Source organism: Lutra lutra, chromosome 5, assembly GCF_902655055.1.
Source record: "Lutra lutra chromosome 5, mLutLut1.2, whole genome shotgun sequence".
Lineage (NCBI taxonomy): Eukaryota > Metazoa > Chordata > Mammalia > Carnivora > Mustelidae > Lutra > Lutra lutra.
Genome location: NC_062282.1, coordinates 123,400,239 through 123,544,417, shown reverse-complemented (window position 1 = coordinate 123,544,417; position 144,179 = coordinate 123,400,239). Strand labels below are relative to the sequence as shown.

Genomic DNA, 144,179 nt, shown 5'->3' with positions numbered 1-144,179 from the left:
ATGCGGAGAAAGAGGAACCCTCCTATACCGTTCATGGGAATGTGAGGTGGTGAAGCCACTCTGGAAAACAGTACAGAGGTTCCTCAAAAAGTTGAAAATAGAGCTACCCTATGACATCAATTGCACTACTGGGTATGTACCCTAAAGATACGAATAGTAGTGATCCTAAGGGGCACATGCACCCGAATGTTTATAGCAGCAATGTCCACAAGAGCCAAACTATGGAAAGAACCTAGATGTCCATTAACAGATGAATGGGTAAAGAAGATGTGGTATGTACGTATGTATGTGTGTGTGTGTATATATGTATATATACATTGCAAAGGCCAAGATTTCATTTTTGACGGCTGCATAGTATTCCACTGCATATATGCAGTATGCAGTGGAATATATGCAATATATATATATATTGATATATATATAGAATATATATGTTGAATATGTATATTGAATATATGCAATATATATGCCTATATGCAGTGGAATACTATGCAGCCATCAAAAATGAAATCTTGGCCTTTGTAATGACATGGATGGAACTAGAGAGTATTATGCTAAGCAATATTGGTCAATCAGAGAAAGATAACCATCATATGATCTCTCTAATATTAGGAATTTGAGAAGCAGGGCAGGAGGCTCGTGGGAGGTAGGGAGGGCAAAAATGAAACAAGATGGGAATGGGAGGGAGAGAAACCATGAGAGAGTCTTAATCCCAGGAAACAAACTAAGGGTTGCTGGGGGATGGGAGGGAGGGATAGGGTGGCTGGGTTATGGACACTGGGGAGGATATATACTATGGTGAGTGCTGTGACTTGTGTAAGACTGATGATTCATAGACCTGTACTCCTGAAGCAAATAGTGCATTATATATTAATAAAAAAGAAAGAAAGAAAAAAGACTGAGTTCTAGCCAGTGAAATATGTGCACAAATGACATAAGCCACAATAAGCCTGACACACACACAAAAAACTTCTCATGTAAAGTCTTTTATCTGCTACCTGACTGAAGAGGTCCTGGAGGACCCAGAAATAGGGCAGATTCTGGACTCCCCCCAAAATATTCGGAAGACCTCCAAACCAGAGTTACAAAACAGGACTATTGAAAGAATGAGAAATAAACATACTATGTTAGGCCACTGAAATTTGGTGTTTAACTATTAGAGCAGCTAACATTACAACTTAATTAATACAAAGAATCAGTATCAATTAATTAATTAATTTTCACTACAAGAAAAGACTCCTATCTTCTGATGCTTAAAATTACAGAACTCTGGGGGCGCCTGGGTGGCTCAGTGGGTTAAAGCCTCTGCCTTCAGCTCAGGTCATGATCCCAGGGTCCTGGGATCGAGCCCCGCATCGGGATCTCTGCTCAGTGGGGAGCCTGCTTCCTCCTCTCTCTCTGCCTGCCTCTCTGCCTACTTGTGATCTCTGTCTGTCAAATAAATAAATAAAATATTTTAGAAAAAAAAATTACAGAACTCTGGAGTAAGAGTGAAATAAGAAATCATTTAGTCCAATATGTTCTGCATTTACCAAACCCCACGTTTGTCAACAATTCTTCAACTCTCGGGGCACCTGGGTGTCTCAGTGGGTTAAAGCCTCTGCCTTCGGCTCAGGTCATGATCCCAGAGTCCTGGGATCGAGCCCTGCATCGGGCTCTCTGCTCGGCGGGGAGCCTGCTTCCCCCCCTCTCTCTGTCTGCCTCTCTGCCTACTTGTGATCTCTGTCAAATAAATAAAAAAAATAAAAAAATAATAATAATAATTCTTCAATTCTCTTCCAAGTGGAATTGTTCACCTCTGGCTTCATTTCCCACACTCTTCCACTGTTTCTAGACTGGGTTTCCTTATACCTTCCCTAAGTCTGATATATGATATCTTAACTATTCAGGAACGGTGCTTGGTTTTAGGTTACTCCCAATGGGCAATGTAAATTCATAACCAAATTACACAAGATTACAAATAACAAATGTTCAAGGTGCTAATATTGTCTGGGATGAAGTTATACTCCAAATATTTGTGTAAGCATAAGAATAATGTCCTATATTCTCCTTCCAGATGAGCAATATCCCAGAATTTAATACTTAGAATATTGGTTCCTATTAAAAAATTATTGTGATTTAACACGATTTTACTTAAGGAATTTTTTTTTATTTCTCCTGAATCTATCTTCTCTATTATGATTGCTCTCTCACTTTAAAACAAACTCCCACGTATATGTCACCGATGAAAACTCTAGAATTAGTTTTGGTTTTTAGCAAGCCCTGATTCTTCTAGAAGCATTTTTTCAAAACTGGTTTTTGATATATCCACAATTGTAAATATGTAACCTAATCTTTATATCACAAACTTTTAGTCTCTCTTTAGGAATCTTAGTTCAGTGCTTAATAACAGCAGCATCACTATACGATCTGCTCTATGAAACACTTTTGTGATAAATCTTCCCAGACCACCTTAGGGCTTTTTGTTAATATGTCCTTTTCCTTTTTTTTTTTTCTCCAAGCAGTTCACATTTAACCTTAAAGGAATCAATTTAGTTCTGCTGTGCAGAAATGTCTTTATAACTTACATTCCATTGCTATAGTAGAAGTTTATTTTATAGTCGTTAATGTGCAACAAAGTATATCTTAAGCAAATCGCATATTAGAGATTTTATTTAAATGTCAAAGTAAAACTTTGTCATTTAAACAAGCTCATAATAATAGCAACAAATTTCAAGTTCTGTGTATTTTCAGGATTTATGTCCCTTTACAGAGTCAGTACTCACTTGAAGCCATGGAACATCAAAATGGTTCTCTAATAGTTGCAACATGGGCAGTCTTCCTGCTTTGTAGTAACAATTTCCATTCCATGTTTTCTAGCATCTTATTTTCTTCCTTTCAAGAGAGATATCCTTTTTCTGACAAAACAATAACAGAATTCTCATCATCTCTTAATAATTACAATCAGGATGTTTCATAAAATTGATGTTTAATGTGACTAGAAATCCATTTGATGAATTTTAGTATTATTATAGTGTGGGGGTTGGTTTGTTTTTGAATATTTGTGATTCATCCAATCCAATGGAAGCATATACAGTTATATTGATAAAATATTGATGGGTTTTGTTTTCAGAATCAACAAATACTATTCCTAACCATGAAGCTTCAGAATAGTTTCCCATTGTATTATTTTTATGAATAATATGTATTAGAAAAAATGTTTCTAAATGGTTCCTTGTTTTTTTTTATACTTTTTTTTTTTTTTTTTTAAGATTTTATCCATCCATTTGACAGAGAGAGAGAGAGAGAACACAAGCAGGGGGAGTAGGAGAGGGAGAAGCAGGCCTTCTGCCAAGCAGGAGCCTGATGTGGGGCTCAATCCCAGGACCCTGGAATCATGACCTGAACCAAAGGCAGGCACTTAATGACTGAGCCACCCAGGCACCCCCACTTCTTTTATCTTAATGTCTCATGTATTATTTCTCTATTCTGATTTCCTTTCACACATCCTAGTGGGCTAGTTATTGATAACTTTGGATCAGCATTTGACTACTATAGATTCCTAATTACTCTCTTTCTCTCTCTAAAACTTCAGTTTTCTGTACATAATGGCCTTCTTACTTTTTCTAAAATAATTGCATTAGATCATTTTTTTCAATCAATAACCTTCTATTGCTAACCAAAGTAGTAATTTCTTGGTGAATTACATCTTACTCACTTTTGTAACTCTCACTCCTAGTACCAAGTTCAGCTATATTAAATACATTTTTTTTAGCTAATGGCTTCAAAATTATTCCAAGCAGGTCCTAGAGGAGTAGATAGCAAAAGGCAAGTAATACTTCAAGGAAAGGGAAAGTAAAGAAAAATTATATATAATGAGCTCCTACTGTATCATCTTATATATTCCCCCAAACAGCCTGTGAGCTAAGTATCATTACTCTCATTTCATAGATGTGAAACTAAAGCCAAAAAGTTACATGATAGCCAAGTGCATACAACTTGAAAGCGGCAAGCCAAAAGTCAAAGGTAGGTTTGACTTTAATACATTTTTGCCTCTTTCTCTGGTCTCAGGTAGTACCATCTTTGTTTTGAATCACAAGTATTGGTTTCTTAGCTGGGAGAGAAGGGGGAATTTTATGATAGGCAGAGGAAACAGTACGAACAAATAAGTAGTTATATACATGAGACATTTGGGAAAATTTGAGTTGCCAGCTATTATTGGAGCATAGTTTTACCACCACTTCCACTGGTGAATCAGGTGGACAGATTGGGGAACCTGTCAGTGTTCTAGAGCAGCACTTGGGATAGTGGGTAGAATTACCCACTAAGCAGTTAGCCATGTTAATATATATATTACGAGAGGTGTTCTGGAGCAAGATGGAGCTATCAGCTCTCTGATATTCAAAGGTAACCACTATTTTAATTTCTGAAATTTAGTTTCTGAACTTTATATTAATGGAACCATACAATTATATTATTTAATGTCTAGTTTCTTTCAGACAACATTATATCTTTGAGATCCCTCCATATTGTGTAAATGGAAATAAAGTATGTCACTTTCCCTTCCATCTTATGAATGTACCACCATTATTTATCCATTGGTTATTATTACTTTATTGTGGTAAGAATGCTTAACATAAGATCTATCTTTTTAACAAACTTTAAGTGTATATTATTTCTGACTATAAGTACAATGGTGTGGAGCAGATCTCTAGAGTTTATCCCTGTTGATTAATAACTCACTGTTTCTTTTTCCACCCAGCCTCTGGTAAACACCATTCCAATCTTTATGAATTTGATGATTTTAGATACTTCATATAAGTGTAATCACAAAGTACTTGTTTTTCTGTATCTAGTTTACTTCACATAGCATAATGTTCTCAAGGTCCATTCATGTTGTCATAAAATGCAGAATTTTCTTTTTTTAAGGTTGAATAGTATTCCACTATACACACACACACATACACACACACACACACACACACCACACACCATGTTTTCTTTTTATTTATCCATTCTAATTCCATCTGGATTGCTTCCTGTTTGTAGTCATAGGAAGTAGTATTGTTACAAATTTCCAGTGTACTTTTGATGTTTATGTGTGTTTATTTCTGTTGAGTATATGTCTAAGACTGAAATTGCTGTTCACTGAGGGTACATATGTTTAATTTTAGTAGGTAATATCATTTTTCCAAAGTTATACCAATTATACTTCTATTAAAGGGCATGAGAGTTCTAGAACAATACCAACACATGGTATCCAAATCCTCATCAACTTTTAGTACTGATATTCTTAATTTAACCATTCTGGGCACTGGCTAATGTTAACTCATTAGAGTTTTAATTTTCATTTCCCTATTAACTAATGATGTTGAGTGTCTTTTCATATATTTATTGAAAATTTGGATATTATATCTTATGACATGTCTATCCAAGTTTCTTGTTCTTTTTACTATCGTTACCTAACTTTCTTATTAATTTGTAGGGTTACTTTGTTACAAGCATTGCAAATTTTTTTCCTCTTTATACCTTGCCTTTTCACTCTTCTATGGTAGCTTTTGATGAATAAAAGTTCCTAATTTTAATATCATCTACTTTGTCAATATTTGCCAATCTTTTCTTTATAGTTAATACACTTTGTAATACTGATTAAAAATCATTGGATTTCTTTGGGAGGATAAATAAGAGGTGTTTTGAAGAATCAGGGGTCAGTTAAGGACAGGATCAAAGCGACACAGAAAAAGAACAAGTGAGCAAGGGCAAGTCAGGCATCTTTAGGTTCATGGTATGTGGATGTATTGGGATTATTTAAGTCTACAGAGTTGAAATGGATACTACATATGACTACAGGGCTCAGTCTAAGTTTCTTTGGAATGACCTAAGGAAAACAGGCATACATATTCAGAGGCAATCTCCATATGAGGACAATTGTAGCATACCAGCTCAGCAGAGCACTACTTTCACTATATACTAGGATTCCCCAGCTGAAGCTATAGGTCCTAGATGTAGAGCAGTGTGTATGTTAGCCAGGTTTGGCATGAAATAAAAGGTAACATGAAGAAGCAGGTGTCCACATTGGGAGGGGTGGATACTAAAGGGTTGGTTCCCTCGGTGAATTATCTTAAAGAACCTTACGACTTATCCTCAAACAAGTACAAATGTAAATGCCTATATGTTAGGGAAAGCCATCTAATGTTTCCCACGTGGTCTGTCTGCTTGGATGTGTGATACAGGTTTGCATAAACTTTATATTGCTCCTTCCCCACTGGAGAGTAGATTACTCAGGTTTTCCAGTTTTAAGATTTAAACCAGCTTCTGAAGAAGGGATAGGAAGGGGGAGAGAAATCTCTTTGCTTGTTTAATTGCAAAAAAAAAAAAAAAATCAAGAAGTTTATGATTTCAGGCATGACCAGATTTGGGAACTTAAAGACAAATGACTGGGTCTCTCTCTCTCTTTGTTTCTGAAGTCTATGTATTTATTAGTGACAGCTAATTACCACTGTAACATACTGGTAATGAACACAAGTTCTAGACCCAGATTGTTGAGGTTCAAGTCTCGGCTTTACCACTAGCTGTAAAACTTTGGGGAAAACATTTAGCTTCCTTTACTTCATTTCTGGATTGGGGATAATAAATATTTACCTTGCTTCTAAGGGCTATTGTAGACTAAACAATTAGTTGTATAGTTAATTAATACAAAATAATTGTTCAATTAATATCATCTAGCCATATATTGATTCTACTTTATTCTGCATTAATTTCAATCTTAGATAGGCTCTCCTTAGGCAGGCTCTCCACACACAGTAGCAAAATTGTCAACAACAGCTCAAGATTTTTAATACTGGTTTAAATCTGTTGTAAAGGGAGCTTTTCTGCTCCCCAACAATTTCAAATATAGCTCAGAAATTATCCTCTTGTCTTCTATTGTGTAGTTATCCATGGCCCAAGCACAATGGCTAGACTAATGTGATTCTCCAACCGGATCACATAATAACTCCTGGAGCAAAGCTGGGGGAGGATCAGTCCCAACGTAATAAAGTGAATTGACAATGGAAGAGAAGCAATGCCTTAAAAAAAAAAAAAAAAATCTCATGTCTTTACCATGAGAAAGGAGAACATCCTGGCCAAGCTAAAACATTAAATGTCCAACAGAAGCAGGGATCCTGTAGGTTTCCTTGAGCAGCTCATCCAGCTAAACATCAGGGCTTGTTCTTGGGAAGGCAGGATATGGGGGAAAATTGATGGGAGCTTTGATGGCATGAATGTGGTGATTAGCTGAATGGGTAGAACAATACACTTTTTGAAAATTACACTGTAGCAGATTATGCCTTGGGTCTGCATAGTATATGCATTGGAAATAATCTAAAACATAGCTGGAGCAGTAATTGGTCCAAGATGGTAGATGACAGACAAATGGATACAGAGATATAGAACTTTGAGCAGTGACTGCTGGAAGCATGAGGATAAATGGGCTCAATGACAGGATATCAGTGTTTGGTACTTTTTCTTAATAAATCCTATGACAATGACTAGGGGAACTGGAGGTTCAGTACAGAGAAAATGCTCTTGCTGGTCTGCCATTTTGGCGAATGCATCTACCAAGATTGTGATGTGTTCTCCGAAAAGATTCAAGCATTTCACCAATCTAGGGTGATGATTTTGCAGATGGCCTAAGGGGTTGGAGTGAATAAAGAAAGTCTTCCAGAATTTCCTAATCCCAAAGAAAGAGATAACTGAGTAGTGCCATAGTATAGGGCATTGTATTTTTCTTCTTTTTTTTAAATTCAAAATTCAATTAGCCAATATATATTACATCATTAGTTTCAGATGTAGAGTTCAATAATTCATCAGTTGCATACAACACCCAGTGCTCATCACATCAGGTGATCTCTTTAAAGCCCCTCCCTCAATTACCCCATCCCCCACCCAGCTAGGGCATTGTATTTAGAGAAAGCACTTTTTTTTTTAAGATTTTATTTATTTATTTGAGAGAGAGGGAGGGTCAGAGGGAAAAGCAGACTCTCTGCTGAGCAGGGAGCCTAATGCCAGACAATCCTGGGACTCCAGAATCGTGACCTGAGCCATAGGCACTTGCTTAACCAACTGAGGCACCCAGGTGCGCCTGAAAGAGCACTGAAATTTCTAAAAGCAGCACCAGCATGAGAGTACAATTAAGACTTGTGTTTGTACTTTCTCATTTGAATGATGGAGCATGGTGTTTTTGTCTAGTTTAGGACCTGATTGGGGTTATGTCTGGCTCATTACCAGACACTAAAAGGCATAATCTCCACTTGTTTCTGCCTAATTGTTTCAGTAATTGTCAGTTGTGGCCAACTAGTGGACTCACAGTCTGGGCCAGCTTCCCAGTCAGCTCTCTCTTGAGGTCCTGCTGATCTAAGCCATAAGTGTGGGCCAGTTGCTCTTAGAAGAACCTAAATTCTACATTTACACTTTCCAAAACAGATGTGCTAAATGTTCTGTTAAGGTAAGCTGGACATTTCAAACACCGTCTAGAAGATGGCCAGAAACCCCCACACAACTCACCAATAGGAAATTGCCAGGTTACCTAAATAAAAATGTGCTTTTATCTATGCCTAATTAGCAAAAGACTAAAACTACTCTTTTGAAGTTCCATATTCATTCATTAGAAAAATATTTATTTATTTTTAAATTTTATTTATTTGAAAGAGAAAGAGCACCACTGTGGGGAGAAGCAGAGGGAGAGGCAGAAGTAGACTCCCTACTGAGCAGGGAGCAGAAAAATATTTATTGAGCACTTATAATATGCCAGAAAACTTTTCTTAGGTGCTGGGAATGTTTCTGTGATTACAGCAGATAAAAATTACTGCCCTTATCTAGCTCACATTCTAGTAAGGTAGGACAGACATTAAACATAGTAAGTAAAGTGTACATTATGAAAGGAAATGCTATAATGTCTGAGATTTGCTTTAACATACACCAGAAATAAAAGTAGTGGGGGTATAAGTTAAATAATACTGGTAAAATATGGATAATTATTGAAGCTTGGTGATGGAAACATGGCAATTCATTATACTATTCATATACACCCACAGCACAACACACAATTGTGACAAACACTACATAGAAAAGTAAAGCAGAATAGGAGAATAAGAAGTAGTTGGGGTACAATTATAAGCAGACCATGGAAAGGTGACATCTGAGCACAGATCAAAGGGATAGGGTCACACAGTTATTCACTCTACTCAGATATACAATAACGATGAGGTCTTTTCATTTTCTATAACCCATCTGATCTTTCTTGGGAGTCCCCATTTGCTTTTGGGAAGCAGGAAAGAAAAAAAAAATCTAAATTTAATCCAGTCCAAGAAAACCTCAGCCTCATCTACTTGTTGTCTGAAAGGTGAAAGAGGATGAGACAATATGAGGCAATCTGGAGACACAAACTTCTATTATCCATAGTGAACACAACCTTCTAAGTTAAATATAACAGGTCTAAAGCATCTAACTGTTTTCTGTGCATATAAGTCTATACATTTTTTTGCCTAACCCAAGTTTATCATTTCTATGTTCTCATCTTTCTTCCACAATTTCTCTCCGCCTTACCTTCCAGTTGCTCCCTCCTTTTCCCCCAAGGTGACAATAACTAGACTACAGATTGTTCTACCATTGTTTAACAATTACTTCATTTTCTTATTGTATTTTCCTATTTAAATATCGTGATCATGAAGAGGGACTCCATTATTCAGGACACCAGGAGTGGGGCCTTATACAGCATCAGTCAGTTAGAGCCCGTTCTTTGATCAGACTCCAGTTGTGGTTTTTAGCTCATCCTCTGCTTATCATCATAATAATGAAAACATTCTGTACTTGCCTCATCCTTATCTATTTTTCAGAATGTCTTGGTGACCTTATACTTTCCCCTGAATTCAGTAATGAACTCAGTGACTTTATACATTTTGTTTTTTATAACCTACATTAATGTAATTCCATTACAGATTTTTTTCTTCTGATCAATTCTACTCAACACCAAGAATTTGAATACTCTGATTCTTCTGATTCTCTCCCTCAAGCATTGTCGGACCCCTGTCATCCCCTCCAGAAGCTGACTTAACTTCTCTTTTTCCCAATTGAATCCTCCCGTTTTGAAAAAACCACTAGGCTAGTTTTTTGTTTGTTTTTAACTCTGATCCCAGTTCAGTGTGTTGTGAATAGTGTATTAAAAAGAAATGAAATTGGGGCGCCTGGGTGACTCAGTGGGTTAAGCCTCTGCCTCCAGCTCAGGTCATGATCTCAGGGTCCTGGGATCGAGTCCCGCATCGGGCTCTCTGCTTGGCAGGGAGCCTGCTTCCTCCTCTCTCTCTCTGCCTGCCTCTCTGCCTACTTGTGATCTCGCTCTGTCAAATAAATAAATAAAATCTTTTAAAAAAAAAGAGAGAAATGAAATTGTAGTGGATAAAGTATATCAAAATACATCGCAAACAATAAGTTTTTTATGTAACAGTTTTGTTTCAGCTATCATATTTATACTATATTTATAATGAATGTAAGTCCATTTTAACTGGGTTATAACACAATGTTTCCTATTGTGATTAGGGGTGCCCTGAAAGCCCAGTAGCTATCAGGCCTAGCTTTTGATATGTAAAATGCAAGTAAAAGGAGTTTAGGAAAACCTTTTTACTCTCCAGGTTTGCAAGACAATTATCTTCCTAGAGAGGGGTCAAGAAAGTCAGCTTTTGAATGTAAAGCTCATCAATGTCCTTTTTGGGGTAGCTTCTTCGGGTATAATAGCCTCTAGCTCCTTCTGTATAACAAGCCTCAAAGTCAGGGGGAGAAAGGCTGCAAAAAACACTAAGTTGTATCATATTATATTATAAACTATCATCCTATTAAATGTGCCAATTATGAGTCTTAGGCTTCCATGTGGACTTGCAGTTGCTTAAGCAAGAACAGCATTTTTTTTTTCCTCACTGACCCCAAGACATGTCTGAGGAATGAAGCAATGTTGGCTTGCAGATCCCTAGAACAGCTGTGGGAGAAACTGCTGTTACCTGCAGGACAAGCAGTTTCTCTTTTTAACAAACTAATTCAGCCAGGTGGATAGGTGTAAATATTATGGTCAGCATTCCCCTCCCTCACCCTGCCTTATCTTTGGGCTTCAACAGATGCATTTATCCCACTAGACCACTAGAATATAAGGGGTTTTGTTGACTGCTATATCATTAGTAGCCAGAACAGAATCTAGCATCATAGCATGTGCTTAAAAAAAAAAAAAAAAAAAAAAAAAAAAAAAAAAAAAAGTTGTTGTTGGAAAAAAACACAAAAAACTGCTGACTTAAAGAGTATTTTTACACATATCTTCAGGAAAAGTATACTCCTAGAATGAACGGTTAGCAGCAGAATGTCCATTGTCCTCACGCAGGGATTAAGCGTTAAATTACCCTGGGCAGCAGACCTTAGAGCATGAGAATGACTATGGTAACTCCATTACCCGCAAAGGTGCAAAATAAACAAAGGCAAATCAGAATTCCGAGATTCAAGAATTGAGAGCCGGAATTTACACACAAATGCCAGGTTCAGGAAGTGGAAATGATGGAATGAAGAATCAGGGAATGTATAAGAAATGGACCACAAACAGGGAAGTGAGTCCAGAATGATTTTTATAAACACTGGGTAGTCTCTTATACAGGCCTATAGCTAAGTGACATGTGGTAAATTAGATGGATTAAGAGGTAAAGGGTTGAACGAGAAAATGGGCAGATGGCTAAAGAAGTAAAATTGGATATATAGATGGGTTTTGGGGCAAAAAAAAAAAAAAGAAGAAGAAGAAGAAGAAGAAAAGCAAAGGCCTGAATAAAGCAGAGGGAAAACTAGATTTTTAGACAAATTTTTTATTAGAATTTTTAAGACTTAGTGATGAATTGTTAGTAACCTCTTAAGGAAGCATAACAATGATTAAGGTAATCTACTTTGAGGAACTGGGAAGACAGTGATTGTATTAAAAAGGAATGAAGACGAGGGGGGAGCAGTTTTGTTCGCTTTATGAGTTGAGTTTTAAACATAATGAATTTGAATTATCTGTAGAAAACTCAAGTTGAGGGGCACCTGGGTGGCTCATTGGGTTAAAGCCTCTGCCTTCGGCTCAGGGCATGATCCCAGGGTCCTGGGATGGAGCCCCGCATCGCATCGGGCTCTCTGCTCAGTGGGGAGCCTGCTTCCTCCTCTCTCTCTCTGCCTGCCTCTCTGCCTACTTGTGATCTGTCAAATAAATAAATAAAATCTTAAAAAAAAAAAAAGGAAAATTCAAGTTGAGAGGTCAAAAAGGCCTTTGGAAATTCTCCTGTGGATCTCAGAAAAGATTAGATTTGGAACTAAAGATTTAGGGAACCATTTGTAAGTACTAATGAATTTCACAGGAACAAGTTGAATGTAAAGATTGCTCATAAATCATAGAAAAGAGAGTGAAGCACATAAGGATGAGGTAGTTTAACATGTAGGGATAAATGGAAGATCATCCAGTAAAAGGAATGTAGATAAAATAGGAGCAGTGGTACTTAAGAAAATGAATTTGATATCCAAGTCTTGTGTTCGTCCTTCCCCCATGATTATGCCACATGTGATAGCTAAAATTAATCACCTCATTCAAATTTCTCTCTTCCTTTCTCTCCTCTATTACCATATATCCATATATATATACTATTGCAGGGCCGGATCCTAGGAAACACACCCTGAGATTCTGAGATCTGCATGTAGGAGGCCTGTTGGGGGGGGTGGTTTCTCTCAGAAACAAGATCTGTGAGCCGTAAGAGAAATAGTATTGGGTAGAGGGAGAATTTGAACTGTGATGCCATAGTAACACAGGCCTCAGTTGACCCGTGTGAGTTCTGAAGCCTCCTCAGAGAAGTTCCCCACATCGACAGAGGGAGTGTAAATGTGATGCAGGGTCTTCTTCAGATCAAGAGGAATTTCAAGATAAAAAGGTAGCTATGAGAGGTCCCCAGCCAACACTCCAGGTGGATGTAGGCATGGGTGTCTCAGTCCTAAAGGGGCTGAAATCTGGGTGTCACAGCACAGCACAGCATCCAAGAGTCTCATTTATATTTCTACAGGTACGTGCACATGTGTATTTACTGATTTTCTGGTTCATCAGTGAGTATATAATAAAAAATGATTACTCAGGACAGAAGCATTTTGTTTGATATAGCATAAATACTCTGGTAAGCTGACTGACTGCACCTGCTGTTGTTGAGAATCTACTAGTAAGAACAATTTTCCAACTCATATCCCAGAAGCAGAAAGAGCATAAACTCGGGTGGGAAAACCAAGGTTGGGGGAGCTTATCTCTTCTCTAAGAGAAACAGTCAATAAAAATGTCTATTTTATGCCCTGATCTTTACAGTTTGCTCATATTGTAGCATCAAAACGGGAACTGTGTTGTATTACTTAGAGCCACCAATATGATAAGAAATACAATTTTGCCAGAAATTTTCAAAGCCTATCAAAGTTCTTACTAAGAATAATTTTTAACCAACATACAGATATAATAGCTGTGATGATGATGTTGTTGTTGTTGTTGTTGTTGTTTTGGAGGGGGCTTATACTGTTTCTGCTTTGGCTCACTTGGAACTCTCAGTAGCACTCCAAAACAGTGAGGGCCAGACTCTGGCCAGCACTCTGGTGTCTGGAGATGATGTGCAAACAACCTATCTAGCGCTTTACCTTTTTGAAGGGAAGGAGGCCAGAATGATAGTTCAGAGGAGGGAAGGCTCCAAATGTACCATGAGCAGGGCAATGCAGAGTTCTCATGGGCTGAATTTAAAAAAAAAAAAAAAAAAAAATCTAGTCAAGCAAAGTAATACAGACCTGAGATTTAATATATAATGATTTTTATATATCATCCAAACTTAATACTAATAGTGCAAAGCAAGCCCAAGACTTTTATGCTTTGTAAAAATATGTTTCAGGGTTGTCTCAAATCCTCTTTGTAAAGAATTCAGATGTATACAAATATTAACATACTAATAGAAATATAGTCAATGAAAATGAGGAATAGGATCAGGAAGAGGAAGAGGCATCAGATTTATTTGTGAATTCAGATAATGTAAATTAATAATTTTTGACACATTTTTTTTTTAACTATTAAGTAATTCTGAGGGGGTAAACCTGATCTTAGTCAAGCCTGAAGTTCTTCAGATCTCTTCTGAATCCATTGCAAAGTTCATAACTAGTTTCCATTTCATGGATGCAAACTAAACGGATGGTTTGTTGTGGTAATAAGGACAAAATTAAATAAATTCTGCCATCAAGTGGTTAGGCAGTCTTAGAGGTATCACACACGATCTTTAGGCTTTCATCTTCTTACCTATAAAGTGAGGGGTCAGACAATTACTAAGGATACTTTATGCTGTAAGGGATACATGAGAGGTTTAAGCGATTCATTAGTAATGAATATAAAGAGCATGTAGCACATTACTGAAGGAGCATTTTAAAAGCAGAATTATAGGATTTGGGCTCTGAAATATATGTTAAGCTATAGAATTCTTGAAAGCAGTCTATTACTGCCCTCTCCTGTTAATTATATGGTGAAAATAAGAAATAAACCAGAAGACATGTGAAGGTACTAAGAGGTACATAACAACACACGCAATGTCACTAGTCATTTGGGAAATGGAAATTATGATCACCATGAGATATCACTTGATGCCTGTTAGAATGGCTGTCATCGAAAAGCAAGAGACAAGAAATGCTGGCATGGATGCCGAGAAAAGGGAGCACTTGTGCACTGCTGGTGGGATTGTAAATTGGTACAGTCATTATGGAAAAGAATATGAAGGATCCTCAACACATTGAAAATAGAACTACTTCATGATGCAGCAATTCCACTTTTGGGTCTATATCCAAAGGTAAAGAAAACAAACTAGAGAAGATATGTATACCTCCATGTTCACCTCATTATTTACAGTAATATTATTTACAATAGCCAAGATATGGAACCAATCTAAGTGTCCATCAACAGATGAGTGCATAAAGTAGTTACCCCCAACCTAAACACATTCAGCTGAATATTACTCATCCATAAAAAACAAAACAAAATAAAAAACAAGGAAATCTTACCATTTGTTTTGTGACAACACAGATGAACTTTGAAGGCATTATGCTAAGTAAAATAAGTCAAATACAGAAAAACAAATGCTGTACAATCTCACTGTACAAAACCAAAAACCAAAAACCAAAAACCAAAAACCCAAACTCATAGAAAAAGAGATCAGACTTGTGGTTAACAGAGGCAGAGAGATTGGGGGAAGGGAAATTGGAGGAAGGTGTTCAAAAGATACAAACTTCTGGTTATAAGATAAATACATATTAGGGATGTAATCTACATGATGACTATAGCTAATACTGCTGTATGATATATAGAAAAATTGTTATAGTAAATCCTAAGAATTCATCACTAGGAGAAATTTTTTCCTTTTTTTCTTTTTATTGTATCTATATAGAGAAATTGATGTTAGCTAACTTATGATTGTAATCATTTCATAATATATGTAAATCATTCACTATGTCTTAAACTTATACAGTAATGTATATCAATTATTTTTCAATATAACTGGAAAAAAAGAAGTAAAACAAATATGAAGCATTTTTATTTTAAACTAACTTAAAAGATTCCTAACACCCCTCTCAGCAAATATTCATTTACTCGCAAAAAGGAGGAAATATATTAAAATACTGCATTCATGTTGAGTTTGATCAAGCATTGTAAATTTTTATAGTTAATAAAAAAGCCCATGACTATCATTGTATTAAGAAATTGATCCAAGGAAATAATATGCAACATGTGAGGCATCATGAATTCATGTCATTAAATGTCACTGTAGTACTAATAAAGCATAAGAGCATTTTTAAATGTCATAAAGGAACACAGCTGATCTGGTCATTATTTTGCCTCTGAAAAAGCAGCAAGGAAATTTCTATTTTATACATGCTTGCCAAAATCTCAAAGTTCAAGTGTGTATCCCAAATATCTTTAATGTCTCCTGACAACTAATGTTCCTATTAGGTATTTGATTTAAATTTCCTGTTTTTATTTTGGGGTTTTTTTGGTTGGTATTTTTTTTTTTTTTGGTTCTTGTTGTTGTTTTATTCTGAACATCAGAAATCAACATTTTAAAATCGCAACATGAATACCCTTTCTTCTACATTCAAAATGCAACATTGACACGTAACTCACATTCCATAAAATTCACTACTTTAAAGTATGTAATTCAGTGTTTTTTAGCTAAGTCACAAGGGACAACAACTATTTATTGAGTGCCTACTATGTGCCAGGTTTCTGGTTAATTTGATATTCATGAACTAACAGAGTTTTCAAATTACAATATGAATACTCCTTATCTATGCCAGATAAATCAGGCAAGTTTGGAATAATTCTTAGTTCCTGACCAGAGATGAATTTAGCCAATGTGAAAAATGAAATATGCTTCCAGAGTTAAAGAGAATGCAGAGTGCAGTTAAGAATTGTTTCCCCTTTGGCATAGTCTGGCTTGCTCATGACCTTAGATTAAATCCCTGGTATCACCTGGATAGATGTGAAATGGTTTATAACCAGGTAGAACTGGAGATCATAGAATTTTAGAGCTGAAAGGTGCCTTAGAGATCATCTATATCTTTTATCTCCACTATGCAAACCAGAGAATCAAAGACCAGAGAAGGTTAACAACCAGCTCAAAGTCACAAATTCAGAGCAAAACTTTCAAATCCTTACATAATGCTTATTTCTCTATAACACATTCCACACTGTAATTCTCAGGTGCCCAGGATTCTTGGGAGGAAACAATGGGACTTCTGGGATGACAGAGAAGTGACTGAGTCTAAGAGACTCTACAGACCTCCCTAACTTCAATTCTAGCATCTCTACTTTTACTATTTTTCCATACAATTCTAAGCAAGCTTTTGATATTTTAATGTTGTGCATATTTGAAAGTCAAAAAAGGAACGCAATTTTCATTTAGTGACCTCTTATTTAGATATTGAAATCACAGAAAAGAAATATACATGGGTAAGTGATTGTATTTATTAACCGAATGCAAATTTACATCAAGAAACAGATTTCTAACTATTGCTTCTATAATATTAATCTGAACTGAAAATAGATTAGCATCTTCCCAAGAACACTTGATTTTTAAAAGTACTTATAACGATTTAAAGTCTACTTATGCCCAAAGGAGTCATAAAGATGCCTTGCCTAATAGTCTATTCAAATACATAGTCTAATATTAGTATAGTACTATGAGTAATATAGTATTTATTTCCTAATGGAACTGATCTTCCAGGGGTACAAAAGGCTGATCTGGCAACTGAATTTGGGGGTGAAAAGAGTGGGGTGCAGCCACTCAAGAGACAAATGTTATTTGAAAATCATTTTAGTAAATGTTTCTCTGTAAACTCTGACACTTTCTTGAGTCACTTATTATATTAGTTTTCCCAAATGAAGCACCACAGATTGGGTGGCTTAGAAAATAGCCCAAGATCAAGGTGTCAGCAGGGTTGATTTCTTCTGGAGCTTCCTCCTTGGCTTGTTCATAGCCATTTTTTCCCCCTGAGTCCTCCCATGGTCTTCCCTTTTGTATCTGATCCCAAATTACCATTTTATGAAGACACCAGTCACACTGGATTAGCTTCATTACCTTTTTCAAAACCTTATCTACAAATGCAGTCACATTCTGAGGGATGGGGAGTTAGGACTTCAATACATCTATTTTGGGAAGACACAATTCAGTCCACAGCACTTACCATGAAGCAATAAATGCTGCCAGTCAGTGTTTAGCAACCAGCTCTCCAAAAAGGAAAAGACTTGAATTGCAGCATTTGCTTATTTCTATGGCGAAAATTCTCCCACCACAGCCAATTGCAAGCTACCAGTGTGATTTCTCTGACTGCAGATTTTGGAAGAGATGCACCATGGCACACCATTTTTTATTATTTCTACCACAGAAATATATAGATGTAAATAAACTTAAGAGATCAGAAGTCAGCTAACTTTTCCCTAGAGTGCCAGGTAGTAAATATTTTCGATTCGTTCAACTCTTGAATTGTAGCAAGAAAGCAGCCATGGGCAGCATGTAAACAGATGGGCATAACTGTGTTCCCGTAAAACTCCACTTTGCAGTTGGCCTTTGCCTAATGATACAGACTTGGGGAGATGGAGTGTTCAAAATTCTTCTTCAGCAACTTTCAATCAGCACTCCATGTTTCGGCCTCCCTTCCCAACCCCCTGATCAAGTTCTTCAGCTACTAGTTGCTGGCACCCCTAAGCCTTTCCAGGCTAGATCAGGATAGCCATGGAAGTGTACTGCTTCTACCTCCCTTCAAGACAGAACTTGCAATTCAGCTGCAATTAATGCCATTAAGGTAACTGCCTCTACCTGCAGCATTTTCAGGTTTTGATCCAGCATTCCAACTGAGGCAAACTCTCCTGCTCAGCCAATGACTGAGGATGGCGGTAGTACTAGGGCCCAGCCATCTTTGCCCAATATAGGATTTCCCCAACAGGAATATTTGCTCCAGAGCTCTGCATTGTGCTGGCTGAGCTTTTGTCATATTTGTACCATCATCTGAAACCTTTCTTTCCCAATCCTGCTTTCTCTCCCTTCATCTTTTTTCCAATAGGCTTCCTGTACAAGTAACTTCGTGCCATCTTCTGTTTCTTGGAATACCCTGAGTGAGACACTTGATAAAAGGAGTAGTCTGAGAAATCAGTAAGAGGGGGTTTGGGAAACGGGATCTGAACTGTCCCACTGTCCGTGAACCTCACCACATGTGGTATCTGGGGCATGGATAGTCTCTGGTACAATGTGGTGGCCCAGTTAAGAAAACATTCACCGGTTGTCACTAGGGAGATTCTCCTGAAGCAGAGGAATGCCATGACAGGGGCAAAAATGCAGGCAATTCAAAAGTGTGTGTAGGTGTATGAACAATAGATACAAGCTATTATTAGCTGGCTATTATTAAGTTGCACTGAGGCCTACAGAAGGATAATGAAAACCAGAGAGCAGTTAACCAAGTGAAAACTACTTCCCTAATGGCTTCCACCTTTGCCTCCTGGCCTGAGAAAAACAGCAAAAGCTTTAACACCAAACTCAAAACTTAATCAATCAAGAAGCTTTAAAAACAACTGAAGCCAAGGGTAGGTAACTTGTTGGAAAAATCAGGACCCTCACACACGGGGCATATGGAGAGCTGTGTGGATGCCCCCAAAGATTCTGGTTCCTGAGAGACTCCCATGAACACTCAGAACCTACAGAAGTTACCCTCCTTTCTGGTTAAAAGCTAGCACTCCTGGGGTGCCTGGGTGGCTCAGCGGGTTAAGCCGCTGCCTTCGGCTCGGGTCATGATCTCAGGGTCCTGGGATCGAGCCCCGCATCAGGCTCTCTGCTCAGCGGGGAGCCTGCTTTCTCCTCTCTCTCTCTCTGCCTGCCTCTCTGCCTGCTTGTGATCTCTCTCTCTCTGTCAAATAAATAAATAAAATCTTAAAAAAAAAAAAAAGCTAGCACTCCTGGACTCCTCCAACGGCTCAGTTGGTTAAGCAGTTAAGCTGTTAAGTGTCTGCTTTCGCTCAAGTCATGATCTCAGGTCCTGGGATCAAATCCCTCATAGGACTCATTGCTCAGGGGGAGCCTGCTGCTCCCCCCTGCTTGTGCTCCCTCCTTTCTCTGTCAAATAAATAAATAAAATCTTTTTTAAAAGTGGGAAAAGAAAAAAAAGCTAGCACTCCCCCAGGCAGAAAGTCACTACAGTAAGGGCTTCTGAACAAAAGAGGGCTCTCTAAGAAACTTAGCCCACCTTCTTTCATGGCTGCTACACCACATGGGAATATGCTAGGCAGCAAGAACTTGTCAGCATATACTAACCAGAAACAGAGGAATATTTGGGCAGGTTTTCAGAGCACTTGATCAAAAGAGCTAGAACATAAGAGTAGATAAGGGTAAGCTATTGACTTGTTGGCATTCTTGGGTTATGGGAATTCACAACCTGACAAGGTCCCAGGGGATGGTGAAAATCTCCTGTTAGGATGGTTCCTAAAAGTCTAGAGAAAGTAATGGCCTATGCTGAGAGATGCTGAAATGCCTAAATTTTCACGCCCGACAGTGGAGGGTAAGATTTAAAAGATCAGAGAAGTAGATATATTATGTGAGGCCAGAAGCCCAGAATGGAAGATTATGTTCCATGAGAGGGGCCAGAGGGTACACCATTCTCCAAAACCAATGGGCATGCCCTGGTAAGAGAGGTATCACCCTCATGAAGAAGTTCAGTGACAGCTTACCTCTAAAGACCAGGGCTTATTGTAGGTGATACTATCATAAAACTTGGCTTATTATTAGCAACGGGAATGATGGGGCCCAGGTGCATAGTAGATCCAGAAGACAGATCTTAATACCAGAAGTCAGCATGTCACAATTATCCTAATGACTGAGGAAATCAGCATGATAGCCAAGGGAGTTCAACCTGGAAGGAGTTGTGGAGATGTCTTCTAGAAGTGCCCCTAAGAGAAAAAAAAAAAAAAAAGGGCCGGCAACAAGAATACTGCCTAATGTATATAATCAAAGAAAGGAAGAATGAATGAGGAGACTGAGCATGGTCACTATAGTAAAAAGTGTCATGACCCCTTGCCCAGTTCCCAGACTGGAGCTAATTTTTTTTAGACCCAGAAGCTATTGACTCTAGAGGTAGTCAGGTTCTAGTAGAAAGGACTCCACAACACTATGGCAAATATATATTGTAATGATTCTTCTAGTCCCTCCCACAAAAGGACCTAGGCCATTTTCTCAGGTGACTGAACACTGAGGAAAAGGAAGTGTCCAGACATTTCAAGGAAAATTAGACACGGGACGTGTGTTGACATCGATACCAGAGACTGAGAATATTATCTTGAGCTCCCTATTAAGAGTAGGAATATATAAGAGCCAAGTAATAAATGTAGTCCTGGACAAATTTGGACCCAGTACACTGGGTCTATGGAAACAACTAGTGCTCATTTCTTCAATCCCTAAAGGTAATAATTGTGATTGACACAGTAGGCGTTGGAGTAATCCCCATACTGGGTTTTAGCTTTTAAGTAAAAGCTGTTACATTGGGGAAGACTTAGAAGTCTTGGAAACTAATACCCAGTCTACTTCTGACCCAACAACAAAAAAACAATGTATCATATTTTGGGTATGCATGGTGGAGATGGGTGCTAGTTTTAAAGGTCACAAGGATGCCTGGGTGGTGCTCCGTGAGAGTTAATTTTATGTGTCAACTTCACTGGGCAACAAGGTGCCCAGATAGTTGGTTAAACATTCTGGGTGTGTCCATAAGAGTGTTTCTAGATTCAAATTTACATTTGAATAGGTGGACTGAACAGATTGCCCTCCCCACTGAGGGTGGGACTCATACAATCTACTGAAGGCCTGAATAGAACAAATAAGGCTAAGTAACGGGAGAATTTTCTCTCCCTGCCTGATTTCTTAGTCTTCTCCTGCCTTTGGATTCAGACTCAGACTGGAACTTATACCATCATGTCTCCTAGTTCTCAGGGCTTTGGACTAGGACTAGAACTGTATCATTAGCTCTCCTGGGTCTCCAGCTTATTTGTACAGCTCTTGGGACTTCTTAGCCTCTAAAGCATGAACCAATTCCTTACAATAAATCTCTTTTTATATATATCCTATTAGTCTGTTTCTCTGGAGAACCCTAACACATGGTCCCCATCATAGGTCCCTATCATTTGTCTGCCCCCTGCAAAAACTGCATGAATCCTGGAGAATGACCATATGCCACTATAAGCCCAACCAAGTAGTAGCTTTGACTGCAGGCCAGACTTGGCCTGTCCCTTTACTAGAGCATATTAATATGGCTTCAGTTATACAGTATATGATAATACTGTAATGCAAACTGTTTGCTGAACAATACTGTTAAGCAAACTGAATGCAGAATCTTCTGGATGTTTATGCTATTTCACTTTTTTTTAACAGCTGTTTCATATATACCTCATTTATCTGAATATTCTTAGCCAGTTGACTTTCAGTTTTTCAAAATCATTCCACAAAAGTTTCAAAGAATCTAGATTACCTTCTTAGTTCATCAGTTTATGTATTTTTTTTTCAATTATATAACTGCAACAATGAGTACAACTAGCATTAACAGGCTTAAAAGAACAAATACATAATTTAAAATATGCAATTCAACTTACAGAAGCAGAAATGTATGTTGCACTAGAGTAGCTTACCACATATAAGCGCTTAAAAGTTCAGCATGCCGATGACAGCAATGTGTTTTACAGAGGGAATGGAGAGGGTGGGTTATTCCAAGGAGTTATAGTGGATTGAAGATTAAGTGGAGCTCAGTTATGAGTGTGTTTATATTCAGAAAGGACATGACTTTCCTTTCCTTCTTCCTAGTCCCATGTATGTGTATATGGTGGGAGGTGATGGGGAGGAAAGGCAGTGATAGGGGAAATGTACTTTAGATCTTACCAATACTAAACAGATCTGATCTTACCATCTCCCTGCTCCCAAAACATCATTAGTTCTCACTGCTCTGAAGACAAATGAAAACTCCTTAAGGGCGCCTGGGTGGCTCAGTTGGTTAAATGGCTGCCTTTGGCTCAGGTCATGAGTCCCGCATTGGACTCCTTGCTCAGCGGGGAACCTGCGTCTCCCTCTCCTCCTACCAGCTGCTTTCCCTGTGGGTGCTTGCTCTCTTGCTCTCTTTTCCTCTCATAAATACATACATACATACATACATAAAATCTTTAACAAAAGTAAAAAAAAAACAAAAAACAAAAAAAAACCTCCTTAAAAGTGGTGTGTCCCTTCACCAGCTCAGAGTCACTATGTTTTCTGTCATATTTCTACCTTGTGTCCCTTCCCCCACCAATCCTCCTGTCATGCCACTCAGTCTAGAATTAATTTTCCCTTCTTTTTTTAGGGTGACTACATAATTTACTATCCATAGTGGTACACATTTAAGAACAAAAGGAGACACTAACCAAATGAGAAAACGGGAAAAATTAAACAAACTGGGGTACTCAACAGACCTGTAATCCCCCTATTCATCACAGGCCCAATGATTTCCTCTTTTCTCTGACTCAGGGCTTAACACTCAGAGAATAATCCAAAAACCTTGGTTGAAATTTATTATATATTCAATAACCCTCTCCTGTTGCTGTTTTTTTTTTTTTTTTTTCCTGTTGCTGTTTTTATTTCCCTTTCCAACCTTGGTCACCAATAACATGTATAGTAACTTTGTGTGAATTATAAAATGTGCCCTTTCTTGCTGGCAGCAAATTCCAGAGTACATAGCAAGTAGATACAGGCTGGATTTTAGCCACTACTTTCCCTGCACGTGGGCATTTTTCTGTAGTGAAAAAATTACTTGATGTGTCTCCAACTATTTACCCTGCATAAAAATTAACTGGTTGTGGAAGATACTGAAACACTCCACTGAAATATGTCAGATGATATTTGAAATCTGGATGAGAAAAGATGCAAAGTGAATTTGTAGTAAGGGGAGGAAAGTATCAAAGATTTATCCAGAATTTTATGTGGAGTGACTATGAGAATACTATGAAAATCTATTGGGGAGCAATAAATTTGCTTCATGTTGAAACAGGAAAAGATTTGATAAGTGGAACATGGGGCCATAATATTATTTAGAGAAAGCATACTATCAATATCAATCTAAGAAAAAGAAAAGCCGATATTCTTATTGCTCAGAAACGGGCTATGACAACCATATGTATAAAATGTCCATTTTGTTTTAAGAAATCTATCTTAACAAACAAGCACTCAGTTTTTTGTTTTGTTTTGTTTTGTTTGGTTGCTCAATACCTCTGTAGCATAGTACATACATTTTAGATATTACCCCCTGGGAACTTAAAAAAAAAAAAAAGATGAGGGGCGCTTGGGTTGTTCAGTTGGTTAAGTGTCTGCTCATGTTGTGATCTTGGGGGTCCTGAGACCAAGCCTTGAGTTCTGCTCCCTGCTCAGCAGGGAGTCTGCTTCTCCCTCTCCCTTTTGCTCCTCCCCCTCCCTTTTGCTCCTCCCCCTATTCATGCCAACAAATTAAAAAAAAAAAAGATGAAACTTCAAATTTCTTATCCTTTAAGACTCTGACTTCCTATGTTCACTCTATGTACCCCACTTCCCGATTACTATTCTCTACATTCAGAACAACAAATACTTTGATTTTTAAATTGCCCATATTAAATAGTAATTAAAGAAATCATTTTTTAAAATGGACTCAATTTAAAATTCTAACTTGGGGGCTCCTGGGTGACTCAGTCAGTTAAGCGTCTGCCTTAGGCTCAGGTCATGATCCCAGGTGCCAGGATAGAGCCCCACATCAGGATCCCTGCTCCACGGAGAGCCTACTTCTCCTTTTCCCTCTGCCAACTGCTCCCGCTGCTTGTGTCCTCTCTCTCCTTGTCAAATAAATAAATAAAATCTTTTAAAAAAACAATATTTATTGAAAGCTATTTCTTCATTTACATATTTTAGATAATGTCTCTTTACTTGTTAAGAGAAAGTAGGGATTTTTTCAGGTAAGATGCCTCAACTTCTAGTAATACCAATCCCACCTCATTTAAGAAGTAAGAATTGTGCTGATTTCCACAATTCAAATTCCGGAGTTTATTGTGAACCTGAGTCAGCTTCATTCAGTGACACTAGCTCCATTTCTCTGTGGTTCCCTCAGTTCTATTATCCTTGGAATGATGTCCCATCCATAGACTGCCTCTCCCGTGGGGCAAATGAACTGTAGTACTTCCTGGTCTCATGCTAACACAGCTGATATCCAAAGGAAGAGAGAGATCCATTCTCTGATTTTTCAGATCAGAATAAAGAAGATTTCTTTTTCTGAATATCTAGACGAATTCCTCATAGATCTTTACTATGAATTGGGCCATATGTTCGTTCCTGAGCCATTCCCTATAACCTAGGGAATGCCATGGATTTACTGGCTCAGAACCGCCCATCCTCAGATTATTAGATTGGCAAGGGCAATTGGATTACACTAATCAATTTAATCAGACTGACCCCTAAAGTGATCTTCATGGCCACTATGCAATAGGCAAGAGGATGGACAAACAATGTCAACTTCCACTATAAGCATTCAGCACTCACATACTACGTCCACCCCTACCACTCCAAGGGTATTACATCACCATATTTAGTTAAATCATATTTAACTTTATGATAACCATGAAAAAGATGACAATAGGGTACTATAATTTTATTATCTTTCTGTAGAATGTTTATACTTTACCTGTAATTTTTAAAAGATTTTATTTATTTATTTGACAGAGATCACAAGTAGGCAGAGAGGCAGGCGGGGGGTGAGGTGGGGTGGGGGGGGAAGCAGGCTCCCTGCTGAGCAGAGAAAGCAATGCAGGGCTTGTTCCCAGGACCCTGAGATCATGACCTGAGCCGAAGGCAGAGGCTTAACCCACTGAACCACCCAGGTGCCCCTTACCTGTAACTTTTAATTGCTCTTAAAAATCCTACAAAATTTACTTTTAACATATTCCTAAACTTTTTCAAATGTTTCACCCTATCAATTGACCAAGGTGCTTACCTTCTAATAGGGAAAAACAATAGGCTGGTGAGACAAGGAAAATGAGGTAAATGTAAATCCTAATTGCTATTTTTATGAGGAAAATAAACAAGGGAACTAGAAAAAGTAACTGAAGAAAGCCTCGTTAGAGAATGCTGTTCAGAGGCCTCTCTGAGGAAGTGACATCTGACCTGAGACTTAAGGGATGACGAATAGCCTGCATGAGAAGAGCTGAGAGCAGCATTCCAGGCCCAGAAACAACCAGAGCAAAAGCCTGTGAGGGGAAAAGCATTTGGCAGGCTTGTGGACAGAAAGGAGGCCAAGTGACCGGGACAGAATGAGTAAGGGGGAGACTGATGGGGTAAGACTGCAGAGCAAGACTGAAGTCAGGTCATCCAGGCTCTTGGAAGACCATGGAAAGAAGGCTGGATTTCTCTGAAAGGGTGTGAAACAGTGGAGCAATAGGATTTGCTTTATGTTTGTAAAGACACCCCCTGGATTCTTTGTTAAGAGTGGATTTAGGAGGAGGGTGGGGGATGGAGCCAAAATGGAAGTTACTGAAATCAGCAGGCTACTGGCTGCCACACTCTTCCTCATAGCAGTTCCGCTAGACTGCATTCTTCATCTTATGTTTTTTTTAAAGAAGCTTGAATTGTTTTGAAAATGTGCAATCAGCTTTATTTATTAATGACTAGATGTTCATTTAACCACTAAGACCAACAGAACATCAATCTTAGACAAAGTACTTGTACTTATTTCTCTTAGTTATTTCAGAGGAATCATGTAGGCTCACCTACTATCTCCTCTGGAAGTTTTGTTGGTGACATATATAAAATGATCATTCCATGTAACTTTTGCTTACATTCCTCTAATTAAAGTGATCTTCATTCATCACAGGATAAAAAATAGGTGAACCACAATAATAACTAATATTAAGAAACCATAAAATCAAATGAATTTTTAATTTTTTTAAAAAATAAAGCATTTATGCCTTATTACGTGATGCCAAATGTCTAAGTACTTCACATTTCCAGGTTGAAAAATTAAGATCTATGGAGAATTTAAAATATGAATAGAGATAGAGAAGCTTCTAGCTAAATGAGCACTTTTACTTCCTCAGTGTTAATACAAAAATTAGTATAAACAAACAATTACTATGTGAGTGCTCCCCGCACTGAACTCAAATCAGATTCCTTGCTGTGTCATAAACATAATAACTACCCTCTGGCCTTAGGGCTTTTGTCCTGCTCTTCCTTCTACACAGAATGCCCCTGTCCCAGCCAAATATCTCCAAGTGTCTCACTTTATTCAGTTTTTGGCTCACATGTCTATGACCTTATCAGAAAAGCTCTCTGTAACCCTGTTTAAAACACCATCCCCATCACCCTCTAGCCCTCTCAAAATATGTATTTTTTCTTCATAGCGCTTAACACTACCAGATAGAACATATGTTTACTTTCTGGCTCCCCACACAGGACATAAATTCCCAAAAAAAAAAAAAAAAAAAAAAAAAAGCACAGACTTGGCTTTCTTATTGATTGTTGTATCTCAAACATCTAAAACAAATAGCACAACACCTAGATGTTTCACATATGCTTGTTGAATAGGATGTGTCCTTATCAAATTAGGACCTACGTTCTTAGCATTAAATGAGTGTAGGCTGTCTTAAATTAATAATGACTCAACTATATTCTTTTCAACTGTAGACTTTCTTTGCCCCTAAATAGTGGATCTCTGGGTCAGGATCTGGGGCATGTCCTTCTTGTCTCCGAGAATATAAGCTCCTTTGAAGCTGATGTGATGACCTTGATCACTGGTCAAGTCCTGTACAGCTGTCCACTTCTAGTCATTCTTCTATTTATTGACAACTTTTTTTTCTGGTTTACGCTCATATTTCCCCTTTCCAACACTATATATGATCATTCTCAGTGACTTTCAAAGTATATGTAGCTGACCCACCCAATAGCAGTGTTTTTGTTTTTGTTTTTAAATCTGTAGCATTTCTGTTTCTTTCTTAGGATTTCCATCTCTCAGCTTACATTGCCTACCTATTCTTGCATGATGCCTACTTTATCTATTGTTTGGAATATATCAATCATTGTTGTTTTAAACTCTTTGATTAATAATTCCCAACAACTCTGCCATGTCCGGTCTGATGCTTACTTTGTCCTCTCTCTTCAAATTATGGTGGTTTTTGTTTTGGTTTGGTTTTGTTTTTTGTTGTTGTTGTTTGTTTTTGGTTTTTTGTTTTGTTTTGTTTTGTTTGTTTTTTGCTTCTTGATATACCTGGAATTTTTTTTCTTGATAGTTGGACATAATGTACTGGATAAAAGGAATTGCTGTAAATAGGCCTTTAGTGATGTGGTGTTGAGGTGTTGGTGGAGGACAAGCATTCCAAGATTTCAGTCATTTAGTGTGCCTATGTCTCTAAACTGTGAACCTTATAAGTGTTTCTGTTTTTTCTATTACCTTGCAGTGGGGCAGGATAACTAGAGTGGATAGGAGTTGGGTATTTCCCTTCCCTTAGCTCAGTTAGGCTTTGAAAATAGCCCAACAGGTTAGGCACTGGCTAACTAGTTTCTCCTGAGGGCAGGCTTTGTATAGAAGAACAGAATGGTCTGGAATATTTCTGAATGGCTCTTTTCCTCTCTCCCTGCAGAAAGCATATGGGAATTCATGTTAGATATTTATTGTGGGAACCTAGTCAATCTCTTGGAGGTAAATCTCATAATATTTGGGGGGCCCCTCTATGACTGGGTCCCCCAAAGTTTTTAATTCAGAGTTCTTTACACAAAGCCTCTAGATATTCATCAATTATGGTTCAGATTTTCCTAGTCTGGTCTTGTTCCCAGTGTTTTCTGCTTGGCTCTGCTCAGGTAAACCTTGACTCTGTGTATTTGCTTGTCTCACAATCTTGGGGGCAGAGGTCTGTCCTGTGTTGTCCCTTCTCTTACTGATCCAAGAAGAGTTTCTGATTTTATAGTCTGCTAGCATAGAGTAGACACTTCTAAGATCTTTACTGGGAACTGGAAAAGGTTCTTTAGCCTTCATCATCTCCAAAGACCATCACCAACCTCAATTCATATCTTAGACCAACCCTGGACCACGTAAGCACTGATGACTTTACTACCTGTGAAATATCAATTTTGAACATCTTCTTTGGTCCACCCACCACCTCCTAATCCAGCTCACTTTAGCTTGGCAGTAAATCTTTAGCTTCTTACAGACCTCTAGTTCATTGATACCCTCCTCCACTCCCACTACTTTTTAATTACCTGTATTCACTCCCACATTTACCCAGCATGGAATTCATGTTTCATCATATAATCATTCCTTCTGAAGCACAATCAAGGGCCTTTGGCTCCCATCTCTCTCTGTTGAACTCATTTCACAAAATCTCCAACCTGCTTGAATTAAATCTGGTTCTTTGTGCAGAGACCCAAGCTACATAATAAAGAAATAATACAATTAGCGGACTCATTTCTCTCTAAATTCATGACCACAGACCACAAATGAACACCCAAGCCAAACTGGCAGTCTTACTATGCTTCCCTAGGAAGTTCATCTTCACATTTTCTATGGTAGAAATGTCATATATTTTTCCTGTTACCTCAGACTCCTTCACTCTCCTCATTTTCAGCTGATGATCCTACTCCATACATAATTGATTGTGAATACAGAAACCATCAGAGAGGATTTACTTCATTTTCATTCCAACAGATATCCAAACTTCTCTGCATCTGTACTCACCTTCTCAGCCTTCTTTTCTGTTCAAATTGAAACAGTATCATTTTCCCTATCATGAGCAATTGTAAATCTTGACACCTATGTTTTCTCTTCTCGGTTTAGCTCCTTCAGTTATTCCATTTGTCTACTACACATCACCAAATTTTCATTCTCTGCTTATTATTCATGCCAGTCTACCAACATACATCAGTATTTTCAACTAAAAAGAAACACTTTGTTGACGTACTTCATCTATTACCACAGTGTTCTCTAACCTTTTCACAGCTAAGATTTTGTGTACACACACACACACAAACACACACACACACACAAATTTTTATTTAAAAATTATATTGAAGTTTATGAAAAAATAAAAAAACCCCAGCATTTCCCTCTCAGCTCTCTCTACTCTCAAATACCTTCAACATGCCTAGCTCTTTGATATTTATCTCCACATTCCCAAACAATATTCTTGTTAGCTATTTATCGATATATTTAGATACTAATGTATCATAAATGAGGACCTCAACTCAAATGTTGTCATTCTTAAAACCCAAATTAATCTTAATTCCGTCTTCTCTACATTTCAAAGCTACTCCTCTAAACCTAACAGCTATTATACATTAGACTAGCTTTTTAAGTGGAGAGTTAGAGCCGCTTTCACTTTTGCTACTATTATCTATTTTCTACATAGAAGCTACAACAGTCTTTTAGAAAGTAAATCAGATTATGCTATTCTTTAGTGTAAAACCTTTCAATAGTATCTGCTTGTGTTTGGAATTAAACTGCAATGCTTTCCATAGGCCACAAAGCCCTGGATAAAAGGAGGTTCCTTGAATGTGTTTTTGAGTCCAATATCAACTTCTCATACACTATGCTTCAGCTATACTTGCCTCCTTTGGTGCTTCACATGTAACAAACCCCTTCTTACTCTAGGGTCTTTGCATTTGTTCTTCTTCTTGCTCTTCTCATGGTTCTTCCTACAATAAGTGCAACCTCATTCTACCACCTACGGCTTGAAGAAGACTTTTCTGACCACCCCTCTGCTCTTTCCATTTGCTTCCTTTTTAAATTTCTCTGACATTACCTCACCTTTCCCCTGCAGAACCCATCCCAATTTGTAACTTTATTTCCTTAATGATATTTATTTCCCTCCCCCCAAGTAGAATGGTAACTCCAAGTGCAAAAACCCATTGTCCATTTTAGCACGTATTTCCATGCCCCTACCCCAAGGGTAGGTATATAAAAAGCACCCAAGAAATACTTGGATTAATGCTCTATTTTGTGGATTAAATATAAATTCAACAAGTTCAACTAAATTATATATTATATTCAGCAGGAGTGGGATGGTAAATAATAGGCCTTGAGATCTTATAAGGCATGAGCTAATGGACCCACTTCCTAGTCAATTAGGATATCTGGCTGTACCTAATTTGGATTCTCTTTTACAATCTTCCAGAGCCACTCCTGACAAAGGACACTAAGGTTCTTCACTTGGGGCAAGGGTACCTACTTCTGGCTGGTGCAGATTGTTTTGTACTGGAGAATGAGAGGTGCTTGGCAGTTTGAGATAGTCTGTGGTCTGAGTCCACTTTGGGGTTTATGACATGCAACTGCTTTACTGTGGAGAACTGCCTGCCAATTTTCTTTTAGGGAGATTTGTTTTGTATTTAGCTAAAGCTGAAGAACTTAGTGGGTCAGGTTTCACCGTAAGTTGTCAGTTCTTCTGGATTTCTGTTTCTTAGCAACAGCTGGGACTCTGTCCATCTTCATTGTTGGCTGCTTTAGCCTCAAAGCAAACAAGAGAAAAAGTGCATACAGCAGCTTGCAGTTTGCCATTTAGTAATATTCCCAGACATACAGTGTATTCTGATCTTAGTAGCTATTGATAGACCTTGTAAAGGATCATCACACTTTTGTGAAGGGGATGGCAGTGAAAAATGCTTTGGTGGGAACTGAGAAATTGGAATACCTTAATATCATTTGCTCCTTCTTGAGAGTCTTATTGCTATTACCAAAGTTTCGCTTCCTGGAAATGTAAAACTTCATGTAAATGTAAATGTAAACTTCAGTGTTAGAAATCAGGTGGCAAAAAAAAAAATGTTGCAATTCAATAAACCACCTAATTAATTTCTTTTTTGTGGGGGGAGGGTGGGAGAGTGGGGCCGAGGGAGAGAGAGAATCTTAAGCAGATTCCATGCCCAGCAGGGCTTGATCTTACAACCCTGAGATCATGACTTGTGCCGAAATCAAGACTGGGATGCTGAGACGCCTGGGTGGCTCAATTGTTAAGCACCTGGCTGCTTAGGTCATGATCTCAGGGTTCTGGGATCGAGCCCCATATCGGGCTCCATGCTCAGCGGAAAGCCTGCTTGTCCCTCTCCCACTCCCCCTGCTCGTGTTTCCTCTTTCCCTGTGTCTCTGTCAAATAAATAAATAAAATCTTTTAAAAAAAGGAAAAAGAAAAAAGAGAATGGGAGGTTTAACTGAGTCACCCAGATGCCCCTCCATTGACTAATTTCTTGGTCTGTTTCTATATTCTCAGACCAAAGGCAAATTGGCTTCCAGTAATTGTCAAATCTGCTAAATTTGGCTATAAATGGCCAAATTTGGTACAATTAACTTTCATCTAGGAACTTTGTTTAGAATGTCTTTTTTCTTTTTCTTTTTTAAAAGATTTTATTTATTTATTTTTAAATTTTTTTATTTTTTATGTTTTTATTAAGAGATTTTATTTATTCATGAGAGGGAGATGTGGAACTTGATCCCAGAACTCTGGGATAATGACCTGAGCTGAAGGCAGGTGCTTAACCTACTGAGCCACCCAGGCGCCCCTAGAACACCTCTCTTTTCTAATATAGTTTTTAAAAAACTCTACATATAGTAACCAAGGCATGTGACTTTTTTTTTTTTTTAATGTAGCTAGAAAATTCTCTAATGCCTTATCTCAGTGTATACATACTCTGAGTTCTAAGATACTACTGGAGAAAGCCTGGGTAAAGGATTCACAATTGTATTAACACAAGCTAACAAGTTCCCATTTCAGGGCAAGAAAGTCTTCATTGCCTTCTATTCCACCTTGACTCAGCCAGCTTCCGTTTATCTGAGGTTTATTTTCTGTTCCATTCACAGTCGAACTGGAGAAATATTTTTCCAGTTGCAACTGGCAGAAACCCACTTAAGCTAGCTTAAGCAAAGACATGACATTTTATTATAAGGATAAATTACGATAAATAATTCAAAGATAGGAAGCAAACCCAACCCTTTCAAGAGACTGAGATCAAGAAATGGAAACCTGTCAGGAACCAAGGCAGCTCTTATAGCTGTGTCTAACAGGTCAGCACTACTTCATGAAAGCACAGACTCGAGTCAGACAGCCCGAGTTTTATTTTAGCTTCAATACATGTTTACTTTAGTCAAGCTTCTGAGCTTCCTTACCTGTAAAGGGATAATAGGACCAACCTCACAAAATTAAAACACTTAGAACACTGAGCGACGTAGTAATGTGAAATCATTCTTACTCTGCAACACAACTGGGATTCTCCACGTTCTGCTCCCAAATAAGGCAGCCTTGACCCAACTTCCTTTCTCAGAACAGATTAATTATCTGATAAACATTCTCGATCCCAGTTTTAATTACTCAAGATAATTTGATTGGTCCTGATAGGGTGTAATTGTTCACCCTAGCTAAAGACAGAAGCATTAATACACGTATGTACCTAATACACATATGTACCTAAGGTTAATTAGGTACATATGTGTATTATGTAACATATTAACACACATATGTATTATGTATTATGTAACATATTAATACACATATGTACCTAATACACATACAGCTGCTGAGGCCCACCCGGAACATCTGTGAATTTTTCTCAGTGGTGGGGAGAATCATGAAATAAGGCTAAAATCAAAATAAAACAGACAGTGGATTTTTCTTTTTTTTTTCTAAGATTTTTATTTATTCATTTGAGAAGGAGAGCTACAGAAAAAGGAAGAGAGAAAGAGAGAGCGAGTGTGAGGAGGAGCAGCGGGAAGAGGCAGAAGGAGAAGCAGACTTCCAGCTGAGCCAGGAGTCTGACATGGCCCTCAACATGGGGCTGGATCCCAGGAGTAGAAGGCAGATGCTTAACCATATGAGCACTCAGGCACCCCTACAGAGGACTTTTTTCTATACTTCTCTTAACTCACTGATCTTCTGTTCTTCCATAGTCACAAAAAATACCAATATAAGTGACGTTACCAATGTCATAATAATGGATGAAGCAATGGTTCAAAACCAGATCTGACTCCAAAATCAAAATTTATTTTCACTAAACAATGCACTGGAGTTGTTCACAATGTGAATCTATTAGGTAGTTAACCCTGCATTTAACCAAGCACTTGTGACACAAGACTTCAAGTAGTTCAAAATTAGGTTTCCCAGTTTCTTTCCCTAATTTTAAGAAATGGGGATATGGCATATACACAGTAAAGTCAACAAAATTGAAATGTTCAGTTCAAACTTTTTCATATGTATACACTCATATAACCAGCCAGATGAAGATCTGGAAGGACGTTTCCATCATTTCATCATTTATGCCCCATCTAATACCTGTGCCCTGAGAGGTTACTATCCTTTTATCACCACAAATTAGCTTTGTTTTTAAATTTTATATAAATGGAATTACATAATATGAATTCTTCTGTGTCTGTTTCACTTGACACAATACCTGTGAGATCTATCCATGCTATCGTGTGTAGCGATCTATTCTTTTGAATTGATGGGTAGTATTTCACTGTATGGATATACTCCACTTTTTTCAGTTTGAGGCCGTAATGAATCAAACTGTGATGAACTTTCATATATGAGACTTTATCCGGACAGAAACTGCTGACATAGGGTACACATAAGTTCAGCTATAATGGATACTGCCACTGATTTTTCAATCCAATTTACACTTCACCAGCAATAAGAGTTTCAGTTACACTATATTTTCTTTTAAACAAGGAAAATAACATAATCAGTCTATTGTGCTATTACATTTCTTTATTCTGCACATGTGTTTTGTTTGAGGTTCTTTTGTTGCTAATATGAGCAAGGCTGAGTTCAGGCTAAGTTGATGGGTAGGGTAGATCGTCCTTCGCTTACACCCTTAACCAAACCACAACTCTACCCATTAAGATTTCACTAAAAAGTAACTACTTAGCTTGACATCTTTTATAGCAGGGTTTCTCAACAATGGCACCACTGTCATTCATCTGGGGCTAGATAATTCTGTTGTTGGGTCTGTCGGGTGCATTAATGGATCTTTAGCAGTACCCCTGGCCCGGGTACCCACTAAATGTCAGTAGCACCTGCCATTCTATTGTGACAACCAAAAATGTTTCCAGATGTTGCCAAATGTCACCTGTGGAGCAAAATCTCCCCTTGGCCTATTACTAACCACTATCATAAAAAATAAATGTCCTGGGTGCCTGGGTGGCTTAGTGGGTTAAGCCTCTGCCTTCGGCTCAGGTCATGACCTCAGGGTCCTGGGATTGAGTCCTGCATTGGGCTCTCTGCTTGGCAGGGAGCCTTCTTCCTCCTCTCTGTCTACTTGTGATCTCCCTCTGTCAAATAAATAAATAAAATTTAAAAAAAATGTCCTGGATTCTCTATACTTCATTTAAACTATTTTTAGTCAGTGCAGCATTAATAAAACGATGTCCATAGTTTTCCAGTGCCACAGCACAGAATCATCTTTAAAAAAAGGTGAGCTTTTAAAGAATGCATAGGCCAAGGCCCTACCTTAAAACAATGGAATGCAATCTCTTGAGGTAGGGCTTGAACATTTTTATTGTAAAGCTACTCAATATTTAATTCTAAATTTTGGCACAGTTGAAAACTTAACATATTTGTCTTCCCAGAAGTATATGCTTTAAAATAGATTTCTACGAACAATTTTTCAATTAGTAGAATATGAGGCATACATAAATGTGGAGACTAGAAGGCTCGCAGAAACTCTCAAATCACACCAGATGACCACCTGGAGCCCATAACAATAAACAGTGGATGGAGCACCTGGGTGGCTCAGTTGGTTGGACAACTGCCTTCGGCTCGGGTCATGATCCTGGAGTCCCGGGATCGAGTCCCACAGAGGGCTCCCTGTTCGGCAGGGTGTCTGCTTCTCCCACTGACCTCTCTCCTCTCATGCTCTCTCTCTCTCTCTCAAATAAATAAAATAAAATCTTTAAAACAATAAACAGTGGTATCTAATGTTTAGTTCCTGATTGAAAAAATTGTTTTTCCCAAATCAGACTTTTAATGTATTTCCTTTTCTGGATAATTGTTAATCCTTCCAGCTAATTATCACTAACTCTTCTCTAATCAACCTCTCAAAAGGACATTTCCCATTGCTTTTGAAACATCTGAAGCCTTTCACCTAAACAAATAAAAATCCACAACCCTCCCCCACAATATTCCCTCCCAAGTCAAAGTCAATGATTTTAAACTAAATGATCCACTTCAATTATCACATTCCACTCCAATCTGACTTTTGGCCCTATTATTCCAACAAAACAGTTCTAAGGTAACAGATGCTCAGCATGTTACTAAATCCAATGGATATGCTGACCTTATTTCAGTGATTCTCAACAGCATTATACTCTATTCACCACTCCTTCCTTGAAGTACTTATATCTTTGTTATCCATTGCACAACACCCTTGACATCTGCAACTCCTTATCCAGCTCATCTTCCTTCACCTAGCCAAAAACTGAAGTTCTTGAATGCATACTCCTAGGCTGTCTTCCAAGTTTATCTCACATATACTCAAGAGTTTAATTTCTCCCCACACACCTAACAGTTTTTATTCAGTCCAAATCTCCCTTCTTAGCTCCAGACTTCTATACCAAAGACTCTGACAAGGTATGAGAAACTCAGTAAGTCCCAAATTTATGATCTTCACAACTACCCGACTCCAAATACATTACCATTGAAGGGAATGCTATTATCATTCAGTTCCATGCCATTCCATTATATGCGCAGCTTTCCTCCTCCTCCTAATCCTGAATCTAATTGCGTTGACAAATCCTGTGGACGTTTCCTTCCAAAACTATTCTCTCTTCTGTGACACTACTCTGTTCCATCAAATTATTTATCTTTAGCCTAATTCACTTAAGAATATTGCTTTTTCTTTGACATGCCACCAATTTTTTAAGGCTGGAGTAAATTTTCCCATTTGCAAATCCTCTATTACCAGTTTAAAAAATCCTTCAAAGGCTCCCTTTGTTCCAAGAAAAGAACACACTTATTTTTTATTACTTACTTTTTCAGAGAGGGAGAGTGGGGAGGGGCAGAGAGAGAGAGAGAGAATCCCAAGCAGGCTTGATGCCCAGCATCCATCTTACAACCCTGAAATCATGAACTGAGCTGAAATCAAGACTTGGACGCTTAACTGAGCCACCAAGATCAAACCCACTTCTTTACCTGGCTTTGGGCCCTGAAGAGCCTGGCTCCTGTGCAGCTTCATCTTCCTCAGTTCTGTCTGCTCTAGTAGTACTGTGCTCCTTGCAGTCCAAACCAGAGCACTTCTGAAAGTAAAAAATGCCTATCCTTGGCAAACTGGATTGTAAATTGACCTAATCTCTCTGGCCCAGAATTTTTGCCCATATTATTTCTTTTACCTGATAAGCTCCTTTTTTCTCTTTTGCTTATCTTCTCCATATTAATTCTTCAGTTCCCCAAGGATGTCGCTTTCTTTGGAGACTTTTTAAAGATTTAGAGAGACAGAGAATGAGAGAGCACATGAGTGTGAGGGGGAGAGGGAGAGAGAGAATCTCAAGCAGACTCTGCACTGAGCATGGAGGCCGGCAGAGGACTCTATCCCAGGACCCATGAGATCATGACCTGAGCCAAAACCAAGAGTTAAACTCAACGAACTTAGCCACCCAGGTCCCTGGAGACTATTCTGACTAGGACTCTCCATTATGAATTCTCACATGATTGATTCTTCATACCATTTTTCTCAGTTATGATTTTGCAGTATGATGGTTTCCTCTATTAGACTCTAACTCTTCAAAGTATCTGTTTTTTCCTCTATTATAATCCCCAGGCAATCACCCCTAAAGCAAGGGAGTGATTTCATTAATTTCAAGTCTGAAGAAAGCTACAGGGTGAGCTAGAAGGAAAAACAGAGAAAGTGGGGCTTATAAAAAATAAAGTAATGGAGACAAAGAAAGGGTGAAGATGACATCCAGGAGGTAAAATAAACAGTAACTAAAGGATCTGCAGGAGAGGAATAACACAGCATCAACACACCAATTTGATACTAGTTAGTAAACTTACTTTTCTTACTCTCTGGGCACACTTAACTTTGAAATTAGAGGAAGTAGAATCTTTATAGTTTTCTATATATATACATATATGTGTGTGTGTGTATATATACACACACACACTTATATATAGTTGCCTCTTAGTATCACCTCTAAGAACTTTCCACTTGAAGTTTAACTTGATTCAAGAATTTATCAGCAAAAAGCCCATATAAAATGGCTATAAGCAAGGTGAATAAACCATTGGTGGATTTCTGAAAAATCCAGAAAAAAAATTTCTTAACACTATCTAGAACCTAGAAATTCTGCATATCAGAAGAGGAAAGGAATGGGAGTGTCCAGCATGTATAGTTAGGAAAAAATTTCCTCAGTTACTGACTCCTGCCCCCTGTCCAACACCGGGAACCACAGATCCTGTCATATAATTTTAATGATTAAAAAAATAGAAAATGTATATTTTCATATAAGGTGATTTAGAATTTCATGGGTCCTATTTATAAAGGACTTGGTAAATTTAAGTATATTTGGAAACCCATTCCTCTGTTCAGAAAGGATCTGGGGTATGAGGACATAAGTTTAGTTTCTAGGCTATTTTTTTTTTAACATTTTATTTGTTTATTTGACAGAGATCACAAGTAGGCAGAGAGGCAGGCAGAGAGAGAGGGGGAAGCAGGCTCCCTGCGGAGCAGAGAGCCTGATGCAGGGCTCTATCCCAGGACCCTGGGATCATGACCTGAGCCGAAGGCAGAGGCTTAACTCACCGAGCCACCCAGGTGCCCCTCTAGGCTATTTTAATACTGTTCTGATTGTTTTAGCAGCTTCTCATACACAAATCCTCCAGGCAATAAGACCATAACTATGGAATTAAAATCCTATCTGGGCATCCAAAACGTTCATGAGAAAAGCAAGAGTTATCATTGTGTTTATGTTGAACACCCCACAATTCCAGATAAGTGGTTTTCAATCTATCTTCACCTATGGGTACCCATCAGTAACTAGTCCTAACAGAGCAAATCAGAATCAAGAACCCACAAAGTACTGCCCTAAATTTTGTAAAAATAACATGCTTTCCAAAGAATATGAAATTTCTCAAATGGGAAATAATGAAGACTTCCTGGTTGACGTTAATTTTCAAGGATTTTTGCTAGTCATGTGCTGAGATTATCAACTACTGTTTTTAGTACCAACAGATAGAAATAAAGACAGAGTTTGTCCACACAAAGGTAAACTAAAAATTTAACTGTGCAGGCAACAAATGGTCAAACTATTTGCCTTATTATATATCTTATATATTATATATCTTGCCTTATTCATCAAATAACTTTTAAAAAATTTAACTGGCAAGATTGTTCCCATTTTCCACTTACCCTGTATTTCCCCACATTCTCAACAGTAATTCTAAAATTCTGTGGAGTCATAAAGTATATTATGATATTACCAGAAATATAAACCTCCAAGGTTCAGTATTTTGTTACAAATTTATTAAGACTTATTTTGCAAAAAAAAAAGGGTCTATAGACTTTATGTGTAGTATATTACATCCAAATGGCAGTTTAAAAAGGTTTATGATGTGCTTTCAGAAAATATATATATGTATATATATATATAAATCATACAATTCTTTTTTTGTAAGATAATGATACAATGTAGTACAGATATAATTCAAGTCTTTTATTATCAGAATCATTCTTCTGATTACAAAATTCTTTATCTACAATGGTTACTGTTTTTCTGGGGCTTTTTCCTTTTACTTACCACTCTAGTAATCCAATAAAGAAATTAGTTTGAGGCACAGGAAGACTCTATTGTTAAAGCACCTTTACCCTATTTTCAAAGCATAACATTAAAAACTAGCACTTAGTTCCTACTTTCAGGGAATTCAGAAATGGCTATTTGTTATAATCTTTTTCTTCACAACCCAGCACTACAGCTCTTTAATAACTAGGAAAAAAGAAAAGGGGGGAGGCTGAGCACACATCATTTTACAAATTATGGTAGTGTTACATTTTACCACTTCATAATTAACATTTTTTTCCGAGTAGACCATGTATACTTGTTTGCCTTTCCCTACTTCCCACGGGTGAATACACTTCCATACAATGAATACATATTTGGAATTATGTTTTGAGATCTTTTCGAAGGCTTTAAATCAAACTGTTTCAACAGCTGGCGGACTAACATGACAATTTTCTACAAACGAAAAGAATTATTTTGGGAATGCAGCTACCGCATTCAAACTCGTTTGGCTTGGAAGCTGGGCCTTTGCACCAAATCCAATCACTGGCGAATAGGATTAGAGAGTTTTATCATTAACCTCCAGTGAGTCAAGACTGATCAATGGACTGGGGGAAAAAAAGTATAAAAGAATTTTGATTTTAAAAATGCTTTCAAGAAGAGTGAAGCCAGACATCACCATGCTTGAAAGGTGTTTCCTTCCACACTTATAAAGGGTTGTAACTGAGGCCCGCAGTTACAGTTATGAAAGAAACCGTCAACTAAATTGCAGCAGGTTAAACTGACACAGTTACTAGCATCCCGGAGTTGCTTTTCTGTTGAGAGTCCGCACCGCACCCTCCACCCCGCCCTCCAGGAATAGACCTGGAAAAGGTCGTAAAAGCTTTTTACTGAACCAGGCAAAGGCTATCCACAAACGAAGTGTCACAGGAGGTCAACAACTCGGTCTCTATTTTTCCCCATCTCCTCAAGAGCCCCGCCCGTTCGGGGTATCAGACCCCGGAGGGAGCCCGTGTCACAGGCCGCCTAAGCGTAGGAAGCGGCCAGAGGTGACCACAGTTGCCCAACAGTTGGGTTCCCAGGCTGCCTGGTGTGACGCACAGCCCCCTCCCCACCCCTCTGGACAGGCGCTCAGACTGGTCGGAGGGAGTTATGGTTTGGGGCCTGGGCAACCAGGTTCCACGCAAGACCCTGCTCCCTCGGCTTATCCAACTTGGCCCTCCCGCGGCACCCCAGCCCAACGTAGTTTTTAGCGTTTCCCCACCCCCCGGCTTCCCCCGTAGCTTCTCAGTCTCTCAGCCGGGATGTCCTTGCGTAATCGTTCCGAGTGACAGTAGCGTCCATACCCGCACGGAGCGAGCCTGCAGCTCCCACTTCCCGGAATTCAGTTCCCGGCCTCTAAGAGAGGGCGCCCGAGCAAGGATCACCAACCCACGGTCGTGGCCGGAGTCCGGAGGCCTCCGCGCGGCCAGCGTGCGCGCTCCCATTCATGCGCGTGCGCGCACTCACCCTTGGCCCGTCTCAGCACCAATAGCTTTCCTTCTACACCCCACGACTCCACAACGTAGCCCCTCCCACCGCCCGCGCGCCAGCCGAAGGTGTTTGGCGTGCGCGCGCCCGTTCGCCCGCCGGCCCGCCTCGCGCCCAGTGGGGAAGGGGAGTGAGCAGAGGAGCTTACGTCGCGCGGGAGGCGGAGGCGACGGCGACCTCGGTGGTGGCTGGCGGCGGCGGAGGCGGCTACGACGGAGACGGTTGCGCTCGCTCTCTCGGCGTCATGGCGGCTGCCGGGAGCCGATAAGCGGCGGGAGCGGGAGCGCGCGCGTGGCCGCGGCGACGACGACGGCTCGTTACTTCTCGCTTTTGCTGCCTTCGCCGTTGGTGCTTCAGTAATGAATTGATTGTTGGATCCGCTCCGCAGGGGATCGCGCGTTGGTGCCGCGGCCCGGGGCTTCCCCTTCCCCTCCGCGTCCTTCCCCTTCCCCCTCCTTCTCACGGACTCCAGCTTACCCCGAGACGCCCGCAGCCCGAGGACTCACCAGCGGCAGAGACCGCGGGCCCGGGCGCGGGGGAGGCCGCCGATCGAGTCGGCTCCCTCCGCCCCGCGAAGCCTGCACGCCCGCCGGTAAGAAAAGGGGCGGCGGGCGGGTCAGGATGTGGCGGGGAGGACGGGAGCCGGCCAGGCGGAGGGCGGGGGCGGCGCGGTTCCCGGGCGGCGGCCCAGAGGCCGAGCGCCGGGCGAAGGCCGGGGCGGCTCCGTGAGGGCCGGCAGTGGCTGACGGGTTCGGAGCACAGGGGGCGTGTGAGTGGCGAGCGCAGGCCGGCGCCAAAGAGCGCATCCTCGCGCCGGACGGTCGGGCAGCGGGGCAGCCGAGCCTGGGCCTCCTCGGCTTGGAGCTGGCCGGGCCGCGAGGGGAGAGCGGCGAGGGGAGAACGGCGAGCACTTGCCGGGTGCTTTAGTCCCGCCGCGACCCGGACTCCCAGCACGTGGGGAGCGGCGGGGAGGGGGAGGGGGCGGCGGCCCGGGCGAGCCCGGGAGGGCGCGGGGCGGGTCTGCGGGAAGTTTGAGGCGGGAAGAGAGACCCCGGGACCGGGATGAAGGCCCGGAGCGGGACAGGGTTGGAGGGGGGTGGTGTGCATCTGTTTGGGAGGCTGATTGGAGCGAAGCTGCAAAGTACGGATGAGGGAGGAGGAAGGTTTCCAGCCTCCTTTCGAGTACCGCTTTGAAAACTTAGCAGGAGCGAAGCAACTGTTAAAAGACGGGCGCAGTGAAGGAAGATTCAAAGAGGTTTAGCGTCTTAGGGAAGAGTCATTGTTAGGACGCGTGAAAGGCAGGACAAGCTGCTTGCGCCAGGAGCTTCAGAACTTAAGGGTGTGAGAAGAGTGTCAGAAAAAGGACTTAGTGGGAGAAGGAAGATGAGGGGGGAAAAGGAAGTTTCACTACGGAGAAAGCCATTTTGAGGGGCGAAAGGAGTGAAAAGGAAAGAACGAAAAGAGTTGTGAACTTTCTCGTTGAAGAGAGACTTTGGATAAGCGGCAGTTTGTTAGGGTACCGAGATTTTTAGGACATAATTGTTTAATAGTAAAGCTCTTTGACTAGTTGGAATTAATATTTAACGTTAAGAATAAATGTTGCGTGGAATAGTTACTTTTTGGATGACCGTTTCTTGCAGTCTACTGGACTGTAGTCTCTGGAGAAATAAAATTCCGATCAAGATGCAGAGTTTACTATAATTGGGTTGGCAACAGCGTATTTTCCCCCTCTTTTTGTGGAGTGGAAATAATCGTAGGAGTAAATTCTCTTTGCTGAGGTCGGCGGACAGCTCTGCTCTCAGGCGCCTGTCTCGGTACTTTCTGGCTGGGGAAGGATCTGACGTCTCCTTCCCCCGCTTCTTCCTCTCCCTCCCCTGCCAGAGATCTCCTTTGTTTATTCGTGGATGGCTTGTAGGTGACTCTCCAGTGTTGGACTGAAATCTTGAAAGGTGGAAATGCTGTGTCTTGGCTCATGATTTCTTACCCCAAGCCCATTTCTTAATTAATCCTAGTGTATATTCTATTACCTTTTTTTTTTTTTTTTTTCCTCAATGGAACCGCTGCAAGTCCACACTGGATAACTACTATTTAAATTTTATCTCTCCATTCTTGGTTTACCTGTGATAGGAACACATTTGTTTTGACCTATACATTTTCCCCTGAAATTATATGATACACTTATATTCTGTTCTCATGTGAGCATTTTCAAACTTTCCCCCACTCAGGTATATGAAGTTCTGGGTAATAGGAATTAGTGCTTGATTAAAGGTAATTCCCCCCCTTCATTTGTTTGACCAAGTATCTAATAAGACTTCATTTTCTGTTCTTGGGATTTGTATATGTTACATACTAGCACTTTGTTTTAGTTATCTGTTTATAATGTTTATATATGTGTATTGATACACAGTTGCAGTCAGTCTAAAAGTTTTATCGCTCCACATGTATTTTAATTTCTTCTGTCAAAAATAAACAGTGGTACTAAATTCTAGTAAGTAGTCAGGAATGTATTTAATAGAAGCCTAAGTATTTTGAGTCAAAGACTCCTACTCCTCCCCTACCATTTCTAATTGTCCTAGGTAGATTTGTATAAGTTCTAGATAGACTTACTTATCTTTTCCTCTATAGGTAATTTTCTTACTTTCTCAATATATTTTCTTTAGGTGAATCAAAAAGGGCCCAGGAAGCCTATGAATGTTGGAGAAAATTCACCTGTGAATTTTTGATGTTTAAGGAGTTTTTTGTATTTGTATTCATCTTTTAAACTGGGAAGATTCATATTTTATTTTAAAACTTCTTGGTATTTACAATGAATGGACACAGTGATGAAGAAAGTGTTAGAAACAGTAGTGGAGAATCAAGGTAAGCACTTTATTACAAGTATTTATTATGAAGAGAATGTAAAACTTGCATGACTCTTTAGTTTTCCTAGTAGGTGGCAGAGTTTCCAGATCAGATTCTTCCTCTGAGTTATCCAAACAGTAAAAAAAAATTTCTGATACATGAAGTTTTGTTGATAATACAGGTTTTATTTTTTCTGTTGGGATATACAAAGATGAATTTATTTTTTTTTTATTTTATTTATTTATTTGAAACAGAGAGAGAGAGATCACAAGTATGCAGAGAGGCAGGCACAGAGAGAGAGAGGAGAAAGCAGGCTCCCTGCCGAGCAGAGAGCCCGATGCGGGGCTCGATCCCAGTACCCTGAGATCATGACCTGAGCCGAAGGCAGAGGCTTAACCCACTGAGCCACCCAGGCGCCCAAAGATGAATTTAAATATGGAAAGTTTAGGTGACTTAAATCTCTTTGGAAATTTATATTGTTTGGGTCAATTATTGAAACTAGACCAAATAAAAAGAGACCCTTAAATAGCTTTGACTGTTGGTGCACTCTCCAAATAAAGGCAATAAGAAGTTCTTTACTCACCTTTTTTCTGGCATTTTGTCATCTATACATTTCCTGTACAGTGTAGTAGCTACTAGCCACATGTGGCTATTTAAATTTGAACTATTTAAAATTACAGAATATTCAGGATCAATTATTCAGTCATACTGGACGCATTTCAAATGCTGAAAGCCACATGTGATTAATGGCTACCATGATCTGTAGCACAGATAGAAAACATTTCTATCACTGCAAAAGTTCTTTCAGCCAATGCCGATTGGGACGTTTGTTAGAATATTGCTGCAACCCTTTTTTCCCCTCTGCTTTTCTTTTTAAATTTCAGTTTTAATTATGTATGAATGAGTTACTTGAGCCATGTCTTTGCAAAGAAGATATAGTTAATGGGAATAAACCATATTAAGCTATTTTAATGTGTAAGAAACCTCTTCAAATACAAAGACTCTTTAAATTCTTCTGTAGCCCCCAAATTTTGAGTTACCTGCACATTGATAGAGTCCATGTAGTTATATACACTTATCAGTAGAGATCAGGTGTGAACCTCAGAGTCAGACCCCTTGATTACTTTTTCCCAGTTCTACTTTTTATTAGTTGTATAAGTTGGGGCAGATTACCTCTGAGGTTTTGTCTTTTTCACTTATAGAATATGAATTACAGTATTATTTATCTTAAAGTTGAGAATAGTGAAGTGTTATGTGGAAGGGGCTTAAAATAGTTCTGATATAATGAGCACTCAGCATTTGCTTACTATGATTAGCATCATGTTTTAGGTACCATAGAATACTACATAGGGGCGCCTGGGTGGCTCAGTGGGTTAAGCGGCTGCCTTCGGCTCAGGTCATGATCCCAGGTCCTGGGTTCGAGCCCCACATCGGGCTTTCTGCTCAGCAGGGAGCCTGCTTCCTCCTCTCTCTCTGCCTGCCTCTCTGCTTACTTGTGATTTCTCTCTGTCAAATAAATAAATAAAATCTTAAAAAAAAAAAAAAAAGAATACTACATAACTGGAACTTTAATTATGGTGGTAGAGAAATCTGATGGACAAGAAACAGGAAAGTTTTGGTAGTTGGGAGGGTTGCAGAAATAATATTGGATAGAAAAGAAAGCAGTGTTAATAGTATTTGACTTGAAACTTGGTATTTTCTGGTCATGCTAGGTGTACTATATCAGCTTTCACAGGCGGACTGTTTGTATAACAAAAACTTCATAGAGAGAAAGGAGCAATTATGGAAAGCTGCATTGTTTAGTTGAACAGGTATTGGTCTAAACATTATAAAACCTGAGCTGACACTGCATTAACTAGTTCTCTGAATGATCTCAACTTTAAAAAAGAATTGAACTAAATGATTTTGAAGTTTCATCTCACTACTTAATTTACAAAGTATAATAAGGTTTTAGACAATAAGAGTTGAAGAATCAACAGAGTTGAGAGGCTAAATTGGAAGAGTTTTGAATCTCATGTTTGATTCAAATCTCTACAGGTAAATTGACTATAGTAAGTGATTGTACACATTCTTTTATTTGTTAGTGAACAATGAAATGGTTAATAGGTAGAAATTTCTAGAGGAAACACAGGAACTAAACTACTCACAAACTATGAAATAAGACTCTTGAAAATAAATCCTCTAGTTGAATATTCAGAGAGGTCATGTGCTGTTACATTCTGAGCCCTTATTTGTTCTAATAATGTTTTAAGTATTTTGCTGCCATATCTAAAGGGGAGTAGTAAGATAGATTTGGTAGTATAAGTGAAAAAAGTTAAACCCTGTGAAAACAGATGTACTTAAAGGAATCTTTTGCAACGCATACTTATTTAAAATAACTGCAAATCATATTTCCTAATTATTCTGAGTTACTATTTCTAGTATACAGGTTTTACATGCTTCTGAGAAGTGTGGTTGTCAAGTTATCTTGTTCTTGCAACTGCCTTGGTGTTTATCAGGAGGGAGACCTGCTTCTCATCTGCTTTCATTTTCTTCCTTACTGCTGTTATGCTGTCCTTTTCCTTTGCTCCACTGTCATTGTTAACAACCCTCAGCCTCCATTCTCCCCAGCCACCTCCTGCCTGCAAAAAACAAAACACTTCTAGTAACTATGAATATTGTTAGAGTGAAGAGAGGAGAAATATGCTCTGCTTTTAAAATTGATACATATTGTAAATAGTTTTTAAAGTAAAACTTGATTTTTATTGGGTAGAATTTTTAAATGGATTTTTGCTTTAGATTTTCTTTTTTCCTTTGTGGAAATTCCATTATGAAATGAAATAAAATTAAGCAAGAAGTCATTTGACATTTTTAGATGTTATAATTAGCTTTCTACTAAAAAATGGGTTTTTGATTGTTTCCATGTGGAAAGCTGTCTATGACCACTGACTGAAAGGAGGAAGAATACACAGGAAGATATCTCTTTAGCTATGCTATAACTGACAATTTTGAAACTTATTTACAAAGAAATGTGGGTCAGGATGCACCTGCACATCAATTTAAACTCAGTACAAAGTTTATTATATAACTGAAGTTAAGCTTTCTAAAGATGTTTTTGGAAGATTTCAAAGTATTGATTCTTGGCTATGTAGATTTGAGGAAAAAAAAACAAAAAAATCAAGTTTTCCAAATCCTGGTTATACTTTTTATTTTAAAGTTCTCTTGAATGATTTAATCCTGGAATAATTTGTGGATGAAGACCAGAAATACATAGTCACATTTTGCTACTCAGAACAATTTCTGTCCTTGACTGCAGATTAATTTTTAATAATCTAAAATTGCACATGTAAATATACAGTCACATTTTGCTACTCAGAACAATTTCTCTCCTTGCCTGCAGATTAATTTTTAATAATCTAAAATTGTACATGTAAATTTGATAATTTATTTGAATCACTTTAATTAGCATCTACATACGATGCTCTTGAAAAATTTTTATAGAGTGAGGGAGACTGTTAGTGATGTGCTACAGTGGTCTTAACCATTGTTATGGTGAATCTGGCTGGCAGTTGAGCTTTAGTAACCTGATTCTTAGAATTCTTTTGTTTCATTATAGCTTTTCATAGCATTAACAATGCTTGATTTACTATTTATGTATGTTTTAAATATATATGTGTGTAAATTTTATATTTATTTTGAAGAACTCTGTCACACAAATTTCCTTGGCTTTTAGAAAATATTTTTGTTAATGTTTTATAGTTCAAAAAATCTTTGGATCTGAACTTTTAAAGTGTTTCTTATAAACAGTGAGTAGGAAATACTATCAGTGGAAATGTTCTAAATGAAAATCTCCTTTTATAGAAATTCAGCTTCTTTAAAAGGCTTTGAGAAGCCCCCTAGTTTAAAGGACCTGTTAAGGGGCACTTGGGTGGCTCAGTGGGTTAAGCTTCTGCCCTCCGCTCAGGTCATGATCTCTGGGTCCTGGGATCGAGCCCGGCATTTGCATCCGGCTCTCTGCTCAGCAGGGAGCCTGCTTCCCCCCTCTTCTCTCTACCAGCCTCTCTGCCTACTTGTGATCTCTCTCTCTGTCATAAATAAATAAAATCTTAAAAAAGAATTTAAAAAAAAAGGACCTGTTAAATTTAATAACACCAAGTCAAAGTTATTTCTTTACCATGTATTTATTTGTTAGTGTCTTGTTGAAAACTACTATGGTACACCATTTTTGATGTGTTGCATTTATGTACATTCATACCAGAAAGATTTGTTGTCATCAAAATCAGTTTTTTTTCACTAAGTAAACTTGAATGATTTTTAAAGGCTATACCAGTTAAATGGTATTTTCTGAGCTTACTTTGCAGTTATCTCAGAGTTTTAAAAAAAGTCAGTTCATTCTTAAATTTCAAATGTTTGTGCTAAGAAATATTTTAAGAAAGGCAGGAAAACATGAAATCACAAAACCAGAATGGCTAGAAATCATTCAGTTAAGGAAACTATTTTTTTAAATTTTCCCATGATGTCATTATTTGCAGGGAAGTATGGCTCTTTTACACCATTTTCTGTTAATCCCAGTTTTTCAGCTCTATGTAATTTCTTCATTTTTTCCTATTAGTTTTTTTCTTTCCTCAAATATCCTATACAATGGTCCTAGATGATCTGACATTAAGTACCATTTCTTAACATTTTGAAAATTGAATAAACTGTTAAGCAGGAACTTTAGTAATAGGTTACTCTCTCTCCAAATACAGTTTACTGAATTAGAATTTTCATAATATTTTCTAGGATTGTAATAAATCTAGGTTACTGTAAAGTTTTGAGACTTTCAACTGGTAAGGATAAGAGAATTGTGTATGATTTGAGGTTCAAATATATTCCTTTTACCTGCATAGGCATGAGGTAATGTGGAGGCAAATGTTAATGTATAATTGTCCCTTTTTTATACTACTAAGGTAGTTGCTTATTTAAGATCATGGTGATGGGTTACATTTGGTATGGTTCTGTTTTTAAAAATAAGAGTATTGGGACACCTGGGTGGCTCAGTTGGTTGTACGACTGCCTTCGGCTCAGGTCATGATCCCGGAGTTTCCGGATCGAGTCCCGCATTGGGCTCCCACTCCGCGGGGAGTCTGCTTCTCCCTCTGACCTTCTCCTCGCTCATGCTCTCTCTCATTGTCTCTTTCTCAAATAAATAAAATCTTTAAAAAAATAAAAATAAGAGTATTGGGGCGCCTGAGTGGCTCAGTGGATTGAGCCTCTGCCTTCAGCGTAGGTCATGATCTCAGGGTCCTGGGATCAAGCCCCGCATCAGGCTCTCTGCTCAGCGGGGAGCCTGCTTCCCCCTCTCTCTCTGCCTGCTGCTCTGCCTGTTATCTCTCTCTCACTCTCTCTCTGTCAAATGAATAAATAAAATATTTTAAAAAATAAAATAAAAAAATAAAAATAAGAGTATTTCTTTGCAGGGAAGAGGTCAAGAATAAATAGAAAAACTATCTTTTTTACAGAAAATTTAAAAAAATGCATAAATAGAAAAGTTAAAGTACCAGTTATGGTCCTTGGACCAATAACATTGGCATCAACTGTGAATTTGTTGGAAATGTACAACCTTGGGCCTCAACCCTGTCCCCCTGAATCAGAATCTTCATTTTAACAAGATTTCCAAGTGATTTTTGTTCATGTTAAATTCCTCTTTGTGTGTGTGTGTGTGTGTGTGTGTGTGTGTAGCTACACACACACACAGGGAACTGTTTGGAGTCATTCTTCACCTAGCCACTTACTTTTGTTACTGATGATGTTATTTTTTTTCCCTGGGAACCCCCAAAGGATGATGTCATGGCCCATGCCAGCAAGGGGTTGAGTACATTTCGTTTCTTTTGAATCCATGATAATGTGGCATGCAATGATTATTGAACTCTTACTCTGACTGAACCAGGCATGGTACACGTAGTGTACAGATTATTACATGAATTTATCATAGTTCATCCTCATAAAACTCCTGTGATGTATGCAGTATTATGATTCCTGCTCTCCAGAAGGGGAAACCAGATTTATAGCCATTTTTAAAAATCTTTTTTAAAAAACTACTAACTAAATTCCACACTTTACTTGGATTTCATTGGTTTTTCCATTAATGCCACTTCTGTTCCAGGATTCAATCCAGGGTACCATGTTGCATTTAGTTGTCAACTCTCCGCAGTATCCTCTGGTCTGTGAAAGTTTCTGTCTTTTCTTGATTTCCTTAAGTCTTAAAGTGCTGGCCAGGTATCCTATGGAATATCCCCTAGTTGGGATTTATCTGATGTTTTTATTAGGATAAACTGGGGTTATCAGTTTTTGGAAAGAATATCACGGAGATGAAGTGCTCTTCTAGTCACATACATGGGAAGGGTAGTATCCACATGATATTAACCATCATCACATAGCAAACATAATATTTGCCGGGGTTCTCTATTTTAAGTTGCTGCTTTTTTTCTTCTCACACTGTATGCTTTGGAAGCAAGTGATTATGTCTAGCCCTCTCTTAAATGGTTGGGGGGAAGGTTGCTGCTGAGCAGAGAGCCCGATGCGGGGCTCGATCCCAGGACCCTGAGATCATGACCTGAGCCAAAGGCTGAGGCTTTAACCCACTGAGCCACCCAGGTGCCCCCCCTTTCTTGCTTCTTTGTAACTGCAGTCTCCTTCAGGGAGAAACTTGGCTCTTACCATCCACCATCCCATCATGTACTTCAAGGTCAGATGCAGGTAAAGCAATTTCAGAATTTTTAGGCCACAGTCCCAGAAGAAATAAATTTATCAACTATAATACAGTATTTACGTACAGTATACAGTTTATATTATATTTAGCCTTACAGTTTCTAGTCAAAACACTGTTTTCTAAAGTTACTAATGTTAGTTTCTTCCTCCCACCCTCTTCAGTGTGGTTGTCATAAATTTGTAATGAAGTTAGTTAGATTCATTTGGCACAGTTTGCATTCCATTCTGTGTTCTTCGGTCACATGGGTTGATCTTTTAAAGTTGCATATATTACATTTACTCTCTGATGTGCAGTTTCATGTGTTTTTGACAAATGCACAGAATCATTTATCCTCTACTCCATTATGGGCAAATGGTTCCTTCACCCTAAAAGTTCCCCTCTTTGACCCAGATCTGCTGAATCAGAATTTTCATTTTAACAAGATTCCCAGGAGATGTATATGCGTATTCAATTCATGTGCATATAGGAGAAGCTATTCACCTGGAGTCCTTCAGTATCATGCCATGTTAGTGAAGAAAGATTATTATGATTTAGAGGTGATTATGCGGTAGCTAGGTTTTAACACACAATCAGGTAAGTATGTTCAGATTCTTGGAACCATATAGGTAAACAAATGAGGTGAAAGAAAATGGAATTGAGCAAAGTACTAGAGTAATGTAATGGGCTATATGGGAAGTTTTCATGGAACTCTTTAATTTTTGTAACCTTAATGGTAAGAAATGATGTAGTGTGGAAAGAAGCAAGAACAAATAGTATATATTCAGAAGTGGGATGGAGAGGAAAGTTTTTAGAGTCATAGTCCCCCAATAAATAAGTGTAAGTTCCCTAATAATGTGTTGGACATGCTGGCTTTGCAGTTCTCCAGTCTGATGTTTATTCAGTGTTACGCTGAAGTTATTGAATGGTTTAGTCCCAAGCAAAGGAAAGAGAAAAAGAGAAGGATAGCTGAACAAATGTAACATGTGTTGAGAGAATAATACCCATCTAAACGGGTTGTTAGAACCACTGGTTTTAAAGAGGTACTCCAGAAATTTATTGTACCAGAATCAATTTCTTACATATGAAGACTGAAAAAATTGCTGTTTATCGTTAAAGGTGTCTTATCTGTCGCTGTGATATGAGGTGACTGCTTAGTCAAAAGTCAACTTTAAATGTTAAACTGCACTTCAGAGTTCTTTGGTGTGGATAGATTGAGATCTAAGTTATCATTGAGAATAAAGTACAAAGATGGTAAGTTCTGTCTAAACAGTACTGGCTTCTGGCATCTAGTGTCTACAGTACCTATCTTTCAGAAATGAGACATAAGGCACAAAAATAGTGAGAAGCGCTTTTCTAATGAAAACCATTCATGTTAGCTATTTCACATCTCTCATTGCTGCTTTCAGAAGTACAGTTCTCTGTCTTCATATGCTTAATTTAGATGATTAAGCATCAACTTTGTGGTAGATTACATGAGATGTTAAAATTGGAGATTCTCCTGTGAAGTTTATAGTGAAGAAAGAAACCAGATTTAAATATTTGCAGTATCAAGTGGTTGTAGTTAATTCAAAGAGGTAATAGTGTGCAGCAGTTCAAAGGTGGGAGTCAGAGAAGTTTGATCATAAGGCACATGGTTAATTATTTTTTAAGGATTTTATTTATTTGAGAGAGAGAGAGCGTGAAAGGGTAGAGGTCACTGGGAGAAGCAGACTCCCCAGTGAGCAGGGAACCCGATGTGGGACTTGATCCTGAAACTCCTGGATCATGACTTGAGCCAAAGGCATTTGCTTAACCAACTGAGCCACCATGTGCCCATAAGTTGTTAGTTTCTCTATCAAGCCCAGTGTTAGAATGAAGTTTGGTTGTTTTAAAGAGATGTGTAAAACTGTGGTGATCTTAGATTTTCTGCATGTTTAAAGTTCTGATAATGTGGGTTTTATGATGGTGAGGCATTTTGACAGGCTTAGGGAAAAAGCAGAATAACTTTTATACTCAGGAAAATAATGTTAGATGGCAGTAAATACTGTGCTGAAGAGCTATTATGTGACGGAATGGGGCCATAGGACAAGAGTGGAGTTAGTCTGAATATCTCGAAAGGAGACTATTCTTTTTGTGCTTGAAGTAGATTATAGTATAGTATACTATAGTATAGTATACTATCATAGTATGATTATTGCCATTTGATGCAACTACTACAGTATTCCCATTTTTAATTGAGTAAATCTTGCATTAATAAAAGGAAGTTTGATCTGAAAGGAAATTTTATAAGAAAAGAATTACAGTTGTATATGAGTACAAAAAAATGTAAATAATTTATTCCAGTTTTACCCTATATTTTATACCAAAGGATTGAACTAGTGTTCAGTAGCTTATCTCAGTCATATTATACTACATTGATGATTTCACTTTTTTTCTTAATTGAACAGCTTACAGTAAATGGAGGTAGTTGTTATGTGCAGTACACTCCTGTGTATCTGCAGACTGATGAAATACCAAATTACAAATAACTTTGTTGGAAAGTAAAGCATATAGTCCTGAGAATTTAGTTGTTTTGCTGTAGTATTCATTGACATAATAAAAAGCATATACATAATTCCAAAAATCTTTTTTAAAACAAATTACTCAAATGGATAATCTCTTTAAAAATGAACTTTTAAATATAGACATTTATTTTGTTATTAGTGTTGACTTAAAAGTTGTGGATGGTAATTTTAAGCATATGCGTAAATAGTGACAGTAGTAAAATGAACCCTCATGTGTACATCATATAGCTTCACATTCTATCTCATGGCCAATCTAGTTTAATCTCAAAATCCTCCCACCTGCTCAATTATTTTGGATTATTTTGAAATACAATTTTTTTTAAGGTTTTTATTTATTTATCAGAGAGCAAGTGAGCACAAGCTGGGGAGCGGCAGGCCCAGCAGACAGAGGGAGAAACAGGTTCTCTGCTGAGCAAGGAGCCTGATGTGGGACTCCATCCCAGGATCCTGTGATCATGACCTGGGCTGAAGGCAGACGCTTAACTGACTGAGCTACTCAGGTGTCCTTGAAATACAATTTCTATGATTTCTACGTATGTTCTGCATGATAGGTAATAGTAATGGGGAAAACAAACATTACAGTTGTTTCATCTCCTTGTTATAATTACAAATATTAGAACTGAGGAGCACCTGGGTAGCTCAGACTTTTTAAACATCTGACTCTTGATTTTGTCTCAGGTCATAATCTCAGGGTTTGTGACATCGAGCCCAGTGTTGGGCTCCTCTCTGGGCCTGGAGCCTGCTTAGGATTCTCTCTCTCCCTCTACCCCTCCCCCCATTTCTCTCTCTCTCTCCTTCTCTCTCCTCCCCATTTAAAAAAACAAAACAAAACAAAACAAAATTACAGAATTAGAGATTTGTATTGTTATTAATATTATAACAAATTTTGTATGTATTTTATGAAACTAACATTTAGCGACTTGCAAATGTATATATATAGCCTTTATTTCTCATCTGATTCTCTGAATGTTTAGTAGAGAAATTTTGAGTTTACTGTCTAACTCATATTCAACATGACTAAACCCAGTCATTTTTTAAATTAGTCATGCTAATTGTGACCCTTTCTAGCATCTAATTCTAGCAGTTTTATTCTCATTTATTCAGTTGGAGGCTTTAAGGTGGTAGAAGCATACTGTAGAGTTTATAGTAGCATTTTACTTGGATTGGTAATGTAGAATGCTAAAAGGAACCGTTGGCTTCCTTAGCCATAGCAGCGGCATTAGTTGGTTTTCAGAACCATACAGATGGATGGATATATTCCAGGTTTTCTCAAACCTTTGGTATTTATTTGATGGCTTATAAATGAGGTGGATACAGATTTTAAAATAAAGGTGGTATGGTCTCAGTTACCATCCAGCTGAACTCTCCTCATTTTTTAAATGACTACTCTAGGGTAATACATTTTAAATAGTAGGTCGTAGTATGTTAAAGGATTAGGATCCATTCTTACTGAAAGAGAATAGTGTAAAATAGAATAGAAAATACAGTGTACCTTTTTTAGAGTACTAGTTCAAACTTTTATGCCTATGTGTGCATGCATGTGCATGTGTATACTGCATCATGATATGAAATGTATATATAAGAAATAGTCCAAGAAGTTTGAAAGCCATTGCCTTTGGCCACTAATACTTTTTTTTTTTTTTTTTTTTTTTTTTAGTTTTAAGTATTTCCTCAGTACATACAAATTTCTGTATTTTTTTTTCCTCTAGTCCTGTTGAAGTGAATAATGGTCTATAAAAACAACTAAAATGAAGTCCCTGACTTAATGAATTCCAGGATATAGTTAGAAGAAAGATACACAAGGCACCTGGATGGCTCACTTGGTTAAGCATCTGCCTGCAGCTTAGGTCATGATCCCTGCATCTCGGGATTGGGCCCTGCTCTGCTGGCTCCCTGCTCCTTGTGCTCTTTTTTTCCTCTGTCAAATAAATAAATCTTTTTTTATAAAAGATACATGTATACAAATAATTATAATATTGTGAAGGCGTTACTAAGAACATATGAGCAAAATATTGTGAATATGTGGGTTGGAACAGTGATGTGCCTGGAGAAACTGGAGAAGGTTACATAAAGAATATGATAATTTTGAGTAAATTTAGAGCCGAAAGTTTTATCTCTTGCTTCAGAGAGGAATCATTCTCTAGAGTGAAAAGTAGGGGGAATACTACCTATACTGAGCTCTAAATTACTCCCTCTATAAAGCCTTGCCCCTGATTCCATTTCCCTCATCTCTAGTTCTTTAATGAGCAATCAGTCCATCTTTATATCTTTAATTCTCAAAAGTTTCACTTTTTCCCATGGTATTTTGTCTCTACTAGAAATTCTTACTCAGTATTTGTTTGTTGAAGAGATGAGCCAATGAATTCACATTATCTATGTACAGAACTTATTCTTTCAAAAAATGTTTATGACATTAATATTATTATAGTATATCAGAGAACCAGTTAAGGTGTTCTCTATGCCAGAAATTTACACTATTCTCTTTCAGTAAGAACTGATCCTCAAAACACAGGGGCTCAAAATAGTTAACTTCTTTTTCATTCTCAGTGATCTTTACCCCTTGAGGTTTTTAAAGTACTGTGACTCGTGGGACAGCTTTGCTATTCCTAATCTTAATACATGGCTTCTCTTCCTCTGTGAGCTGTCATTTTCAGCCAGCAGGAAGAAAATGGGGAGGGAGTGGTAGGATTTAAGCAAGTCACTTTGTTAAGGCTGTGATGTAAAAATCCTATATCACTTCTAGCCATATCCCTTTGGTTGGATGGAACCTGTTTACATGGCCACATCTAGCTGAAAGCTGGGCATATAGCAGTGAAAACTTCAGGACAGTTACGTACTACTAAATGTTAGACAAAATGGATACTGGGTGAGTGAGGTGGAGCAAGTAGACAATATAAACATATGGCACAAATAGAAAGAAATGTTATTTCAAAATAAATCACTCCTGTCATACTAAGAAATCAGTGGCTTTCATTTTTCTTAATTTTCTTTCCTTATATGTATTCATCATTTGTACACTTTTGTTATCATAGTATTGGTATTTGGCTTTGTCATTTACTCTTGTCTGAGCCTCAGTTGTTTATTATATGAAAGTGAAAGGATTAAATTAGAACCCAGGATCTGGCACAGAGCACCAAGTAGTAATTATGATCTGTTTCCTTTTTTTATTAAGCAGTTTGTATTGAAAATTTTAGTGTGTCTGTAGGTTTAACTCACAGGCATTTTATGTATATACATTGACAGTTATGGCATTCCAAAGAACAGCTAAAGTAGTCCTTGGAGTAATAATTGATCTTGAACTCAGGAAAAAGAACTTTTTTTTTTCCTAATAGTTGTCAGTGTTGAGTTTCTATATGTCAGACTGTATGCTTTACATCTCTTTTAATCTTCACAGTAATCCTTAAGTATGTTTATTATTCCCATGTGACAGAAACTTGAGGCTTGTCTAATGGGTGTACATATATAAATATAACAATGAGAAGAAGGAGCTAGAAAGCTAGGAAAAAAAAAGTTGAACTTCAGAGCACTCATCAGGTTAGCTCTGAATTTTCCCCGTAAGTGTCTTTCAAAAATTCTTTCAGAATTCCCCCAAAGAAGTCCTTTTGAATGGTTTTGACTCTTAAACAATAATCAGGGGAGGGAATAAGGCATGAAGTAAGAATTTAGTGCAATATGTTTATTCCTTAAAATAGTTAATACATTTCTTTGTTTATGTATTACTGTGTTTGTCAGGCATACAACTTTCTATTAATATTTCTGTGGGAAATCAGTTTACCTTTTTTTTAGTGTATTCTATAGCTTTCCTGCCCTACCTCCTCAGAGTCTACTCCATCTAAATACTATGACCAGTTTAAAAAATTTTGAAAATGATAAAGTGGGGAAATGGCATATACGAGGAGGAAAATCTTGATGTCCTAGGGACAAAAGAAGAAAATAAAAGAATACATTATTTAATGGAATTAAAATGAGAAATCATTGATGTAAGCCTTTGATACAGGCAGTCTGACATATATGTTTGAATACACAGCCTTTTTTTTTTTCCCCCTTCCCTGCTATTGTTTTGAGACGTTCTTTTTATTGCTCCTTGGTATTTCTACACCCATCCAGTAACTCTTTCTTTATTTCTTCTCCCCCCCCCAGTCCTATACCACTTTCTTGGCTTTTTCAGTCTTCCTGTTCGTTTATCAGGGCCAGTTTCTTCTTTTATCTGATGGTAAGGAAAGCAGCTGCTCATTGTTACCATTTTATTAGAAGATCATTCACATTTTATTCTTTATTCCTTTATGTGCCATTGCAGACATAGTTTCCAATTTCTGTGATAAAAAAAGCAAAAAAAATACTTGAACATTTTTTTTTCTTGTGATATAGAAGAATCTTTGTTTATTCACTTGAGAATATGTTCTTCTCATCTACCCATTATAGGTCTTGGTATTTAAAGGATTGATTTGAGTGGAGAGTAAAGTGCGGAACAAGGAGGTGGTGTTGCTATTCTGTCATATGCGAGGCTGAGCTAACATAGACTCTCCTAAAGTATATCCTACCCACAAACACATGAAAATCCTAAATAAAATTGGGAAAATGGGTGAAAAGTAAGTGCACTGCTGAACTTCAGAGAAAACCTTTATGTGCCAGGAACAAAAGGGACCTTGAACTCAGCAGTAAGGAACAGTAAGCTCTGCGCAAACAAGGCAGTACAGGGAAGATGTAAAAAAGATGGAAATATACATGGTCTCTGAATAGGAGGCTGGGGTTGGAGTTGAAATTAAGTATTTGATTAGGGAATTAAGTCTCTTTAAAGTTGGGACCCTGGAAGGCTTGCCTCCTCTGGAAAGAATCTAGAAAAACTTCTATGTGTACCTTCAAGGACACTTTTTCTTGTTGTTGTAAAGATAAATTAGAATATAGTTATGAAGATATTTTGAAATCTATGAAGTGCTATTAAATTTTGTCTAGAGTAAAATGAGAGAAAGGGCCATAAGGGCCAGGCAGATAACGTAAATGAATGAAGGTGTCTGGGTATAAGATAGTTATTTGGGAGAGGTGACTAGTGAAGATCATATAGAGATTTGGTGATTATAGGCATCATTGTAAGGAACCAATGCTACTTGGATATAGACAATTGTGAGCATGTGGACAATGGACCTAGTTTGGTGTTCTAGATATTCCAATTCTTCAAAATTATTTTCCCCATAACAATTTTAAATTAGATAACTTAAGAAAGAAAAAAACCCAAAAAGAAGCAGAGAAACCAGGAGGAAAGAACAAGAAAATTATAAAAGATTTAGGCTTATGATGTTTTTGAATAAAAAGCAGAGAGGTAGTAATATTAACTGTTTATTGAGTCACATGTTTTTTGAGTCTGTCAAATAGAGTTCTAGAGAGTAGAGATAGATTTAAGTAGTAACACTCCTATGATAGAACTGGCTTATATTAAGCATTGTACTAAGTGCCAGACATCCTGCCTAGGTATCTTATGTAATCAGTGGAGATGTAGAAAAACTTTATTGGAGAAGTGAAGGATGAATAGAGAAGGAGTACTAGTGAAGACTGCAGAAGAATTGCAAAAATAGTACCAAGAAATTCTTTGTATATCTTTTGCCCAGATTCATTACTTTTTAATTTTTTGCCTTTATACATACATATCTGAATACTTGATACATATGTAATACATATTTATTTTTCCTGAATTTTTTAAGAGCAGTGTTGCAAAAATCATGCCCCTTTAGGCATTGATACTTCAGTATATATTTTCTAAGAACAAAGGTACCCCTTTACAGAAATTATGTATAGTTATTAAATTAAGAAAAGTTTACATTGATATAATACTTTAATCTTTAGTCATTATTCCATTATGGTCAATCATCCTTATCATTTTTCAGTACAGGTCCAGTCTAAGATCACATATTGCATTTGGCTGTCACGTCTCTTTAATCTGTAACACTTTTCTTTGTTTTTCATGACATTAGCATTTTGAAGATGATAGGCTAGTTATTTTACAGAATGTATTTCTCAATTTGTGCTTGTCTTATGTTCACTTATGATTAGATCTAAGTTATGCATCGCCTACCATATGCATCCCTGGCTGGAGTACTGTGTAAGTGATGATACATCTCTCTCAAAAGTATATCTAGAGGCTCATGTTTTCTGCCTGTCCCTATTGATGATGTTAGTTTTGATCATCAGGACAAGGTGGTACCTGGTTTTTCAACTAGTTTCAAATTTATCTGTTATACTAAAAAGCAGTTTCTGAGAAATTAACTTAAGACTACAAATATCTACTCATCAGACTCTTTCCTTAGATTTAGCTTGTATTGACGATTCTTGCCTAAACCTATTTTCTTTTCTTTTTTTTTTTTTAAGGATTTTTTTTGTTTTTTTTTTTTTTAAGATTTTATTTATTTATTTGACAGAGAGAGATCACAAGTAGACAGAGAGGCAGGCAGAGAGAGAGAGAGGGAAGCAGGCTCCCTGCCGAGCAGAGAGCCCGATGCGGGACTCGATCCCAGGACCCCGAGATCATGACCTGAGCCGAAGGCAGTGGCTTAACCCACTGAGCCACCCAGGCGCCCCCTAAACCTATTTTCTATAACAATTGCAAAATGGTAATTTTCTAACACTGCTCTCCTGGTCACATTAATCAGTTGGCATTCAGAGCCCTATCAGAACCCTCCCCTGTCTTTCTTCCTGTCTACCTACCTACCTACCTACCTACCTACTTATCATCAGAACGGACTCAAGGATTCCTGTTTTACCAGGGAATAACTTTTTAATGATCTCTTTTGATACTCAGGTCAATTTGGCCAATGAAAGCTTCTTCAGGGTGGTTCCTGTGTCCTGTCTTGTTTTTTTCCTATTCTTTTAACATGTCCCCATTTTTTCTTTTCCTTCCTTTCCAAGTATTTTGCTTTTTGGCATAGGAAGATAGTTTAGATTCATCTTTTATTTTCCTGTCCCAAGAATCTGCTATTTTTTTTTTTTAAGATTTTATTTATTTCAGAGGGAGTAAGAGAGCATGAACATTGGGGAGGAGCAGAGGGAGAGGGAGAAGCATGCTCCCTACTAAGCACGGAACCTGATGTGGAGTGCCATCCTAGGACTCTGGGATCATTCCCTGAGCCAAAGGCAGACACCTAACTGACTGAGCCACCTGGGCACCCCTGGAATCTGCCATTTCTGAAAGGTTTCTCAGTTCATATAAGTGTATAATAGTACTTAGCTATCAGGATCTGGGTGCTATGTGATTACAAATTTAACACTTCAAAGTGGATGTTTTTATATTGGTTAATAAATAGCAAATCAGAAGATATACTGTTATAAATACAAAAAGATATATGCAAAGAGCCATCTTTTTGTATCAATGTGATATCACAGGAATGGAAACAAAGCATGTTCATCATTGAGGGTCAAGTTGGAACGGTGATGATTCTACAAAAGGGAGTATGTGCAGTTGTATGAAGGAAGGGGGAACATATCTACTGCTGTGGAATGATCTCTAGAATACAATATATGTGTATATAATATATCATTTATTTAATAGTGTTAATATGTTAATGATTACTTATGAAGGAGGAGATAGAAACATACATTTCTTAAGCATAATTTGCTTACATTGAAAAAAGGGAAAATAAATTTAAAATTTTAAAAAAGAACCATAGGGGAGAGAAGAGGACATAGTATAGAGGAGACAAGGATGGATGGTAGATTTTAACTAACTTAACTTAAGTTGGACCCAAGTAAATAATAAAGCAAGATTAAATCGAGATGAATAAAAAAGTAGTCTCTAAAATGAAAAAAAAAACAAAACAAATGACTGTAGGTAAGCCAAATTGGTGGCTATATAGAAATAAACTATTTCAGGTGACTTTAAAACAATAATTTGATTCTAGGAGTGTGTATTCCTGAAGGACAAAAAGAATTGTAAAGAAATCTTGATATTTAGTAATCATGTTGTTAATAATATCGGTATCATTGGGGTGCCTGGATGGCTCAGTAGGTTAAAGCCTCTGCCTTCGGCTCAGGTCATGATCCCAGGGTCCTGGGATCGAGCCCCATGTCGAGCTCTCTGCTCAGCAGGGAGCCTGCTTCCTCCTCTCTCTCTCTCTCTCTCTCTCTGCCTGCCTCTTTGCCTACTTGTGATCTCTGTCTGTCAAATAAATAAATAAAATCTTTAAAAAAAATAATATCGGTATTATTTTGGAACTATTATATATAATCTAAGATAGACAGTAATTTTGTTAATGTTATTTGGAACCAAAAAACTCAACCCAAGTGATATTATAAATGTTAAACTAAAGAAATAAAAACCCTGCAAATTAAAATTGGAAATGCTAGTATAAATTCTTAATTCATTGTCTCTTAAAGTATTTATTCTAGGTCATTCCATTAAAAACAAAACTTTTTAAAGATTTTGTTTGTGAGAGAAAGAGTGTACAGCAGGGGGAGCAGCAGGCAGAGGGAGATGCAGGCTCCCTGCTGAGGGAGGAGCCCTTTGGAAGTCTGCATCCCAGGACCCTGGGATCAAGATCTGAGCTGAGGGCAGACGCTTTGCTGACTGAGCCACCCAGGAGCCACTGAAAACAAAATTAAAAACAGTGACCAATCCCTAGTTATAGGCTCACTTAGTACTCAGATTGAAATGTAAGTTCTAAGCTAAACAGAAGGGGGGCTTTTGATGAAATACCTGAATTAGATTCTGAAATATGTAAGATGAGCCTGGTTCTTCTTGTCAGACCAGAAAGTGAGGAAGCTATCAAAGAGTACTTGAGTTCTTGTCAAAAGGACTTCAGAACTAATAAAGGGTTTCCTGTTGGCTAAAGATGGGGCAATTTGGACATCAACAATGATACAGTGGATTAAAATTCATCAGATAATTCAAATCCATGAGTTAATGAGACAGATAAATTATTGATTGACTTGGAAAGGATGCTAGCAATTTAACTTTCAAAACTGACAAGGAAGAGAAATGAAAATGGCTTTCATGTATGAACTATACCTTAAGATTAACAATTACGGAAGTTTCTCATTATAGAAGTATTCCACCTATTAATGAAATTATATAATGGGTAAATAAAGATAGATCACCATTTTACTGCCTTTAAATAAATTGGTGATAAAGCAATCATGACCAATGGCTGCTAAAAACGTTAGATACAGAGCTTATAGGAAACTGTGTAATGAATAGATAAGGCTGAAAATGCCACAGCTGAAACTTAACCTTACTCAAAAAGGACAACCAAACTTAAGTTTCTTTTGATAGAAGTCCATAACAACCCAAAAATTATTCTTGCTAAGGAAAGCTTAGTTTGAATCTGAGTCTCTTGATCTAAGAGTTTACAAGAACGATAAGGGCCAGAAAAATATGTTAATACCACAGGGTTGAAGTTAGCAAAATCTGAAAAAGCAAGAAAAACTACCTAATTTCTTCCACAAAATAAATTGCAAGAGAAAACAAAGAGGAAGAGGGAACTGTCAAATTAATGAAGGAAACTTAAAGAGTCAGAGAAAAAGAAATACCATATGATTTCACTGATATGTGGAATTTAAGAAAATGAATGAGCAAAGGAAAAAAGGCAAACCAAGAAACAGATTTTTAACCAGAGAACGAACTGATGTTTTCCAGAAGTGGGGTGGATTGGGGGGGGGGTAGGTTAGTTAACTAGGTGATGGGGTTTAGGAGTGCACTTGTGGTGAGTACCTGGTGACGTTTGGAAGTATTGAATCACTATACTGTATACCTGAAACTAATATTACACTGTATAATAAGTAACTGGAATTTAAATAAAAACTTAAATGAAAGAGACTTAAAAAAACATGATTCAAGTACAATTTGTGAATCTCACTTGGATTCCTATTCAGTCAGTTGAAGAAACAAAATTGTGACTAAAGAGGTAAACTGAACTAGATATTTAATATTATTTAATGTTTAATTTCATATTGAAATTCAGAAGTAAGTGGTATTTTAAAGATATGGTACTGGTATTGTGGATATTTAAAAATAGTGTTAAACTTTTTATTTGTATTACCTAAATATTTACGGATAAAATTTTAAAATGCCTGAGATTGTATGTGTTTGGGAAGCTGGATTATTTGAAACAGGATTGGAATATTGATAATTGTGAAGCTGGTTTTTAGATATATGGTAGTTCATTACATTGCTCTCTTGTTTGTATTTGAAGTTGAATATAAAAACAAGCCTGCAAAGAGACTTTAATTTGAATTGCTGTTTTATTATTTAAATGTTGTATTCCTATTTAATTTACCCTCAGAAAACAATTTTATCAGAGTGCCCATAAATTTATGGTGGGTTTTGTTTTGTAAATTGAGAAAGGTGAGGAATACAGTGTTTCTTTTAATCCACCACTTAATTGTAATGTGGTAGCAGGATTTAATATAATAAGGATAACGCTTAAGTAAACTCTTATGTGACTTATGTTGTATAGATTATTGATATTGGTTGTTACTTAAATAAAACATTAGTTGGAGCTCAGCAATATTTCTTGTAGACCAATTATATTTGTGAGTTATACGACCATTTGAACCCATATATTATCTTTGATCTGTTTGTATATATGTACATACAACCACCCATCAAAGATACTGAGCTCTTCATTTGGTGTTCAGTGTACAAAGGACAACAAGTAAAAATCCCAACACTCTTGAAACATATAGTAGAATATGAAAGATAGGATACCAAAAATACCAAAGAAAACAGTACTACAGCGTTCATTACAAAATGGACGCACAGCACAGATTGTGGTATGTACATAACGTTTTGGAAGTGTTGAGGAAGGATACCTAATTTAAGGTTGAATTGAGAATAATGGAGTCAGGAAAAATGTTGGAGAAATCCTCTGAGATGAGGCTCAAGTAGGAATTCTATAATGAGGAAAAAAAAGAGAAGTACTTGAGCAAAAGCAGGAAGTGGAAAGAGAAACTGGCTCTCAGAATTACAAGTAGTTTGCCATTGCTAGAACTAAGGATTTAAGTGGGAAACTGGCTGGAAATAGGTTGGCAAAGACAAATTCCTGAAAGCCCTCATAGGTGTTGGCATTTTTTATAGAAACACTGGCCACGCCCAGATTTTTATTCTGGAAAGAGCATTTACAGGAGTGGGCTGAAACAATTACTTTAATAGGGAGGAGTTTTTCAACAATTTTAGCTCAAAATTTTTTGTCCGAGGGCGCCTGGGTGGCTCAGTGGGTTAAGCCGCTGCCTTCGGCTCAGGTCATGATCTCAGGGTCCTGGGATCGAGTCCCACATCGGGCTCTCTGCTCAGCGGGGAGCCTGCTTCCCTCTCTCTCTCTCTCTCTCTCTCTGCCTGCCTCTCTGTCTACTTGTGATCTCTCTCTGTCAAATAAATAAATAAAATCTTTAAAAAAAAATTTTTTTTTGTCCGAATATAGATTTTTTTCCCTGAACCTGTGTCTGTTTTTCCTAAAATTTTTAGGATTTTCTTTTTTAAAAAGTTATGTAAAACATTTACATGTTTTCAATCTGAGGACTCCCATTTCAAACCTTGTCCTGCTATTCTTCCTCTGTCCCTCCCTCTGTAGATAACCAATTTTTTTTTTTTAAGATTTTATTTTTTGGTTGAGGGAGAGCACAAACAGGGAGCAGCAGAGGGAGAGAGAGAAGCAGGCTTCCCACCAAGCAGGGAGCCTGATGCGGGGCTCAAACCCAGGACCCCAGGATCATGATCTGAGCCGAAGGCAGTTGCTCAGCCGACTGAGCCCCCCAGGCACCCCTATAGATAACCATTTTTAACTTTAATTGTTGGCATATACTGCCATTATTGCTATTTTAAAAATATGAGCAAATAATGTGTATTTTTCCCTCATACAAAGGAAGCATACTATAAACATTGTTTTATATCTTGGTTTTTTTGGTTTGTGTTTTACTTAACTATATTCTGGAGATTGTTCTGTGGCAGTATAAAATATTTCTTACTTAATCTTTGTATACTCTTTTTTTTTTTTTTAAAGATTTTATTTATTCATTCGACACAGAAAGAGAGATCACAAGTAGGCAGAGAGGCAGGCAGAGAGAGAGGAGGAAGCAGGCTCCCTGCTATGCAGAGAGCCTGATGTGGGGCTCGATCCCAGGACCTTGAGATCATGACCTGAGCTGAAGGCAGAGGCTTAACCCACTGAGCCACCCAGGCGCCCCGTAATCTTTGTATACTCTTAATCCTGCTAAGAACAACTAGATAAAATAAGTACTTTATATTTCTAAAACGTAAGGTAAAATACATTCTATAATAGGTTTGTGCCATTAGAGTAACCTGGATTCAGGCTGTTTGCTTTTATCTCTAGCCAGAACTACTATAACCTAAAGAATATGAAGGGAAAAATTCCTCCTTTCACTTAGAACTTTGATTTATTTTTATTTTTTAAAGATTTTATTTATTTATTTATTTGACAGACAGAGATCACAAGTAGGCAGAGAAGCAGGCAGAGAGAGGGGAAGGGAAGCAGGCTCCCTGCTGAGCAGAGAGCCCGATGCGGGGCTCGATCCCAGGACCCTGAGATCATGACCTGAGCTGAAGGCAGAGGCTTTAACCCACTGAGCCACCCAGGCACCCCTAGAATTTTGATTTATTAACAAAGAATGTTGACTAGCCACTCATCTGGAATGACTAATCAAGACATAATCAAGAATATAGCCCATGATAGCCCCCAAAATTCAGTCATTCCTGTCCACCTATTTTTTGAGTATCTATTGGGCACCTTTACCTGTGTAAAGTTCTGTGGTTAAGTACTCTGGAAAAAAATAAAATGGTGTCTTCAAGAAGCTTATAAGCAATTCTCCTTTTCTATCAATCACACTTTTTTTCTCAGTGTTTCCTAATTAATCTGTTAGACTTGGTTGTATATGTAGTGCTTCCTATACACCTAGATTACTTACCTTAAAATAGCACAGAACGACACTTATTGGTTAACATGACTGTCTCTCCATATGAAGTTAGAGGTTTTTTGTTTTGTTTTTGAAGTTAGAGGTTTTTTAATGGTAAGGATTTTGTATGCTCTTGGTCTTGCCAGTGCCTAATACATGATATTGTCTCTGGGAAGTTTACTGAGTAAATGAAAGTGGGTTGGAAAAATAAAATTATATGTCAGGAAAAGTATCTTAATATTCGTGCTGAAATTTCTCAGAAGGGACACAAGTAAAATATGGTAAGTGGGGTTGGTTTGTCACAAGGCACTGTGCTGATTTTGGATCTCTGGACCATGTGACCAATGGTTAAAAATTTTGGCAAAAGTGATTGTGGGGTGCCTGTGTGGCTCATTTGGTTATGCTTCTGATTCTTGATTTTGGCTCAGGTCATGATCTCAGGAGCACGAGATTGAGCCCCCCTGTTGGGCTCTGCACTCAGTGGGGAGTCTGCTTAAAGATTCTCTTTCCGGGACGCCTGGGTGGCTCAGTTGGTTAAGCAGCTGCCTTCGGCTCAGGTCATGATCCCAGCGTCCTGGGATCGAGTCCCACATCGGGCTCCTTGTTTGGCGGGGAGCCTGCTTCTCCCTCTGCCTCTGCCTGCCATTCTGTCTGCCTGTGCTCGCTTGCTCTCCTCTCTCTCTGACAAAAAAAAAAAAAAGATTCTCTTTCCCTTTTCCTCTGCTCCTCTTCTTACTTGCATCCATGCTCTCTTTCTCTCTCTCTTTAAAATAAATGAATAAATCTTTTTTTAAAAAAGTGGTCTTGATATCATAGACTTTAAAAGGCAAATTTTTTCTGTTTCTGTGAAAATTTTATTCTACTCAATTCTTAGACTTTCAGATATGCAAATGTTTGCATTTTAAGCATTTAATTTATATCTAACTTTTGGAATCAGAAGTCTTCTTTCAAACTTTTATGTCTGTGTTTCCATGTGAAAACTAAACTCCTTGCTCTAGAAAAGGAGAAATTTTTATAAAGGAATTACTTTTAATATTGCCGTCTATTTCTTTAGAATAATACCTCCACCTGGTGGTATTTCTGAAAATTACAGCAGAGGATGATGAAGCTTGAGTTGAGCTGTGTATACATAAACTACATTATCTGTTGTTTGTCATAATGCTAGGTGAAATTAGGGGCGCCTGAGTGGCTCAGTCGTTAAGTGTCTGCCTTCAGCACAGGTCATGATTCCAGGGTCCTGCGATCGAGCCCTGGCATCGGGCTCCCTGCTCATTGGGAAGCCTGCCTCTCCTTCTCCCACTCCCTCTACTTGTATTTCCTCTCTTGCTGTGTCTCTCTCTGTCAAATAAATAAATACAATCTTAAAAAAAAAAAAAAGCTAGGTAAAAGTACATTAAAAGGTGAATCAAACGTGTATATAAAGAATTTAATGCCCTAGTTTTCAACAATTCAGATGTAAACACTATGTGAACAAATGGCCTTGGGAATAATAGTAATTTACAGTCACCTGTATAGTCCTGACCATTTCTAGACTACTTTAGACTGAAAATTAGTAATGGAAAAAAAGTGGTTTCTCAATGAACTGTTAATTGCTTTCACATGTGATATACAGCGGTTAGGAAAGATTGTGAGAATTTACTATTTCAGATTTATTACTGTGGAACCATGAGAGATTCAGTGATATTCTCAGAGAAGCAATTACTGATTTTTTTCTTTCAGTAAATTATATTCTATCATAGCTTAATTTCATTTTTTAATTTTTAAAATTTTTTTGAAAGATTTTATTTATTGGAGAGAGAGAGAGAGAGCGTTAGCATGAGTTGGGGGAGGAGCAGAGGGAGAGGGAGAAGCAGATTCCCCTCTGAGCAGGGGGCCCGATGTGTTGACTCGATCCCTAGGACCTCGGGATCATGACCCAAGCTAAAGGCAGATGCTTAACCGACTGAGCCACCCAGACACCCTTTTTCATAGTTTAATTTTAATAAATTATTTTCCCCCAGAATGGTAGAGTACAGGTATAATTTAAAAACAAGTAGAAACTAGTTTTTTTCCTACCTACGACTGTGAAAATTTTCAGTACATTGTTTTCTTCACACAATTTCTTCGTTAGAGTTCCTATGGTTAAATTGCCTTTTAAGGATAGGGACTATATGGCTTCAATTTCTTGTTTTCCCAAGTTTCTAGCTTAGGATTCTGTGTTTGATAGATTTTACTTATTATCTTGGAGGAAGATTGTGATCTGATGGCTTATGTTTTTGTCAAAACTGTACTAAATCTACAAAGTAAGTCATTTATTATAGATTAATATTCTTTTTTCTATCTGTCTATGGAATGTTGAAATATGAAATAAACGAGGCTTAAAGATTTGAGGCTTTCTGCTGACTTTCAAGGAAAATTAAATTCCTAATAAATTTTGTTTGAAATCTGTTTATTTTCAAATTGTAGCCAGTCGGATGATGATTCTGGGTCAGCTTCGGGCTCAGCATCGGGTTCAAGTTCTGGAAGCAGTAGTGATGGAAGCAGTAGCCAGTCAGGTAGCAGTGACTCTGAGTCCGGATCTGAATCAGGCAGTCAGTCAGAGTCTGAATCAGACACTTCCCGAGAAAACAAAGTCCAAGCAAAACCACCGAAAGTTGATGGAGCTGAGGTAATAAAGTATCCTGAAAGATTGATTTCTTCTACTACTTTGGGAAAATTTATAACATTCTAGTCTAGCTTTTAGAAAACATTAATTTTAAACATTAAAATTTACTTTCTCAAATGTAAAGTATCTGTGGACTTGATTGGCTGGAAGAGAAGTGGTCAAGCAAGTACAAAATAAACACTTTCTAAGGCAGAAACTGAGTTTCATAAATATTCATTGTCTCATGGATAAAAATTAAAGGTTTTGTGAGATCTTTCTGTTAATCTTAGAGTGTCTGATCTGTATTTTCAAGATCTTCAAAGGAGGTACTTTATTGCTGATAAGGGAATCTAAGAGAACTTGCTTCCTTGAAGATAACTTGGTAGAGTAGGCTAAGGGTCATTCTGTTTGAAAAAGGCTAATACAAGATTTACTAAAACCTATCTACTCCTCATAATAGAATACAGTAGTGTTACTTAGAGTACCAGTCATGGTAAGATTTTTGGGCCAGAATGTATATCAACACATATCTTCTGCCATGGAGAAAATCTTACTGTCTAATAAATAAACGAAAATAAAAGTCAGTTGAACTGAAACTATATACTTAGTGACATAGTTGATTTGCATTCTGACTCAAGCTCTTCATCTTCACCTCACATTAATTAAAAAACCAGGCAGCCACTTTTCCAGTAGCAAAAGTGTCATAGATTGTCACTTTGTTTTTTGAAAATATGGAGCACCAAAGAATATATTGATTAATATTGTTTGTTTATGAACTCGGCACACCATAAATTTTTTATATGCAACTAAAGCTCAGAATTTTATTTTAATTGCCATAATATTGTGTTACACATAATGTGAGTACAGAAAAGAGTCTTAACTTATTATTTGGAGGCAGTGATAATGCTGGTACTACTGTTCAGTAAATTAACCTTTTTTTGTTTTTTTCAAAATTTCATCCTTCACTGGTTATATTTCTGTTACAGTTTTGGAAATCTAGCCCTAGTATTCTGGCCGTTCAGAGATCTGCAATGCTCAAGAAGCAGCAGCAGCAGCAGCAGCAGCATCAGGCTTCATCTAATAGTGGATCAGAGGAGGTGAGTTTTCATCATGAAAGCTATTATTTTAGGGATGCCTGGGTGGCTCAGGGCATGATCCTAGGGCCCTGGGATCGAGCCCTGCATCAGGCTCCCTGCTCAGCCGGAGCCCTGGTTCTCCTTCTCCCACTCTTCCTGTTTGTTTTCTGCTCTCACCGTGTCTCTGTCAAATAAGTAAATAAAAGGAAACCATTATTTTAAAAGTAGATATTATGCCCAATCATTTAACTAGGTGTAGGTGTTTATGAAATTATTACAGTGTTCTGAAAGGATGAGGAAGTAAGTATGTGTATCAAGAGCCTTGAAATATACATATGTTATTATCCAGTAATTCCACTTTTAGGAATTAATCCAAACAGACGTGTGTACATTTGCTTATCACAGCAAAACTAGAAATAAACTAAATGTGAATACTGTGAAAATATACAGACAAACGTGTCTGTTAAATCATTTGTATAGAATATGAATAAGTCACAACATCTTTTTAAAAGGATAGGCTGTAGATACAAACAGTATAGTTCCTGTGCACATGTAAGTACACCAGCATGTGTGTTTGTGCAGAAACATTCAGAACTCTATCAAAAACTGTCTAATGGGGCAGGAAAATATTAAATTTTAAAAATATTTTTATTTTAATATAGCTTATTAGATGTATGTTTATGTATTTTTACCATATATAACACACATATATTTATAAATATAAAATGTATATTTCCTATTTAATATTAATATATTAAATCCAAATTTGAATATACCAACAATTACAATTCCTTTTTGAGGCCATACTAGGCAAGAATAATGGTTTCTAGAGGTGGTAGATTTTAAGGTGTTACATAAAATGCTGACATTGTGATTATTTACCTAATTTCAATGGCTGTGTTATAAATTTGTTATAAAGATGCTATTACTTTATGTGCTAATGGTACAAATATAACAACATGGTTATATATATAGTTATATGTATATATAGTTATATATAATATATATAGCATTGTATATATATTTTACATTTTTTATATATATATGTATATATATATATATATATATATATATATATATATAGCGTTATTAGCAAAGTGAATGCTAAATAGTATGACAAGCAAAAATTTGATACCACGGTCAAATTCTAATCATTAATAACATTAGCTTTGTTTTTTTCTTTGTAGGATTCCTCCAGCAGTGAAGATTCTGATGACTCATCGAACGAGGTCAAAAGGAAAAAACATAAAGAGTATGTCATTTTGTTCAGCCAGTCATTGTCGTATCAGGAAGACCTTTTGACGTTGTGTTTCTTATCTTTATGAAAAATTGTCAAAAGTAGACTTATGTAAATTCTTGACTCATGGCATCTTATTAGATTAATTTAAACTATTAATTTTTAATATCCATTTTTCTCTGAGGAACTTGAGGTTTTTGTGCCATTTGTTTATCTTTTATAACCCCTCTCTCCTTTGTATTTTTAAATTCCAGAGTTCTACTTGGTCATAAAATCAGAAAATTTTAATAACTTGGGAAAACTATGTAGAAGTGTAGGGACCGGTGGAAATTTGGGTAATTCTGTTAATTTATGTTAATAGCTATCTTACTGTTTATCTGCATGTGAAATTTACTTTCTCTATAGAACTCATTTAGAAACTCACTGTAATTTCCTAAACATCCTGACTCAGAAGGTGTTTAAGAGTACTTCAGATTCTAAGTTCAGTTACTTAGATGGTCTGATTTTTTTTCTCTTTCATTTTGTCAAAAATATTATTCCATTGTCTTAGGTCTTATTTTTCTATTTGTCTTGAATATTCTGTAGTTTCACTTTGGTGTGTCTGGCTCTGGATTTGTTATTTATTTATTCCACTTTATTCACTCATATATCTTTAATGTGAAGATTCCTGTTTTTTGGACATTTTCTTATCCTGTAAATCTCTCTGGTACTATTATTAATATATATCAGTCATATTGGATTATATCTATTTTATATATCTGCTGGATCATCCATCTTCATTAATCTTACTGTATCATGTTTTTTTATCCCTTTATTTCTGTGCTACATTCTGGCTAATTTCCTCAGATCTTTTAGTTTATGTAGTACATTTTCAGCTACTGTGTCTCATCAGCTCTCTAAACTCTTCCACTGAGTTAGTAATTTGTAAACTTAGCAGAGGTACAGCCAAATAATTTTTAAAAATCTAGTGATTTGGGATGATGGGTAGGCTTGGTTAAATATAAAAATCACTGTAATTTGTGTTCTAAAAAATAGTGAATTGGAGATACTTTCATGTATTCCAAGTATTGCTACTTCTAATTTGCAAGCTCTAAAAAGATCTCAAGATAAAAAAGAAATTGCTTCTCATGTTTTTATCATAAACCAGATTTTAGCATATGTGCTTGCTTATGTAACTCTTGACAAAGTTGTAATTGACACAAGAGATACAGAGGAATGGAGTAGAAGCAGTAGCTGTGAGAAAAGGATATGGTGTATATATAAGAATTTAATATGTATCTTCCATTTGAAGTTTATATTATAGTAGAATATTAACATGTGCAGCCAGTAATTTTTCTCTACATATGTATTAGAATTAAATAGACTGAGTAGACGAAAAATAGCAATAAAGGTAAGCTGCTCATTGACTGTTGGTTAAAGTGGACTGATTTTTTTTTTATATACATTTCTCTATACTGTATTTTGGGCTTCTTAATGAACATGTACTACTTTAAAAATCAGTTTCAGAGTGTATATTTTTAAAAATCACAGTCTCCAGAAAATTAAAATGAAAGGGATTAGAATCTTTTTTTTAGAGAGGGCAAATATAATTATACAAGATTTTCAAAATTAAACCCTGTGATTCTTTAAATAGCATATTATGTTTTCATCCACAGAGATAATCAGAATAACATTTCCTTATTTGCCATTCATTTAAGTGTAACTAAATGATTAACAAAACTCTACAGTTATGGGAGAAATCTGTGAAGAATAATTTCCAGCATTTTTTTACTCTACTCACATGTTAATATGTTGGTGTGGGTAAAAGCAACAGTTTTTTTAATAGTAACTGAAATGTAGTTCAGTTTGATTTTTTTTGGTACTTTTATCAGAGATAAAATTTGCTATACGATGTAAGGATAAACAAACATACTTTATATATTCTATATACAGTGAAGATTGGCAAATGTCTGGGTCAGGATCTCCATCTCAATCTGGTTCAGATTCAGAATCTGAAGAAGAAAGAGATAAAAGCAGTTGTGATGAAACAGAATCTGATTATGAGCCAAAAAACAAAGTTAAAAGCAGAAAACCTCAAAATAGGTAAGTATAGTATGTTTTCAATTTGATCCTGAAAATTGTTGGTTACAGAAGGTACTCTTTCTGTATATAGTGTCTTGCATCTTGTTTTATATGCTAGTGTTTCTGTAAAACACCTCTATCCTCTGGTCTTCCCTACTTAGATCTAAGGCAAAAAATGGGAAGAAAATTCTTGGACAAAAAAAGAGACAGATTGATTCATCTGAGGAGGAAGATGATGAAGAAGATTATGATAATGATAAAAGAAGTTCTCGTCGCCAGGCAACTGTCAATGTTAGCTATAAAGAAGATGAAGAAATGAAAACAGATTCTGATGATCTACTGGAGGTCTGTGGAGAGGATGTTCCTCAACCTGAGGAAGAAGAATTTGAAACAATAGAACGTTTTATGGATTGTCGGATTGGGAGAAAAGGAGGTATTTTCTTAAAAAACATTTATTGTTTGGTTGTTTCAGTAATATTTACTAAAGTAAATAAAGTATTTCTTGAAGTTATTTCAGTTTTGAAAGCGAAGAGGGTGGAAAAATATAGTTTGCTTAGCCTGAATATTTTCTTCCCACATAATCCACTTAACCTGACTTTGTTCATTGCAAATAATTAGAAAAATTCTTATAAACTATGTATTTCAGTTTTTTTGTTGTCATACCTAAATAATGGTTGTTATTTAGGTACTTTCAGTTTCACAGATAGTTTGGTTATTTTTAAATGTTTTTTCTTTCATCTCTAATCTGTAGGTTATTTTTAGTTATCCTGACATGCCTTTTTTTTTGTTTTATCGAGATACGAAATACAATGTATAAATTTAAGATTGACAGCATGACTTGCATACATTGCAAAATTGTTACCACAAATAGTTTATATTTATCCATCATCTCGTATAGATAGAATAAGAGGAAGAAAGAGAGAAAATTTTTTTTCTTTGTGGTAACTTTTAAAACCTACCCTTAGAATAGGTTTCAAATAAACTGTAGAACAGTGTTAACTGTGGTCATTATGTTGTACATTACATCCCCAATACTTACTTATCTTAAAACTGGAAGTTTGTATACATCTACATTATTAACCCCCACACACATCTACTGGCTGCCCCAGGTAACTACAGATCTGATGATCTCTTTTCCTATGAGGTTTTTGTTTGTTTTAGATTCCATATGTAAGTGAGATCATATGGTATTTGTCTTACTCTCACTTATTTCATTTAGTGTAATATCCTCAAATTCATCCACATTGTTGCAAAATGGCAGAATTTCCTTCTTTTTGTGGCTAAATAGTATTCCATTATATATGTGTACCACATTTTCTTTATCTGTTGAGGGGATACTTAGGTTGTTTCCATATCTTGGCTGTTGTAAATAATGCTGCATTGAACATGAGGGTACAGATATCTCCAACATAATGATTTTGGAGTTTTTAAAGATGATTTTTCATATTTTATTTCCAGTTATCAGGCAGCCAGTCATTGGTTATTATAAATTGCTGTATGACTTTAGGTGTGCCACTGTTTTTTGACCTTGTTTTTTCTAATTTTAAAACTGAGGGGATTAAATTAGATAATCTTTCCATTCTAAAATTTGGAGTTTCTTTTATGTATGTGTAATACAATTATCCTTACATTCTCTACACTGATTCTTTACTTATTTAAAAACATATATTTTTATTCATATTCTTGAATTTTTGAGTTGAAGGAAATGATCTTATAACAGAATTACATGGAATGTATTGTGTTTTCTTTTTCAGCTACTGGTGCTACTACAACCATCTATGCAGTTGAAGCAGATGGTGACCCAAATGCAGGATTTGAAAAAAACAAGGAACCAGGCGAGATCCAATATTTGATTAAATGGAAAGGATGGTCCCATATTCACAATACTTGGGAGACAGAAGAAACCCTTAAGCAGCAGAATGTTAGAGGAATGAAAAAATTGGATAACTATAAGAAAAAAGATCAGGAAACAAAAAGATGGTAAATATGTTTTATATTTTACTTAATTTTTTAACAGTTCAAAGATGATTACTAAGGTTTTTTTTAATAAGGAATACATAGTCAAGAGTCCAATAACCCAAAGGATGCCTGAGTGGCTCAGTCAGTTAAGTGTCTGCCTTCAGCTCAGGACATAATCTCAGGATCCTGGGATACAGCCCCGTATCAGGCTCCTTGCTCAGAGGGGAGCCTGCTTTTCCCTCTCCCACTCCTCCTGCTCGTGCTCACTCTGTCAAATAAATAAATAAAATCTTTAAAAAAAAATGCAATAACCTAAAATAACTATTTATAGATTTAAATTGTATTTGAAGGTAAACTTTTGGGAATAGCCATGTCTGAACTTCTTGTTAATGATAATCATGTAGATAATCGTGTCTCATATATATTATAAATTATACATTTTTAAAATTAAAAATTAATGATGCTTCACTTTATTTCTATTTCAGTTTCTTCATTATTCAGCTGACTCACATGATAAGTGGCAAATGGGAGATTTTGTGCTACAGATAGTATGGGGGAATGGTTATTTAGGGGAGATTTTGAAGTCTGTTTGTGGATTAATAATCTTTCAGGTTGAAAAATGCTTCTCCAGAAGATGTGGAATATTATAATTGCCAGCAAGAACTTACAGATGATCTACACAAACAGTATCAAATTGTGGAACGAATAATTGGTTAGTAATAAATGATTCTCACTGAACTTTTATTTTTCCATGCTTGATCTGAAAAAAATTTAAATTTATTGCTTACACATCAAATATAGTAGTTTAGTCTTACTGTAATAGGGTAATGTAAACCAGATGACTGATTTTTGCTTATGTAGTTTTTACCAAAGATTAGTCCTTGGATAAGATTCATTGTGAAAATAAATAAATATTTTCATTGATTTATCTCACAGCTCATTCCAATCAGAAGTCAGCAGCTGGTTATCCCGATTATTACTGTAAATGGCAGGGCCTTCCATACTCAGAGTGCAGCTGGGAGGATGGAGCTCTAATTTCCAAAAAGTTTCAAGCATGCATAGATGAGTATTTTAGCAGGAATCAATCAAAAACCACTCCTTTTAAAGATTGCAAAGTGAGTATTGTTTGGAATTTTTAACTAATTGAAAATAGTATTTACACATCATAAATATTACAAGCCCAAATGGAGAGTTAGATCCTGATTTCAGAGAAGCTAAGAGAAGGAACTGCTTGGTTGATAGATCTTAAAGGAAAGAGTGTTCTGGTGATTGCTCTCTGGTCTTAGATGTGGTGCTGTCTTTTAGTCTTGGTGAGTGAAACGGTCAGGAAGGTGATAAATTGGTGGCAGTAGTTCTGAGGAGTGTCTTGGGGAGACCAAATAAGGGAAATTCCCTAGAAAATAGATATATATCCTTGCTTTAAAAGGTAGTGAATATTTTCTCTGAAGGTGGGAAAGAAATAAGGGACATACCAATAAGAAAAGAAGTAGTACCCAGGACTACCTTGCCTAATATAAGATCTTTATACTTAGAGACATTATTAACCATAGTTTTGAGGGTCTGTATACTACTAGAATTTGTTTTCTTACTATAAGATTGAATTAAACTGATAATGGTAATTTAGAAATCAGAGATTTCTGTTAAGCCAGTTGTATGGTTTATTTCTAGGTCAGTGCTGCACCAGCAGTTAAATGAATGAATTTAAGATAGCTCTATCTTGTGAACTGTGTAAGACTGAAATATTTCAGTAGGAACTTATTTATTTCTTTCATTTTTTTGTCCAAAAAGGGCAAAATATGTCACTGTACATTGTTGTTACAGTAAGAGAATACAGTCTTATTTGAATGAATCTTGAGATTTTGAGTCATGGAATTTCTGAGCCTGAAATTTTAGATAAAATTTGAGAATTTATGGTAAAAGCTAAGATTTTGATCTTTAAAAATTCTCTCATTTGATAGTTCTTCTTATTCATTTATTTCTACTAAAGGTATTAAAACAAAGGCCAAGATTTGTAGCCCTAAAAAAGCAACCATCCTATATTGGAGGACATGAGAGTTTAGAATTAAGAGATTATCAACTGAATGGTTTAAATTGGCTTGCTCACTCTTGGTGCAAGTAAGTATATTTTAAATTGTCTGTTTAATTTGAGGGCATACGAATTTTACAAATATGGGATTTGGAAAAGATTTACACCAATATCAAGGATAAAGACCATTTGGTATTTATATGCAGGCTTTTGAATTTCCTTAGTATGTAAGTAATACTTAATAATACTAAGAAGAAAATCCCAGTGGAGTTTGAGTTTAACTTGTTTAAGTGCTGCACTACTTCATATTATTGTTATTCTTTAAGCTTCCTTTGGACTAAAATGGTAAACTTTGTGTACTTCTCTCATACTATTGCAGAAACCTTTACTTATTATTGATAGCTAATAAAAGTGGTATATTTGTATACCTTTCAGATTAATTTTAACTGTTTAAATTTGTACATGGGTTATGTGAAAAAGTTTCTTTATAAATTTGAATCTATTGTATACATAATTTTTGTTCTTAATTTTGTAGAGGAAATAGTTGCATCCTTGCTGATGAAATGGGCCTTGGAAAAACAATACAGACGATCTCATTTCTGAACTATTTGTTTCATGAACATCAATTATATGGACCTTTTCTGTTAGTGGTACCACTTTCCACTCTTACTTCTTGGCAAAGGGAAATTCAGACATGGGCTTCTCAAATGAATGCTGTGGTTTATTTAGGTGACATTAACAGCAGAAATATGGTAAGTTGTTTCTTCACAAATTTAGAAATCTAGACATACTTGTCTTTATAGTCTTAGTTTCTAGTGTAAAACTTGCCACAAAGTATTTAGTACAATTGGCTGTAACAAAAGACAATTTTTAGCTGAGTGTTACTTTATGTAATATATATTTTTTTCTAATTTCTTATAGAAAGTTTCAAATATACATGAAAGCAGGCAGAAGAGTATAATAAATCTCTGCGTGTCCATCTCCAGCTTCACAGTTTTAATGCTTTGCCGGTTTTGTTTGATCCGTACCTCTACAGAGTACTTTCCTTCTAAATATTGTAAAGCAGACCTGGATATTATATCTTATCCATAAATGCTATGTTATAAAATGAATTAATCACTTATGTTTTATTAAATGAGAACTTCCTTCAGTGGGAAATTTGTATTAAAAACGTGTAGGCTTTGAAAACGTATAGGCTTTGAAATGCTGTGCTGTTTATATTTTTATTTATAAGTAAGATGATTGTAGCTTGTTGGACTGTGTTAGGAATTAAAATGATTTTATTATATAAACAAACATAGTTTTTTCTGTATTTTCGAGGGATTTTTTTTTAGGTATTCAAATAAAGTGTACTTAATGTTTGTCTTAAAATTATCTTCAAAATTTCTTGATAGATAAGAACTCATGAATGGATGCATCCCCAGACCAAACGGTTAAAATTTAATATACTTTTAACAACTTACGAAATTTTATTGAAGGATAAGGTGTGTATTACTTATGCTTTTCTGTTTGGAGTATATTAATTTTTGCTTTACCATATATTGTGGATAGGATGAGAAGATAAATCATGGGTCAGAAGACCACATCCTCTGGGTCAAATCTGGCTTATATTTCGTAACTTTTGAACGAAGAATGGTTTTTACATTTTTAGATGGTGTAAAAACAAAGAATATGTGACGGAGACCAATACACATTTGTCTGCAAGAAGCTTAAATATTTACCATCTGAGTCTTTACAAGAAAAGTTTACCAACTATTGACTTATATAAAACTAGTTTGGTATAGTGTGTTGATTTGTAAGATCTTTAAAGAGAAGGAAAATACCTGAAAGAATTAAGCTACCTCTGGGTGAAGCACTATACTAAATGCTTTATAGATGTTGTTTATTTAGTTCTTTATAGTTCATATCTCAAGTAATTCCCATCTATTTTATAAGATGCTGCTCTATTTTATTGGAAAAATTCCGTCTCAAAAGAGGTTAATGAGCTTGTCTCCTAGTTTATGCAGCCATTAAAGAGCAGAATGAGGCCTGCCTCTGTTTTAAGTCAGAGACCCACATTTATATATTGGAGATCCACAGCTCATAAAAATCATACAGTAAATTATTTCTACACTTGGAATAAGACATGTCCAAATTTATATCCTATTTTCTTTCTCTAAATTGACATTAATAGGGACTTCTGCTGGCCTAAAGCTAAAAATCTTTGTGAAAAATTTTAAATGATACTATTTTAATGGTACTATTGTGTTTCTTTTTCCTTTTTGAATGTGTAAGCTAGTAAAAACTTGCATTTGCCTTTCTCTGTTTTCCAATGAGTGAATTCGTCATCAAAGGAACTTTGTTTTGCATGTTGAGTTACTTTATTTGAGGATTTCAATAAATCTTGAAATATATAATTTTTATTTGAAAAAAGTTTGCTTTTAATTTCAGTTTGCCTCAGTTTAGTAATTTGAATTTAATTTCTCTCTTAAAATGTTAACTGTGTTCTGTTCATTTTAAGGCATTCCTTGGAGGTCTAAATTGGGCGTTTATAGGTGTAGATGAAGCACATCGATTAAAGAATGATGACTCTCTTCTGTATAAAACTTTAATAGACTTTAAGTCCAATCATCGTCTCCTTATTACTGGAACTCCTCTACAAAACTCCCTCAAAGAGCTCTGGTCTTTGCTACATTTCATTATGCCAGAAAAGTAAGATAAGTTGGGATATATAGTTTTAATATTAGTTTTATATGTTACGCTTCATAGTAAAATAATTAATGTAGGTAATAAGGTCCATAAGAAGTTTTATTGCCCTGGAACATTGGACCACAGATTTTTAAGAAGGAAAATTAAAAAAGGAAGTGACATGCAACAGTTCATATTTCTAATATTTTTTCAGTTTTGTAAATAAACAAGTTTAAGTCATGTGTAATAAATTATAACAGTTCATTTTGCCCTTGTTCAAAATAAAATTCATTTGGAAAACTGAAACAGTATCCTTCTTAGTATTTAATAGGAGCAGTAATAACAATAATAATGTACTGGCAATCCCTTTTTCTAAATGAGGAAAATTAGAGTAGATAAAGGTCAGATAACTTGTTCAAGATGACAAATTCTTTTTTCAGAATTTTAAAATTCTTTGAGAAATATTGTAGTGAAAATCCTGTATTTGAAAATACTTTAATTTTATTTAACATCTTTAACTCAAAGAGAATCATAATTTTGTAAAACAACTTTGTTTCACCTTTGGATACATGACAGATTTCTTGGAAAGGATGGTTCTTAGAAGTGACTAATATTAGCAAATCTCTTTTCTTGAAAGTCTGTATTTTGTTTATATATGACTACTCTCAAAAATCTCATATTCAATGACTTTTTTTCAGTAGTTCTTCCATTTCTTACATTTTTAAGGTTTTCTTCCTGGGAAGATTTTGAAGAAGAACATGGAAAAGGCAGAGAATATGGTTATGCAAGCCTCCACAAGGAGCTTGAGCCATTTCTGTTACGCAGAGTTAAAAAAGATGTGGAAAAATCTCTTCCTGCCAAGGTTGAGCAGATTTTAAGAATGGAAATGAGTGCTTTACAGAAACAGTATTACAAGTAAGCCGTAAACAGACCACATGTTGGACATTTAATTCTAAATAACCCCCTGTAACCTTGTCTCATTGAGGTGTCCCTCCACCCTGCAGTATGTTCTTAGAGTAGTAACGATTGTTGAATTTTAGAATAGGTTTATTCTATAGGCTCTTGAAGCAAAGAGAAGATTAAATGGCATGTTCAAGACCATGGGTAACCTAATACTAATCATGATTAATTGTGTTTCTCTATTTTGTGCTCTGTTACCATATAGAGGGTTCTGTTAAGTGTTAATAATACTTAACTGTTAGTGATACTAAGGCATTATTTTGTAGTTATGATGATTACATAATTGACAAAGGTAGACGCCAGAACAAGAAACTTAAAATTTTAGGCCCCCTTTTGAGGAATATTAATCATACTTAAGATAAATTTGTATGTAAGATCTATATAATACTACTTCTGCTTCAAAGAATCAAAAGGTAATATTTGTCCTAAAAGCTATTTAAACATTTAATTGCATAAAATGCACTGTTGTATACATGCATTTGGATTCTGAAAAACTTATTTCATGGTAAAAGCTGTAAGTACCATACATGAAAAGGAATACATTTTTTGCATGAAATTTTGTTTGTGTTGTGGAAAATTTTAAACATAGACAAAAATTTCAAACATTATTAAAAAAATTCCAACCCTCGGGTTTGTTTTCAACTCACAGCCAGTCTTATTTTATCTCTAGCTATTCCCACTCCCTGCCCCCCCATATCATTCTGAGGCATATCAGTGATAAAATTGTTTCAGGTCCTTTCCCAGACTAACCTTATAGAAAGGAAGAAAATAAAAGATGGTAGAAGACAAAGTACATTGTGGTGAGAGGAAATGTTATATAGTTACATAAATAGTTTGGACTGATAAAAATAACCACCCATAATTTTTCTACAAGTTGCATATATATTGTTTAATTGTAATTTAGAGAAGGCAGTATGGGTAAACCAGGTATGCTCATGAGGTTTCTTTCATGTCTATGTTTTGGTTGCCTAGTGTAATAAAATTTGTAGGAAGGTTAATATAGATCATAGTTGATCCATTTTTGAAGTAACTTCAGGGGAAAAAGGATTAATACGGTATACTCACTATGTTACATTAAGCCTTTGCTGTATATTGCTCAGATAACAAGTTATGTGTTGTTTTCTCATTAATTTTATGAATGATGTTCGTTAGTCTTGTGAATGGGGTTTGGTCCATTGTATATCCAGTTGTGAACTTTGTAATGGTGCAGTTTTGCTTTGGTGCTTGTTTTTTCATGATTTTAGAATTCATCCTGGTAAGTATTGTGCTGAACCTCATTTTTGTGTTATTTTTTCCCTTTAAACAGATGGATATTAACTAGGAATTACAAAGCCCTCAGCAAAGGTTCCAAGGGCAGTACCTCAGGCTTTTTGAACATTATGATGGAGCTAAAGAAATGTTGTAACCATTGCTACCTCATTAAACCACCAGATAATAATGAATTCTATAATAAACAGGAGGCCTTACAAGTAAGGATTTTAAAATATTGTTACTCTATGGTAAAACAAAATTCTAGAAATGCTTATTGCAGTTATAACTGAAAATGGCACAAGGCTTTAATGTATTAGTTAAAATTTCTCTTTGGTTATGGTATAATTAAATAATTTTTTTTAGTCTTTATAAAAAAAGCCTTTAAAATGATAATTTATTCAATTTATTATTTTGATCATTTTCTAAAATTTGGATTTGTATGGACTAACAAGGTCTATCCAGCAGAAATCCCTTAATATCTTCTTAATTGACAGAAATTCACATCAGTGAATGTGCTGAATTTGTGGTATGGCAAATGGTAGTCTTGAGAAAGACATCTTAACCTCAGGTTTTACCATTCCTGTCAATTCTGGAAGACGGATGAGAAGTATGCAGAAGGCACAACTACCATCCTACTCTAGTAGTGCTTTAAAGTCCTAGGTTCAGTGACTGATATGTATAAATTCAAATATGTTTTGTTATTGTTTTAAAACTTTTAGTTGCTTAGTAGCTGCTTCTTTCAGTATATTGTTTTTCAAAGATTTTTGGAGAAGTAGTTGTAATGACTAGCCAGTGAAGTGAAACTACTCCCCCCATCCCCTTACCTCCAAAACATGACAAAAACCTAGGTGCTAAATTACAAGGAAAATCCTAGCTGGCGTAGATCAGAGTGATCCTAGAAAGGTCCTAGAAAAGTTTGAAAACTGAAATAAACTATATTCCACCATTATAAAAACATAACATTTTGATTTTAAATAATTAAAGAAGATGAAGTATTAAGTGGAGTGTTTATTTAATTTGATTGATTTTTTTTTCACATGCTGTAACATTTGTAATTTATTGTTTCCTAGCACTTAATCCGTAGTAGCGGAAAATTGATTCTTCTTGACAAACTGTTAATTCGTCTAAGAGAACGAGGCAATAGAGTTCTTATTTTTTCTCAAATGGTGCGGATGTTAGATATTCTTGCAGAATATTTGAAATATCGTCAATTCCCCTTTCAAGTAAGGATTTCATTTTTTCTTTTTTGTTGACTTAAATTTTATCTGATTTTTTAAAAAATTTTATCTGATTCTTGAGTGTATTCTACACAATTACCTTTGAAATTCTTCTGTATAGATTTTTATATAAACTGTACTTCTAAGATACTGGGTCTATTTAAAAAATTTCTATTTGTGGAGTGCCTGGTGGCTCAGTCAGTTAAGCTCCTGCATCTTAATTTTGGCTCAGGTCCTCTCATGGTCATGAGATTGAGCCTGAAGTCCGGCTCTGCACTGGCTGTGGAGCCTGCTTAAGATTGTCTCTCCTTGTCTACCTCTGCCTTTGCCCTCTCCTCTCTCTCTCTTCCTCGCTAGGGGGGGAAAAATTTCTATTTGTCGTTATTCCTTTTTTTCCTTTTTGACCTTATATTTAGCAGCAAAGCAGTTTTTCTTTTCTCTCATTTTTATTTTAATTCTGTACTTCTGTGCTCAAATCGAAATGGCCAGACTGTTACAGATTCTGAAGAATAATGTTCTCATAGTTACTCTGATACATAGCTTGCTGAATAAAACTACAGATGACTCTAAGGAAGGTACAAAAGGCCAAATGGTCTTATATTCCATTTATTCATTATTTATTTTGAAATCTATTCAGTATAATTGAGGCTAACATTGAATGTTTAATGTTAAAGAGACAGGTGCTAATCTCAGTACTTTTCTAATAATTTGTTTAATCCTTATGTAATCCTTTATAAACAGTGCCTAGAACCTAGTGAACTTCAATCCTATAACTAGTTAATGACATATATTTAGTGCAGGAAATAAAACAGAAGCAGAATTATAAGGATGAATCTCAACAGACATAATCCCTGCTCTGTTAGAATTTAAATCATAATGTGGGAGATAGATATTAAGCAGGTAATTATACATAAAAATAACATTACAACTCTGGTAATGTCTGCTTTGAAAGACAGGTTTTTGGTGATATGAACATGGTTGAGAAATATGTAGTCGTTCAGGCTAGGGGAAAAGTATGGAAAAAGTATCATTGTTTTTTGTAACATCTTGATTGAGATGTAATTTCCTTCCCATGCAATTCATGCATTTAAAGTGTACAACTAAGTGATTTTAAATATATGCACAGAGTTGGGTAGCCAACAGCACAATCTTAGAATGTTTTATTCCCTCAAAAAGGAATTACCCTTCAGCTACCATTGTATTTCTCCCTATCACCCCTCCGTGCCCACCTCAACTCTCTCGGTTGTTTTTAGTCAAGCTAGTATATGTACATGGTCAAACAAAACAATAGAGTAAAGAAATGCTTGTTTTCAGCAGTTCTGTGCCCCTAATGCCTTCTCATTCCCAGATTAATTCCCAGAGAAAACTATTTTTACCATTCTTTTGGTCTAGTTATATCTCAATAAATGATATAGCCACTGTATTTTAAAAGTTTACTAATTGTAATTGTTAATGAAAAGGAAACAAATAGCACTATTTAAAATATATATTTTCAGCAAGTGTTTGGTAAGCACTCAGTATATATCCAATACTGAGCTAAGTGTTTTTACTGTTTTCTCTCACTGAATGCTCTGAATTTTGTGAGGGAAATACTACTATTATGATTATTCCCTGAGAAAGAAATGAACAAGGTAAAAAGTCAAGATCATTTGTCCAGGAACCCATGAATACTGAAGACACTCAAATGCAGGCTATTTGACTAGAACCCGTGGTGCCCCAAATCAGTGACTTTCATACTTAATCAGGGGGTTTTGGTGGATCTACCTCCCTCTTTCTTTCCCTCCCTTCCTTCCTTCCTTTCCTTCCTTCCTTTCTCTCTTTCTCTATCTCTCTCTCTTTTTTTTAATCTTTAAAGTTTTTATTTATTAGAGAGCCTACATGAGCAGGGAGGAGGGGCAGAGGGAGAGTGAGAAGCAGACTTCCTACTGAGTGCAGAGCTCAATGTGGGGCTCCATCCCATTACCCTGAGATCATGACCTGAGCCAAAGGCAGACACTTAACCGACTGAGCCACCCAGATGTCCCTGGATCCCGTTCTCAGAGTTTTTGATTCAGTACATCTGGGATGGGGCTCAAAAGTTTGCATTTCTAAGTTCTCAGGTGACATTGATGGCTGTTGGTCCAGTAACCACGCTGGACTTAATCAGCATTTATAAAACTGTGGTCTGTAACCAGTTAATGGATCTGGGAATCAGTTTAATGAGTTGTACCAATATTTTGAAAAAATGAAATAGATTTTAATATATGTGAGTATATCATGGTACATTGTTTTCATGTAACTTGCTTTGGGTACACAGCTGTGTACTCATTCATATGTAAAATGTATTTCTTACACTGAGACTCAGGTGAAATGGTAGCCATTGCCATTATTTACTGTTATAATCTGGGGAAATAGTTTTAGTGGTTAAGAGCACAAACTTGAGAGACAAAATGCCTGGACATTGTCTTCTTGCCTCTTAGGTACCTTATATTCTGTTACAGTCTTAGCAAAAGCAGTACAGCCTTTTCATACTTAATTTCATTGATTAGGTATCAATGCTTTTAATCTTGTTGATTTTAATATTATTTTTAAATATTTGATTTGATTATATGCAGTATTTTACTGTGTTCTTTCTAGAGATTAGATGGATCAATAAAAGGGGAGCTGAGAAAACAAGCTCTAGATCATTTTAATGCTGAAGGATCAGAGGTATGAATGGTTTTAAAATTGTGAATTATTTTAATCACTATTTTAGTTGTATGTGCTTTTTTTTTTTTAAATCATATTGTTGTTACCCAGTTTTGCTTTGTGAGGTTTTTAAAAATCAATATTCTGTGTTAAATCTGAAGAATTTTACCCTTTTTAATACTGTTTCAGCATAGGACAGTTAATTTGATTCAGAATAAATTAGCCCACTTTCATTTAGAATTTTTTAAATTTGGTGTATATTATTCCCATGTATATTTGTATTTAGGAGTCTTGTTGACTGGTTTTGCTAGAGGTTTTGTATTTTAGTATTTTTTAAAACTACTTTTTAGTTTTATTGGTGAAATACTTCTAAATTCAAAAAAATAAATTATTAAATTCTCTAATTAATTATTCACAGTCACAGTTTAGAAGAATTTAAAATCGAGCCTATTTATAATTCCTTACAGGATTTCTGCTTTTTACTTTCCACAAGAGCTGGAGGCTTGGGAATTAATTTAGCCTCCGCTGACACTGTTGTTATATTTGATTCTGATTGGAATCCACAAAATGATCTTCAGGCACAGGCTAGAGCTCATCGAATTGGGCAGAAGAAACAGGTATTTTTTTTTTCTTTAATTTTACTTTTGTATTCTTTTTTTATGATCATCAGTGTTTGGAAGTGATTTTGGTTTATCTTCCTGGTCAAGTCATTGGAACACAGTCATGTTGCTCTTTAACATGTAAAATATTAAGGAACTCAAATTTACCGAAAGAAGGTCTGGCAGAATTGAAGTAACTGCCAAAATAGGATTATTCCCTCTCTTTTAATCATACGTTTTGTTTACAGCTATAGAGTACCAATGTTTTTCATTCAAAACCTAAACTTTAAAATGTTTTTATCTTAACTACTGAAAGAGATTTTCTTTAGTATATTGCTACCTCTTTCTTAACCTGTATTTTATCCATTTGCCTATAAGATTGCAAAAAAGCCATTCTGATTTTATAGTTTTTATATAGCTTTCTGATACTGTTATAATAGGCCTTGAGAAAAACCACCTGTCATCATTCTGATGCCTTGGTCTTTGTATTTTAATTCATTTACCTACATCTAGAGTAGTGCTTCTCAAACTTCTCCAAAGCAGGAGATAAGAAACAACAGAAAGACTTATGGGCACATTTATACTACTTTTTAAAGATTTCATGTTTTCTACTGAAAAATTTGTCCATAATTTTAAATTGAAAAAATATTTTGCCCAAATAATTCTCATAAAACTCTGATCAGAAATACATTATGCTTCTTTCTGTCATTTTTTATACTCTGGAACAATATTGCATACCCCTAACTGAAAGCTTGTATTTACAGTAGTGGTTCTTAACATCATCAGACCCAGTGACTACTTTTATATCAGCTGTTTTTAGCACCTCCTTTTCTTTGAATTGAATGCATGAATTTGAAAATAATTTGAGTGCCCTATTAGCAATTTAGGTAGAAAAAAAAATAGAACAAAAACAACAACCCAAAACCTTTTTAAAAAATACGTATTTTAATATATAGAGCTACATATATAGGAAAATAAGAGCAGAACTCATTCTCCATTGGAAGTACCAAGGAAGGAAAGATCCAGGGGTATGTTGGTGCATAAGAGAATAGCAATTAATATTAAAATTGGTCATAACTCTTACTTGCATATTATAGAGGTGCACTTGAAGCAGGGATAATAGCATGCCAAGATAAATTACAGACTGCCAGAGAGGAGATGGTGAAGAAGTAAGGTAATCTTATAAGTGAGCTGGACCTTGTGAATAGTCAGATTAGGCCTGTTATTATGAATGAGATGGGGCATAGTGGTTAATTGCACTAAACCTTCCTGTATTGAAATCCTTAACACATGGCTGGGCTCATTCCATTTATACTACTTAGATACTAATTAAAGGCCACCGCATTTTCCAATAGGTGATAGAAAATAAAGGGTACATTAGAAGAACCAGTTAGATAAAAATACTATAGAAAGTTGCATGGTAGACCTCTGGGAAGAATATCTGAATAGGATAATAAAATGATGGTAACACAGATTTCTTACATTTATGTTACAAAACTTTTAAAAAATAAATGTGATACAAACATAACTATATTTTTAAATATAATTTAATTATCACTTAACACATTTAAAATATATAAATATGGATACATATTTTTATTAATGATTATTGAGTTGTATTCTTTATTATTTGATTATTGGTGTATTATAATAAGATTGCTTCCTGTTCCTGGGTGTTTTTTATTTTTTAAATTTTTATTTAAATTCCAGTTAACATGCAGTATATTATTAGTTTCAAGTGTACATCATAGTGCTTGAACTCTTCCATACAACACGTGGTACGCCTTACAACAGGGGCCCTCCGTAATCCCCATCACCTGTTTAATGCCCCACCCACATCCCCAAGGTGGTAACCATCAATTTGTTTTCTGTTGTTAAGAGTCTGTTTTTTGGTTTGCTTCTCTTTTCCCCTATGAGCATTTGTTTAGTTTTTTCAAATTCCACATATTTGTGAAATGCACGTGCCTATGGTTTTACTAGTATTTGGTTCTAAATCTGACACAAGGTATTTCATATCTCTTATTAAATATTTATATGCAACAACTATAAAATGAGTATAGATGAGTCATACAGATGCGTTTTATTGGTGACACCAATACTGTACACATTTGGAAATAATTTTTGACAGAGATCTAAATAAAATGATATCCTGTTATCTACTGATTTATGAAGTAAAAATGCTGGGAAAAAAGTGTATGTATTAGAACTTCATTAAAACTCTTATTATTTACTTTAAAATGGAATCGAATTTAGACTCAAAATAATTTAAAAGTTTTAAAAAAATCATTTATAAGACTTGAAAGACTCAAGATACTTTTTCTTTGTGCCTGATTGTCCAGTTTAATGCAGAATGTCTAATGTCCCAGGTCCCTGTGCTCTTAAGTACTGGTAAACCCACCTGATGATTTCAAAAACTATGAAAATGTCCCCATAAATTTTCAGAATATCCCTATATGGTCCTACTGTTTATATAGAACTGCTGGTCTTGAGAAATAGGGCAAAATATCTACACATCATTTTTTTTGTTTTGGAAAGCTTTGTCTTATGGCAGGGTTTCATCATTAACATGGGAAATGGTTCACAGAATTTTGGATTATATGAAATATGAAACAATCAGAATTAGCATAACTGATGTAATATGTTTACCACTTTTTCCCACTTTTTTTTTCAGCTAAAAAATAACTTAAAAATTACTATTATTGCTTTTATTTATTTTTTATTTTTTAAATATATTTCTTAAAGATTTTATTTAGTTACTTGAGAGAGAGAGAGATCACAAGTAGCTGTAGAGGCAGGCAGAGAGTGGGGCGGGAAGCAGGCTCCCGGGGAGCAGAGAGCCCAATGTGGGACTCAATCCCAGGACCCTGAGATCATGACCTGAGCCGAAGGCAGAGGCTTTAACCCACTGAGACACCCACGCGCCCTGTCATTGCTTTTAAAAAAAAAAAAAAAAAAGGCAAATAAAATCTCCTGACCAAAATATGAAGGACACAGCCTCAAAATAATCTTTAAATTGAAGAAGTTTAGCTTTTATATATATTGGGTTTTTTTTTTAATTTTTATTTTGACCAGTGAAAATTTCACATAGGATGAGCTTCCCTCTATGTAGAGTATTTGGGTGTTCGTTAGCAAGTGAATCCTTTTTACTGCATTTTATGTTTCATCATGCGTATCTTTACAGGTGAATATTTATCGTCTAGTTACGAAGGGATCAGTTGAAGAGGATATACTTGAAAGGGCCAAAAAGAAGATGGTTTTAGATCACCTTGTAATTCAGAGAATGGACACAACTGGGAAGACAGTACTACATACAGGTTCTGCCCCCTCAAGGTAGTTACTTACTTTAATTTTTTTTTTTTTTTTTTTTTTTTAAGATTTTCTGGTTAGAGAGAACATGAATCCGGGGCAGGGGAGAAGAGAGTCAGAGGGAGAAGCAGACTTCCCCCTGAGCAGAAAGCCTGATGACACGGGGTTATATCCCAGAACCCTTAGTTCATGACCTGAGTGAAAGGCAGATGCTTACCCCACTGAGCCACCCAGGCACCCTGGTAGTTACATACTACAAGCTGATCTTTGATGTATCATATTTAGTATTGTAATTCTTCAATTTTTTAAAGCACTGGAGTAATTTTTAATCAAAAGCATACATTCAGTACTGATTTCACCACTCAAGTTTTATAAATCTTGGGAGAAATTCCTTTAATTTCCAGGTTTCAAGTTCTTATCTTTTAAAATAAATGAACTTATAGCACTTCACCTAACTCTGTCATATAACTTATATAAAGTTGACTGTGTCAATAATGAATGAAAGTGCAGTGTAAGTACTAAATTGTTAACTGTTAATATTAAGCATTTTTATTTGTCTGTCTTTATTTAGTTCTACTCCTTTCAATAAAGAAGAATTATCAGCCATTTTAAAGTTTGGCGCTGAGGAACTTTTTAAGGAACCTGAAGGAGAAGAGCAAGAGCCCCAGGTAAAAAAAAAACTTTCCTTAAAATGTGCCATTTCTTTAAATTTATGAGGTATATTTACTTCAAAATATATTAAAGTATACTTAAAGATTTCTTTCTAATTATAGGAAATGGATATAGATGAAATCTTGAAGAGGGCTGAAACTCATGAAAACGAACCAGGCCCTTTAACTGTAGGAGATGAGTTGCTTTCCCAGTTCAAGGTAGATTTTCTTTCTTTGTAATTTTTCCTTTAAATTATCTAAATTGAGAGGGAGTGATTTTTTTTTTGTCATTTCATGTTTTATTAATCTCTTTAATCACAGTCAACATAATTTCTTAAGATTTTTGTCTTAAAATTTTCTATGTGTTTGAAAATTTTTCTCCCTTATTTTGACAAACCAGTAGCAACTTGTTTTGAAAAGGACCAAATCATTTATGAATAGGTATATTTAATGGAATGAGGAGGGCTGTTATTCTAATTAGCTTCTAAAAAAGTGCTTGGCAACTAGCACATCCTCAAATATTTGGGTAAATGAGTGAACATGGTCTCTAATGGAGATTTCTATGACGGAAGGCTTTTAGCTAGTGTTTGTTGGAGCAGTTTTTGATGTTAGATTAAGTTAAGCATTGTCATACCTAAGAAAACTCAAGTTAATCAGTCCATGTAAGCAATGAACTCCTATTAGTACTTATAAATACCCCTGGTCTGGTAAGGGCTAAAAGGTTGCAAGGAGTCCTAAAGCAGAATAAGTCAGCCAACCTCCTAGAGTAAGCTGTTTAGTGTAAAGAAGCAAGTTCCTCGATAGCCATTTTCCAGGAACTGAGGGTTCTAAGAAGGGCAGTTCAGTTTGTGTCATTTGTTCATTCAACAAATATTTATTACATTCTCTGTCTCTCAAATAAGTCTTTAAAATAAATAAAGACATGAAAGGATGAACACTATTTGTAGTATCATTTCTTAACACAGGATAAGCATGGTTTTTTTTCATCCAATTTTTGTAAGTTTTATATGCCACTATTGGCAGTTAGCTTTAATGAATCCCTTCTGTGTACCAGTCTTCATAGTTCCTTCAGTATATTATTTAATCTTCACAAAAGTTATTGAGCTCTTTCTATCCCTTTTTTTTTTAACATTGAAGAAACCAGGAACCCAAGATAACCTAAGGTTATCTATGGACCCAGAGTTCTTTGTGTCTTGTCAGTAACTCTTTGTACTACTTTTTTATGATCATAAAAACAAGAATATTGCAGACACCTGGGTGGTTCAGTTGGTTAAGCAGCTGCCTTCAGCTCAGGTCATGATCCCAGCGTCCTGGGATCGAGTCCCACATCGGGCTCCTTGCTCATCCGGGAGCCTGCTTCTCCCTCTGCCTCTGCCTGCCATTCTGTCTGCCTGTGCTCGCTCTCTCTCTCTCTGACAGATAAATAAATAAAATCTAAAAAAAAAAAAAAAAAAAAAAAAAAAATCTTTAAAAAACAAGAATATTGGTTTGTTCTATAGCACTTTGTACTTAATGGACTGGTGTGCTATTTTCTGCAAAAGATGATTTAACATGTTACTATAAATTATATTGTTGGTCTGTCAACTGATTTTGTTGAGCAGCAGGACAAAAGAGAATCATTCTATAAGGCTTTTGGTTAATTCTACTTTGACCTAATAAAAAATAACAAATAATAAAGAACTAATAAAGAATATAGATAGCTTAGCAGTCATTTTTGGTTTAATCCATAGTGATATTCATTATCCTGAGGATATTTAGGTTTTATTGCCTTATTCTGGGATATCACTTCCTCTCCCCTAAAATGCAAAATATAATTTAAGGATGAGTTTTTCTTTAATGCTTATTCTGTTAAAATTCTGGAATTTAAGGTTGCCAACTTTTCAAATATGGATGAGGATGACATTGAGTTGGAACCAGAAAGAAATTCAAAGAATTGGGAAGAAATAATTCCAGAAGATCAAAGAAGACGATTAGAAGAGGAAGAAAGACAAAAGGAACTTGAAGAAATTTATATGCTTCCAAGAATGAGAAACTGTGCAAAACAGGTGATCTTTTAATTTAAAAGATGATGTCTGTCGTTGTAAGGGTATTCATACCTGGACTGATCTGGTTTTGTTTATAAAGCATGCTGGTCCATTGTTTCTTTTGTGGTATTTCATCTGATTTAATCATTCTTGTCTCATAAAAAAAAGTTGGAAAGTGTTCACCCCTCCTCTGCTTTTGGGAAGAGTCTGTATAGAATTGGTATTCTTCATTAAATGTTTGGCATTATTTGTCAGGAAAACCATCTAGGCTTGGAGTTTTCTTTGTTAGAATTTTTAACTCTAAGCTTTTTTATAAATACAGAACTATTCACAATATTTCTTTCTTGTGAGTTTGGCAGTTTGTTTCTTTCAAGGAATTTGTCCATTTTATCTAGATTATTGAATTTAGGGACATGAAGTTATTCATAATATCCCTCCCAAAAATCATCCTTCGTTTCATTTATTTTTTCTGTTTCAATTGATTTCTGCTCTTTTTTACTCTTTTTGGCTTTGCTTTAATTGCTCTACTGTTTTTAGTGTCTTAAGATGTATTCTTAAGAATTTAATCAAGACCTTCCTTTTATAATATTATCAGTGTTTAATGCTACAAGTTTCCCTGTAAGCACTGCGTTTTTTTTAATCTTGTAAATTTTGATACCTGTTGTGTTTTCATTTTCATTCATTTCAGAGTATTTTCTAATTTGCCTTAGGGAAGCACTCTGACCCGTAGGTATTTTTTTGTTGGTTTATTTTTGTTCTTTTTTGTTATTACAGAGTTTAGTTTAATTTTCAAATATTTGGGAGATACTCTTATTATCTTTGTTAATGATTTCTAGTTTAATTCTGTCATTATCAGCATACCTTGTGTGATGTGAATTTTTAAGTTTATTGCTGTTTATTTTATGACCCAAATGAAGAAAATAGGAGATTTTAAATAATGGTAACAGGGTCATGCCAGGTTACATGAGATCCTACAACAAAAGGAAAGAAACTTTAATACTAGATTTTTTTTTTTGTTTGAATTAACTTTTGTTTTTTAGAATATTCAATTACAAGATTATTTGTCTTGATTACTGAGCTTTTTTGGTGCCTCCTTAAATTTTGAGTCTGAGGCAAATGAGGGAATTGCTTAGTCATTGTTCTGCTATCTTTCACCCAGGGGTAGAGTGTTTTGTTTTCTTTTTCTTTTCCTGCAACTGTATTGTGTCTTTTGGTGAGGTGCCCGGTGAGGTGCCCTCAGTGCCCTCAGTGAAAGTTTTTTCTGATCTCCTGCCCAGTGTTACTCATGAGCACCTGTTGGGAGTTTTGCAGAGGAATGTGTGAGACGGGGTGCAAGTTGTATTCTCCTTGCCTTTCATTTCCAGGGATCCCGTACTCTCATAGTCACCCAAACAAAGCCTTTAGCAAATTTTAGCTAACTTCCTTTTGCCTGCTTATAACTCATGCTTTTCACAGGTGAACCAATGTTCAAGTTAAATCTTTTCTTACCAACTCTGCTGTATTTCCTTATATTTAATAGTATAAAAATAGTCTATATTTGAGACTATTAGATTGCCTTGTGATTGTGTAAGAGTAGTTAGGATTTTGTAATTGAGATTTGTTGTTAGGATCGGGACATCCTATCAATAGGCAGAAGTGGAGCCAAAAAAAATGTGGTCTGAAAGTGACATGTATGTAGTTTCTTGTTAGTGTTTATTTCTGCCAACCCCATGATGATTTCCTTTTATAGTACACAGGAAGCACAGCATTATATTACTTCTTGTGAAAGGAGGTTAGAATAAGGAAGAACTGACTACTGTCTTTGACTTTCAGTTAGCTTTCACCATATTAGGGGTTCAGAAAATGCACTGTGACCTTAGAAAAATTCCAGAGAGTTATAAAGATATGTTTTGATGTTTCTGTTAAATAATTGGTGTTAGGGGTGCCTGGGTGGCTCAGTGGGTTAAAGCCTCTGCCTTCGGCTCAGGTCATGATCTCGGGGTCCTGGGATCGAGCCCCGCGTCGGGCTCTCTGCTCGGCGGGGAGCCTGCTTCCCTCTCTCTCTCTGCCTGCCTCTCTGCCTGCTTGTGATCTCTGTCTGTCAAATAAATAAATAAAAATCTTAAAAAAAAAAATTGGTGTTATAAATACTGTTACTTCAATTCTTATTTAAAAAAATTTACCATTGAGGTTGTTTAATTCTGTTTATGCTATTTGATTAATCACTTATTAATAATTTTTCTCATTTTTACAAAAGAACAATTTTGGGGGCACCTGGGTGGCTCAGTTGGTTAAGCATCTGACTCTTGGTTTCTTCTGAGGTCATGATGTCAGGGGTTGTGAGATCCAGCATCAGGCCTCATTCTCAGCAGGGAGTCTGCTGGAGATTCTTTCTCCCTCTTCTCTGCCCCTCCCCTTCTCACATGTGAGCATTCTCTCTCTAATCAATATTTAAAAAAAAAAAAAGACAATTTTGTATTTTCTTTCTAATTTATAAGAATGTTTTAAAAAATGTGGGGTGCCTGGGTGGCTCAGTGGGTTAAAGCCTCTGCCTTCGGCTCAGATCATGATCTCAGGGTCCTGGGATCGAGCCCCACATCGGGCTCTCTGCTCCGTGGGGAGCCTGCTTCCTCCTCTCTCTCTGCCTGCCTCTCTGCCTCCTTGTGATTTCTGTCTGTCAAATAAATAAATAAATCTTAAAAAAAAAATTTTAAAAAAAATGTTTGGGGCTGTTAATAACTCTTTGTCATTAAACTGCCATGTTTTTCTCTGTTTTGTTGGCTTTTTTGGTTTTATTTATAGAAAAATTTTTGATATACAGACAACATTTGAATTTGTTAATTCTCTTAATGTTTTCTTTGCTCTTAGAGTTAGAAGGCTTCTTTAGTCTAAGGTTGGATAAATTTTTGTTTTCCAATTCCAGATTAGTTTTAATGGAAGTGAAGGGAGGCGCAGTAGAAGTAGGAGATATTCTGGATCTGATAGTGACTCCATCTCAGAAAGGAAAAGGCCAAAGAAACGTGGAAGACCACGGACTATTCCTCGAGAGAATATCAAAGGATTTAGTGATGCAGAAATTAGGCGGTAAGATGACATAAGACTATTTTACTTCAACTTGCTTTTGTTAGAAGGTGAAATTTAAATGTACAAATTTCCATAATTTTCAAAATTAAAATGAAGGTTTTAGAGGAGGCAAATATATGATAATTGTGTAGGAATTGGATGGTTCTGCTTTTGGGTCTTCATTATAGCTATGGAAAATAAAGTTTGGTATCTAATCTCTGCATGTTATTTATTGTTAGTCTACTTAGACTGCTAAATTTTTTTGGTTTTATTAATGTGGTTTGGAATAGTGACCCTTTTGAATAAGGAGTGTATATTTTAGTACATTGGATTTATTTATTAAAATTTTTTCCTGCATTTATGACTCCCAACATTACTATTTTTATGTGGGACTACTTTAGTTCGATATTTTTCTATTTTTTTAACACTGAGGAGGTTTGCTTTTTGAAAGTAGCAGTGTTAAAAGCATTTCTGATATGTCCAAGTAAGAATTGAGGTAAGATAGTCATGTAGGATAAGTTACAGTTTTCTTTGAAAATATGTTTTTCTTTATATACATTTATATAAGGGGAATGGGATATCAGCCTGCTTTTGTTTATGTAATATTTTTGCTTATGAAATTTGTAAAAAGGTTTGCTTACTGTTATATTTTGAGAGTTTGTTATTTCTTTCAAGCCATTTTAACTCTTTTCTTTTAAATCATAGACCTGACCGATAAAGTTCTTCCTCATTCTTTCTACCAGAAAACTAAATATGTTGTTAGATTTTGTTAAGGGTACTTTTATGACCACCTGATTTGCTGGACTTTCTGTCTTTAGTTGAAGAACATTTCAACTTCTACTTTTCCTGGATATTTTCCCTCATCCATCAACCACTTGGTAGCTTTGTTCTTAAGTAAAATTTTTATTTTCCATTGTTGGTATTATACCATACATCTGAAATAAAGCTATTATTTAGTAAACTTTTATCAATACTTGGAATGTGAAGGAGGTGTAGTATGGTTGATAATTCTGGACATACTTCCTGTGGTAGCCTTGAACTTGTCTTGTGAAAATAATAAAATAATTTCTAAAATAAAATTTAGCTTCTATTGTTTTATTTATATTGGTTTCTAAACATCATGCTGGGTGTTAAAATATGTCTTGTCTTACTTGGTATATATTAATGTTTTAACATTTTTGTCTTTAGCATGGTTTCTTCATTTGTGTTAGTAGTAACAGTGCCTTGAATTAATTCTTGCACTAACAGTTGTTTTCTTATTTCTGTATATTTATATATCATTTTTTAATGGATAACACATTTAAACCAAACATTTATTTTCTGTTAGGTTTATCAAGAGTTACAAGAAATTTGGTGGCCCTCTGGAAAGGTAAATATTTCATTCTTAGAATCACAGGACGTGTGTTATGTGCTTTCAGCTTTATTTACATATATTACTCTTGGCTTTAACTACTTCATTAAATTTGCTTAAAAATCATTTACAAAGTTTCCCTAATTATAGTTCATGTTTAAAATTTAGTTTATCAGGACAGGGGTGTGTGTGTGTGTGTGTGTGTGTGTGTGTGTGTGTGTGTGTGTGTTTAAGTTAATGGTTAATTTCAATAATTGTTGGTGATTTGAATATTCTTTGTCCTTTGTTGTGGAAGGCCCAATGTCTGAATATACAGTAGCTAAGACTCAGATTGGCTCAATTCTATTTTTTCTCTCTAGAACTCCCTCTTAAAGATATTTTCTGTTTTATTTTGGATATTTAGAGTTACTATATTTACCAAAAAAAAGTCCACATATAATTAGACCTGTCCAGATCAAGCCTGTGTTCAAGGATCATCTTTATTACAATGTTTAGCCACTTTAGAATTTAAGATATGATTGGTTATGAAGAGCTTTTATAGAATTATTACATAATCTTCAAGTTGGAAGCATACCATTTTTTTTTTTTTTAAGATTTTATTTATTTATTTGACAGAAATCACAAGTAGGCAGAGAGGCAGGCAGAGAGAGAGAGGCAGGCTGAGCAGAGAGCCCGATGCGGGACTCGATCCCAGGACCCTGGGACCATGACCTGAGCCGAAGGCAGTGGCCTTAACCCACTGAGCCACCCAGGAGCCCTGGGAGCATACCATTTTTTTATAATGAATCGGTTAACTTTATTATTCTTGAATAAATGCATAAATAAATAGTTTCCCTGCCAAATTTTTAAACACTTTTTGAACTCCTTTTTTATGTATCTTGTGCCATTTATGTGAACTAGACTTTTTAGGGGATGTAGAGTGACATGTAGAGGTTGAGGTAGAGTGGAACTACTGTGTCTTAAATGCTACCACTTTATTCTCTGTATTTACCTGAAAATTTTATTATTTCATTAACAGATTAGATGCAATTGCTCGGGATGCTGAATTAGTTGATAAGTCAGAGACAGACCTCCGACGATTAGGAGAATTGGTGCATAATGGTTGCATTAAAGCTTTAAAGGATAATTCTTCAGGAACAGAACGAACAGGTAATATTAAAGTGAGAATGATTTAAAAAGAGAGTAACTGGAAGTTTCAAATAACGCTTTTACTGAGTTAGGAGGGTATTTACCTTTTCACCACTCTTAAAAGATGCTTTGAAAAACAAAGCAGGACCATACTGGGTAATAGGAAAGGGTAACAGAATTGTATTCTTGAAAGCAGTAGATTCTATCTGTCTGATGTATTCTAACTAATTGGTAACATCAGAAGTTTCTGTATTTTTAGTATAGATGGCTGGGAAAAGATAGTGTGCCTATGTGGTAATGGCTTTGGGCATAGTTATTTCATTATGCTTATTTTGTAATTTACTTAAAATATTTAGCTAATATTTAGTAATAAGGTATACTGAGAAAAATTATGCTAGAACACTTATTTAGAAGGTAAGAGTATTAATAGATGTATCTTGTGCAATTGATAAAACATTTATGGGAATACTTTCTATGAAATGCTTTCTGTGAATCCACATCTGCTTTATTGTAATCTCTATAGTATGTACTGAAAAATCTTGTGAAATTTAAGGTTTGCAGCAAGTGCCACCACTCAGTAATATAAATAAGTAATACTTATAAATACAGTTAAATATTAATGATTATTAATATAAGTAATAGCATATCTTTGTATTTTGTAGAATTGATATTTCATTTTTTTTATGTCTTAAACTTAAGGTGGTAGACTTGGAAAAGTGAAGGGTCCAACATTCCGAATATCAGGTGTACAGGTGAATGCCAAGCTCGTCATCTCCCACGAAGAAGAATTAATACCATTGCACAAATCCATTCCTTCAGATCCAGAAGAAAGAAAGCAGTGAGTTGTTTACTTTATCCATTGTAAACTATTTGTTGTTATTCAATAATTCGAATTTGTATGTATGTTATAAAAGTCTTATATCATTGGCTAGTTTGAATGAAATGTTTTTAAAAATAAATAAGGCATAGTATTTTGAAGTTCCAATAACTGAAATATGTCCTTCAAAATTAATTTTTAATATGGCAGTTATAGGGACGCCTGGGTGGCTCAGTGGGTTAAGCTTCTGCCTTCGGCTCAGGTCATGATCCCAGGGTCCTGGGATCTAGCCCTGCATCAGGCTCTCTGCTCAGCAGGGAGCCTGCTTCCTCCCTCCCTCTCTGCCTGCCTCTCTGCCTACTTGTGATCTCTCTCTGTCAAATAAATAAATAAAATCTTAAAAAAAAAAAATGGCAGTTATAAACTTGAAAGTGGTTATTAACTTTGATACAGGTATACTATCCCATGCCACACAAAGGCAGCTCATTTTGATATAGACTGGGGCAAAGAAGATGATTCCAATTTGTTAATTGGTATCTATGAATATGGATATGGAAGCTGGGAAATGATTAAAATGGATCCTGACCTCAGTTTAACACACAAGGTACTTATATATTTCTTGTTTCTGTAGACTACTGATACTGAATTATATTTTTGCTTTTAAATTATGTTAGAAATAAACTCAATTGATAGGAAACCAAGGTTGCAACTAGCTGTATGACCTTGGCTTCTTGATTTTCATGAAGGGGTTGAATTTGAATGTCTCTTAGATTTTGCTTTACCTCTGAAATTATATTTTTTTATTAAGGCATAGGTTTATTTTTCTTCATATTACTAGGTTTAAAGTAAAATTCTCATTCTGTCACATTATTCAAGAGCAAAATAATTTTTTTTAAATTATTAATGTTTAGGGGTTTTAGTGATTTGATACTACCACAACTAAAATCATTTTTTTGCCTAGACTGGAAAACACTGGAAGCATTGCCTTATTATCATATATCTTTTTATATTTTACTTCTTCACAGTCACTTTTGATATTGGTGTTTCATCATTTGCTATCTGTGAAGCCAAACTTGAATAGCTTAAATTCCCACTGTAAAAATTTCTTCAGAGTCCATACTTTGGGTCACATACTAGCTGATACATTGTATTTGATGAATTTTTGTATACTTTATAGTTAAATATACTGTTACTAAGAGAGGGAAGAAATCTAAAAATAATGTTTAATAACACTGGATGCTAAATATACTTGTACATTTGAAGGAAATTTCTAACCTCACACTTTATATTATTTTGAATGGAGTGATTTTTTTTTTCATGTATTTATTTAGAACTCATTCCCAGGCAAATGAAATCTTTGCTGTGGTGTAGGTATAAATAAAAAAATGTATTTTGCATTCTTACTGCATTCAAATTTCAACAGTTAGAACTTGCAGTAAATTATTTGTTTCTTTAAATGTGTAAGCCTTATGTATAGGCAATAAATTTTTCATATTACTTATTAAAAACAACCTGAAAAAATTAATTTCTTTCAAGATCCTTCCTGATGATCCTGATAAAAAACCACAAGCAAAGCAATTGCAGACACGTGCGGACTACCTCATCAAATTACTTAGTAGAGATCTTGCCAAAAAAGAAGCTCAGAGGCTTTCTGGTGCAGTAAGTTAAAATTTAGTTGCTTAAAGAGCAGTTTAGGGGCGCCTGGGTGGCTCAGTGGGTTAAGCCGCTGCCTTCGACTCGGGTCATGATCTCAGGGTCCTGGGATCGAGTCCTGCATCAGGCTCTCTGCTCAGCGGGGAGCCTGCTTCCCTCTCTCTCTCTGCCTGCCTCTCTACTTGTGATCTCTCTCTCTCTGTCAAATAAATAAATAAAATCTTAAAAAAAAAAAAAAAGAGCAGTTTACTTTTCAGTATGATAAATTTAGTTTACTGAAAGCCCTAGATATCTGAGGCTAATATGACCTTATAAGTGTATTTTTCTGTAATTTGATAACTTTAATTGCATTTGATGACATTTTGCCCTAAGTTATCTCTGCATTTCTGTTAAAACTGGTATGTCCTTTTTTCAGAAGTGGGATCCAGGTTTTTTTCCTAATGTTTGGATAGGTACTAGGGGCAACCTGTTTAAAGTGGTGTACTTTTTAAGAGATCAAGCCTCTATTACTCTTTTATTTGGTGGTATTGGAGAGCTGAAGGTACAGTGTAAAGAACACTGAGCTTATTTATTAGGGGCAGGGGGTCCAAAATAGTAGGAAAAATACACTGAAGAAGGGGTAATTGGAAACTAACAGCCTTTAACCATTTGCATTATAACCACAATGTTAGTAACTACCTATGTACCAATAAAAATATTTGTAATGCTGTCTCTGGTAGGATCAAATTTAGTTTAAGATAATAGTAATTTAGGAAGGTGAAAAACCTTCCTTCTGTTTCTTTCAACTTCTGCTTTTCTCTAATCCTTTTTTAAGGGAATAATTAATTGTCGTTAGTTCCTGTTATTCATAATATGTACTTGATTTGTACAAATATGTACTTGATAATATGTACAAAATCACTTTTGTTGATTTTCTAAGACTGGTGTAGCTTATTGTGATTAGACTAAGGATTGGGTAGGAATATCTGTTCTTTTAGCTTTTTAGATTTAGTATTCAAGAATCTTTTTTTTCTTTTTTTTAACTGAATCTGTGGAGTTGGTTAGAATAAAAATAATTATTTTTAGGGAGGGTCAAAGAGGAGAAAAGCAAGAGCTAAGAAGAATAAAGCAATGAAGTCTATAAAAGTGAAAGAAGAAATAAAGAGTGATTCTTCACCCCTGCCTTCAGAGAAGTCTGATGAAGATGATGAAAAGGTGAGAATGTGTTTTTAGAAAGATTTTTATATTAGAAAGGCACATAGCATGCTTTAGTATACTTAACATTTAAAATTTGAACTAAGACAAATTTTACTTTAAGGTACTAAAGTTCCTTTTTTGTAGTTCATTACATAGTCTCATGTATGAAACAGAATTCTACCCATCACTAAGAGGGATAGAGCAGAGGTCCGTCCTTTTCAAACATTTGCCGTTTAAATGAGGTTCTGTTTCCTTTCATTTTATTTTGAATTTTGAATGGGACTGGCTTACTTTAGTTTTTATAGGAAGGTGAACTTTGCATGTATCATTATTAACGGGATTCTGGGTTATTTCTTTCTGAATCCATGTACATGCAATCCATAGTCATGCAAAGAAAAGAAATTAGTCTTTGTCAAGATTTGGTTAGTAATACATTGGCCATACTTGCCCTTTTCAGGATGAGATCACTTCTGTGAAACATCCAAATAAAAAAATTAAAACAGAAAGAGACAGTGAAGAAAGACCTGAGCCAGATGTTTTTATAAAGAAGGAATCAGAAGAAAAGAGGGAAGCAAAAGAAAAAGAGAATAAAAGAGAACTTAAAAGGGAGCTAAAAGAAAAAGAGGATAAGAAAGATATAAAGGAAAAAGATTTTAAAGAGAAAAGAGAAAACAAAGTAAAAGAAGCTATACAGAAAGAAAAAGACATAAAGGAAGAAAAGGTATGCAAATCATAATATAAACTTAGAAAGTGACACAATCAGCATATTTACATTTTAGGAAAATAAATTGCCTATCATCCCAAATTAGCCTGAATAACCAAGTTCTTTAAAAATACATATGGATATCTAGAAAAGGAGAAAAACTTTTTTGTTTGTTTGTTTTTAAAGCTTTACCTATATGGTAACATTGCAGAGTGGATCCATTTTTGGTTTCCCAGACAGATAAAATAGAGTGTGGAATGTGAACAAAATCACTGTAGAATAAAGTAAGACAGTAATTGTTTTCTGGAAGTGTTAATCATTTTACCTTTGTTTTTGTTGGACTTTTGTTTTTATTTTCTCTTTTTCTTTAGTTGAGTGAATCCAAGTCTGATAGCAAGGAAAGATCCAAGAAATCTTCAGTGTCAGATGCTCCAGTTCATATCACCGCAGGTGGTGAACCAGTTCCCATATCTGAAGAATCTGAAGAGCTAGATCAGAAGACATTCAGCATTGTAAGTAGTAGACTTGCTGGTTATTAGTAAGAATTCATACAGTATTTTAATTGGCAATTTTATCTTCTGGAGCTTTTAATTTAGAAGTGTATTTGAATTGGGTAGTACTACAGTTCAGATTAATAAAGGCAATAGATTTAAATTTTGAAAGTTTTCTTAAATTTAGAATTAACTTGGAAAAGCTCTTTAATAAAGACTTTAAGGAGAGGCATTTAGGGAATGCTTGGAGCAAACTTTTTTCCCTTCAGCTTTAGAATTGTAAACTTCTCTGTTCCTGTACCTTTTATCTTTGTAACATTGCTTCTTATCTATAGAATAGGACTAGCTTTTTTTCCCCAATCTTTTATAGACCAATATTCTTAGAAAGTACAATAAAAACAAATAGTGAATTTATTTCATTAGAAAAGTGAAAATAAGGGGAAAATGCAAAACGTAAGCCCCATTGTATTACCAGATTCAGTAGACCTAAAATTACATTGTCAAATTGATAGAAAGGTTTCTAAAATTTCTGCCTGTTCCCTCTTGTGAACTAGTACAGTTTCATAGGCTACTTTAACTAACAATTTGGCTAATAAATACTGGGTTTACGTGTTGTCATGCTTTTATATTCATCAAAGTCAGGGAGGCTCAATCTTGGCCTCTTTCCAAATGAGTTCTTTATATAATCAAGAACCCAAAATAGTCTCTACTGTGAAATTAATTGTGATATAAATTTTGAGGAAAACTTTATAGTGAGGTTGCAGTGTGGGAAAGCAGTTACGTGCAGCAATTGAATGTACTGGCTCTGGAGCCAGAGTGCTGCTATTAGAAAAGTAAGTATCACGATCAGAAGAGTTGATACATAGAAAGTTTTCAGCTAGTACTTTGCTCAAAAAATTGGTAGTGGTTGTGGTGGATATTGTTGTTGAATATAGACATGCCAGCAGATTGTTAAAGGACTAAAAAAATCCAGATACAGAGCAAAATCAGGAGTAGTAGAAATGTTACTAGAGAAAAAAGACTGAATGATATGAGAAAGGTACAAATTATTCTTCAATAAGAGATAAATTATTATTGGTAGCACCTAAAGGGAAAATCTATAGTCTGATATAAATGTATCTTATTTATATACGGTTACGGTATACACAAATACATGTAAATATGTATTCATATGGGAATATTTCATCTTTGGGGTGCCTGGGTGGCTTGGTTGATTAAGCTTCTGACTCTTGATTTGGCTCAGGTCATGATCTCAGGGTCATGAGATTGAGCCCCGTGTTGGAGCCTCCTTAAGATTCTCTCCCTCCCCCTCTGCCTCTCCCTCTTATGCACTTGCACATGCTCTCTCTCCTCCCTCTTTCTAAAAAGATAAATGAAATCTTTAAAAAAAGACTATTTCCTCTTTAGGATCTCTAGAATCTGAATCTTTTTGCTGTTTTGGTATAATTTTAAGTCAGTTTTATTGCTAGTATTAATCAAATGCTATACTTGAAAGATGGAAATTTTCACTTCTAAAAACATGCTTTTGTTTTACCTCCTACACTGTTTTAGATGCCCAGGTTACCTTCTTTTCCCATTTTCTTCTACTTTGTACCCTAACTAGAGAATGTTGATCATTGAACCCATTTATTTATTTGTTCCTGCTCATTCCATGGCATGCCCTAATACACCTTCAGAATTTTTCATGCTCTTTAAGTATAGTAGTTCCTACCTCAGTTTTTTTCTCCTTCTTACTTTAGGCTGTTTACATCCCTCCAATCCCTAAGAATGTTGGAGACAGAATAAGCTACTCTTATTCCTGATTTCCATCGTACTTATTTGAACATATCTCTGGACTTTCATTTTTATCTCTTACATGCTGGGATCCCTCAGCATCTTTTTAAGGTTAACCTTTCTGTTTGTGACCTGGTTCTTAATCTAGCCTCTCTCTATTTTCTGTTGATTTTTTTTTTTTTTAAAGCCTCTCTATTGGGTGGGAATAGGGAGGTGGTGGTGTGCTTTTGCTTTTCTGAAGTGAAGACTGAACTCTTTTGAACTGCTGCCCTTACTCTGCCTATTCATTACTGAGTTAGGTGAGATAGTACCTCTTGCCACCTTTCTTTGCCTACATTTCCTCCTTAGCCTTCTGACTGGTTCATATAACTGCTGAAATGGAAAACTTCCTGTTGTGCCCAATGCACGAGTTTCTTCTCCATCAACTTTTATGATTGATCTTAAAATCGCTTGTATTATGGAGAGAATAGAATAGTTTTCAACATGGACTCTGTAGCCAAACTTTCTGAGCTCACATGATTAGGATTTTACTGCTATATAAATTTTATTTGGAAGTAGCTCTGATTATTAAATTCGGTGGTCTTTTCTTGGTCTTCATTTTCCTTTACATCTTTGCTTAATTTGACACCTCTTGATTTTCTTTGTGTCTTATTGATTTGTCTCCTAAATATCCTATGTAATTTAACAGTTAAGAAAGAGTACAGCCTTTGAGGTCAGACCTGGGTTTGATAGATGTCATTTCACTTTAAGCTTCAGTTTCTTCAATAAAATAAATAGTGTTGCAAAGGTCTACTAGCAGAATTAAATGAGGTGACTTTACACAACACATGGCTTCTAATACCTAGCAAGTGCTTTGTAAATATTGGTTATCATTGCTCCAATTCCCAACTTCAGGCCTTGGCCTTAGCATAGATTTTGGTCAGGAATTCTTTTTTTCTTTTCCGCTATCAGGCAATGAGCAAATCATATTGGCTCTTCCATACTACTTCAAGCTATATCCATCTCTGCCTTCAATTATTTCAAAAGCTTCTTAGCTGTTTTTCACTGCTCCCATTCATCTTTTGCTCATACCCTTTTCATTCCTCAGTGCATACTCCACACACAGCAGCCAGAGTGATAATGACTGTTACAGAGAGGGTAAAGTCACCCCTGCTTATTTTTTTGCTTCAAATCCTTCGAAGAGTGGCTTTCCCTGACTCAGGATGAAAGATTCATAATAGGCTAAAAGATACTGTATCTGGTTTATTATCCCCATCATCTCTTGCTACTTCTAGGTTCCGGCCATGCTGGCATTTATACTATTCCTTTGAACTTTCAATTTTTATTTATTTTTATTTATTTTTTTTTTTAAAGATTTTATTTATTTATTCGACAGAGAGAAATCACAAGTAGGCAGAGAGGCAGGCAGAGAGAGAGAGGAGGAAGCAGGCTCCCCGCTGAGCAGAAAGCCCGACGCGGGGCTTGAACCCAGGACCTGGGATCATGACCTGAGCCGAAGGCAGCGGCCCAACCCACTGAGCCACCCAGGCGCCCCATGAACTTTCAATTTTTAGAACATATGTACTTGTTCTTCCCTCTGCTCAAAATCGCTTACTCTGTCATTTTCTTTAAATAGATGCTCAAACATCACTCTTCTCTGAAGTCTTACTTGAAGTAGAAATCTGTCTACTTTTCTTGCTTTATTTTTCTTTGTCACCATCCAACACACTGCATCTTATTTATTTATTGGCTGTTTTCTCCTACTAGAGTACAAGTTCCACAAAAGCAAGATCTCTTTTATTTATTGCTCTATTTCCTGGGTCTGAGATAATGCTTAGAACATGGTATGTACTCAAATTACATATGTTGAATGAATCATTTTCTAGCAGAATATAAACTACCAAAATCGAGCAAGAAACAGGAAATGTGGAGAACAGAGAGGAGTAATGCTGGAAATTAGAAAGGAAAAGATTTTCCCTTAATAAAAAAAAGACAACAGGCCTGGCAGAATTCTGATTTTAACTAAAAAGCATGTAATTCTAATATTATTTAAATTATTCCTGAAAGAAGATAGATAACTTCCAAGCGATTTGGATAAATAAGTCAATAAAACAGAATAAAATACTCAGAAACGATTCCACACATATACAGACACTTAATAAGACTGGCCCTTCCATGGCAGTGATATGAGGATTTCTTCTTTAAATGATGTTGGTTCAACTAAATATATTTTCTATAGTTGATCCATCCTTAACATTCTGGGAACTAACCCAGCTTTGCTACTTGAGGATATCATTATTCATTTTACATTTGTTTTGCATTTGTATGCATAAATAAAATTTGTATAGTTTGGTTTTTTAGTAATACTCTTATTTAGTTTTGGCTTAAGGTTATAGCTTTTATTGCACATGTTGGACTTTTAACTAAATCATACAGTTTTTGATATATCATCCTTTTATTGGCATGCCAGTGATATGTAGGCAATGGAAAAGGTTGGTTCCTATCAAGCATTCCCAGTTCCCTGACCAGCCAAAATATAAGAGCAAAATTCTTTAGCTACTTTCTTTTGTCCCAAAGGTTTAGAAGCGTAGACAGTTTATACTTATAGCTACATTGATTTTAATATCTTTGCCAGCATTTTTATTTTATGAAGATCCTTATTTTTTACATTTTATTCTATATTAGAGTGAATCTAAGATACTAAGTTGTGTTTTGAGATATATTATTTTTTAACATTCTGTGTTTAAGACTGCTTAATAATGTGTTACAAGGCATAAAGTAACCATTTTTATAGAAGGTAAGTAAACCCAAAGCTTTAACATACATAAAGATTGAATTTAAACGATAGTGGAAAACCTTACTTTCTGAAGAAAATCTGAGAGAAAAAACCCTGATATTTAAGAGCTGCGATGCAAGCTTTAATGCTTATTTTAGCATCAAATAGTGTTATATTTACTCATATAGATGTATTGAAGGAAAAAGATCTTTGTTGAATTCTTATTTTTAATACATGTTCTTATTTTCCCATATTTAAAGTGTAAAGAAAGGATGAGGCCTGTCAAAGCAGCTTTGAAACAACTTGATAGGCCTGAAAAAGGCCTTTCAGAAAGAGAACAATTGGAGCATACTAGACAGTGTTTAATAAAAATTGGAGACCATATCACAGAATGTCTGAAAGAGTATGCAAATCCTGAACAAATCAAGCAGTGGAGAAAGTAAGTGATGTGCTTTTCAGGAAACATGAAATTTGTAATTACGTAACCATCTATTTGTGTCTTATTATTTCAGTTTCTTATTCTGAAGTTTAGGTAACAAAATAATGTTTAAAGAGGTAGTCTGAGGGCGATTGTTTTCATTTTTTCCCTTTAACTTCAAAGCTTTGTATTTGTGAAAGATTGCTTAATTATATGTCGTGATAAGCCACAGGTGGCACCTCTTCCTTTAAACACAAAGTAGTGAAGGGTTGGCTGGGTGGCACAGTCAATAAAGCACCAGACTTCAGCTCAGGTCATGATCCCCAAATCCTGGGATTGAGCCCTGCATTGGGCTCCATGCTCAGTGGGGAGTCTGCTTGTCCCTTTCCCTGTGCCCCTTTACCTGCCTGTGTTCATGTGTATTCTCTCTCTCTCTCAAATAATTAAAATCTTAAAAAAAAAAAAAAAAGTAGTGGAAACTTCTATTAAAATTCAGGCTGCATTTTATTTTTAGAAATTTCTACAGTTCGCCAAATTTTTCTTAGTAATAACTTTAGAATTTTGCAGTACCAAATAAATAAATTTATTGTTATATAAATTTAGCAATTCATCTTCTAGGTCTAAGTATACAGCCTTGTAAAAATTAATTTTCTCAAGCAGTGTAAAATGCAGACTTTTACTTTCCCCTTTATTTTAGACGCAGCAGCAACACAATTGATCTTAAAATTTATAAATCTGAGCTGCTATAATATTATACAAATCACTTAATGACTACCAGATCCAGATCAGTGTTAAGCCACGCTACTAGACAAGTTAGGAATACTCCAAAATGACCACAACCCAGTCATATCAGTTTATTAGTTTGTGGATTTCCTTGCTTTATGCAGTACAGCTATACATTAAAGCAGAAAACTGTAATAATGACATACTTCTGAAGGACTGATGATTACAAGAGAGATTTTATCCTTGTCCACTTTCTCCTTAAACTCCACCAGGAACCATGTTAGAGAGAGGAGACGAAGTTGATTATGATCACTAAGCTTTTGAAAACAAATGAAACTGAGCTATCATGACTAAAGACACTGAAGCCATGCATGGACAATAAAAGCATAAAGACATGTGCCTATAATGCCATGCAGTGATTCCTGGAGTTGGTATCAGAAGACATGCTTGGTCCCCATCTTGGCTAATTATTGGCTTTGTGATCTTGAACAGTTACAGAATATCTCTGAGCCCACTAGTAATCATCTGTAAAATAACATCATCTGTACTTGCAACCCTTTATAAACTATATATAAGGCACTGTATATTTTTCAACTGAGTGATAAGATATATTATGAGGAGGGGCGCCTGGGTGGCTCTGTCCATTAAGCATCTGATTCTGGATTTTGGTTCACGTTGTGATCTCAGGGTTCTGAGATCAAGAACTCTCCCTCTGCCCCTTTCCCTGTTCACGCTCTCTTCTCTGTCTGAAATAAATAATCTGAAAAAAAAAAAAAAAAGATTATGAGGAAGGAGAGGAAATAATCATAAAGTACTACGTTATATTGTCTGGCTTAATCTTTTATTTATAGTTGGAATATATATACTAGAGTTTTAATGCTTTCCTTAAATACCATAAAACAGAATTCTATACATCTCAAGCTCTTTCAACTCACATGATGACTCCCAAACCACAGAACTATAGAACAGGGATACAGTGAAGTTCAATTATATATATTTATTAGGCTTAAATGGAAATATAGCCACATTATCTTTTTATATTCAAGATCCAAATGTAAAGTTTCTCTGTTAATGGGTCCCATACAGTTGCTCTTTAACACATTCTTTTTTTTCTTTCTTTTTTTTAGATTTTATTGATTTATTTGATAGACAGAGATCCCAAGTAGGCAGAGAGGGGGAAGCAGGCTCTCCGCCGAGCAGAGAGCCCGATACAGGGCTTGATCCTAGGACTCTGAGATTATGACCTGAGCCGAAGGCAGAGGCTTTAACCCATTGAGCCACCCAGGCACCCCTCTTTAACACATTCTTTAGGACCCTTCTTAAACAAGCTTAATCCACACTATCTGATGGTATCTTTAGTCAGACTACTAACATAGGTTATTTCTTTTATAGTAATAGGAACCATGATATGAGTCCCTTCCTGATTTGTAAGTTTATAACTTTTTGGTTTCAAATGAGGATGGATTACTACTTTTCATTCTAAAACATTATAAAATGAAAGGATTTGGAAGAGATGTAAAAGTTAATGTTAAATTTCATTTGGAGTCTTATTCATATGGGAGCACCAGCCTGGCTCAGTCTTTGGATCATGGAACTCTTGATCTTAAGGTTGTGAGTTTGGTGTTGGATGCAGAGATTACTTAAAAAGATTGGAGTCTTAACCATATAAAGTTTTTAAAAATACTAGAAATAATGTCCTTGGGCTTTGTTCCATAGAAGGCCAAGTATGTGTGCATGTGTGTTTCTGTCTAGAGGTTAGGGGTTCCATAAAAAGGCTTAATTTTTTCCACCAGACTGATTTACCTGTTCTTCTTCTAGAAACCTGTGGATTTTTGTATCTAAGTTTACGGAGTTTGACGCAAGAAAATTACATAAATTATATAAACATGCTATTAAAAAACGACAGGAATCTCAGGTAAATTAATGGATCATATTTTTTTCCATTAGTTTATGTTACTAAAACTGAGACATTCTTCCATATAGAAGAATTCAGTTAATAAATGTAGAAGGAATGAAGGAAATGCAAAATCAGTGTTAGAGCACAATAAAAGTTGTTACAGGTAGGATCTTCTGAAGGAAGCTAAAATAAGTGGTCATGAAAACAAGATACTGGCATAGTCTAAGGGTATCTCCTCCAAAGTGTTTAAAAACCACCTTAAACATTTGATCAGGGTTAATAGCATAAACCCTCAGTACATGCACTAAGAAAGGTACATCACTTTTGTGGAATTCTTGGCAAAAATGCATACCTTAGTTTGATCATGAGAAAAATATCAGACAAACCCCAACTGAAAGATGTTCTATAGAATAACTGTCTAGTACTCTACAGAAGTGTCAAGGTCATCGAAGACAAAAAAAAAAAAAACCAACTAAAAAGCTGTCTGAAATTGGAGGAAATTAAGATAACATGAAAACTCATTTTTCATATGAATACCAGATTGGGTCTTGGAGCAGAAAAAAGATTTTTACTGGAAAAATGTAAAATTTGAATAAAGTTTCTAGTTCAGTACATAGTATTGTCCCAATGTTAATTACTCAGTTTTGATTATGCTGTGCTCTTTTGTAAGATATTAACATTAGGAGAAGCTGGGTAAAAGGCATATGGGAACTCTAGGTACTTTTTTTGCACCTTTTCTGTAAGTCTAAAATTCTTTCAATTTTAAATAAAATTCTTTCATTTTAAAGAAAGTCATGGGACAGATAGTCTATGTTTTAAAAAATCTGGAAGTGTATCTGGAAGTGATACATTTATACATTCTAATATATGAGGACTTCTTTCAACATCAGGATTTTCTTTTTAGGGTGGTTATTTTTTTTTTTCTTTTTCCAATTTTGTAAGGGTATTTGAAACCACTTTAAAGATTTTTACATATCTGCATTTATTTTAGCAAAATAATGACCAGAACAGCAACTTGAATGCTCAAGTGATTAGAAATCCAGGTAAGTGTTACTAATTATTTTAGAGACTAAATTTAAAAATTGTTTTCCTCTTTCAGGTTTGTTTTACGTAATACCCACATTTTTATATCCAATCTTGTTATCTTAAACAGTAATCCTTTTAGCTTATTAACCTTCCCATAAATCAACCTCTTGTCAGTTTCTAGAACTTATAGAATAATTGTTAAAGTGAATGTATTTTTTAAAAATGTTATTTCGGGCATGCATGGGTGGCTCAGTTGGTTAAGCATCTGCCTTTAGCTCAGGTAATGATTCCAGAGTCCTGGGATCAAGCCCTACATTGGGTTCCCTGCTTGGCAAGGTGCCTGCTTCTTCTTTTCCCTCTCCTGCTCCCTCTGCGTGTGCTCTCTCCTTCTCTCTCTCTCTCTCTCTCTCTCTCTCTCTGTGTCAAGTAAATAAGATCTTAAAACAAATAAATCTAATAATAATGTGTTCTACTATCCTTCTCTCTCTCTCTGTGTGTGTGTCAAGTAAATAAGATCTTAAAACAAATAAATCTAATAATAATGTGTTCTACTGGTGCAAGAGCAACGAAAGTATAGTCTGAGAGGAAAATGGGCCTTAAATTTTTCAGTTGCATTTTTACACATTTCAGAATACAGTAACTCTTTTGTAGGCCTTACTAAACTGCCTTTAGAGACCATTTCTAAAGTCTTTTAACTGTCTGTTGAACAACTGATTTTTTTTTTTTTCTGGAGTTGAAATAGGTGTTCTTATAATCTAGTAGCAAAGTTACTTTTGTTTACCATGTTTTTTTTGGTCTGTTTTCTGTTTATTTGTTTTTACACATCATTAACCAAAGCTATACTCTTTTATCTAACAGATGTGGAAAGATTAAAAGAGAATACAAATCACGATGATAGCAGCAGGGACAGTTATTCATCTGATAGACACTTATCTCAGTATCATGATCATCATAAAGACCGACATCAGGGAGATTCTTATAAAAAGACTGACTCTAGGAAAAGACCCTATTCTTCTTTTAGTAATGGTAAAGATCATCGTGACTGGGATCATTACAAGCAAGAAAGCAGGTAAACTGGACAATTAGTTTTGAAATTTTGCTTATTCATATCTTTTTTTTTTTTTAAGTTTGCAATACTCGACTTTATCAGTCAGTTCAGTATTCAGGTAATCATTACAAATCATAAGTGAAATAAAGGGGTTTGTTTACAAATAAAAAAAATTGATACAAAGTAATTTTTGTTAATATTGAGAACTGAATTTCTATAAAATTTTTTTTAATTCTTAATTTAAGATCAGAGTGCTATAATAAATCATAGTATTCATTTTTATTGGTTGATTAGGAGATTATTGGCTCAAATACTCTTCAAAATACAATAATAGAGCAAAATAAAAGCTCAGTGGAATATGACTGAAATTTGATGAGGGGAGTTTTGTATTCCATTAAAAAAAAACGGGAAAAATTAACTGATGTGAAAACACTTATACTGAGTTTATATTTAATCACAACAATCTGGGAAGTCTTAAAATCAGAAGTTTTCTCTGTTTATTGTTGTTATTTGAAAACTAAGTAGTAGAAAACCTAATATCACAAAATACATTATTTGATAAAGGAATACTTTCATCAGTTAATTATAATTATGAAGAGCAAAAGATAAAACAGAAGAATAAGTAAAAGATCAGAAATAGAGAAATTAGTAGATTTTCTTTTCATTTTAGTTAGGCTCACTGCAATAATTTCTTCTGTCATAGAAACACTGTCATAAATACATCAATTCTGGAATTGCTCTTAGAATTAGAAAAGGCACACAAAACAAAAGGATCTATTTGTAGTAGTAAATTTTTATAATTTCACAGGTTTATAGAACATAATTTATGTTGTTTATAACAACAACCTTTCCCCAACTAATGAAAATTCCCTTCTGGCAAATTAGTTCACAGACTGCATTTTAGAGGTCTTTATTTTTTTTCTGGTTAAAAGTTCATAAAAGGCTCTGATTTCAAGTGTATTCTGTATCATTATCTTAATCCCCACTTCCAGATAACTAAGATGTATTAGTATAACTTTTGCATAGGATAGTAGCAACCAGTTGAAAAATGGGCATTTGAACTAAATGAAATAATTCAGAGAAAGACAAATACTGTATGATTTCACTTATGTCTGGAATCTTAAAAAAAAAAAAAAAAACAGAAAAACAAACAAAACTCGTAAATACAGAGAATAAAGCGATGATTGCCAGAAGGGAGGTGGGAGTTGGGGGTATAGGTGAATTAAGTGAAGGGGATTAATAGGCATAGACTTGCAGTTTTAAATTTATATAAATTCAGATAATTATAATATATAATTATATAAATTTATGAATTTATGTAAATATAAATTTATATCGGGATATAAAGTACAGCTTGGGAATAGTCAATATTGTAATAACTTTGTATGGTGACAGATGGTAACTACACTGAACCATGGTGAACATTCCATATTGTGTATAATTTGAAATCTCTTTATGTTGTACACCTGAAGCTAATGCGATATTATGTATCAGTTATGCTTTAGCTAAAAATAAAATTATATTTAATATTTTAAAAATAACTAAAAAAATAAAATGGGCATATAAAATAAGCTGGTGCCTGAGGTATCCTGTATGATTCACTTCAGTTTTGTGATTGAATCATGTTTCCAGCAAGGCATGCAGAGATAGAGCCAATGACTGAAGCTCATTTAGGAAGTTTTTGTAATGAAACACAGAGCTTATATACAATTAAGAAGATGCCTTAAAGTATTTTTCTGTTTTATTTTTTAGTTGTTTTATTTGGAAATTTTTAATTCACACTATTAATTTAATCCCTCATTTATCTTTTATTAGGTATTACAGTGATAGAGAGAAACACAGAAAACTGGATGATCACAGGAGTAGAGATCACAGGTCAAATTTGGAAGGAAGTTTAAAGGATAGATCTCATTCTGATCATCGTTCTCATTCAGATCATCGGTTACATTCAGACCATCGGGCAAGTTCTGAATATACACACCATAAATCTTCCAGGGATTATAGGTATCATTCAGATTGGCAAATGGACCACAGAGCTTCCAGTAGTGGCCCCAGATCACCTTTAGATCAGAGATCTCCTTATGGCTCCAGATCTCCATTTGAACACTCAGTTGAACACAAAAGTACACCCGAGCATACCTGGAGTAGTCGGAAAACATAACAAAAACTGATACTTTGTCTTTCCGGACTTTTCTTTTAGCCATATATCATAAACCAACACAGTAATTGCCTTACATGACTTGAAAGATATAAACAGATCTTCTATCAGTAGCAGTATTGTTACTTCTTTCCAGGATGCAAGGTCTATTATCCCAACAGAAGAGAAAATATTTTTATATTTAAGGATTATGCTGCACTGTACTACAAATACTGTAGTACTTTTTTTTTTTTCTTTTTTAAAGAAATGGAAAATGTTTACTATTACAGGGACCTCAACACTGCCCTTCCATATAGGCTGGATAAAACTGTTTTTAAGTCAGTGATTTTAGACTGACCTCCATTTAAATTATGTTTGTATATGAACTTTACTCTGACCTGTGATCATGTTTCAGGAAGGAATGAAAGAGAGTTCTTTTCTTAATAAAGAAAAAACACTCAAGGACTTTGTTCACTTTCCAAAGCTACTTGTTTACATTGTACACTGCGACCACCTTGCCGCTTTTCATCACAAGCTTGAATATTTAAATTCTGTACTTATATCTGTAAAATAGCCAGGAATTTCCTGTTTGTGATCTATTATTATGCCTTTTTACACACACACATACACACAAATGGCTGTAAATTATTGTAAATGGATTAAATGAGCTTTCCTTACTTCCTTTCCCTCCTCAGGCTTTTTTTGACTGTTCCTTTCCCTACCAACTCAGGCCTTCTTATCATTTAAAAATATCAGTGTAATAACACTTTTTAATGATTTGTCTGATGGAATCATTGTTTAGAATGTAAAAAATGGGGAAAGGGGCCACTTAATTCCATAGTCCTCTTTTTATATTGACTATTTTATTAGATACATGTTATTTCTTTTTTTTTTTTTCTTTTTTAGTAATTATTGTGTTTGTAGTAACAAAATGGTGAGATAATATGTAAAATCTAAACTGCATGCTCTGGAAACATTTTTTTCAGATGCATTTGGTTTAAAAGGGTAGGTGTATGAACACTTTTCAGAATCCAAAATGGCCAAAAGTTATTGTAAATCCATTTGTTTTCCCTTTTCATGTGGGCAATAATGTCAAATGTGCTATGCAGCCAGGTAACATTTTAGATAAACTTGATTGACTTTTAATATAAACTGTTACAATGCACACTGATTGTATATAAAAACCTTATATATGACAAATTAAATTTAAGAAAAAGGATATGTGGGCTCCTGTAATTTTCTGCTGCATTCTTATTCCCTCAAGCACTTAACTTTTTTTTTTTTTTTTAAGTGATAATGTTTAGCTACCAGGAAAAAGGTATTTTGGTAAGCAGTTAACTATTGTCAATGTGTGGCACTACAACTAAACCTATTTTGAAGACTGTATGAACAATCTATGAAGTAAAATTGAGATCATAGAAATCTTTGTTGGACTCTTGTTGGTTTCCTGCAGATTTTATTTTAGAATGCCTTATATTTATTCACAGATTTTTATTTTGTTATATTCAGTGGGAATTTTTGAATCAATGTGGCATACATTCTTGGATGTGTGCTATGCTGTAGCCAATTTGAATCTTAACTTCGACAAATATAAGTATGTTGATATATGTTTATAATATTCTTAAATGTGTCCCTGTTGATTAACTGTGGGAACAGTCTACAGAAATTTATCCATAGATGGGTGTATTTTTTAGACATTTTTTTTTTTATCTGTTTAAGTCTAAGATTTTATGTGTACAAAACAAAGCTTCCCCGCCCCCGCTTTTTGGGAGTAGTGATAACCTCTTTTAGTTACCCTGAAGAATAATAATCTATTTTTTCCTGGCATATCAGATAACATAGCAAAAATAACTCAATTTTTAAACATTAATTTATAATTAAATATAAAAGTGATAAAACAGTTTAGTGCCAGTACACTTTTTAAGCTTTTCCACTTTTTTCCATATTTAGTATAAATGATTATTCCATAAAATATCATTTAACAAGGAAATATAATACTTAATGAAATTGTAATATTAACACAGTACACAGATCAGGGTTGGCATTTTTAATTCATTTTGTAGCTGGGATATTTGTGTTATATCCTATTGTACAGATTTCATAGAAGAACAATATTAACATATTTTGAGGCAATGGAATGGCTTTAATTTCTTAATGACATATCTAGTTGAATATTTCAGTCACTTAATTAGTTGAGTTGAATGAAAAATCTAAAACTGTTTGTAACATTAATTGATGGAAAATATGTTCATTATTTGTAAGAAATCATCAATCCTGTAGAAGAGGAATAAGCCATAAACTTATTAAGACACAATGGAGAAGAACATTAGTGCATAGATATAACAGGGAACATTCTCTATAAAATATGCTTAAATTTTGTCTTTTACATGCTCATTCTGCTTTGCTATTTTTATTCATTTGTGTTTAAATTTTCAAGGGTGAGAGATTATGCATAGTACTGTACCAGTTAACCTCCACTTTAATAATATACAATAAATGATTCTTATTAAAAGCAATGGCCTCTTTGCTTATAAAGAAAATATTCTTTGTTCAGGATATTTTAGAAAATAATTTTAGACTGGAGAGCTGTCGAAAATGAGTGTGAATGATTCATTAATTTCAGAATAAGTGGCTTAATAAAACAAACCTTTATAGTTGCATGAAATATGGTAGGTTACATATATGATAATTTCTGTAATCCATTTTTCTAGTTAAATAATGAAAGGATTGTATAAATACACTGATTGACACTGATTTCATTTCTATGGGACTTAAAGAATATGCACTGGGGTAGTTAGCATAATTCCTATCTTCATTACTCTTTCTGACTAAATAATAATAGAGTTTTATAGTTGTAATTGTTTTGCAAGAAGTACAGTGATTTGGGAATAAGGGTAGGCAGGGAAAAGCAGCTAATTTTTAAATATGGGATTCTTTTGGACTTACCCAGCTTCATTTGAAATTGTAATACGAACTCATAAATGTGGCTTGTTAAAATTTTAAGTAGTTTGTTACTTAGCAAGTAATGCAAAAAATATTTTAAATGTTTCTAAGTTGATATTTAAGGGTATTAATATAAACAACTATCAGACCCCATTACTGAAGTTCAAGACTCAATTTAAAAATACAGAAATCTATTACATATATTGTAGCACTTGATGCAAGATTTGTGATGAACATGTTTAAGGACAGGCAACTAGGCACAGTACAACAAAAATATCCTGAGGCAAAATAATGTCAAAAAAACTTCTTGTTAAAAGTTTAAAACAAAACAATTGAAATTATATTTTCTCCTGGCAATGGCTACAGTAATTGATTTGATAGATGCTTTATGCTAACTTTTTCTTCTTTTTTAAAGAACCAAATAGATTGATTTTATTATAGGATATCTTTAGATTCTTTATAAAGAAAGACCTAAGGATAGGAGATACTAACTACATTAAAGAATCAAAGATAAGGTTATTTGGTAAAGTAGGATTAAAATATACTTCCAGGTTTTTTCCAAATATCTATATAAATTCTTCAGTGGGACTTCATGTGCCATATTTTCTATCCTAAAAGGCCATTAGTCACCTTGTCCTTTAATCAAAATAAAACAAAAAAACCACCAAACTTAACCCACCTTTATTTTGAAACAAGACTGGTAGTTCAAATTCCCAAATGAATAAGATTCTTTTAATTCTATGTCCCAATCTGCATTTGAGTCTTGATCTAAATATTAAATTGAAATGGTATAAATTGTCTCCAAACAAAACCTGAGTTCATAATGCTTCTCTTACATGAGCTAAAATATTGATTGCATTGGTGATCTACATTATCTGCCAGAAATGTAGATTGAATTGTAGTTTTATTATTTTAGACTACTGTTAGGTTTCCAGTCTGTCGATGAGCTGTGGAATTGACCTGACACGTTGTTTTTTTCCTCTTTTTACCTTTCAAAACTTGCTTTGTCTCTGGTGTTCTTCTATTTCACTATGCTGAATTTAGGTGTGGTTTTATTTTTTTTTTTTTTAGATCAGGGCTTGCCTCAAGCAGTTCTTGCTACTTTCTGGAAACCTGTGGTATTACTATTATAATTTTTTTTTTTTAATTTCTGTCCTCTGTCTCACCAGTTTTACTGTTTTTCCTTTTCTTTCCGTTTCTGTTCTGAATATCTTCAGCTTCAACTACTCCCCTGAACTCATCTCCACTTAGATATCTAATAGGTATCTAATCTTAAAATATGTAAAACCAGACTCAGCCCTTCTCCACCAGTAACATCAAAAAACAACAACAAAAACAATAAAACAACTGCCAATCTTCCATAATTTTTGATAAATGAATGGGCTTGGCAATCATAACTTTATAATATGTGGCACTTTACCCCTAGCTATTTCTATTCTTTCTGTCTCACATTACTCCTATTGTTTAGAAAACCCCAAAGAATACTTCTGGGACTTTGCATTGTTGGTCATTCAGTCAAGAAAGCCTTTATCCCTCCCTGATTTGTACAAAACTTGTTCCTTCACTTAAATAATTCAAGTCAAGTCTGCTCACATGTCACATCAAGACTCTAAACTGGTGCTGTGCCCCTATCAATCATTGTTGAATCCCTTTTCTTTTCCTTCTAGCACTTGTCATTACTTGACTTTGTTTTTTTTTTTTCATTTGTCACTGGCTGCTTCCTCGTGAACATGTATGTTCCTTAGGGGAAGGACTTCATATTCACTGAGGTAACCCAAGTACCTAAAACAATGCCTCATGTATCAATTGCATTTTTTTTTTCATTATTTTGGTTCTTTCCCAGAAATGCCATGTCCCATAAGTGGCAAGAATTATTAAACTTTTGTCTTTCCATTATTACCTGATCTGTTGGTATATATGGAAACATTTATATGCCTATCAGTATTTCTATTACTAGAGTCTTTTTACTATCTCTTGCTTTTTAGCTCAACTAATAAAAATCACCTGAAACATAGAGAAATACCTAAGTCTCATCTAGAAATTAAAGGTCTCAAGTAATAGGATTTTAGGAATTTTAATATTTATTTTATTGATTATAATAACATAGTATAATAATATAATAACTAATAACAGAGGTTAATTCCTCTCTTAAAACACTGCTTCTATATAAATGAAAAACTTGTTTTTGTAACTTATGACTGCTTAGAAAGATAATGATACTTTGTGAAGAGATATTCAGAGATGTGGTATGTAATAGAAAAATATAAAACATTTTGATTTGTCTGTTCCTTTATCTTTTGATAGGAAATATGTTTTTTGGTGGCATGATAGACTGTCCTATTCTACTCACAAGGAAAGAGTACAACTTGTAAAAACACCATAATGCAAGAGAAACATGCTACATTTGCAATGTCTTTAAGGTGAAATAGCCAAAAAAATTCCCTCTCTGGCTGGTTTTTGATATTTTCCCATTAAAAATTTAGATCATGTTTATATAAGGTAAATGCATCCTTTTTAGGTATACATTGTAATAAGCTTTGACATATTACACAGTTGTTCAACCACCAACATATTTAAGATACAAAAACATTTTCAGTACCTCAAAAAAGTTATTCCATACTAATTTCCCAATACCTAGTCCCTGGCAACCACTGATTTGTCCTTACAGTTTTACATTTTCCATAATGTTATTTAAAGGAGTCATACAAAATACAGGTTTTGAGCCAAGCTTTCACTTAGTATGTTTTTGAGATTCATCTGTGTTTTTGCATTGAGAATAGCTCATTACTTTTTATTTTTAAGTGCTGTTCTTCATATTAAATGTTCTACAGTTTGTTCATCCATTCACCAACTGGACTTCCAGTCATTTGGCCATTATGATTAAAGATGCAATAAACTATCACGTGCAAGTCTCTGGGTAGACATATTCTAAACTTTGGAAGTACTTTGGAGTAGGACTTCTAGGTTGTATGGTAAAGTACGTGTTTTATTTTATAAGAAAACTACCAAACTATTTTCCAAAGCAGATATGCCATCTTATCTTCCCAACAGCTATAGATGAAAGTTCTTGTTACCCTTTAACCATGTGAGCATTTTGTTCTGTAGGGTTTGTTTGTTGTTTTTGTTGTTTTTGTTTTCATGTAGCCATTCTGGTAGGTGTCTAGTGGTAACAAGTAATTTGCATTTCTCTAGTGACTAATAGTATTCAGCATCTTTTAATGTGTTTGTCATTCTTCTTTCTAGTCTTCAAAATTTTTTCCAATTTTATAAATAGTATTGTTTATAGAATTCACATATCAGATAAATGCAAATTTTTTTTTCTAGTCTATGGCTTGTCTTCTTTTTTTTAAAGATTATATTTATTTATTTGACACAGAGAGAGAGATCACAAGTAGGCAGAGAGGTAGGCAGAGAGAGAGGGGGAAGCAGGCTCCCCACCGAGCAGAGAGCCTGATGTGGGGTCCTATCCCAAGACCCCGAGATCATGACCTGAGTCGGATGCAGAGGCCCAACCCACTGAGCCTGCTCAGTGGTGCCCCTATAGCTTGTCTTTTAATTTTCTTAACAGTATCTTTTGAAAGGTTGAGTTCAAATTTTTTTTTTTTATAAAATCCAGTTTTTCCCTTTTTTCTTCTGTGGTTCCTTTTTTGTGTTTAGAAATCTTTGCCTAACTCAAGATCACAAAGATTTTTCTCATATGTTTTCTTTTAAAAGGATTATACTTTTAGGAATTGTATTTAAGTCTGTGATCCATCTCGAGTTTATTTTTGCATATAATGTATGGTATGAACAAAAGGTATATGTGGGGTTGTTTTCAGTTTTTGGTTTTGTTTTTTGGATATTATTTGTTGAAAAGACTATCTTACCACTGTCTTGATTACTGCACTTTAAATAGTAAATTATGGGAGCACCGGGGTGGCTCAGTCAGTTAAGCAACCAACTCTTGGTTTCCACTCAGGTCATGATTTCGGGGTTGTGGGAGCGAGTCCCATGTCAGGCTCTGTGCACAGCATAGAGTCTCCTTGAGATTATCTCTCTTCCTCTCCTTCTGCCAATGCCCCCCCTAACCCCCCTTGTGCTCTCAATGTTCTCTCTCTCAGTAATAAATACAATCTTTAAATAAACAATAAATTATGAAATCAGGTGATGTGAGTTCTAAATTTTGTTCTTCAGTATTGTTAGGGCCTTCTAAATTCCTTTGCTTTTCCACATACATTTTAGAGTCCAATTGTAACGTTCTACCGAAGTCTGCTAGGATTTTGATTGAGATTATATTGAGCGTATAATCAATTTGGAAAATACTGACAGTTTTTTACTTAGGAGCACAGTATGTATTCCATTATTTATGTCTTTAATTTCTCTCATTGTGATTTTTTCACTATACAAATCTTGCTACATAAATTGTTAGAACCATCCCTTTTATAAATGCTTTTTTTATTACAATTTTTTTAAAGATTTTATTTGAGAGAGAGCATGAGGAGGGCAGAAGGAGGGGAAGAAAAAGAAGGGAATCCCAAGCAGACTCTTAGCCAAGCATAGAGCCTGATGGGGGGACTCAATCCCATAACCCTGTGATCATGACCTGAGCTGAAACCAGGAGTCCAATGCTGAGTTGAATGAACCATCCTTGTGCCTGTTTAATTTGAATTTTTAAGTATTTATTGATTTTTGGAATTAACTTTTTTCCTGTGACCTTGCTGTACTCAATAATTAGTTCTAACAGCTTCTTCCAGATTCTTTGAGATTTTCTACATAGATTATCATATCTTCTGTGAAAAAAGTTTTATTTGTATCTTTGCAATCTTCTATGCCTTTTTTCCCCTTGCCTTAATGTACTTCCTAGGATCTTTTTTATAATGTTGGTAAGAATGGACATCTTACTGCCTTATTTCCATCTGGGATAAATTTGTTTAAGTTTATAAACACTGATTATGGTAGTAGCCATAGCTTTTTGTATATGACCTTTATCTTGTCAAGGAAGTTCCCTTCTAATCTTAGATTTCTGAGTATTTTAAAAAATGACATTTTTTTAATATTCTTAAAATAACCACAAGTACTTATTCTTGGGATATGTGAACCTGTTGTACAACTTCTTAAATCATGGAATCAGATTGGAGACTGCCACCTTCATTACCTATTCTACTTTTACTTCCTCATATAGTACTTTTTAACCAGAGAAACCATCAAAAAACAACTTGTAGTGGGATTTTTTTTTTTAATGTAGTGGGATTTAATAATGAAATTGAACTATCTCAAGCTGCTGGTTAATATTTTGGACAGATGGACATTATCAATGTGTTTCTTTCAAAAATTTAACATTTCTTGTAGTACCTCGGTTTCTGCTGCTTTTGCAAAGTACAGCACCAGTCTAGTGCACAGTCATCCTTTAAAAATGCATTAAATATTAACTGGTTTCTTACTCTTTTCTTTCTTTTTTTGCTTAAGTTTATTTTTAAGTAATCTCTACACCAAACATGGGATTCAAACTCATGACCCCAAGATCAAGAGTCATATGTTCAAACTAAGCCAACCAGGTGCCTCTAACTGATCCATTCTTACTGCTTTATGCACTCTTTCTTCTTGTCTTGTCTAATATATGGTTCATTTAGATCAGCTTCCCTTGGAGAATCTTGTCATTTTTTTTTAGAATTCAGTTCACTTTGTTGCCTGGTGGTCTCTACTCTCTAATGGGTTCAAATAAAACTATGATTTTTTAGATTAACTATTTTTTCTTGTTAGAATTAGGAGGAATGTTTATTACTGTATCCTAAGAAGAGGCACTCTAAAATGGATTTTTTAAAGTCAAGTTTATTGGGCATAATATACATCCTACAGTAAATTGCATGCACCCTATGTGTGCAATTTGGTGAGGTTTGAGAAACATATACATTAACATAATCATGATACAGAATATTTCCAACACCCCTGAAGTTTTTACTGCACTCTTCCCAGTCAATCTCCATACTTAAACTGTGCCCAGGAAACCACTTACTGATTGGCTTTATATGACTACAGATTAGATATATATGTAGTTTAATAAGTAAATTAGTGAAATCACACACTTTTTGCCTGACTTCTTTTGTTCAACAAAGTGTTCTTGAGATTAGTTCCTGTTATTGCATGTATCTGTAGTTCTTTCCTTTTTATTGCTGTATAATACTCCATTGTATGGATCTACTGCTCACTTAATGGGTTTCTAGCTTTTAGCTCATATGAATAAAACTTCTATGACCATTCCTTTACAAGTTGTTTTGTGCATATGTTTTCATTTCTTGGATAAATACCTTGGAAAATAATTGCTAAATCATATGGTAAACACTGAACTCTTAAAGAAGCTGTCAAACTTGTCCAACATAGCTGTACCATTTTGCAATACATGAAAGTTGCACTTGTTTTGCATCTTTGCCAGCACTAGCTATGGTGGGTTTTATTTAAAGTTATTATAATAGTTATGCAGTCACATGGTTTTAATTTGCATGTTATTGATAACTAATTTGAAACTGATCTCTTCATGTGCCTTTGGGTATTTATATGTCTGAAGTGAAATACTTAGCAAATCTTTTGCCCATTTTGTAGTTGGATTATTTGCTTTCTTGTTACTGAGCTGTAAGCATTTTTTATGTGCTATTTTTAAATAGATTATGGGATTTTTTTTGATAGGTTATATTTTTTAAAGCAGTTTTAAGTTCACAACAAAATGAAGCAGAAGCTAGAGATTTTGCATATGTTCGCTGCTCTCGTTAGCCTCTCACATTATCAACATCCTCTGTAAGCATTTTAAATACCAGTCTTTTATTAGATGTATGTATTGTAAGTACTTTTTCCAAAGCTATAACTTGCCATTTTTTCTTTTTTTTTTTTTTTTTAAAGATTTTATTTATTTATTTGACAGAGAGAGATCACAAGTAGACAAAGAGGCAGGCAGAGAGGGAGAGAGGGAAGCAGGCTCCCTGCTGAGCAAAGAGCCCGATGTGGGACTCGATCCCAGGACCCTGAGATCATGACCTGAGTCGAAGGCAGCGGCTTAACCCACTGAGCCACCCAGGCGCCCTGCCATTTTTTTCTTAACAGTAATTTTCAAAGAACGAAATTTTTAAATTTTAATGAAGTCCATTTTCCAACTTTTTCCCTTAATATTTCATACATTTTGTATCCCATCCATATAAGCCTTTGTCTACCCCACAGTCAAAAATATTTTCTTGTACTTTTTTTTTTTGAAGAGTTATTTAGATCATTGTTCCATTTCAAGTTAATTTTTCTGTAGGATGAGAGCTAAGAGTTGGGGCTCGTTTTTCCCGCTGTGTGGATATCCAGTTTCTCTGGCAGCATTTCCAAAGAAGAGCAATTTTCCTCACTGAGTTATTTGACTCCATATATATATATATATATATATATATATATATATATATATCGGTTGACCACATGTGTGCATCTATTTTTGTATATTCTACTATCCCTATGCTAAAATAAAATAGTCTTGATTACTATTTCTTTCTAACTCTTGAAGTTAGGTGCTTGAACTTTGTACATTTTCCAAATTGTAGCTGCTCTAAGTCGTTCATATTTGTTGACCTTAAACAAAAGAGCCAGCTATTTTATTAGCAAAATGAGTTTATTCGAGAATAGCAGAGGAATTGCATTTCAGGACAAGCAAATTATGGTGGACCAGAGGCATGTCTAGAGAACAGAGGGGCTTGCTTTTACAGAAGGAAGGAGAAAGCTGAGAGGGCTGTTTCAGAGTTCTCATTGGCTGGGCTATTGCTAAATAAGGAGAAATTCTTCTTTCCCACGGCTGGGTTATGTAAAGTTAAGTCTCTTGTTGGAAATGCAAGGTATGCTTTTTATGGTGACTAGCATTACATGAAAGCTCATGCTTCAGGGTTTCCCGATTCCATCTTACATGAGGTTTCTTTTATTTATTTTCACATTTCCTACTTCTGATTAAGATCTTTCCTCAAAACATTGCTGCTCAAGATTAGATTTTTGATATTTAGTGGTTTTGTCTCTTGGTGCCAGGAAGGATATTTGCTGGTTGTCCTGTTCTACATCAGAGGGAAAAATGCACAGGTTTTAAATCTGTGAGGCCACATTTGAGTAACAAGGAAGGTAATGAGGGAGAACTCTCAGGCATTTCCCATTTGAAGTCTGTACCTTAAAAAGTTGGAAGCATTGGAGAACATCTGTAAATGCCGAGCTAAAAGCACCCTACTGGGTGTATCACTTCTGTAGAAACTTGACAGGCAACAGGTGCAAAATTAAAAAATGATTATATAGCAGAATAATGACCCGAGTTTGTATGTATATAATAGTTCTAAACCATGAGCCAGACTTGAAGTCAACCAGCTAAAGAGCATGCAAGGTTATGGTTAGAGGAAGGTTAAAACAGGGATGAGAGCATCTGGCTCTAACCACCTAAACTGATAGGTCTTGGGATCAAACAGAAATTGCTTACAGATAAAACCAAGGGATTCCTGACATTATGAGTAGATTGGAGTTTCTGGTAACAGAACCTCGGGTCAGAGAGGCTTCATCTTTTTTGCAACAGACTGGGTCAAGAAAGGAACGAAGCAAATAAGGTAAGAAGCAACAACGAGGAGAAGGTAAACAGAACTAGGCTTCTGTCATTTTGGGGAAAGTTCTCTCCTTCACTTGTTTCAATTCCTGGAAATCTACTTTTCAGGCCACCAGTTGGTGTGCAGGACCAGTCAGGGTTTGGTGCTTTTCTTTTTTTTTTTTTTAGATCCAACACATGTACCCAAGAGTCGATTCCTGGGAGTTTGGCTGCATAAGGGTTGGTTAACAGTACTTGAAAGGGGCCTTTCCAACAGAGTTGCACTATGAAGTCTTTCTGGAGAGATCTTTTCCAAAAGACAAAATCTGAGCTGCAAGGTGAGATGTTTAAAGTCTTTGTCCCCTCGGGCACGGTGTGTAAAGATCGTTCTGCTAAAGCACAGTTTAACAATCAGATGTTCACGATATCATCAAAAGGAGTAGACCAGAGATTAGGGATTAATGGCAGTGACTTTGGCAAGATATTTGAAGGGTTTCTGCAAATTTTGCTAATTGGGTCTTATTTACTCTTTTCATGTTGGAGGATTGAGGGCTGTAAACACAGTGAAGTGTTGTAAAACTGGCCAGCCAAACAGCACGGACCTGTTGAAAACCTGCCCAGCGTAGGGAGTTCCTGGGCCCAGCGTGACGAAGTTCCAGAGAGAGTTCTTCAGGTTGGGATGATCTTTTCTAGTAGATCAAGAGCTTTTCTTGCTCTGAAATGAGGTGCCCCAAATATCAAACCTCCATTCAGGAATTTAAAATGCTTGGGAGCAGTGTGAACAGGTGTTCTTAAATTGTATTTCCGCAAGAGGGCAAAAAAAAAAAAAAAAAAAAAAGCAAAGCAGGCACTCCTTGCAGCCTTATTAATATATCCCCTCCGCTGCTGTTCAGAAAGATTATCATTTTTTCAGAATGCCAGTGATTCAATGCATGGATAGTAATCAGTAATGAGAAATTTGGAGTCTCTGGCAGGACTGGATTACCATTTGGCCTAAGCCAGAGTTTTCTTGTTTTAACCAAACTAACAATTATTAGAATTCCAATACTGTTTTTCCTTTTCTAGGGCCAATTGCTGGGCATCTCTAGTCAACTTTTCTAGATTATCATTTGAAGGAACATCTCCATGGACCATGACAGAAGTTTGGTTGTGGGTTCCTTTAAGAGCCGTGTACTTGGTGGCATTCTAGAGGCATCACTATTGTCATACAGGTATATGCGGTTTTGCTGTCAGCTAAAACGCAAGCCCAAGTAAGACAGTTCAGACCGTTGGGCCGAGGTAATCAAGGGCAGAAGGGACTTCCAAAGATTTGATGACTTCCAAAGACGTTGGAACAGCATACTCAGCATAATATTTACCATTTTGGTCCTTTTAAACACAGTACAAAATGTCAGTACAAAAGAGTTGGTGTTAACCAAAAGAATTTCCTCTAAGTCATCAGGCAGCAGCAGGAGGTGACCTGTCAGAGACAAACAGTCCTGAGGAGTACCATCCACAGAAGAGGGAAGGAGGGTGGCAAGGTTAAGATGAGTGATGTGAGGAGTGGGTATGTGTAATGAGAGTTCAGGAAGGAGAGGGAAGGAGGAAATTGGTCATTCGGATGTCCAAAGGCAGGGGATTTTTAAAGCTTTCCTTTAGGGTTTTATTTCTAAAGATTTTATTCATTTATTTATTTGTCAGAGAGCGAAAGAGAGAGCACAAGCAGGGGGAGCTGTAGTCAGGGAGAAGCAGACTTCCTGCTGAGGAGGGAACGGGATGTGGGACTTGATCCCAGGACCCTGGGATCATGACCTGAACTGAAGCCAAATGCTTAACCAACTGAGCCATCTAAGCATTCCTCCTTTAAGGTTTTAAAGACTAAATCATCCTGATCTTCCCAAATGATAGGATCAGGTTTTTTGTTTTTTTTTTTATTTGTTTTCGTTTTTTAATACAGAAGCCTGTTAACCAAGAAAACCTTGTAAATGGCACTTGGTTTTGGGTTTGAGTAAGTTCAAGGTGTATATTTGGATCTAAATGTAGTCCTTGTTCTGAAATTAGGTACCCCAAATAGCAAAGTTTAGTTTGAGAAAACTGCAATTCCTCCTTGAAGACTTTGTGTCCCATGAAGGCTAAAAGTTTAACAGGTGGTTGCTATCTTCCATGAGAAGAGGCCTGAGAAGGGGATCAGAGAAAACAAGTCCTCAGCATTTTGTCATAAACCAGAGCCTCCAGGTAACTCTGGATCGTCTAAAACTGCTTTTAAATATTGGGAGAATTAAGAAGGACTTTTTGGTCATTCCTTGGGGCCCTAGAGCCTATTTGTAATGTCTTCCTTCCTAAATAAAGGTAAGGAGATATTGGCAAATCCTATCCCCAGGGCAGAAGTAAAGAGGCCCTGAATCTTATAATCTTATTATGGGCTGGATGCCCTACAGCCTATTCAGTAAGGAGCCACAGTTAGAATCCTTACTATTGGGTCTCATGTTGTTTCAGATGGAGCACTTAAAGATATTGAAGGGTTATTTGATTCATCTGGTTGCCTTATTTTGGTTGCTACTATCAAATTCTAGAAGTATCTCCCCCTTTTGGGAGAAAGAAATTTTAGAGTGTTACTTCTCTAAGAAATCTTGGCCCAATAAAGGGATAGGGCTGAGAGAAGTCCGGAGAAAAGGTTGAGCATCTCTCAGAGGGTGTAAATAAAAGGGAATAGGTTTAGGGACAGGAATGCACTGACGTTTATTAGAAACCCCTGGTATTTGAACTGTTTGAAACCATCGAGGCAGGGACTGTTTGATAACAACAGTGAGGTTGAACTCCAACAGTGCAGCTCTGGGGTCAGGAAACAGAGAGATTCATTTCCAACCTGGAGAAAGATGGAGAAATGCTCCTATAGTTCCTCAGAGTCTTGTAATCAGGAAAAGGTTGGTTGGAGGGCTGAAGGCTCCTGGAGAGCTTAAATGGGTAACAATCTTTCTCCCAGTGTCCTAGCTTTTGCAGTAAGACAAAGACCAGACGAAGTTTGGCTTTGTTAGGGGCCTCCATTTGTTGGAGTTGAAAATTAAGGATTTTAGTGGATTTCCTTTTAGTTGAACTGCCTAGGTTAAGGGTGAGCAGATGTACTCACTTAACCAAAGCTAGAGTGGACATGGTTTCCCATTTTATCCTGGTCATTTTAACTAGAAAGTAAAGATCTCAGTTCAGCCTGTTAATGAACAAAGAGCTGAAGTCGACCCAAATGGATTCAGTACTGGTAGAAGGCTAGAATTTTCCTTAGAAACAATTTGGAGTCAAATGTAAGAGTTGTGCACAGGCTCACTGGGTTTCTGAGTGCAAACCTGAATCTTATTCCAGTCAACAGGTTTCGGGAAAGCCCTAGAAATTGCCAAGTGAAGTCGCTTAGTTATTGCAAACCTGACCATGTAAGAAGGCAGGGGATTGGTCTCTCATTTGCAGCTCTAGAGAGTTTTCAGAATGGTCCTGCTTAGCTGTTTTCCTCCAGGGCTGGGTTTGGCCTTGGCCAAGGAGCCTGCGAACTAGTGGCGAAGTCTGATAAACCAGGTTGGTAAGTCCAAACAACTATGTTAAGTTCCTCAGCAATTAAAAAAAGAAAAAAATTATTTATTTATTTGACAGAGAGAGAGAGACAGCACAATCAGGCAAAGCGGCAGAGGGAGAGGGAGAAGCAGACTCCCCGCTGAGCAGGGAGACGCCGTGGGGCTCGATTCCAGGACCCTGGGATCATGACCTGCACCTACGCTTAACTATTTGAACACCCCCAGGCACCCCTCCTCAGCAAATCTGTGGGGAACCTTGCTTACTTTGGGAAAATTTTAGTCAAGGGGATATGTGAAATTAAGGATTTAACATTAGGGTCTTCATAGGGTCTAATTTTAAAGGGGCAGGTTCTAATGAGTTCTGAGGAGGAGGACAGGGAGAGGTTCTGAGAAAAAGAGTTCAGCAAGAGAGCTAGAACGAAGACGTGAAGGATACCATGGAATGTGCAGAGTGGAAGAGCAATCGTGTGCGGGTGGAGGAAATGAAGAGGCCTCTGACGGCTTTTTCCCTTTTTTCAGCAGTTTATTTCCCTGGGTCAGGCCTTCTTTCTTTCCTTCCTCCCCTCCCTTCCTTCTTTCCTTTTCTTTCCTCACTACACTCTTTGTTATGCTTGTTTTCATTGAAGTATAGTTGACACAATTGTATTCCCGTCAAGAACACAATACATTGATCTGACAAGTACATGCATCGCTCACTGCTCACCACCCTGAGTGTAGTTACCCTCTGTCGCCATACAGTGCTGTTATAAGTTCGTCGACTATATTCTCTGTACTGTATTTTTCATCCCCATGACTTAATATGTTATTTTTTGTTACTTTTTTGACTTATTTATTGATAACTGGAAGTTCGTACCTTTTAATCCCCTTCACCTATTTTGCCCATTACTCTACCACCCTCCCTCCCCTCTGGGAACCACCAGTTTTTTCTCTGTATTTATGAATCCATTACTTTCTTTTATTTGTGTCATTTTTTAGATTCTAGATATAAGTGAAATCGTATGGTATTGGTCTTTCTCTTATTTCAGTTAGCATAATAACCTCTAAGTCCATCCATGTTGTCACAAAAAAAGATTTCATTTTTTTATGGCTGAGAAATATTCCATTGTGTGTGTGTGTTTGTGTATACACACGTGTGTGTATAGATATATACACATACACATCTTCTTTATCTACTTATCCCTTGATGGACACTTAAATTGTTTCCATATCTTGGCTATCATAAATGAGGCTACAATTAACATAGGCGTGCATCTATCTTTTCAAAAGAGTGTTTTCATTTTCTTTGGGTAAATATCCAATAGTGGAATTACTAGGTCATATAGTATTTCTGTTTTTAATTTTTGAGGACCCATGTACTCTTTCCATAGTAGCTGCATCAGTTTACATTCCCACCAACACTGGAAGAGGATTGTCTTTTTTGATACTAGCCATTCTGCGTAGCGTGAAGTGATAGCTCATTGTGGATTTGATCTGCATTTCCCTGATAATTAGGGATGCTTAGGATCTTTTCATGTATCTGTTGGACATCTGAATGTCTTCTTTGGAAAAATGTCTCTTAAGGTCCTCTGCCCATTTTTTCATTGACTGATTTGTTGTCTTGGTGTTGAGTTGTATGAATTCAACGTATATTTTGGATATTAATCCCTTATCAAATATATCCCTTTCAAATACCCTCTCCTATTCAGTAGGTTGCCCTTCAGTTTTGTTGATGGTTTCCTCACTGTTAAAAAGCTTTTTAGTTTGGGGCGCCTGGGTGGTTCAGTGGGTTAAGCCTCTGCCTTCGGCTCGGGTCATGATCTCAGGGTCCTGGGATCAAGCCCCACATCGGGCTCTGTGCTCGGCAGGGAGCCTGCTTCCCTTCCTCTCTCTCTGCCTGCTTCTCTGCCTACTTGTGGTCTCTGTCTGTCAAATAAATAAATAAAATCTTTAAAAAAAAAAAAAAGCTTTTTAGTTTGACATAGTCCCAATTCCTTTTTTTTTTTTCTTTCTTTTGTTTCCTTTGCCTGGGAAGACAGATTCAGAAAAATGTTGCTAAGGCCAATGTCTAAGAGTTAACTGCCTAAGTTTTAAGGTCTTACATTTAGGTTTTTAATATATTTTGAGTTTATATCTGTGTATGGTACAAGAAAGTGATCCAGTCAAATTCCTTTGTATGTAGCTGTACAGTTTTCCCAGCACCATTTTTTGAAGAAACTGCCTTTCCCTCACTGTATATTCTTGCTTGCTTTGTCATAGGATAATTGACCATTTTTTGTATAGTTTGAAATCTGGGATTGTGATACTTCCAGCTTTTTCATCTTTGTCAGTATTGTTTGGCTATACATGGTCTTTTAAAATTTCATACAAATTTTAAGATTGTTTTAGTTCTGTGGAAGATACTGTTGTTATTTTGATAGTGATTGCATTGGATCTGTTGATTGCTTTGAGTAGTGTGGACATTTTAACAGTATTCTAATGCATGAACATGATATATCCATTTATTTGTATCTTTGTCAGTTTCTTTCATCACTGTCTTACAGTTTTTCGAGTTCAGGTCTTTCATTTCCTGGATTAAATTTATTCCCAGATATTTATTCTTTCTGCAGTTGACTGTGGCTTCTTAATTTCTCTTTCTGATAGCTCATTATTAGTGTACAGAAAAGCAAATAATTATTATGTATTAGCTTTATATCCTACAAATTTACTGGATTCATTTATCAGTTCTGATAGCTTTGGGATGGAGTACTTAGTGTTTTCTGTATATGGTGTCATGTCATCTACAAATAGTGACAGTTTTACTTCTCTACTGATTGAGATGCCTTTTATTTCTTGTCTAATTGCTGCTAGGCCTTCCAGTACTGTGGTGAATGGAAGTGATGAGAGTGGACATCCTTGTCTTGTTCCCAATCTTAGAGGTTCATATTCTGTGGGTTAGGACAGATGCATGACGTGTGTCCACCATTATAGTGTGATACACAACAATTTTCACTGACCTAAAAAGTCTCCATGCTCTTTTTGTCCCTCCTTTCCCTTGATTCTGGCAACATTGATCCTTTTACTGTCTCCATAGTTTCGCTGTTTCTAGACTGTCCTAGGGCTGGAATCATACAATATGTAGCATTTTCTGATTGGCTTCTTTCATTCTGTAACATGCAATTTAGTTTATTCCTATCTTTTCATGGCTTGATAGCTAATTTCTCTCTAGTGCTGTAGAATAATCTATTGTCTAGATGTAACAGTTCAGTTATCCTTCACATACTGAATGAAGGATGTCTTGGTTGCTTCGAAGTTTGGGCAATTACAAATGAAGCTTTCAAATATTCATGTGCATGTTTATGTGCAGGTTTTTGTATGAACCTAAGTTTTCAACTCATTTGGATAAATATCAAAGAGATCATATGGTAAGCGTATGTTTGGTTTTGTAAGAAACTGTCAAATTGTCTTTCAAAGAGACTGTCCTGTTGTACATTCTCACCAGCAGTGTATGAGAGTTTCCGTTACTCTACGTCCTTTCCAGTATTTGGTGGTGTCAGTGTTTTGGATTTTGGCCTTTCTGATAGGTGTGTAGGGACATCTTGTTACTTTGATTGACAACTATATCCCTAATAATATAGGGTCTTGAGCATCTTTTCATATGTCCTTTTTAAGTTTTTCATTTTTACTTGCACATCTGGATTAACGAGTTTGAGCATCTTTTCCCGTATTTCATATTCCTTTGAGTTTCTTCTGTGAATTGCCTGTTTAGTTTGCTCATTTTCCTATTGCCTTTCTCATTTTAAATTTAATTTTTTTTTTTTTTAATGTGACAGAGAGATCACAAGTAGGCAGAGAGGCAGGCAGAGAGAGGTGGGGGTAAGCAGGCTCCCTGCTGAGCAGAGAGCCCGATGTGGGGCTCGATCCCAGGACCCTGAGATCATGACCTGAGCAGAAGGCAGTGGCTTAACCCACTGAGCCACCCAGGCGCCCCACCTTTCTCATTTTATTGTTGATTTCTTATTGATTATTATCATTCCTTTGGGATGCTGGAAAATAAGTCTTTCGCTGGTTTAAAATATTATAAATATCTCCTCCCAATTTATTATCTATCATTAACTTCTACGTGGTATCTTTAATTGAACCCAAATTATTTTTTAAAGATTTTACTTAGTGAGGAAGCAAGAGAACATGAGCCACGGGGAGGGCCAAAAAGAGAGGGAGGAAGTAAGATTCCCCGCTGAGCAGGGAGCCAGATGTGGGGCTCCATCTGATCCTGGGACTCCAGAATCATGACCTGAGCTGAAGGAAGATGCTTAACCCACTGAGCCACCCAGGCACCCCTGAACAGAAATTCTTAAGGATAATCAAATCCATTGTCTTTTCCCTGCCTTGTGGGGTTTGTACTTTTTAACTTTGGCTATGTCCTTTTTCTGTAAATTAGTCACAAAATACTCTTCAAATTATCTTTTCATTTTTTTTTATGGTTTTAGATTTTACTTTGAAGTTTTTAATTAATTTGGAAACTACTTCATTCAAGGTTTTAGGTAAGGATATAGTTTCATTTTTCTCTGTATTGTGAACTATTTTCTGTAACACTGTATGATAATAGTCTTTCCTATTCCCATTGATTCCTAATGTAACTTTTGACCTATATCAAGTTATTATGTATATGTAGTGGGATTTTGTGCTATTTTGTTTCAGTCATCCAGTTGTCTGACCACTTTATTACTGCATTACAAGAGCGTTACTACATGGGAGGGCAAAGGTACTCTCTTTATTGTTCTCAAAAGTATGTGTCTTTAGGCAAATGTATTTTTTCTTTGTATATTATTTATATGGGCTTTAAGGTTTCTAATTAATTTGTATGAATTAAGGCACAAGGGAAAGGTATGATACATTTAATGCAAAATTTCTCTGGTTGGTTTTGGTTTTTGGTCTACGCATATCATTATAAAAGAGTTAATGACTCCATTATAATGATATGTTTACAGTATGTATTTATGCCAGTGTCAGAATTAGAAAATATTTTTTATTTAAAATTGTTCTATTCCATACTTCTTAAATATTTTGGACTTAAATATATGGGTACATTTAGATGTTTTGACTTGTAAATAGTAAGAGTCAGAAATTAAAATTCACTTCCTTTATTTCACTTAGTATAATAAGAAAATAGATACAGGTTAAAGAAGAAAATAGTGTATACAGGTTAATTACTGGTGAAGTCAATAGCAAATACATATTTCTTGACTTGGCCCTTTATTGTATAGTTCTGAATATATCTATGGTTTATTTGCTGCTTAGCCTTTCATTTAGTTATAACATGGGAAAACATGTTTGGCAAAATAAGTTTTTCAGGTGTTAGGCATTTTCTTTCACCTTATTTTGTTTCTAGATGACCCTCATTATTGGGTTAAATTTTCTGGTTTGAGACAACAGTATTTTTGATATATCTGAGCAAAATTGGGAGTAAAGGATCCCAGTTTGGTAGAAGTCTCTTGACATCATAGCAAGAAATGTGTGTCTCTAAAAGCAACTCTTTTCAGAATTTACCTTCTCACTAGCTGTGTACTCAGCAAGTTCAGGGTATAGTCCAGTGGTGATAAATGGTCCCTTATTTGTAACTTCTAACTGAAATAGGAAGGGGCCCGAGCAGGTGCAAGTATTTTGCAAAAGAGGTGGTCTGAAAAGACTCTAGTAGTCTGCTACTGACATGTAAATATCAAATGGTCTTTCCAAAGGCCATCCTATGAGATTAGGAAAAAGCAAAGCACGATAATACAGACTTTCTTTCTTTCATGAGACTGGCAAATGTGGGTAACTCTGTTATGTGTCAACTTGGTTAGTCTACCTTACATTCCTGAGAATTCCCTTTTCTCCATGTTGCCAGTAAGGCTGGACCACAAGGGAGATTTCTGAGGGGATGTGGAGAGTAGAATGAAGAGGCACCCTTTGTGCATTATGCAGCTTGTCACTTATCTGCTGGCTCACCTCCTACCATGGGCAGTGGCCAGCACTGCACCTGTTTCTGACCCCTTGGATTGATCAAAGGCCCTATTTCTTGTAGGATACTCCCTCAATGAATGTAAGGGCCAATAAAAATGGACCCATTTTGTTCAGTCTGTTTTGGGGGCTCCAGCTCTTGCTTGTGAGTTTAGGATTCTTCCCCTCTTCCTCACTTTAGGTCTGTCTTCCCTTTCCATTCTGTCTGACATGTGCTCATCAAACTGGAGCATCATATGCAAGATCAGCTGCCTTTCAGAGACTCCTTAAGCATGCCCCACAATTGATAAGTTCAAATCCTTGTACCAAATCCCATACTCTGTCATTCTTTTTTCTCTGATTATACCGTAAAACAAGTATGCATAGAATTCCCCTCTCAGCTGCATGCATTAAATTAGCACATGTACCTTAAACAAAATTTAAGATTTTAATTTTTTTTCCCTTTCAGTTTGCATCTAGACCAGTGATTTTTCTTCTTGAATTATTGAGAGCATTTGACACTGTTGATTCTCACTTGCGTTGATTTTAAGACTGTATTTTAGGATTAATTTCCACTTGGGGCAGCAAGTAAAGTAACAGAGAATCTTTCTCAACTGTTCTAAACACTGAGGGGAATTGACCTCCCATAGTTCCAAAGTACTTTGTCAAGGGTAATTACCAACAATTGAGTGATATAATCGAGAACCCAGATTACTTCCTCTGTTACTCTGCCTTCTTTGAGACAGTGTCCTTCATCACTGCATTGCTGCTTTTGCTGTTCTAAGAGAAGCATCGTGTAGCAAAACCAGGGCTTCTCTTCCTGTGTTTTTTTATTATCAGCACAGGTACCTTTCTCAGAAGTCTCCACACTGGGTTTCCCCTAATAATTCATCAGCCAACACTGTATGCCTGTATGTGCATGTGCATATGCCTAACCCAGTCTGTGGCACAAGGAAAGGAGGACAAGTCATTGGTTTAGCTCAACTGGGATATACCCTGGAGCCGGCAGTAGCTCCCCCTTTCCCCAGTGAAGTGAGGCAAACTAAGCTAAGACTTGGACAGCAAGAATGAGAGAGGAAAAATATCACGGACAGGCAAACAGTAGCAGATGTTTTATCTTCCTCATGTCACATCTCTCTCTCTCCGTTAGAAATGTAAATGTAAAAATGTAAAAATGTACCAGCTCTACTTGTTTTCTTTACATGTTCACCCTTAGCAATCCCACGGACCTTTGCCCCTTGAAGTACATTGTTTCTGTGGATGGTTTTCACCTCATTGTCCCCGAATGGTGACCTCTCCCAAATGTTGCTTTCAGAGGCCAGTTGTCTGCTAGCAACTTGATCTCTGCTTTTTTTTTAATCAACCCCTCAGATCATGTCTCCTCACCTCAGATTTTGCATCACTCATTTTCTGGTCAGTAGGATTCCGATTAGTTATGGTTTTACTCTAATTATAAATGATTTGGGAAAAAAAAGACACAAAGCAAAGCACCTCATCTATATTTCTTTAGTAATTTTAGCATTTAGATGAATACTTAGGGTGGAATTCAAGGTTGTTTTTGCTATTCTAGAAAGAAGGGGGCAAGAGTAAAGGTTTAGTGATGACTACCTGAAGTCATAAAGGGGGTTGGAATCCTTCTCACTTTTGTCCTTGGGTTTCCCACCTCTTTCCCCCTTCAAATGAACTTTTCTTATGTATAGGATATTGTTTAATCTTTTTTTAAAAATTATTTTTATTAACATATAATGTATTATTTGCCCAAGGGGTACAGGTCTGTGAATCATCAGGTTTACACATTCCACAGCACTTACAATAGCACATACCGTTCCCAATGTCCATAACCTAACCACCCTATCCCTATTCCCCCATCCCTCAGCAACCCTCAGTTTGTTTTGTGAGATTAAGAGTCTCTTCTGGTTTCTCTCCCTCCTGATCCCATCTGGTTTCATTTTTTCCTTTCCTACCCCCCACAATCCCCCATCCTGCCTCTCAAATTCCTCATATCAGAGAGATCATATAATAATTGTCTTTCTCTGATTGACTTATTTCACTCAGTATAATACCCTCTAGTTCTACCCATGTCATTGCAAATGGCAAGATTTCATTTCTTTGATGACTACATAGTATCCCATTTTGTGTGTGTGTGTGTGTGTGTGTGTGTGTGTGTGTGTGTGTGTGTTACATCTTCTTTATCCATCTAGGCTCTTCCCATAGTTTGGCTATTGTGGACATTGCTGCTATAAACATTCGGGTACACATACCCCATTGGATCACTACATTTGTATCTTTGGGGTAAATACCCAGTAGTGCGATTGCTGGGTCATAGGGTAGCTCTATTTTCCACTTTTTGAGGAAATTCCATGCTGTTTTCCAGAGTGACTGCACCAGCTTGCATTCCCACCAACAGTGTAAGAGGGTTTCCCTTTCTCCGCATCCTCGCCAGCATCTGTCATTTCCTGACTTGTTAATTTTAGCCATTCTGACTAGTGTGAGGTGGTATCTCATTGTGGTTTTGATTTCTATTTTCTTGATGCTGAGTGATGTTGAGCAATTTTTCATGTGTCTGTTGGCCATCTGGATGTCTTCTTTGCAGAAGTGTCTGTTCATGTCTTCTGCCCATTTCTTGATTGGATTCTTTGTTCTTTGGGTGTTGAGTTTGATAAGTCCTTCCTAGATTTTGGGTAGTAGCTCTTTATCTGATACGTCATTTGTGAATATCTTCTCCCATGCTGTCAGTTGTCTTCTGGTTTTGTTGACTATTTCCTTTGCTGTGCAAAAGCTTTTGATCTTGATGAAATCCCAATAGTTCATTTTTGCCCTTGCTTCCCTTGCCTTTGGCAATGTTCCTAGAAAGAAGTTGCTGCGGTTGAGGTTGAAGAAGTTGCTGCCTGTGTTCTCCTTAAGGATTTTGATGGATTCCTTTCTCACATTGAGTCTTTCATCCATCTTGAGTCTATTTTTGTGTGTGGTGTAAGGAAATGGTCCATTTTCATTCTTCTGCGTGTAGCTGTCCAATTTTCCCAACACCATTTGTTGAAAAGACTGTCTTTTTTCCATTGGACATTCTTTCCTACTTTGCTGAAGATTAATTGACCATAGAGTTGAGGGTCCATTTCTGGCCTCTCTGTTCTGTTCCATTGATCTATGTGTCTGTTTTTTTGCCAGTACCATACTGTTTTGATGATGACAGCTTTGTAATAGAGCTTGAAGTCTGGAATTGTGATGCTACCAACTTTGGCTTTCTTTTCAAAATTCCTCTGGTGATTCGAGGTCTTTTCTGGTTCCATACAAATTTTAGGATTATTTGTTCCATTTCTTTGAAAAAAATGGATGGGATTTTGATAGGGATTGCATTAAATGTGTAGATTGCTTTAGGTAGCATAGACATTTTCACAATATTTGTTCTTCCAATCCATGAGCATGGAACCTTTTTCCATTTCTTTGTGTCTTCCTCAACTTCTTTCATGAGTACTTTATAGTTTTCTGAATACAGATTATTTGATTCTTTTTTTTTTTAAAGATTTCATTTATTCATTTGACAGACAGAGATCACAAGTAGGCAGAGAGGCAGGCAGAGAGAGAGAGAGAAGAAAGCAGGCTCCCTGCTGAGCAGAGAGCCTGATGCAGGACTTGATCCCAGGATCCCGAGATCATGACCTGAGCCGAAGGCAGCAGCTTAACCCACTGAGCCACCCAGGAACCCCAGATTATTTGATTCTTTAGTTATGTTTATTTCCTAGGTATCTTATGGTTTTGGGTGCAATCGTAAATGGGATTGACTCCTTAATTTCTCTTTCTTCTGTCTTGTTGTTGGTGTATAAGAATGCAACTGATTTCTGTGCATTGATTTTATGTCCTGGCACTTTACTGAATTCTTGTATGAGTTCTAGCAGTTTTGGAGTGGAGTCTTTTGGGTTTTCTACATAAAGTATCATATCATCTGCAAAGAGTGAGAGTTTGACTTCTTCTTGCTGATTTGAATGCCTTTTATTTCTTTTTGTTATCTGACTGCTGAAGCTAGGACTTCTAGTACTATATTGAATAGCAGTGGTGATAGTGGACATCCCTGCCATGTTCCTGACCTTAGGGGAAAAGCTCTCAGTTTTTCCCCATTGTGAATAAAATTGACTGTGGGTTTTCCATAGATGGCTTTGATGATATTGAGGTATGTACCTTCTATGCCTACACTGTGAAGAGTTTTGATCAAGAAAGGATGCTGTACTTTGTCAAATGTTTTTTCAGCATCTGTTGAGAGTATCCTATGGTTCTAGTTCTTTTATTAATGTATTGTATCACATTGATTTGCAGATGTTGAACCAACCTTGAATCCCAGGAATAAATCCCACTTGGTCATGCTGAATAATCCTTTTAATGTACTGTTGGATCCTATCGACTAGTATTTTGGTGAGAATTTTTGCATCTGCGTTCATAAATGATATTGGTTTGTAATTCTTTTTTTTAAGATTTTATTTATTTATTTGACAGAGAGAGAGAGAGAGAGATCACAAGTAGGCAGAGAGGCAGGCAGAGAGAGGGGGAAGGAGGCTCACTGCTGAGCAGAGAGCCCAATGCAGGGCTCGATCCCAGGACCCTGAGATCACGACCTGAGCCGAAGGCAGAGGCTTAATCCACTGAGCCACCCAGGCACCCCTGTAATTCTCCTTTTTGATGGGGTCTTTGTCTGGTTTTGGGGTCAAGGTAATGCTGGCCTCATAAAATGAGTTTGGGAGTTTTCCTTTCGTTTCTATTTTTTGGAATAGTTTCAGGAGAATTGGTATTAATTCTTCTTTAAATGTTTGGTAGAATTCTGCTGGGAAGCCGTCTGGTCCTGGTTGTTTCTTGGGAGATTTTTGATGACTACTTCAATCTCCTTACTGGTTATGGGTCTGTTCAGGTTTTCTATTTCTTCCTGGTTTAGTTGTGGTAGTTTATATGTCTCTAAGAATGCATCCATTTCCTCCAGATTTTCAAATTTGTTGGTGTAGAGTTGCTCATAATATGTTCTTATAATTATTTGTATTTCTTTGTTGATTGTGATCTCTCCTCTTTCATTCATTATTTTATTAATTTGGGTCCTTTCTTTCTTTCTATTTTTTTTTTTTTTTTTTTTTTTTTGTAAGTCTGTCCTGGGGTTTATCAATCTTATTAATTCTTTCAAAGAACCAGCTCCTAGTTTCTTTGCTTTGTTCTACTGTTCTTTTGGTTTCTATTTCATTGATTTCTGCTCTGATCTTTATGATTTCTCTTCTCTTACCCGGCTTAGGCTTTCTTTGCTATTCTTTCTTTAACTCCTTTAGGTATAGAGTTGGGTTGTGTACTTGAGACCTTTTTTGTTAATTGAGAAATGCTTATATTGCTATATACTTTCCTCTAAGGAACACCTTTGCTGTGTCCCAAAGATTTTGAACAATTGTGTTTTCATTTTCATTTGTTTCTATGAATTTTTCAATTCTTCTTTAATTTCCTGGTGACCCATTCATTACTCAGTAGGATCCTCTTTTGCCTCCATGTATTTGAGTTCTTTCCAAATTTCCTCTTGTGATTGGGTTCTAGCTTCAGAGCATTGTGGTCTGAAAATATGCAAGAAATGATCCTAATCTTTTGGTACCAGTTGAGACCTGATTTGTGATCCAGGATGCAATCTATTCTTGAGAGTGTTCCATGTGCACTAAAGAAGAATGTCTATTCTGTTGCTCTGGGGTGGAATGTTCTGAATATATCTGTGATGTCCATCTGGTCCAGTGTGTCATTTAAGTCCTTTATTTCCTTGTTGATCTTTTGCTTGGATGATCCATCCATTTCAGTGAGGAGGGGTATTAAAGTCCCCTAATATTATTGTATTATTGTTAGTGCGTTTCTTTAATTTTTTGATTGATTGGTTTATATAATTGGCTGCTCCCATGTTAGGGGCATAGATATTTAAAATTATTAGATCTTGTTGGACAGACCCTTTAAGTATGATATAGTGTCCTTCCTCATCTCTTGATTATAGTCTTTGGCTTAAAATCTAATTATCTGATATAAGGATTGTCACCCCAACTTTCTTTTGATGTCCATTAGCATGGTAAATTTTTTTCTACCCCTTCACTTTAAATCTGGAGGTGTCTTTGGGTCTAAAGTGAGTTTCTTGTAAACAGCATATCAATGGATCTTGTTTATTTATCCATTCTGATACCCTGTGTCTTTGATTGGGGCATTTAGCCCATTTCCATTCAGGGTAACTATTGAAAGATATGAGTTTAGTACCATTGTATTGCCTCTAAGGTGACTGTTACTGTATATTGTCTCTGTTCCTTTCTGGTTTATTACTTTTATGCTCTCTCTTTGCTTAGAAGACCACTTTCAATATTTCCTATAGGGCTGGTTGGTGCTTGCAAATTCTTTTAATTTTTATTTGTCCTGGAAGCTTTTTATTTCTCCTTCTATTTTCAGCGACAGCCTAGCTGGATATAGTATTCTTGGTTGCATATTTTTTCCTCATTTAGTGCTCTGAATGTACGATGCCAGTCCTTTCTAGCTTGCCAGTCTCTGTGGATAGGTCTGCTGCCAATCTAATATTTTTACCATTGTATGTTACAGACCTTAGTCCCAGCTACTTTCAGGATTTTTCTCTTTGTCACTGAGATTTGTGGTTTTTACTATTAGATGATGGGCGTGTGGACCTATTCTTAATGATTTTTAGGGGGGTTCTCTATGCCCCCTGGATTTTGATGCTTATTCCTTTTGCCATATAGGGAAATTCTCTATTATAATTTGCTCCATATACCATCTGCCCTCTCTTCTTCTGGGATCTTAATTATTCTAATATTGTTTTGTCTTATGGTATCACTTATCTCTAGAATTCTCCGCTCATTGTCCAGTAGTTTTTTGTCTCTCTTTTGCTCAGCTTCTTTATTCTCCACCATTTGGTCTATCACTAATTCTCTCTTCTGCCTCATTTATTCTAGCAGTAAGAGCCTCCATTTTTTATTACACCTCATTAATAGCTTTTTTGATTTCAACTTGGTTAGATTTTAGTTCTTTTATTTCTCCAGAAAGAGATTTTATTTCTCCAGAAAGGGATTCTTTAGTATCATCCATGCTTTTTTTTGAGCCCAGCTAGCACCTTGATAATCACCATTCTGAACTCTAGTTCTGACATGCTACCAATATCCATATTGATTAGGTCCCTAGCTATTGGTGATGCCTCTTGTTCTTTTGTTTTTTTGTGGTGAGTTTTTCTGTCTTGTCATTTTATCCAGATAAGAATAGATGAATGAGAGAACAAAATACTAAAAGGGTGGCAAAGACTCCAGAAAAATATATGCTAACCAAATCAGAAGAGACCCAAAACGGGAGAAGAAAGGGGGGGAAAAACAAACAAACAAACAAACAAAATATATATATTAGATTGGTGAATAAAAGAGAGCCACCCACTTGATTTTGGGTGTATTGTGGTCTTTTAGAAGAAACTACCTCCCAAAATTTTAAAGAAAGAAAAACATAAGAAAACACTTATGTATATATAAAAATAAGGGTAAATATGATGAAGGGATGGACTATGGTTATAAAGATGACAATTAAAAAGGATTCTAAAAAAGGAATTGATAAGTTGGTTAGAAAAAAAAAAGAGAAAGTGATCATACTGGAGACTAGAACAAAGTCATGTGCTAGATTTAGGGTATATTTTGATCTATTAGAAGAAATTGTATCCCAAAGTTTAAAAAAAAAACCTGTATGTATTAAAAAAAAGTTAAATACAACGAAGGGATAAAATATGACTACAACAATGAAAATTTAAGATTTTTTGAAAAGATATTGATAAGATAAAATAGTTAAAACATTAAAAGAGGAAAGGTTAAAAATAGAATAAGAAAAAAGATAGGGGCGCCTGGGTGGCTTAATGGGTTACAGCCTCTGCTTTCGGCTCAGGTCATGATCCCAGGGTCCTGGGATTGAGCCCCACATTGGACTCTCTGCTCCGTGGAGAGCCTGCTTCCTCCTCTCTCTCCCTGCCTGTCTCTCTTGCCTACTTGTAAACTCTGTCTGTCAAATAAATAAATAAAATCTTAAAAAAAAAGATAAAATTAAAAATTAACTTTACAAGACTAAAGAATCATGGGGAGAAAGCCAAGAATTCCACGCTTTGCTTTCCCCTCCTCTGGAATTCTGTTGTTCTCCTTGATCAGTGAGCATGGTCTTGGCTGGATGTTCTTGCTGATCTTCTGAGGGAGGGGTCTGTTGTAGTGATTCTCAAATGTCTTTGCTGGAGGCTGAATTGCACCACCCCAGCCAGGGGCCGGCCTAAGTAAATTGCTCATGTTCGCTCTAGGGAGCTTTTGTTCCCTGAGTGCTTTCTGTAGAGCTCTGGAGGACGGGAATGAAAATGGCGGCCTCCCAATCTCCCACCCAGAGGATATGAGAGCTCGGGGCCCCACTCTTCAGTGCGCCTTCAGAGAAGAGTGCTCAATCCCTCCCATCTCCCTGGTCTCTGGCCATGCTCTGCTCACCCAGCCTGTGACCGAGTTTCCATCACTGACACACGGCCCCATTTGGAGTCCCCAAACCCAACAGATTCCTGTCAAGTGCTCCCTCACTGCTCCTCCCAGAGGAGAAAGGAGAAAGTCTCCCCGGATCTGCTATTTGTAGGATCCCTGATCAAAGAACAGTGGCCCAGCTATGCCTTGGATCATGGTTTAAGGTAACCCTGAGCTGAAATCTCACTCCTCAGCTCTGTCTCTGTACCCAGCTTTCCCTCTCTGATACCTGGCAGCTTGGTCATACTCAGACCCCCCTGGTCTTTCTGTGACCCCACAGGTCCTGAGACCACATGGTCCCCATGAAGGCTCCACCCCTGCTTAGCCTCTGGAGTGACATCCCTCAGTGGAGCAGACTTCTAAAAGTTCTGACTTTGTGCTCCGCTGCTCTACTGCTTGCCGGGAGCCAGCCACA

The 144,179-nt window shown here is 36.0% G+C and overlaps 2 protein-coding genes across 3 annotated transcripts; one reads left to right on the top strand and one right to left on the bottom strand.

Moving 5' to 3' along the window:
* Nucleotides 1-36,598: 36,598 nt before the first annotated feature.
* LOC125099769 (basic proline-rich protein-like) lies at nucleotides 36,599-41,762 on the bottom strand. Its single transcript, XM_047729165.1, has 2 exons — nucleotides 40,656-41,762; nucleotides 36,599-36,834 (listed from the first exon to the last, which is right to left on the bottom strand). Exon 1 carries the CDS (start codon nucleotides 41,643-41,645, stop codon nucleotides 41,313-41,315), a length of 333 nt encoding a protein of 110 aa, XP_047585121.1. The 5' UTR covers nucleotides 41,646-41,762; the 3' UTR covers nucleotides 36,599-36,834; nucleotides 40,656-41,312.
* Nucleotides 41,302-115,503, top strand: CHD1 (chromodomain helicase DNA binding protein 1). 2 transcript variants are annotated; one of them, XM_047729163.1, is made up of 37 exons: nucleotides 41,302-41,431; nucleotides 43,500-43,698; nucleotides 68,269-68,470; nucleotides 69,433-69,543; nucleotides 70,710-70,774; nucleotides 72,692-72,841; nucleotides 72,982-73,253; nucleotides 74,575-74,800; nucleotides 75,391-75,491; nucleotides 75,716-75,894; nucleotides 76,767-76,894; nucleotides 77,341-77,557; nucleotides 78,200-78,289; nucleotides 79,306-79,496; nucleotides 80,199-80,387; nucleotides 81,739-81,901; nucleotides 82,754-82,906; nucleotides 85,517-85,588; nucleotides 86,035-86,184; nucleotides 89,348-89,496; nucleotides 90,044-90,140; nucleotides 90,246-90,341; nucleotides 91,991-92,167; nucleotides 95,049-95,209; nucleotides 96,516-96,557; nucleotides 97,558-97,688; nucleotides 98,367-98,505; nucleotides 98,938-99,088; nucleotides 100,021-100,143; nucleotides 101,203-101,331; nucleotides 101,771-102,034; nucleotides 102,388-102,528; nucleotides 107,296-107,474; nucleotides 109,995-110,091; nucleotides 111,065-111,116; nucleotides 111,958-112,168; nucleotides 113,963-115,503. In XM_047729163.1, the coding sequence occupies exons 2-37, from the start codon at nucleotides 43,646-43,648 to the stop codon at nucleotides 114,306-114,308; spliced, it is 5,397 nt and encodes a 1,798-aa protein (XP_047585119.1). In that variant the 5' UTR covers nucleotides 41,302-41,431; nucleotides 43,500-43,645; the 3' UTR covers nucleotides 114,309-115,503. The 2 variants fall into 2 exon arrangements, with proteins under 2 accessions (XP_047585119.1, XP_047585120.1); XM_047729164.1 differs by lacking the exon at nucleotides 101,771-102,034.
* The last annotated feature ends 28,676 nt before the right edge of the window (nucleotides 115,504-144,179 follow it).

Coding starts and splice junctions, on each gene's coding strand:
- LOC125099769 (XM_047729165.1), bottom strand. CDS start 41,645: ATGCGCTCTTTGGCGCCGGCCTGCGCTCGCCACTCACACGCCCCCTGT.
- CHD1 (XM_047729163.1), top strand. CDS start 43,646: ATGAATGGACACAGTGATGAAGAAAGTGTTAGAAACAGTAGTGGAGAA. Junction 69,544..70,709: donor CTAATAGTGGATCAGAGGAG/GTGAGTTTTCAT, acceptor TTTTCTTTGTAG/GATTCCTCCAGCAGTGAAGA. Junction 100,144..101,202: donor CTCAGAGGCTTTCTGGTGCA/GTAAGTTAAAAT, acceptor AATTATTTTTAG/GGAGGGTCAAAGAGGAGAAA.